The sequence below is a fragment of the Rousettus aegyptiacus genome, unplaced genomic scaffold, assembly GCF_014176215.1.
Source record: "Rousettus aegyptiacus isolate mRouAeg1 unplaced genomic scaffold, mRouAeg1.p scaffold_m13_p_2, whole genome shotgun sequence".
In the NCBI taxonomy this organism is placed as follows: domain Eukaryota; kingdom Metazoa; phylum Chordata; class Mammalia; order Chiroptera; family Pteropodidae; genus Rousettus; species Rousettus aegyptiacus.
In genome coordinates this window covers 24627824-24772002 of record NW_023416295.1, presented here as the reverse complement: position 1 = coordinate 24772002, position 144179 = coordinate 24627824, and positions in this window count along the sequence as shown.

Here is a 144179-nt window from a genome sequence, read left to right as displayed (position 1 = left end):
ACAGAGATTAGAAAACATTTAACATTTTATTAACATTTTAGTTTATCTATATGAATATATATGTATTTTCTCAATTATTTGAAGGTTGGATCTTCACCGCTAAACACTACTGTATGCATTTCCTCAAATAAGAACTCTCTCCTAAATATATTATTAAAACATTATCACACTTTAATTTTAACAAAATTAGCAATAGTCCCCTGATGTCATCTAGTATCCAGGTCATGTCTAAATTTCTCAAATATTTACTCCAATACTCTTTATAGCTATTTTTTAAACCAATACTCATTTGATTCAACAATTATTTGTTAAAGACACATGATGAGCTTAGCACTGTGCTAGCTGTTGTGTGATGTGACAAATCCTTAAAGGTTCCTGTTCCTGAGACAATATTACTACTAAGAGAAGTAACAAAATGATGACAGTGACGGCACAGCCTTGCCATACAATGCTTTGTTTTTTTCCAAAGTGCATTTACAGCTAGCATCTCACTCACTGCCTGATGGGACAGATGCAGTAGGCATCATGAGCCCCATATAACAGGCGAGGATGTAATCCTAAGGAGTCAGGTGAAATGCTCAGTCACATGGCTAGTCATCCATTTGGGATGTTTATTTTCAGGTTTCTCTCAGCTTAGGATCTGTTCTCCCTGACCAGTACCTACATCAAGATTCTGTGTAATTCTCAACTTTCCAACAGGGTAGACATCATTTTTTCATAGACACATCTAAAGCAATGGAAAATATATTGCAATTCTTTATAGAATGATGGGAGTGAAATGGACCCAGCGATTATTTTTTTTTAAGCTAATGGATTTTATGGTTAAATAAACTGAGGTATAAGTAAGCTCAATGATATACCTAAGGTCTCCCAGCCAACTTGGAGCAGAACTATAAGATACACTCTCCACTATGTCCACTATCCACTATCTAAAGCTTTAATTCTACCACTATTTTATGAAAAGTGCATTTATTTTATTCCTGCCTTAATGCTAGGTCTAAAACCATGCAGCAGATACATTTGTTCCTATTATTACTATCCTGGGTGGCTTTTGTTTACTCCTCTATTGTTTGAAGAGATTGGGACAGAACTAGGAAAACTGTTAAGTCTTCACATTGGCAGTGATCTTTAAGACCCAGAAAAGATTACTCTCCAAGGGAGCTATAGCTTTGCGTGATCAAAGTAAAAATTCTATTTTTATGGCTGCCTGTGTTTTATCTTATATAAATTTTATAATAATGATTAGGCTCAAAGTATGAACATAATTTACATACATCAAAATGTCTCACACCATCCTTATAGCCAGTGAAACACCTGCAACAGATACAGAAAGCTCCCAAGCTCTTAAGCATTAATCAATGGAGCCTCTCTAAGGGAAGGGGGTGGAGTGGGGCGGGGGGAGAAAGAGAGGGGGGAAAACGTGACAGTGACGGTGGCCTCCTGTCACCATAGTTGTGAGTCTTGCAGAGTGCACATAGGAATAGTGTATTCTGCATTTGTCAGAAATACACTTACTTCAGCTTTTTTATCCCTTCCCAAGATGATCAGCCTTATTTCCCAGAAATGCATTTTCTCTTACGATGACTAGAAACTCTTAAGAAGCATCAGCCCAGGAGGGACTTTAGAGAACATTGCTATTTAGCACGACTGGTTTCTGCCACCTGTGCCCAGAATACATTTAAGTATACAGATAGATGTGGTGCGTGACCCCCGAGTCTCTACAGCAGCTTCCCTCTTCTCGATCCTCTGACTCAGTTCTACCTTGGATTGATTTTGCCTCCTAGCGAAGAGTTAAAGGTTATCACACAGGGATTTAAGTCCAGGCACACTGGCAGACGTGTACCAAGGCAACGGCAGCTACAAATAGCATATGGTACAAGCTTTCAGGGTAAACATCAATTTCTCCAATTTGCTATAGCCCGAGAACCTTATAAGCCTAGCGAATGAATTGTGAGTGTAGATTTTGTGCTGGATAGATGGAGCAGGGGTTGTTCCTATAAAGCTGTGTTAATGTACACTGAGTCCTCAGTTTCAATATTGTAAAGGAGTAAAAAGTCACAGCTGTTTCTTTCATTGCCCTCCTTACATGTGCCAGTTTCAATCTTTTTGGGCAGAGGCTGACTTGCGCTCTCTCACCTTGATTCAACTTCATACTGACGGGAGAGGTGGCCAGAGCTGGTTTCCATCCTTGAGTGCACTACCGAGCCTTCAAATTAAACTATTTTTGGTGTGCGTTTGTCCATGAATTGTGCCCTATATTTGGAAATATTTTCTGTTTCTGAGATCTTTCACCTACCATAATAGAGACTGAGCTCTTTCCACATGCTAGGTACTGTGTCAAGTACAACAGCTCTGATTATCTTGTTTAATAACATACATTTATGAGTTAGGTACTATGCTTAGCCCCCTCTTTTCGATAGATAGATGAGGAAACTGAAGACGAAGTGAAATAACTTGCCCAAAATCATAGAGCTACTAAGTGTTAGAGCTAAGATCCAGACTCAGACTAAATGAATTCAGAACTTTTATGTTTCTGTCTGGGCTTTTAGATTGGCCGTAGCTCCCGTGAGGTGGGTGTTAGTTATGTGTCTTTGTTTCCCCCTCATGCCCCTAGAACACTCAAATATTTGTCAATTTTGAAAGGCCAAAGCAATCCTAGGAAAAGCCAGGACAAACAATCAGAACCTATAAAAGCAGTAGGCCTTAGAAATACGATTCTCCCCAAAGAGACCCAACCTTTCTTCCTGATGATGGTAAAAGACTAAAATATGATAATTTAGTTTAAGGACAACCTTAGATAAAAGTTTTATTATCGGAAGGAGTATTCCTACAATAATGAGCCCAGGGTTGAATTTTAGAACCCTCTTTATGCTTTGTTAGTAACAAAGCTGTTATAAAAATAATTTGATAAGACGGTCCGTTACAACGGTGTGACTTAACAGTGTAAAAAGGGGGCTTCGCCTGGTTTCTGAGCATGCCCAACTTATGCAATGCTAACATAATGGATTATGCATATTATATCGAGTTAGAAAGGAAACCCAGTGAAGTATTACAGCAATTTAAAATATATATATCGGGGCTTGTTCAGCACAGATATTTAAAATTTAAACCTGTTTAAATATTCAACTGAAACTAAAATAAAATTCTGAAAAATGGAATTCAATAGAAAAGCTCCATTAAGAGTAAAAATGCTTCTCAAAACCCATTTGGTTCTAATAGAAACCCATCGAGTGAGGTGTTCATTGTTGCAACACCAGCCAAGGGAAAAATTATACATCCATTTGGGTCAAAAAAATCAGTTGGACTCCTTGTGGCATGAGCTGCTCTTACAAAAGTAAGAAAAGAGAAGTCTCCGACCAATACTCTCAGATCAGGCCACAATTTGTTTAAATGGTCTGGAGCTCCTTAAATAGCATCTTCTCATTCATTCGCTTGCTTCAGTAAAACCTCATTTCACCTTCCACATCAGATGTAATTCTTTAAAAGAAAAAAAAAAAAAAGGCACCTTTTGCTGCAATATCAGGATACTAACCAATTTGCCTCCAGAGAGCTAAGCTTTATTTCTCTGATAAACATCCTGCAGGAAGTTTTTATTCAATTAACTGGAATGACTATTTGCACAGAAATGTCCCGCTTTATCAAGGTCTGCTTGAATATCAGGTTTGGGCTGAGGTACATTTTTGTTCCTGAGTTCTCCTGACAGCAAATGCAGGAGGGTTCTGAAACACAATTAAAACCATCAGCAAGAATTAGCCAGCATGGTGACTGCACTCAAATAGCAAAGGCAGAGAAGTAAATGGGGAGATGTATGGTAAGTAAAAGCAAGCATCCCAGAGATGGAGAGAAGGCTGTTAGGAGACATAAAATGGATGGTATTATGAGAAGAAATATAGGATAATATAAACAGAGTCTCTAATCCGGAGGACTGTAAATCCCTTTTCCTTAATTGGTTTAGAAACTATGGTCTGTAATGTGAGAAGGAAGGCTCTGGCTGCCTTTCTTGTTTGCTGCCCAGAATCACATTAAGTGGAAAACAATAGCAGGGCTGACAGCTCCCTTTCTCTGGGGCACTTAGAGCTAATCTGCTATTGAGACTAATACAATTACATGGGATTAGAGAGCTGCCAACGATACACAGATTGGGAAATTCCCGGTGGAGGTGGAGCTGGGCTCTCTCAGAGTAAAATATGGGGGTTTAAGAGGGAGAGTGAACCAAGTCTACAGTGCCCCAGTTATTCTAAAACTACATGATTTTGTAATTTACTCAGGATCTTGATGATAAATTCTAATCCAAACGAAATTCCAATTTGCGATTTCTTCACTGGTGCTTGATGCTATTTTGCTTATTTTTAATGATTTATGATTGAATTTAGAGGTTTCCTTAAAAATTTATAATTGAGTTTGGTACACCTTTCTACTTGCTCTCTCTGTGTATATTTCACTTGTTTCTCAAGACAGAGAACCTATATTTAGGAACTGAGAAATCAGAACTGGCCGTACAGTCATTCCTCGGTGTCCACTTGCATTCCCTTTGTAAACTGATGGATAACATTGAGATTTTTACAAAATGAATATAGAAATCTACCAGCGCTAGTAAACTAATTCAGGGCTTCCTTAAGTATCCCGGGGAATCTGACATTAGTCTCATGCTCATTACACAAGGGAGAGATGTGATACTTATCAAGGAAATACATGAGAAGGATACAATATATATTTTTAAAATACCAATTTTTGAAAAAGCATTGCCAATTTCCTCCTTGTGAGCCTTAAAAATTATCTCCAACAAAACAAGTACTACGTAATAGCTAACCATTACTGTTTCTCATCATTCGCTAAAAAGTTCCAACTATATTTGTTTTTATAATTTTTAAATGGAAATAGCTAATGTGGCATGCTTATTACATCCCCAGCATGATGTCACAATACTTTTCTAACTTAATTCCAAAGCTGTTGGTCCTAAAGAAGTGCCCCTGGTGAGTGCTTTGGTGATTCTACTCCTGTGTGTCCTATTCAAATGATCAGTACATTTTGATTTGGCTTTTTCAAGATCAGAGTATCTGTTCGATGGTATAGTAATGATAAAGAACCTTGGGTCTAAAAGTCCATCTACTCTTTTTTGGTTACGGTACTTTCTTCTAAAGACCCATGTTTTAATACAAATGTAACAATTTGAGATGTTAACTGAATGTTACAATTTGTCTCATTGTGAGGCCCAAAGCAAGGAGAGTCTAGTGATTCTTGGTCAGAGAAGTAAGGGAGGAAAGAAGAGAAATGTAAGAAGATTGATGAAGACAGATATTAAAGATTTCATGTATTAGTTAATATAAATTTTAGCCATTTCTGAGAATGATATCAGAAAGATGAATTTCGGTGTGCTTTTTTTCAGCGTTTTTACTCATTCCTAGCTTGTGCATTATTCAAAGTTGTCTGGAACCACACCTTCAGGCCTGGATACAAGTATTCATCCAGTTGTGAGAGAGGATCCCACCCTGCCCCTCCCCCCTACCCCCCCCCCTCTCTCTCTCTCTCTCTCTCTCTCTCTCTCTCTCTCTCTCTCTCTCTCTCTCTCCTTTTTCAAAGGCCTTCCCTGGTTAGCAGAGGGCAGCAACACACTGATGCTTTTTACATCCAAACATACCCTCCTCAGGCCAACTCTAAGAGGTGGGGAAGAATGAAATCCTCATTTGACTAGTGAGGAACCTAAGTCTTAGAAAGTTAAAGTAGCTTGCACACAGGTTGAAGCCTAAATTCCAGTGAGCCTGTCCTGCTCCATTCCACACACTGTTCTGTGTTGTTTCCCACCAACATCACCATCATTATCAACATCACCACCACCATGACCCCCATTTGTGGGGCCCTATGCTCTACCAGCCATTGGTCTAGTTACTGGCATATATGGCCTCGTATATAGGTATTTTTAGGCCCACTTTACAGGTAGTTATTTTTAGCCCCTCTTTACAGAGAAGTTAAGTAACTTGCCTAAAGCCACACCTTCAAAAATGTCAAACCCGAGATTCTAACCGAATACTTTATGAAACTGGAACTACTTCTTTCCATCACACTGTGGTACCTTTTTAGCTACTGTGTGACTAGTATGAATGTGTGATACTGCTGTGTGTGTGTGGGTTTGCCATATCCAGCATCGTTTCTCTGATTTCTTGCTGGGAAACTCTACCCCTAGCCTTAGGAATGGGCGCATGACTAAGTCTTACCAGGTAGAGCATTTTTTATTTCCCCTGGCCACAGTGATTGGCAGGGCTGGTTTCATGGGATTGTGACCTGTGCCATATCACGGGGCTTTACCCTCAGAAAGGCCCCACCCTTGATTTAATGCTTGGTGATCACTGTCTTAAAATTTGTGATAATTTGTTAACAAGATCCCCTGAATTTTCAGTTTTCACTGGGCTCCCAAAACTAAGTGTCTGGTCTTGGAGATTAGTCCAGCACTGGACACCTCAAACAACAATCCACACCTATGAGACTCAATTTCGGGACTTTGCTGGACTTTTTCAGATAGTGGAGCTCTTCCCACTGGAGTGCTAAGCCTGGAGCTTCTAGGGGCAAATCTGTGAGCAAAGTCTGTCTGAGAAGGAAGCCAGAAGAAAGCAGGGATGAGAGAAAGATTAAATCATTGAAGTTCCTGGGTCTAATCATCCTCCGCCTCCTTTTTTTTTTTTTTTTGCCTGAGTCATTTTTTGGACTGAATGTTCACACAACCCAGAGTTCCAACCAGTACTGTTGCAGACTGGTTTCTCCAGAGCAGACTCTGAGACAGGGTGATAGGTATAGGATGTTTATTAAGGATCAACATCTGTAAAGGGAATGGGGGAGAAGCAGGACTGGGCAGAGGAACAGGTCAAACTTCTGCCTCTTACAGTCCCAGCAAAACCTCAGCCAACCTGGCAGTGAGCTCTAGATGGAGTATTGCTTGTCTGATGTATTCTGCGTTGGGCCAAAGCGGCTAAGCCTTCTTTATACTCCAACAGGAAAGCGTGGTTTTGAGTGAGGCAGATCTGAAGTAACTGACAACTGAAAGTTGTCTGCTGACCTCACTCCTTATTGCTGGATAGCAAGTCCTTCTTTGGAGAAGTCACTGTGCTCACATCTTAGCTGAGTTCTTCTGGAAGCAGAAACCAAGACAAAAGTTTATATGAACTATTTTATTACGGAATACAATCCTAGGGAAGAAGATATTGAGGGGGAAGGATGAGGCAAGAAAGAAAAGATAACCAATAACAGGGTGTGTAACAGAGCTGGCCTCTACTTGGTACTAAACACAACTGATGCTCCATCTTAGATTGTGCTCTGGGACATTCTGTCCTGGGGGAGGTAGAAAGAAGAGCATCTATAGATGGCCTACTGCTTTGGACAGGAAGGAGGGGTGTTCAGTGTTTCTGAAGTGGCTTCATAAGAGATGAATTCCACTTGCTAGAAATACTGAAAGGTAACCTTTAAACTGTCCTGCCCTCAAATTTGCCATCTAGTTAGGATGAGAGAACACATACAAAACTAAAGGGACAATATAGGTTGAGCAGGAAATCACTGCAAAATAATGTCACTGGCAATATGTGGTATGGCTTCTCTGAAAAAACAATAGGTGTGGATACTGTAGTAGCTGGACAAGTGTTACTGAGAGGTGGGACTAGGGCAGGACCTTAAAGTTAGAAATTTTCCAATTGGAGAGAAAAGGAGCAGAGCGAGGGAAGTCAAAATGCAAATGCCCCCAAAACAAACAGGCCCACAATAAAGTCAGAAAGAACTAAGAGTACTGAGAAAAAGAAAATGGACAAAGAAAAGAAAAAAAGGGGCAGGGTGCTGGTGGAAATTGGTATTATCATACGTACAAGGCCAATATTATTTTAGGACTTTGGGGTTAAATTCTTTTCAAAAGGTGTCTTCTTACCCATTCTTAAGTACCCAGGGGTGTTGAATTGCCAAGTACACATTCTATGCCTATACATTGTTTATGGAACTATTTGTCATGTAGATTTTGGAAGTGTTTAACTTCAGCCTATTTAGCAATGACCACATAGAAATGCAAAACCCCCTTTTAAACAGTTAAACTTCTAAATTTGCTGAAAATCTATTATTTGGCTTGCAAGCATTTAATCAAAGAAGGCAAGTATTAGAAACTCTTACGGTCTTGCCAGCTGAGAGACAATGGAAAATATTCCAACCATTCCTTAATTTGTTTCTTTATGTGTGTTCATATTTCTCGCATGCTCAAATGTAGCAATTGTGTTGAATGCAATATATAAAATTGGGATCCTTAAAGATTTAGGATCTTACTCAGGAAATGAGGAGTTGTGGATTCCAGATCTGGCCAGAAATTGTAACACCTATAGGTTGGGAAGTTCTGTCTTTTCCAGAAGATGAAGTGCACGGAAAAAGGAAAGGGAAAAGAAAGTCAGTTTTCACAATGATTTATTTTCCTTTCACGCACTCACTGTGGGTATTTACATATCTTTATTCAAGATGATACTGCCAGTTTGTGCAGAAACCTTGTTGCGTTCACAGAGGGTTTTGAGAAACTATGATTAGGGGAGTGATTGGAGGAACTCTCAAATAGACAAGTGGTTGGGTGAGCATAAGGTTAAATTCAGGAATCTTAGGTTTACTCCTCAAAAACATTCAGAACTAGACATTTTTGTTGTTGCTGTAGAAGAAATATATTGTTAGGGCATCTCTGCTATGCAGTATTCAGTTGTGGAAGACAGAGCCCCCCACAGTTCACGACACTCCATTCTCAGATACTGCCCCAGCACCTGGTCGTTATTTATTATTTGTTTAAGGGAACAAAGAAACAGGCTCTCTACTCCCAGGCAGTGGGGAAAAGCACTCCCTTCCTATTTTTATAAAGCTCCAGAGGGCAGCCTTCTCCCCGCATAAAGCTATCAAATCCCAAGTTTGCAGAGCCTCCCAGTATGTCATCAGAGGTTGTGTCCTTGTTTTGTAAGTCACCGTCCTGAAGTAGGGTCAATATTATTTTTCCCAGTTTGCACATTTTGCACAGTGGATCGATTTCAATTCCCAAAAACTGAACTTTCCAAAATTTTATATGATGAAACTTAACTCCAATCATATGGGCATAAAAAATATGCATACCCACAAGAGCATTGTTAGATTTCAGGAAGAAATTTTATTTCACTTTAAAATATGGTCTATAGTAGCCTAATTGTGAAAAAATGCATTGTGTGTGGGCCTCTTTTACATATTTAAATGTGGAAAAATGTGAGCAGTCACCAGCTAATATAATTTTCATTTAGCCAAATATCAAGTACAATAAAGCAAATGTAACTTTTGCAGTGTGATTTATACATGCCTATGGACCCTTCATTTGAGCCTATCTGAAATGCAGACATTTATAGTTATATAACCAGAAGACTAAAATTTGAATGTGTCATAAAAGAAGAAATGCGTTTTAAGTGGTCTTTAGAAACAAAACTGGGGAAGTCTTCGGGAGGCCACAGTCACTAATGCCATTGGTTATTTTGCTAAATGTCCACTCAGATGGAGACCTGGCAAGCACAGGATTGAATTCCAGCTGCTGATAGGCATGGGAGATGGAGTGATGGCTTCCTGGAAGAGATTGAGATACAACAACACAGTAATCCAGGCTGGCCATACAGCATGCCATAAAGCCAGTATGAGAAATTTCTCCTGCCCATGTGAGGAATCCTTATATATATATTTTTACTTTTGCAAGAAGAACTATTTTATGATTTGGCATAGATCATTGGTCATAGTTCTTTTCTATTTTAAATATCTCCCAGCTGTGTTCTTTGTCAGATTTACAGAAGACATAACCATTATTTCCACAAAATATTAGAAGATTGAGCAGCCATTTGCCCATGGGCACTTCTCACTTCCAATATAACTCCCTTGGGCATGCATTAGAGAAGCTGCTTTTAGGCTCCAAGTGATGTCTGAGGAAAGGGGAGTGTTAAAGAGTGTTCCTTGCAGTGTGATGAGCAGCTGGTGGTGTTGACTGTCCAAGAGCTCTTCTCTCTTGTCCTAAAAGAGCTTGTCATTCCAGCTGGAAACCTGTGTCATGTGGTTCAAGTGGAGGTGAATCTGTTCTTCCTTCAGCTCCTACCACAGGGATGCCATGTGAACCAAGCTGGGCCTATCAGAGTCCTCCACAGGACTTTCCATGAACACCTTAAAGGGAGATTGGTTCGTTCCAATAGTATTACTAAGCTGAGGGACATGAGCTTAGGGCTGCTGGCAGTCATTTTTATTAAGCACATGGAGAAAAGCATCCTAGAGACTGAGGCCAAGCAGAGCTGAGCTCAGAGATGGAGAATAACCAAACTCATTACCCAATTTGAATCTCTGGATTCAGTTATACTCGATTCCAGTAATGAACCCCTTTACAGTTATGTGAGCTAATAAACTTCCTTTTCTGCTTAATGTAGTTTTATTTGGGTTTCTTTTATTACTTGTCACACTAAAAAAAGTTCCAATACATTCGCAGTTTATAAGGAGACAATATATTGTCTGTATTTATGAGACTTCCTTGTATTTGAGGTTGGGAGACATGTGACTAGTTCATACCAATAGACTGTGAGCAGAAGTGATCAAAAGCTGAAGCAGTTAAGAGATGATGCGAGTCTTCTAGTTCTGTCTTCCACTTTTGTGGAGACTGAAAGGCCATATTTAGAAGATTGTGTGTCTAGAATATGACAGAGCCTGCTTTAGCTGGGGTCATTTAGACCACGTAGAACAGAGCCTCCTGCCAACTTTCACTGTGTTAAGCCACTATTTCAGGAATAATTTGTTACATAGGAACTTGTGATAGAAATTAAGTTCAGCCGTGGAAAAATTAATAGGTATATTTTTCTTTGTTCCCCTGAGTTTGTGGCTAAGATCCATGTCCATCAATTAGCATTTTGTAATGCTTCTTTATAGCATAAGAAGTAGAGAGAAGAGATGGCAAAGAAGACATAAACAAACAGGAATAGGGAAACAACGACCACAAGAGGCCTCTTCAGTGTCATGCCTAGAGAGAATGGTAGAGACCTGAGCCTCAAAGAAAACAAACATTCAATGAGCCAACCATGGCTCAAACACTTTACCTACTTTATTTCATTCCATCCTCACCAACAAACCATGAGATAATATTTTCATTTTATTGACAATGAAACTGAATTCCAGAGAGATTGAGCCACAGATTCCTGGCGAGAAAAGGGCAGCTTTGAACCCTATCTGTGCAGCTGCGCATGCTAGTCCAAATTATTCTGTTATTACTATTAATAGTAGCATAAATATTACTTACAGATGATTCTTTCCAGATGCACTCAAAATACCAGTCTCCCTCACCTACTCTTCAATATAGGGAAGCTAGATCCAGCCATGTCTGGTCTAAGTCCTTGGGTTCAACCATATCAGGGCTTTAGGAGCAAAATACATGTTTCCCGGTCCCCTGACACCCCAATTCCCCTTTCCCTGGATTCTTATGTCCTTTTCCTGATCATCGTTGGAACACGCCAGTCTTTTTCTTCAACGCCTTTCTTAGTTTAAACAATTTTGCTCTTGAGCACATGGCCTATTCAGGTCCCAAGTTTCCTCATTCCCAGTTTTTCATATTCTCTAGGCTATTTCTCTGTGCCTTGATAAATTTCTTGAGCTGTTGGTCCCCATTTCTAATTTGTCACCCAAGGCACTCCCTTCAGACTAATCGACAAGTTCCCTAATCTAGATACATCATTTTTTTCTTGCACTTATTAAAAACTGCCTCATTATTCTTATCTCTTTGCAACATTAGCATTCTCAAAAATATCTATAAGTAGTTGTCTTTTGGGTTTCTAGTAAATGGATTTTAAATTTCAACTCACAGTAATTTAGTGAAGGAGATTATTTCTTCTCAAACTTGTAACTTATCTTTGGCTCAGAAAGTGTCTGTTATTTTAAATCCCACACATTCGTACCAAACACACATTGCTATTCAAAATGTGAAATATGGAATTAAAGAGAAACTGGTCACTGTGAGATTCCTCCAAACTAGATATCAAATATAAGAGTAAACCTGGCAGTTTGAAGGGAAGTCAATGGGTCTCCAATAATACACAATCAGGTAAAAATATCCATTGCTTCATTGCCATAAGTTAAAAACAAAACAAAATCTTGCAGACAAATATATAACTTTCCCACAAGAAAATCAAGGGAAGAGACTGGGATTAATTTTCTGAACTTCCATGAAAGGACACTAGTGATTATGAGCTGTCAGGGCATTCATGCAGTCACACTTAAGTAATGTCATTGTGCTGCAGTACAATTAGGGCTTCTTATGGCCTATCACTTAGATCAGTATTTATGAAGGCTCAGGCTGCAGATTATGAGCCAAATCTGGCCTTTGTCCCACCAGTGACTAAAATAATGCATAAAAGCCCATTTAGAACATCTCTGCGAACATTGCATTGTCATGAACTTATCCTGAGACAGTGAATTCTATAAGCATTAATGGGTTTTATTTAACAAACATCCATTTTGTAGTCAGACAACTTTTGCCACTGACACCTGCCGGTTTATAGTCTAAGAAATCACAGAGTTTATAGAGTTGTTGTTTAAAAAATGAATATGGCTCATTATCTTTATTTATATCTTTCTGATTGCTCCAAACTATCAATCTAGAAAATCTCTGAGGCTGTGGGTGGAAAAATTGTTTTTTCAAAATCAAACACTTTACTTTGCCAGTCAACAATACATTCATTTCTGCATTAATTTCTTGTTAATTTTATTGAATTTGGAAAACAGGCAGGGGTCCCTGCTGTCTGGACCTAAGCAGATATCTTAACATTGGAAAGTTTTATAACAAAAAATGAATGAGGGAAGGGGACCGTTGTTCTAATTCCTTTGCAGCCTGCCACTTTCTAGCCATTGGCCTTTGGTCAAGTCATTGTACCTCTTTAGGCTTCCAGTTTTCTCGACTGTTAAATGTTGTGGTTAGAACCAGAGTTCCTCTAAGGTACTTTCTCATTTTGTAACTTTCTGGTTTTCTAGAATGATTCCCTTTTTTTCAATCAGAGGGGATATCATTGACCTTACACAGTTCTTTTTTTTTTTTTTTTTTTTTCCTGATGTCTCTAGCAGGCAAACTTCCATTCAGCTTTCAAATCCCAGCTCTAAAAATTGACTCTTATTTGGCCCTCATTAGACTTAAAATGCCTTCTCCTAAGTTTACATTTACTTTATAAAGAGGTCACTCTTTATACTATAATAAATATTATATTAGGTAGAATAAAGGTTCTCCAAAGATGTGCATGTTCTAATACCCAGAACCTTTGAATACATTACCTTACATGGCAAAAGAGAATTTGCAAATCTGATTAAGTTACTGATCTTGGGACAAGGAGATTATTCTAGATTATTTGGGTGGAGCTAATGTAATCACAAGAGTTTTAACGAGAGGGAGGCAAGAGGGCAAAAGTTAGAAAAATCAGGTGTAATGTTGGAATGATGTAATTTGAAGATGGGTGAAGAGGGCCACGATCCAAGGAATGTAGGCTTCCAGAAGCTGGGAAAGATATTAAAAAGACAGAAAGAAAGATGAAAGAAAGAAAGAAAGATGAAAGAAAAGAAAGAAAGAAAGAAAGAAAGAAAGAAAGAAAGAAAGAAAGAAAGAAAGAGGAGGAGAAAAGAAAGGAAAGGAAAGAAGAAAGAAAAAAGGAAAAAGAAAAAAAAAGATTCTCACCTGAAGACTCTAGAAATAAAACAGCTCTGTCAACACCTTAATGTTAGACTTCTGACCTCTAGAATTGTAAGAGAATAAATCTGTATTGTTTTAATCCATTAAGTTTGCAGTAATTTGTTACAGCAGGAATTGGAAACCAATACAGAGACCATGACATATGATATAATCATACCATAGTATAACTATTTGTTTGACTGACTTCTTGCTAGCCAATGAACTTTTTGAGAGTAAGACTATGTATTTTTACCTTTATGCAATCAGTTCTTAGAATAGTCCTCAGCACAGAGCAGATATTCGAAAGATATTTGTATATGAATGAATAAAGGAATAGATGAATAAGTCTTGTACAAAGATAATGTGTGAATTTAGGGGATTAATGATATATGCAAGGCTCCACAGTAATTGGAATGCAGTACAAATGCTGTGCTTTGTTCGGGATTCAATATTTTTGTGTGACTAATATTTTTACTGAGAGTGCAACACCAAAAAGGGTTAAGTATTGTTGGCCCTATCACTTTATATGAAACCACACTGCACAAATATAGACTCCTGGGTAGAGACTGGCTTTTATTTATTTATTTTATGGATAATTCTTGTGATTTCTTAGGGGGAAAAAAGCATTCAAGCATTGGCAGAGTGTATTATATTATACAGCTTTACTTGGAACTCTTTCAATGATTCAATTTAATGCTAAGTAGTCCAGATTTTGAGTAGTAAAAATATTATGTGCACTTCATCTGTTTGTTTAAAATGGGCACTCTAAACAAAATCTACACTTTGCTAAAAGTTACCAGTGCCAGTGGGTGTGACTGTGTATTTACTCAACAAAGAATAGAAAGAGGATAGGATACAGGAGGAGGAGGGGGAAAAGACCACCCATTCCTACTCACCCGTATCCCTCCCAGGGTAAAGGTGCGGCCTAACTCTCACTGGTTTCTCACTGGTTCCAGTTAGGCCATGGCAGGAACCAGAGCACATTTCTGAGCATTAGGTGTTGGAGGAAAGGGTAAACGTGACTGCCATTTAAACTGCGGATGGTCAGGGCCGCCTCAGTCTTTGCGTGAGCAGCCGCTTGTTGTCTTCTTATTCTTCCAGAAAACTTTGTTCTGTTGTTTGGCAAGTTCCTCGGTCCAAAATGTATTCCTATTTGAAAAGGAGAAGAGTTGGTTTAATGTCATTTTATAGGAAGAATTTGTCTATTTTAAAGGAAGTTTCATCCTTTACGAACATCCTTTACGAGGATGCACTTTAATTCAAATGTTTACAAAGAAATCATTTTAGAGTTCAAATTCTGCTTTTCATCAGGAAATCCATATTTAAAATTTCATTCATATTTGCAGCTAGAAAATCTTTAGGAATCATCATTCCATAAGTATTTTTTGAATGCCTAGTCCTCAATGGTGAGAGAAAAGAAAAAAAAATTCAGTATGTTTCCACGATTGAACTTTTGGTCTCACTGAGGAGAGATTAACCATGCCAGTGAAAAATTGGTGTACAAGACACATGTATTAGCTATTTTTGTTCAAAAAATATACCAAAAATATGAAATAATTTGGTGAACCAAAACATATGTATTCTTTTACCACCCTGGCACAATCATTTTTATTTGCCTGTTTGTTTCTTGTCATATGTGGTCATAAACAGGAAAGCAATATTCAAAACCAGTCTGTTTCAACTCTATTATAATCCCATAGTTTGCTTTTTACCCCTCACATAGTGTGAGAAAGCGGTACTTGATATGTTCGGAAGTTTATGAACACATTTTATCATTTTAACAGTATAGTAGTTAAGAAACTAATTCCTATATCTTTCTATGCTTGTCAGCTTGTCATTCAGGTCTCAGCTCAAATGTTGCCTCTTCAGAGAGACCTTTCTTAACAACCTAATCTAATGTAGCACTCTAAACTGTCATAGTCACATTATACCATTTAATTTTCTTCTCAGTTCTTATTTTAACATGAAAAATTTTTTCCCATTCATTTGTTTGCTTGTATGTTCTATTCTAGCCCACATTAGAAAATAAACTATGTAACAGTAGAAAGCATATCTGTATTCACCACTATGCGCAAGTACCTAGAATAGGACCTAACATATAGTGGAACCTCTTTTTATACTTGGGACTGAATTGATGAAATACAAACTTATCAGTCTTTTGTCTAGTTCATAATGACTATGACTCAAGAAAAAAACACAAAATAAAATTGGCAATGGCTAAAACTTGTACACAGTAAAATGTATTGTGAGAAATTGATTACAGAATCAATCCTAGTGGAAACAATAAAAATTCAAAAATGAATCTGGGAAAAAATACGCTGGGTTAAAATAATTGACACAAATAAAATAAACAATGACTAAAACTGCATATAGAAAAATTTGCCTTTGATTAAAGTGACAGAAGAAACAAATCTTCTAAACAAAATTTATATCTGTAAAATTTGACCTTGGAAAATAATACTTGGTGGAAATAAGGGTTATAAAAGAAAACTTATAATAGAATAAGCTATAATAGATAACATTTGATATGTATGGAGGGAAAATATCTGATGGAAAAATCAAATCATCATAAAATTTACAAAAAAATTGATTTTGAGAAAAGTAACCTTAGTCAAATAAAAATGCTATTGGGTGATAACATCAAGAATGAAAAGATGGCTCTAGAGGCCAACTTTGAAATGGCAGCAATGGTGTTGGAAGATATCATAGGAGGAGGTGGTCATTGTTACAAGCAAATACTAGGAGTGTGAAGGAGAGGCCTCTTGGTCAGAGCTTTTTAGTTTCCAGTGACAGGAACTGAACTTGAGCAAGCATAGGAAATAGGTTGAATTTATTATCTCATCTGTTCAAACTTCAGGTGGGGCCATAAGTGTGGGAACCCCAGGGATGACTGTAGCCAGGGACTGGAATACTGCCAGGACTATTTCCTTATTCTGCCTCTGCTTCTCTTTGAGTTTTGGCTTCATTTTCTCCCACTGTATACTAGCTTCTTACATTTGGCAGAAGAAATTGTTACTGATAGCTTTTACACTCCAGCTTTGCCACCAAATTTTCCTTAATTCCAGTGTTAAAAATCCAAGGGCAGGATGGCTAGTCTTGTCAAACATACAAAGGCGCAAGAGGAGAAGACATTCTCCAAAAGAAAGGAGATTACTGATCCCCAAAACATGAGAGAGGTGTGGCACAGACAAAACAATACGCCCCCCCGCATGCAGTTAGGAAATGTACATGCTTTTAAGATTAAAAAGAATGAAAAGAAAAACATCACTATAGGAAGAGAGGAAAAAGTGAAGTTGAGGAGATAAAAATGAAGAAAAGAAACGGAGGAAAATGAAAACACTAAAGCTGATGCCTACTAAGTGAGAAATTAACCAGAATGGGGTCTTGCACTCACGAGTGGCTTGGAGCGGTCCTCTTTTTCTACTTGGCTTCAATTCTTTCTTGATTTTTCCAAACTTCTATTCTTCTAGTTTGGTGACCCCATTGGCTAGCTCTCCTCATTCACTCCCTAGTCCAGAGTTTATCTTCTCTCCTGATCTGGCCTCTAATTCAGACTTCTTCTATAATGGTTCCCATTGAGTCTGCACAGTTAGGAAATGCCCACAGCCTTGGATCTGCCTTTTTCTCAGCTCAGGACTGAGAAGGCTGGGCAACAGACAGCCAGTCTCTCAGGACCAAACAAAGGATGGGGTCGGAAACATAGATGGAGAATTCAGCTTTGGCAAAGAAGGGATCATGGGCATTTTTCTATTTCCTTCTAGAAGGAAGAAATAAATGGATACATTTCTGCAAAGAAAGATTTGGGCAGGGAAAGAGACAGGTTACAATAAAGGATAGAGTGAATGAGGGACTTTGGGGGAGGGGATGGCCTCAATCTCTTCAGAAAAGTAGAAGTCAAGGCCATCCATTGCTAGGAAGGATGGAAAGTGTAGGCTAGTAACGAGTATATTAGTTTCCTAGAGCTGCCACAACAAATTACATACTACAAACCAGGTAGCTTAAAACGACATAAATTTATTCTCTCACAGTTTTTGAGGCCATAAGTCTGAAATCAAAATGTTGTGAGGGCTGTGTTTCCTCTGAAGCCTCTGGGGGAGAATCCATCTTTACTCTTCCAGCTTTTGGTGGCTGTTGGCATCCATTACTTGTTGCTGCCTTATTCCAATCTCTGCCTCTGTCTTCACATGGCTTTCTTCTCTGTGTGCATTAAATCTCCCTCTGTCTCACTTGTCACTGGATTAGAGCCCACCTGGATAATCCAGGATGATCTCATCTCAAGACCCTTAATTTAATTACACTTTCCCTCCAAATGAGGTAATATTCATAGACTCAGGGATTAGAGGTGTGCGTATGTTTTTGAGGACCACCATTAAACCCACTATGTGGGCAGAGGAAAATGTCTGGGTTAACTGATATAGAAAGACAGCCTTGGAGCATGGAATAGAAGAATAAGTATGATCGCTGAGAAAAGATGATGGCCAAGTTGGAGTCAGACACATGAATTTTTCATAGGCCAAGACTGCATGGTTTTCCAGCAGCTTTTGGCAAACTAGAAGCAGGAGCAGAGTGAGCAGACAGTAGAGGGAACTCGGAATAGGGCATTTATAGGTGGACCTAGCAGAGTTAAGGGGATGAAAGGTCTATCCTTTCCCACTTCCAGCTGCAGAATTTGAGATGTCTATTTATTTGAGTGAAATAATGCATATTCGATCATCTCGTAAACTGTAAATCATTTGACAAAATAAAGAGGCATAAATTCTATTTGTTCTCCTCATTCCTCTCTATATCTTATTCTTATATCCCAGGTATATCCTCACTATCCCACTCTACCTTCCTTCCTATTCTTCCCCAAATCCCCCATAAATAAAACTTTAAATAAAACCTCTATTACAGTAAACCCAAACATTTATTTATTTTTTTTCATGAGCGATGCCTGCAATGACCATATGACTGAGTGCACTAGTCACTGATAAATACTCCCAGCCTCTCCTGGCTCTCCAATACACTGGTGGCAGAGTATCTGTCTATATCACAAGGTTACAAAAAAAAAAAAGTGTTAGAGAATTTTCATTTATTGGTAGGACCAGAAATAGCTTAAAAACCAAGCCTCTGGGTCATATTTCCAGGGCAACGCTCAATAGTTCCACCTCATCCTGGAAGGCTTGCTGGGGAAGTGAAAAAGCACAGGTTACTTCACAAGCTGTGAGATCTGTGATTTTTAAAGTTCATTTTTCCTCTTTATCTTTTTCTGTCTTTTTTTTTTTTTTAAAGCAGCAGAGCTCTCTTCTCAAACAAAAATTTATATCAAACAGATAAAAGTGGAGCTGCCACGGGCTGAGGTGGGGGAGGGGAACTCAGAACTGCCTCAGCCTGCTTCCCCAACCCCCGGTGTCTTTCCCCACAGGCCCCTCCTCTGATATCCCCACAAGTACTTCTAAGGATCAATTTCTGAGCAGCTGCACTGGATAAGTGTGGAGTAGGCTCAAGAGTACAGAAAACAGTAGCTGCCTTCTTGTCCAGAGAAGTTTAATGTCTTGTCCATGGAACGTCTGACTCAGGCTGAGCCTCCGTAAATTAACTTTATTACTTAAATAATGAAATTGCCAAATGTTTACATTGTAAGAAACTTTTGATAACACCTAGGCCAATTCCATCCTTTTTGGTCAGTTCCAGGAATATTCAGCAATAACTAACACAAGTTCAACTATTCTTCCTACAGGAACGTGTAACTTCTTTCTTCTCTCTGTGAACCTTTACAAGAACACCATTGAAAAATATCTGAAATAGAATTTTCCAGGATAAATGGTTCTATTTTCATTAGTATTGACACCTTAACATTTTTGAGAATGTTTACAGACCAAATTAAGGTCTCTGAAGAAAGAGTAAGTGTCAGGCCAGACTCCATTCTGTACTAATGACCTCATCTCCAGCAGGCTGCTTTCTGAAGAGCACCCTTGTCTCCTTCCCCTCTCCCTTTTACAAACTTTTTTCCTTTACAAACTTTACTTTTTAACCTGAGGATCTGTTTATTCATTTATTTATTTATTTTTACTTTAAACCTATTTATTTCTTAGCCATCTAACATGCCCAAGATAGTACAACCCTCACAAGATCTGTTTTTACTGCTCTGCAATTGGTGATTCTCCCTGCTTGAATAAACTTGCACACATTAAAAATTTTAATAGAGGAGTGAGGATTGCAAGTAGGTGTTAATAGGGGAGGCCTCCAAAATGAGCCAAGTACAAAGGTATTTGGCAGAGGAAAAATAGTTCACTAACTTGAAAATTGGAGTTAAATAGCCAATGGAGTTAGATTCCAACGCCATTATTTGAGAAAGGCATTCGGTAAATTACCTTAATACAAAATATTCATCTAAACCTCCTATGTGAAAGAAGTTGTTCCAGGTTCAATTATGGGGGGTGGGGGAGAGGGGAGATGGGGATGAGAATACAATGATAAGTAAGACAATTTCTTTTTTCAAGGAAATGGTCATGTAACTGGAAGGATTAGTCAATGAACTATAATGCAACACAAGGAAGTTATTTAAGATCGATTTGAATCATGAGAAATGGTTCATATATACGTGAAGAAGTGAGTGGAAAGAGGAGAATATACTCAAGACTTGTTAAAGAGGCAAACTATATACACATAAATACATATATGCACATGTGTATATGTGCATGTGTGTGTGTGTGTGTGTGTGTGTGTGTGTAACTGGCTACAGGGCGTGAGAGAGAAAAAAAATCAAAATAATGTTATGGTTTAAAGCCTGTGTTAATGAAAAGTAGAGTGTCATCAGAAAAGGGGGGCAAGGATAGCTATGAAATAATAAGTTAAAAGGATCCAGGGCCCTTCCTCTGGATGTGGTGCCTAGAGGTAATGTTGGATGTAAGAAGAAATTCCAGACCCATGCAGAACAAATTAATCTGCTTCAAAGCATAGTTGGTCTTCTGAGGCCCACAGTAGCAATGAGAAAACTGGGGCACCATGAATTAGTTGAGGTCACACCACTGCTTATGGTCAGCAGCTGGACAAAAATTCTATTTCCTGAGCCTTAGCCTGGTAAGTACTTTTGCCAATACTCCATCATTGAATAAGAATGTGATATTAGAAGGTAGAGCAAGGAGAATGGACGAGAAGAAATATTTTAACCTCCAATTCACCATGTATTCTTAATTTTATAAAATGTTACCATTTCCGCCCAATTATTTAAGCTGGAAACATTTTCCTTTTCTTCACCCATCCACCAACAATATGCAATAAATCACTAAGTTCTGTTAACTTACCTCCAAAATATATCTGGAAAACTTTTCCTCTTCCCTGTCTTCACTCTCACCCCTTAGTCCAAGCCACCATTATCTACCACTTAGACTACTGCAAAAGCTCCCCAGTCGATCCACCTGATTCGATGCTAGCCTACTCAACAGACTAGCCAGAGTAATACTTTTAAACAAAAATCATATTCTTCACTGGCCTCTAGTTTCATTTAGAGTAAAATCTAAACACTGTACTAGGCTCTGCATGACCTTGTTGACTCTGCCAAGATCACTCACTCTCCCCTTCATTGACAACTCCAGGCACAGCAGTCTTCTGACAATTCCTAGGATGTGCCAAGCTCATCCTGCCTCATAACCATCACGCAGTTTCTTCCATTTCCCTGGATAGTGCTTCCCCAGCTCCTTGCCTGTCTGGCGCCCACTCAACTTTCAAATCTTGCCCTGATGGAAGGCCACTTCATTATAACTCAATTTAAGCAGCCACCTACTTATCCCCACTTTTCTTTACTACATCATTCTGTTTATGTCTTTCTTAGCGATCATCACAATCTATATACATTTTAAATGCATGTAGTTTTTTTTCCCCCTCTTTAATTCCCACCCTCACCCCACTTCTACCCCTGACCTATGGATGTTGCTGTTTTCCCTTAAGATCTGGATCTCTGAAGACGAGGCATCTTCTCCCCCTTACTTGTGGCATGAACCAGGGGCCTGGTCCATGGCTCCACCTGGGGCACAAACCCAGGACCTTCTGCATGTAAAGCAGATGTGCTAACCACTACACTAGGGAGCCACCAAAATGCATGTAGTTTTTGATGGTTGTTCTTCCTCATTGGAATATGAACTCCAAGAAAGCAGAAATCTTACTTGTATTATTCATCATAGTGCTCTCAGGGCCAAGCCCAGTGCCTGGCATGCATCTCATCCTGTCAGTTCTACCTCTATATTACATCTTAAACACATACTCTCTCTTCCTATCTCTACTGTCACCATCCTAGTCCAAGCTACCATCATTATTATTTTTTGGACTAATGCTATAAACTTCTATTGACCTTCCCACTGTAACTCTAGCTCAGCACTTAATAAATATTGGTGATGGAAGAAATAAGCGTATTGTTGTGGGAATAATAAAATCTAAAAGAGATAAAAATCTGGACTCTGTAGGAAAATTACTTAGTTTTTTCCAAGTCCTGAAAGAACATCAAACAATTCTCACCGGCTTTTGCTACTTGAATGATAGAACATGACACATTTTATTCAGGCTCAGGCACTGCTCAGTTGAAGAGCAGCATGGAGAACAGAGAGCATTCGATTTTTCTATCTGTGAGCTACTCTTCTAGTCATACACATGGAGCTTCTAGGCTCCACAGTAGGGCACATAAGAAAAAAACCAAATGCCCAGTATCTCAAGCACAAATACCTATAAGAGCAATAACAACTTAAAAAGACCTCCATAGCCCCAACTCTGACCCTGACCACATCAGAAAAATCCAACTTGGGGACTTTTCTCTAATACCTATACCTAAGAGATTGGTGGAGTTTGGGGGCTGTGGAGCCCAGGCAGAAAATGGGAGCACTATTAACTAAAAGGACAGCTCACAAGCTTTTATTACACCTTTGAACTAGTAATAAGAGGATTGTAGTTCCTAATACCGTTTCTCCATTGTCTGACCCAGAAACAGCTTTTTTGCTAAGATGTGAGAGAGTGGAAGAAAGGAGGCATGCAATCCCTTATGCCAGGATGTCATTTTAATCATGCCAGCCCTATTCTACAGTCTTGACTTGAATACCACCAATTTCAAGACACCTCAGGCACTATCCATAATATACGCTCACACAGAAAGTGCAAATGTGTATACATATGGACTGTAGCAGCTGGTTGTGTTAGAGGCTGGGGGTGCTTGAAACTAGTGTAGCTAGGGCAAGAAGCACCTGCTACTTGCCTCATTTGAAGTGACTTGAAGGGAGAAATCATCCTGAGGTGACAGAAACAATTATGTAAGTTCTTCTAGAACTGACAAAAAATGCATTTGACAGGCATAAAGCAATTAAGACTGCCCTCCCCCGTGTTGGCACTGGGCAGTTGCCCTAGGTTAAAAATTCAACAGATATCATAGCAAATGGTAGCATCGTCTGGATAACACTTTCCCGTCTCAATTCCTCACCACCTCCCAAGTTAATTCAACACAGTTTTGTGATGCAGCCTCTGGATATCCTGAGGGAGTATTCTAGATATAACCAGTTAGTTTCATTTGGGTTCTCTCCCCATCCCCCACATAGATTTGTAGGCTGACGTTGACCTGAAATCCATCCTCGTAGTGAAACCTCAGAGCTTAATCCACTAAGTCGGTCTGGCTTTGAGCCCCAGAGAAAATGGGATTTCTATAAAATGTTCACTTTAAAGAGAGATTTGCTCCCTTCACAGCTCCTTTTCTGCGTCACACACCATTAACTCACAAAACGCTGGCTATCATCTGAGGCAGAGGCTCAGGCTGGTTATGTGTAAAAGGGCAAACTCCTGCATCTGCTATGTCTCTTAATGAGATTCACTCGTGTTGGGTGGGAGTTCTCTGCCTCAGAATCTGTATCACAAAACATACCGGTTCCCTCGCTTTCTTGCCTCTCCTGAGTATCACAATTTGACACAGAGACAAAAACATGGACATGCTATTGTGATTCTGCCTCCCCACTCTTTCTCCACGTTACAGAAGCTTCAGGAAGACGCCTCTCACTTCCCGGCACAAATGAACATGCTTAACCAGTAGCTCACGCATGCGTCATTGGGAGTCTATTCCATGCACCTGAATCCCCAAAAGCATTTCAGAAACACCACTGACTTGACAGTGCCAGACCCCTATCTGTCACTCGGGGAGTATGGTGGTTATTTTCTGTTCATTTCCTGCCTCCCCACCCCCACCCTGCATTCAGTCTCCACTTTTCTCTGTCCGCCTTTGTGCCCCAGAAGACTGGCTCCTGGTGGATGTCATCACCCAGGCTTTTAGCCAATTGGCTTCTGCTTCCGGAGAGCCCTGGCAGGAGGTCAGAGGTGGGGGAAAAGCGAGGTTAAAGCATTTCCTCCTTCACGCCCTCTCAGCTATATTGTTCAGTCTCTTGGGGTAGCTGTGTCTCTCCAGAACAAAAAATACACACCAGGTAATCCTTCCTCCTAGGCTCCAGATCTTACTTAGTTTTTAAATCACTCTTTCCTCTCCTTGACACTTCAGGCCTAGGTGTGCCTCAATCCTAGTCCGTGTGTGCCTCACCATTCTTTAATTGTCCTTCGGTTCTTCCCACAATTATGCAAATAATGTGTCCATTAAGAGTTCTTCATTTGAACTTCATTTGAACAACTCACCACAATCTAATTGATCAATAGCCACTCACTTCACTGAACCTACATCTGAATGCCAACCAACCAGTGACGGTTCCATTTTTTTAAGCGTCAATCAACTTGTCATGGAGTCAGTCCATTAACAGTTCTGAAACCTAGCCAATCAACAAGTCTTACTTTGTCAAACAAACTTTTTAAGTGCGATGTCAACCAACTACTGCCTCTTTCACCAACATAATCCCCAAAATGATTCCTGACCATAAACCCCATTCAAGATCAGCAGACTGCTTTATAGAGAGTATATTTGGTTAGCTATAATCTCTCTAAATAAAGCAGTCTGCTGATGTTACTTAAGTAATGAATTCAGCTGCTGATACCGTTCCTCTACAGTATAAAATAACACCTTTTAGTAACTTAAAAGAGTAGACGTAAACTTCTTTAGCTTGATAAAAGAAAGTATCCTACTTAATGGTGAAACAGTAGTGGCATCTGTATTAAAGACAGAACGAGTTTGCCTGCCCTCGCTGCTGCTGTGAAAGGCAAAACCAGGGCAATAAAATAAGACAAAGAAATAAGGAATAAATATTGGAATTGTCATGATTTTCCAGGAAATGAGTTTTAACCAAGCATATCTAAAAAGAATCAACTTACGAACTGTTAGAATGACAAAGTTCAGTAAAGTGGTTGGATAGAAACTCAATGCAATACTAACATCATTAATGGTGACCATTAACCTATACTGAGAGCTTGCAATGGGCTGGGAACTATTCTACTATATTTATAGGTTTCATTTAATCTAATACTCACAATAAACTTCCTAAGTAAATACTGTTATCCTCCCTATTTAAGAGGTGACATATAGCAAAATTGAGCAAATTGCTCAGAGCACCCAGTTTGTTACGTGATAAATCCAAGATTTGAATCCAAGTAAACCAATAGCAGAAATCACGCTCTTAAATTAACTACTGTTCCAATGATCTCCAAGTTTTTAATTCATAGATCTCACGAGTAAAATAGATGGATCAAGCACCCCCAATATATGTATATTTCTTATTTTTAAATTACATGCACATTATAACACAAATAAAAGATGGAAAATTTAAAGAAAAAGATAAAGATGAACTAAGCAATGTTTATAAATAAATTTTATTAGTGGCCAAAAATATCTGAATTAGCCCTCTCTGAATTAGTATAAATAATGTGACTGAATATATGTCTTTTTATTTTTTTAAATGCATAGCCTTGACACTTAGTGTCGGACCACCTGTTTACCAACAAGTTCAGTTTCTTTTGACACAGCGGATAACGTCTGTGAAAATAATTGGATAGGGAAGCTGATAAGAGTAAACTTTTGATATATACATTATACAGATGTTTTAGAAATAAGAGTATATTCATTTATTACTGGTATAATTAAAGACAAAAAAATTAAACCCAACCCTCAGTCAATTCCTGTTGCTCTTTGGATAAAGACAAACATTCCTGCATGATGTGGACCCTGACTACCTTTGTGGTCTTGACCAACACTTTCAAACCTTCTTCCTTTGCTTTTTATCCACAGTGGCTTTCTGATCCTTTAACAAGCGATTCCTCCACTCCTTACCAGTTTCGAGGACTTCACATACGCTTCCCACAGAAGCTCTTTCTCCCCCAAACCCACTCTTCACACTAATTCTTCCTTATCTCCCAGATACATCGCTCTCTGGGAAGGCCCATCAGTGGAGGTTAGACCCCTGTTACGACTCTTCTTTCGTCACAGATTACAGATAGACATCTAAGGGTATGATTTTTTGATAAATATGTGTCTTTCCCATAAGATACTAAGTTCCACTAGGGAAGAACCAACTGTTGTATTCATCATTATATCTTCAGACTCTAGTGTAGTATGTGATCAGATGGTAGATTTTCAGTAAATACTCGATGAATTCATGGTTGAATGAATTAATTCCCATTTTGTGACCTCAGACCAGATATGGGAGGGTTAACAAAATATTCCTAAATTAGCACCCCTCTCATGATAATTGAGGAGGCATTTTCAGGCTCTCATATGTCTCTGGGTATTAGTGGGCTACTGACCCACCTCCAATGTTGGCATTTTCCTACTTCCCATGCCATAGATTGAGGTGGTAAGACAATAACCATCTTTGGCAGGGTGTGTCTTAGATTTGAAAAAGAAGCATTGGTGAAGGATTCACAAATGTATAAGTGCTCAGAAGAAATATACTAAGTGCTATCAATAGGTGGTGTCTAAATTTGTTTTTCCCCAAAAGCAGAGCCCAAGATAAGGACTTGGGTGAAGATAGCTTATTTGGGAGATAATCGCAGATGTGGGAACAAGTAAGCAGGGAGAGTGAGACAGGGAAGAAGGAAAAGCTAATATAAAGATGTATTATCAAGGTTTGCCACAATAGGCAATGCAGAGGGTCCATTCATCTGGGACTTCTGGGAAGTATAAATAATGTCTCCTAGAAATATCTATCAAAGTATGGAGACTAGAGCATTTATCTGCAGGCTCCTATCCCCCTTGATTAAGAGATACCCCATGGGCACTAACTCCTGTGCAATTCCAGGCTGCACAACTTCTCAGACTTCAACCTGAGTACCACCCACAGACGTTCAACATGATGGTAATGGAAGTAGCAGTGAACAAGTGGCTCTGATTTGTAATTGCAACTTAACCACCAGGAAGAAAACTTCTAGGGCAGCACATTTCATACAATAATCAGAAACTCGGAATAGGAAATGCAGACACTAGATGAAGACGCTCTTTGTGTGTGATGATGATCATGGCTTTGCTCAAGATGACAATTTAGGTTGGCAATGCTGATAACTACAGAGCAGGCTGCCTTATATTTCTTACGAAGATGCATTGATTTTAGTTGTCCCATGAACCTTTTGACTTCTTTTTTTCTCCCATATCAAGGAGAGTGACAATTCACAAGCGTCTCAGTGAATAAGGTCAAGATGAACAAAGAGAGACTATTTCCTGCCAAACTTCATATCCTTCATGTGCAATCGCATGCTGTTGGATGACAGCTACTGCCAAAATGAGTGCAAGCACACTGCCGAGCTTTAAGAATTACACAACTTGTAATGTGGTCGAACATCCTATAGCTCACATCTGTAGCTCTGTTCTTCACTGCCTCCCTTAACCTCCCCCATACCCCACTGCTCCCTTCACTGACTGATTGCAACTGCAGTCGAACTATCAAACTCTCAGATTTAAAGATCTAATGATGACACTTCCAAGTTTTTCCTTTTCAATCTGTGACTGAGCCGGACATCACCAGTCAGTGTGATTACCACCCTCACGCTTCATCTCACATCCCTACCTTCCCTCAAAACCTCTTAAGCCCCGATGGAACCGTGAATCCCTTAGAAGACAGGGTTGTAACCTCTTTGTGCTTGCAAACACTTTCAGAGATCTCTCTCTCTCTCTCCTTCTCTTGTGTTACTCATTTGACAAGTATTAAAAATCACAAACCTATCCCTTCCCCTCAGGTGATTAATGCACTTTGGATTTTCTGCAAGCACAAAGTACTCTTCCTTCAGGGCACAGCATTTGATAAAGAAATAAATCCTTGACGTTATTAATTCCCTGGGCCAAGATTTTGTTTAATAACTGTTCTGTCAGTGATAGATCCGAAGACGTAGGGTGTCTGCGTGACTGCATGTGTGAGAGAAAGGATGCGGGAGGAAGTGGGGAGGGAAGAGAGAGAGAGATGATGGGAGGAGAGTGGGGGGTAAAGGGGAGGATAATTTGATTGTGGCCTAGAGATTAGGCTGGCTGACATTACAAAGCACCTCTTTATCCAGAACTGGAGCCCCAGTGTGACAAATCACACTTTCTCCCCCTCCCCACCTCACTATCTGATCAGGCCCAAGCCAGCCAATCACAGCACATGATTTGGGAAATATTTCCTCCTTGACATTCAGGAGAACAATTCCTGGCTGTGGGGAGGGGCGGGGGATGGAACACATTATAAAATAAATGGAAAAGCATCAATCTTTTGTGTATTCTACTGGTTGGAGGCAAGTGATGTTTTTATTTAAATTGGACAGAGGACAGGGAGGTTTGATTTTTTTACTGAGATACCAAAACAGAGCAGGGGAGTATTTGTATTTAAGTTCTAGCCTTTCCCCTCTAGGTTTATATAGCAAGATGGGCCAGTAGAAAGTTATCAGTGAGGCAGGCATCACATGGTGACTGATAAATTACTTGTCTAATTTAGTATGATTTGGATAAAAACTACAAAAGTAATTTCATTACACACACACACACACACACACACACACACACACACACACACACATCCCTTCCGTAGATAAAAGAATGGTCAAATTGCAAAAGAGTAAATCTTTCCTTTTTGAAATGAGCCTCATTCAGGGTTTTAATGATTGGCTGGCCAGCTTTCATATAAGAGAGGAAGCAGGCCTGGTTTCTAACCCTCACGTGAGACGGAATCTACCAAGACAAGACCTGTTCAATGAGGCCTTGAAACATTTATCAGCCCATCCTTCCCTTTTCCCTCCCTCCTTTTTCATGGCATAACCTTCTACCCTCTTGCTGTCCCCAAAGATAAAGAAATAGTTGTGTTTGTATGACTCATAGGTCCATGAACTCAATCCAGAGGTAAATAACTCACTGAATGAATGAGATATGTCATTTCCAGGCTATAAAAATAATTCACTGCCTCACCTTTTCCTAATGGGGCCTCATGACCTGGTGCGTTCACGTCGGCCTGCTGCAGCTGCAGCCCCACCGCCTCTGTGGAGCCCCTTCAGCCCAACTTGTGCCTGTGCTGAAGACGTGCGGCTTAAACAACTCTAAATGACATGTACCTCCTCTTAGATTCTTGGAGAAAATAATTTAAATATGTATATATAAATATATATAACTATAGATGTATAAATGTGTGACTATATCATTCATACACACACACACACACACACACACACACATATTTCCTATTTGTGATACCCCAAAATACTTACAGGGACATTTTTTTCTCATGAATCAATAATAAAGTGCAATTATGCTACAGGTTTTTTTTTTTTTCCTTAGTTAAAGGACAGAAACTTCCATAATAGCATATGTGGATTACGCAGTAATCTGAACTGGTTCTGGGAAAAGTAGTGCGGAAAACTAAACTGATTATCAGTTGCTTTTTCCTCTTTCTCATCTCTCATTCTGCCACTGCTTTACCCCCAATCCAGGGTCACCACTGCGTACACACACACACACACACACACACACACACACACACACGACCTCACTCTGGCAAGCTCCTTATTTAGCACCCCTCAAGTCCAAATCACCCATTCACCCATTATGGCTTTTATAAAAGGATCCCTTTAACTACACCGCTGAGGTCTGTCTGTTTTCCTAGGACAGCACAGCCAGCCAGCCATTACTTGATTCCTTTCACGCACCAAAAGTCAACTTGATCGTCTATTTGGTTATACGTGCATTCCGACCCACAGACCAGAGAAGATCCCATCTCCAACTACCTGAAATCCATCCAGACTCCTCCAAGGTTAGAAGGTTATGTGCTCATTGGGGTAAATTCTCCCCTCAGTACCTACTCTCAATATTTATGCATTCCCAATTTTTCAGACAAAAATTTTTAAAGCATTTTTTCATCTGGTTGTTTTTCCCTGCCAGGTTCTAAGCTCCACTCAAGGCAAGACTGGCATCTGCAATTACTCTGAACACACATACACACACAAACACACACACACACACCCCATCCAAAAATGTTTCATTGCAAAGAGCCAGTGTTTTGTAAATTTTTGCTATTAAATCTTAGTAATTTCAAGTCCTCTGAGAGAACCCTGGAAGAAGATATTTGGAGTCAGACAAGGGATTGAAATCAGACCAAAAAAGAAAAAAGAAAAAGAGGGCATTAGCATTTGGCAAGTCCCCTAACTATTCTGATGCTCAGTATTTTTGCATGTTAAATGGTGATAATAAGGATTTGCATTGGGCGAGCGTGGGAAATGATAGGATGGAGTATATAAAAAAGTAGGCAGCATGGCTGGCACATGGTCAGCTCTCAAAAAAGATGTGGTTAGTGGAAGTCACATCTTGTTGGCTTCTTTGTCCTTATGGGTCTCCCTTGCTCCTTCCTGACTCAGAACTCACATCAATGATTATTAGGGTGCGTTGTCTTGGGGCTCATTTCATGTTCCCATTTTCGGCACGGCTATCTGATCATGTTCTCCCATCTCCCCACTCTTCCTTTCCTCCATTCCTAATTTTCCATTTGAAAAGCAGTCACACCCTCACAGTCCCTTCTTCCCAAGACAGACTAACGCAAATTAAATATTTGAATGCCCTTCATTCATGACACCACTCCAAAGGGTATCAAACTAGCTATCTAGGGCTGCCACACAGGCATCTGTGCCTCGTGACCATCTCCCTAGCAACAGAGTTCCCCATGGCCAGTGGACGTTCCTTTTGAAGCTCTAACAGAGCTTTCATTTCCAAAGCATGTCTGCTTCTTTTACCTGGATTAATCAGCATCACCTTTTTTAGTGTGTGTTTAAGTAAACTAATAGATTACTGCTCAACTACAGTTGAATGACAGAAAAAAATCTTTAATGGATTTTGTTGAGAAGAAAAAGCTTAAAACCTCTCTTTGCTGCCTGTATTCTTGTAAACAACTATATTTAGAAAAATAATCGTTTAAATCATGAACAATCCTCTCCTATCTCACCAAGACTTTGGGATAGTTTACTTCTTTCAGCTTTTTATTATTTATTTATTTATTTATTTATTTATTTATTTATTTATTTATTTATTTTGGCTGAGAATACTTGAAATCCTACGGATATATCCATGCTTGACTCACAAGAGTAACACTTATCATAGTGTCTGATGTCATAACAATTCTTAGAACTCTGTGTTTTGAGATTCTGACAACTATTTTAGGCTGTGTCTTTTGTTTTTTGGCAGGAAAGGTTAAAATGTGTCTTTGAAGATACACTTCTCAGGGAAAGTTTTTTTTTTCTCTCGCTCTCTCTCTCTCTTGGAATCCTTTCCTCAGTCTTAGAAAGTTCTTTCTGTGATACCAGGAATTTGTCTGTGTCTCCTCTTTACCCTTTTGGGTTGGGACCAGAATTCTTAATTTGTTCCACTATGCCTAAGGTTCTCATCCCCCATTTGATAAGATATTTAAAACAGTGGTACTCTACTAAAATGGGTCACCCATTAGTTTCTGGCTGACTTTCTCCCCTAAATTCTTAACTACTTTTCAAAAGGACAACTAAGAAAGTGGAACCAGTTTTGTCATGTATTCAGGTCTGAATACTTAAATGATAATTCTTGCCTTTTAAGTCAAAATGGGTTATTCACTGCCTGGCAAGGAAGAATACAAAAGATGCCACGTGCTTCATTTCATATGTTATTATCATGTGCTGAAAATACATTTGCTTTTATCTTGCACAAACTCATTTTAAAGATGATTCATGGAATGGATTGACACTGAATGTTTTTTTCCCCCTGTGCTTTATGAAGGTTACTGAGTTGGGGCGGCTTTATAAACAAGTAGGTCTTTCACGGAGTCCTAAGAGTCACCACAAGGTGGCACACAAGCACAATGTGAAAAAGGAATTACGTCCCAGGGGGCCAGCTTCTAGCCCCATGTTAATGGCTTGATTTTCCACTTACAAGCAAGAAAATGCCATGGAAACTTTTGTTTTCCTCTTGGAGTGGAGGGGAGGGAAAGGGGTTGGGAAGGCACAGGGCCCTCTTCCACTGTGTGTTGTGCGCTGCCCTATAGCCACATCTGGACATTATAAATCATACATTGTTGGAAGCCAGCATTTTCTGATCTTAGCGACAGCCCAATCTATGCAAAAAGGAACCAGCATGTTCTGTTTAGCTTAAGAACAATGAAAATCACAAGTAAAGGGAAGAAAGAAAATCATTTAAACAGAGGGGAAAACAGTGGAGTTTTTTTTGGATAGTTACTACTGGGCAAGTAACTTTAGAACATACCAGATTGCTGGTTCCAGGTACCAATTAGTGCTTACCTGTAAGTTGGTCTACTTCTAATAGACATGAAACTGCATCAGAGTTTCGCCTTACAACCTCTTCTCTGCTCACAGGCCTTTCTGTTGACACCCTGCCCCAAAGTAATTATCTTTTATTATTATTACTTTTAAGCTGGGCAATTGCTTGACATTCCACAGAACTTGCTTAGAAAGGGTGCAACATTGCCGCTTTTCTGCGTGAAATCGCTTCTGGGTGGCTATGTTCTAGCCCAGCTGAATCTGATGCCTTAATCTGTCCGCCTCCTGCATTCCCGAGCTCATGGATAGCCACACAAGGTACTTTTAGACCGTGTGCACGAAGGTCTGTCTAATCTCATTAGATTTCTCATTTTCAGCACAAGACTGTCATGGTGCTGTGCACCAGTGCCCCAGATTAGTGGCTTGTCAGAACGGTGCCCCACTAATGAGCTAATCCAAATAATGCTCAAATCCCAAATCAGATTTAAGACGATCCAGGCTGGGTAGAATTAGGGAAAGAGAAATGCTGGCTGAAAGCACAAGTTTTCATTCTCTTTGTTTGCCTTAAAATAAATAGAGGAGTGCTGTCAAACTCCAGAATTTTTCCCTTTGCACAACATTAACCTCTGTTACACAACTGGGAATAATAAACAGAAAAGAGTACATCTGTATGGATTGGTATAAATTTACCTTAGAGGATTAGAAAACACACATACATACACATATGCAAGCTTAATATATTCAGCAGATCTATGTCCTTCACAGCTTCTAGTTTTTCTGACTTTCCTGTGAGCTTGGCCTTAAGACTGTGCAGATTTTGAACCTGATGTATTTCAATGGTGACCTTAGGATGTAGGGTTAGGTCAAAAAAATTTTTTTAAAGCTTATTTGTTTCCTTATTTTCCCTCAGGGTAAAGCTGGGCTCCAGAATTCCCAAAATGCATAATAGCAAAGTTCAGGTCAGACCCTTAACAAAGAGCAAGGGAAACAGAATGCAATCACAACCATTGTGGTTTCAGGTGTTTTTGAAAATGAAGCTTTGGCTTAAAAAATGATGTTTAAAATGGTTCTCATTTCTGTAATTTTCTAGTATTTTTGAGAATGAAAGAAATTACTTCTGTTGGCACAAAGGCAGTTTTTACGATGGCCACCTAGTGGGCCAACGCGGAACAATAGGGGACAGCTGTCTTCCCTTCTCCGCCATGGCACAGCAATTCATGTGCTGTCACAGCAAGTTTCATTCTTTCACCTTATTGCTGTACAAAGCCCAAAGAACATTAGTCTGACTCTTTGCAAGTCAAGTTCAGCAAAGCAGAGCAGTGCGCCATTGTGTTCTGATACACAAACCGGACCAATCTGATATGAGAATGGCAGCCTCGGAGTATAAACATGGACCATTCTGTAGTCTCACTTTTATACGGGTCCTCGTCTCAGTGCTTTCTAGCCAGCGTTCAGTAGTCCATTCCCCAGAGTCTTCAGTAAAGCTTTTTTTTTTTTTTATGTTCAGATTTAACCATTTCTCCTCACTTTTTGCATTTTCATTTGAAATTATGTGTGTTTTATATTCACTAACCTTTTTAGTTTATAAGCTACCAAAAGAAAGTTTTGTTTCTGAGTGGTGTGCTTAATGGAGTACTATTTGTTTTGTAACTTACATGAGCTTTCCTTCACTGATTTCAAACTTAAACACATCATGCACAGTCACAAATACTGAAAGACTACCTGGAACTCAGGGTGCTAGAGATGGCGCCTGCAACTCTCGGTCCTTCCTTGCCCTTTCCTTTCTCCATTGTCACATTCTGAAACGTAGAATTGGGCTTGTTTCTGTACCTTAGGCCAACACTAACTTCTTCCTTCATTGTCTGGATGATCAGTCAAGGAGACCAATTTTGTTTATTTCCCAATTTGATAACGGAGGGGATGATTGTCAAGAAAAATGAAAACATTTCTCCACAAAGACTTGTAGCTGAATGTTCACACCAGCTTTATTCATAATAACCCCTTACTGGAAGTAGCCAAAATGTCTGTCAAATGGTGTGCAGGTAAACAGATCGTAGTGTCGTCCTATGATGAAATAGAACTCAGCAATCAAAAGGAACAGTTCGCCGAAAATGCAGCAACATAAAAGAATCTGACAGAAGCCAGACTCAAAAAGCTAAATTTTGGATGATTCCATTTATGAAAAAATTCTAGAAAAGGCAAAATTATAATAACAGAAATCAAATCAGTGGTTGTCTGGGCTGGAGGTAGGCGGTGGGGAAGCGGACTGACAGCAGCGAGGCAAGAGGGAACTTCTTCAGGCAGACGGAAATGTTCTGAGCGTTATTGTAGTGATAATTACACAAAGGTATACATTTGTCAAAACTCAGAGAATTGTACACTTAGAACAAGCAGGTTGTATTACATATAGATCCCACCTCAATTATAAAAAAAAAAAAATTTAAATCCTTTGCCGATGGATAGGTTTTCATATTTTACAAAACTGCTATAAAAGCCGAACACAACACCCAGAGTAAGCTGTTTGGTATGTTTTACCTTTATCACATTAGCTTAGTGGCTACAGCTGAATTTGAAGAAAATCAAAATGATGTACTGTAATGACAAAGCAAATTGGTATAGATAATATAGTACTGCTGCGCCCTGTGCTGTCTGTGAGGCCACCACAGCCTTCTCCTCCCAGTGCATAGGGAATGGGAACCTGTTAACTAACTAGAAGTCAGCCAATCATTTACTTAAGTTGCTTCTGTTAACTGCACCCAAGGCAACCACCTCGTGCCATCCTTCTCTCTTTGCCCTACCCGGACACTGATAACAGTAACAGTAACCACAGTCTGCCTCCTGGCTCGCCCCAGGCACAGGGTGCAAATTGATGATCATTTCTCTTTATAAATTATGACACAAGCACATCGCCTCACCCCTGGAAGAAAGCAGCTCCTGCCAATACTCTAAAACAGTCAGGAGAGAAATGAGAGGACTTCTAGGGCCTATCTGCTTCCCTGCTGACTCTAATTACCCAGTCAGGAATTTTACAGTCCCTCCTTCCCGCCTGCTCCCAAACTGGAATGGAAGACTCTGCACTCTGCAGACTTTGGCTGGTTCTTTTGTGTGCCCACTGCTGCGGAGTGGATTGGGCTCCTAATGAGCTTTGACACTAATGGAACTGTGAGACAGTGTGATTATGGATTCTCCCCCCATGCAGCACAGACCTGGCAGGAAATGACCCGAGACCCTGCACCCTTCCACCCTCCAAAGAATTCTGTTGAAACCCTCTTCAGCAGCCAGCTGGAGCTCTTCCCCTCACCCCGCTCTCTGTTCAGTTTCCTCTTCCCTCCATCATCCTGCAGGTGGCTGAAAATAAGGTTTTATGGCCTGATACGTGGTGGGTTGGTTGACAGCACTGGGGACCTTCTTTAATTCAGAAGGGCTGTGGAGCATTGAGGTGAGATTGGAAATGGGAACCGGGGCCCATAAAAACAAAGACTTTCCCAACTTGCTTTTAAAAAGCATTCCAAGGAGGAAGGGGACTAGGGACAGTATGGTTGTTTTCTATTAGATGCTTAACAATGTGTGTAAGTGGAGGTGATTTAAGAAAAAAACAACATGTGCTTCTGTAATTTCCACGTTGTGTGTGGTACAGGTGTAAGAGACTGGCGCTAACTATTGAACTGTGAGCTAATTATAGTAAGAAACAGATGTTGTCCTCTAATGAGGAGACAGAGCCGCGAGATACTTCTCGGCGAGGAAGCCAGAGGAAGCCTGTTGCAGGGCTTCTTGGAGATTGCTTATTCCTTACAAAATACTCCCTGCCACACACTTGGTCACTGGCCCGTTCTCACATCCGCTCTAGCAGGTGATAAGTAATTTTCACCTCACTGTGTCTGGAGAGACGAATATGTCCCTATTTTATTAACCTCTACGCTCCTTTTATTTTTATTCCCCAGAAGTGTATTATTCTTGACCCCCAGCTGTGTATTATCAAGAGGGGAGCCCCTTTTCGAACCCCCTTTGATTTTCCTCCATCTATTTCCATTTTTCTCTGTTTCCAGAACAATCAGATATTCCCAGAGCTGTCAACTATTTATCATGTGATGTAGATGCTTACCTAGACCACATTTTCTGTTTCTTGGTGTCACAATTTTTCTCCCCAAAGTCCCTTAAATGTGACCAAACATCTCTTCGATGTCATGGAATGCAGACCTCAGAGGGTCTGTTGCTGAGTAGAAATCCAACTTCCCATTTAGATCTCATTCCAAACAAATAATGAAGTGTTCGCTTGAAACGATATTATAAAATATGTTAATTAGATCTGATTTTCACATTGATACAAGTATTCTGAAAGTGTTAAACCTCAATATCTTGCAAGGAGGGAAAGAGTCAAAACCCTAATGAGCTGAAGAAGCAGGTGCTCTGCTCCGTTTCTCAAAGGCTTTTTGACCAAATGGAGAGTAGACAATTTAAAGTGACCCTTTCCCCGCTCCACCGTGTATAAAGTATTATTTACTGTGCAATTGAATTAAAAACAAGGGCTCACTATAGCAACCACCCTAACAAGAGGCACTATTCACAGGCCGCCTTGGAAGCCCAGGGGCCAGGGGCCCATGAAGCACCTTTCTAAAAGCACTTGTGGTTCAACGGGTGGCATATGTGTCTTTTATAGTGTGTACGAGGCGGGGCTTGTGCCATAAAACATTTCTCTGCAGACTGTATTGCTTTTGGAAGGGAAAGGGGAGTGCCGGCAGCTATGTTTTTCTGTAGCTTAGGATTAGTGGAAATTTAATTGAAAATAAAACACAGAGCAACTGTAGTGGCTACTGAAAGGAAGAACAAAGAGTTCTTCATTGAGCCAGCCCACCACATGGCAGCAGAGGGAGGCTGCTGTTGGCCTCATCTGCTCGCTTCCAGGCGACATCCAGGGCCTGGGAATAAGCCATTTTGTAATCACCCATCCTGTAGCACCGTCTGCAACCCAAGCATTCCTGGAAGAACCATGGAGATTTCTGCAACATGGCCAGAGGAGCATGTGCTTCATTTATATTTTTGTGCATCTGTCCACTTAAGGTCAATGTCTTTTTTATTTTCGTCCCAGTAACCTTTTCTTGTGTCTTCTCTGTGTAATTTCTAGAGTCTTCTTTGTCCCACATAATATCTCTAAAATCTTTATTTCACTGTTTTTTTTTTTTTTTAACCTCAGGGAAAATAATCTCCCCCTCACCCCACCCTCCCCCACACAAATTTTCAAGAAGATAGATATAAATTATATAATAAGTACAACATATTGTAGGCAAAGATTAGGTAAGAATGAAGGCTGAGAAAATGTTATCCTCCTAAAGACAGTGACCTGAGGTCTCTGGCTAATCTGAGCAGTCCTCTTAAAGCTTCCCAGGTATTAGAGATGAGCAATTTTGTTCTGCTGTTTTTCATCCCTTTCTATCCCCAAATAACAGCTTTGAGTGTATTCTGGCATGAACTCCTCCAGCGCAGAGCCTCCATGTGAAGGTGACATCTGTCTAAGTGTCCCTTTCCCTCCTGCTTTCTTTTTTAAAATGGCAAATGTTATCCCTCAGTAATATCACTGCCTCCTGGCCCTGGCTAGAAGTCAAAGCATCTTCCAGCTTGTGACGTCTGGGGAGCTCAAAAGGCCAGGTTCCCTAGTTTGTGTGTCAATTATGTTAGCTGCCTTGATTCAAAGTGGCTACCTTGTAAGTATTGCTTCTTTATGAATATTATGTTTGATAATTTAAATCCATGTATTCCAGTGTTTTTACTCCCGACAACTTCCACATCATTCAGAGTTTATGTCAGAGCCTAGCATAGTGTTTTGCATATATTGAGGGTTAAAAATGTTTGCTTGAATGAATAAGTGAATGAATGAATAGAAATAGAAGAGTTGTTCTGCGTTGGAAAATAGCAGTTTGGTTTAACTTATCGCAGATTTAAAAAAGCAATTTACAACATAAAGTGCCAACTAACTCCTTTGAAGAACTTATATATAAAAGAGACTGATTTACCTTGTACTTTAAAATATTAAAAAAATGGAAAATAAGCAAAACTAGCACAGTGAAGCATTTCTAATTTTAACAGTCTTGGTTTTGGAGGAGAAAACAAATTCTGTATAGAATTCAGGTCCACAATTCCTTATTCACAGTTCTAGAATCCAAAGAGATGTGATCAACAAAAGTTTCTCAAGACTCATTTATCAGGAAACCTGACTCGAACTGGCATGAGGCTACTTAGAGCTGTTGTTTATATTTATCCTCCCAAGTGTGGTTATTCACACACACTTCTGCAGCAATATTAATGTTTGATTGTAGGGAGCTCCAGACGTCCCCAGGGTGTTAGGTAATAGACAGCATATTCACCATATTTACTCACTTTCTAAAATCTAAAACATCCTGAATTTCAACACATATGGCCTCAAAGAGATCGGAAAAGGGATCAAGAATCTGTGTTAACAAAATGCTCTAGTAAGTCCAGGTTTATTTAGTAACTTGAACAGATTGCCAATAAGATAAGGCCTTCAGAGATTTTAAATATTACATATAAAAGATTTCAGTGCTTGAGACTTTCCAGTATTATATTTTTAAAGCACGAATTCCTCAAACAGCAAACAAATGTGACACAGACCAGAAAGCCAGCATTATCATGTGGCAAAGACCTCAGAGGGAATGGCACCGTCCCTCCTGTTCTCAAGGTACTCAGTCTCCTGAATAATTTTGTAAGTGGCACAAAAATTACGGAGAGGAGGCTTTTAAACATGCTTTCATTGTAGATCCACCTGAAGCTTTCTTTGCTTTTAATTCTTCATCGAGACTTGCAAAAATCATGAAGTGATTTCTTAACTGCAACCACATTAATTGATGCAGGATTTTAAAGCATGGGACATTTTTCCATCACAATGGAGACTGTCTCGGTGCTTCTATCATGCAGTGTCTTCTGTGGACAAACAGCACCACTGATCACTCTCCAACTGGGGACAGCAGATATTGGCGAGGAGTTGGATCAAAGAAACTTTGAAGTCATAGCTTAGACCCAAATACCAGCTCTTGCAGGCTGTATTTCTGCATCTAAAGAGCCACAGTTACTCCTGAATGTTAAATGTGTTTGAAAATCTCAACCAAATCCCAAGTCACTCTTTCCAACGTGAGCGGGAAAACAAATGGGCAAGGGCCTGGCAGATGGGAGCTTTGGGAGCCCGGCTCACTCAGCATGTCTCAGACAGAAGACTTGGCTTCATTTGCTCAGGCCTTCAGAACCCAACTTATTAATGTTCTTGTTAATGCAAAAGCTATATATTTCACTGTATCAATAAAAACTAATGTCGAACAAATTATGTGTCTGACAGGTGAATGCCAAACACTGCGGCCTGAGCTATGTCAGTTAGGAAGTACTGTGGCGCCATGGTGCTAAAATATGCAAAGCTTTTGGAGAAGGTGACTCCTGTGTCAGTGTTAAGCCTAAATTATGGGAGAGCTTTGCCTGGTATTTAGATATTTGCTGCACTGTGATTCCATGATCTTTTAAGGAAGTGTTTCTGCCAGTGTGTTTTCTATGTACGTTCCTTGTAACAGTAAAAAGGCCCACGGAACTTGCTAAGCAGGGTAAAAAGAACCAAGGACTCATCTAAACCTTGGCTTAGGGGACACATTTGGATCTCTCCATTGTGTCCTACAGAGTCTTTCTAAATGAAAATTTTGTTCCAGTCATGGGACCATGCAGGCCGCTGGTACTCGTATCTCCAGGGGGACAAATTCTATTTCAAGAAAAATAACACCTCTTTTCTTCCAACAGATCTGTCACCACTGCAGAATTTGAGAGGTGCTGCTCACAGCCCTGGGTGGGAAGGCGGCTCGCTGAGTCAGCCCTACGAATGTGAATGGCGCACAGTCGTTAGGGTGATGATGACTTCCAGGGGAAATGACCTGGAGAATTCCAGTAATGAAATTCCACGCAGGAGTCTTGAAAGGCCTGCGAGCACCAATCCATTCTAGAGTCTGAGCTCAGAGCAAACTCCATCAAGCATGAAGTCGAGTGTTTCAAAGCATGCTTTGACACGGCTATAAACAAAGAAGAGCAAGCCCCTGCCTCTGACTTTTATTCATTCACACCAGATCTCCAGATCTCTTTTGTTGTTGCTACTGTCACAGTATTGGATTTCTGACCAGCCAGAGGTCACTCCGGTGACTTTGCAGGTGGTGGTCAGTGAAGATTCCTAACTCATGAAGCTTTAGAGGGAAAAAGGGATGAAGATTTATGCTAAGGTGGTTTTTGTTTTTGTTTTGTTTACCAGGAAGGCAGCAATCCAGAAGTCTTCTATAAACTAAGCTTTGTGCCCAAAACCAACAGCAATAGAATAATAATTCCTCCTCCAGTTTTCTGTATCCTATTTTCTTAATTGGGTGGGCGGGAGAGCAAATTTTCACATGGCCTAAGTAGGTGGACACAGGCCGTACAAATCCCACACTTGCAATCCTTGGCAGGGATACGCACTGCCGTTGTGCCCCTAAATGTCAGCTGAGGTAGAAACTGGTCCCAGATCCGAGAGGCTCCAGACACCTGCTCCCTCTGCTCTAAGACTTGCTTCTGTGGAGCAGTTGCTCATACACAATGCTGTTTCAACACACACTGATCCTCTGAACATAGGAGCAGCTTAAACTTCTGTGTTCGTTCAGATTCCCCTCCGTTCTCAACATTCATATTCTTCTCTCCCCATTTGGTCTTCAGATAGAAGTCTGAGTTGAGCATCTGTACTTTCTTTTGGTACCTAAGTTCTCAGAATCCCTGTCCCTTCTGTGGAAGGCTGGGACCCTTTAAAGAGCCAAATGCCTCAATTAGGCAAAGTCACCTTTGAGAACTGCCTTCCTTAAAAGAAAAAAATTTTAACCTAGAAGATAAGCTATGCTGGTTGAGCTGCTTCGTGAAGGCGAAGCAATAGAACTGACTTAATTGATAGTGATTGTCTTATTTTCATTTCTTTCCTTTAATTTTGATAAATGGTATTGTCAACTTTCTATAAAATCGAGTTTGAGATGATGTCTAAAATCAAATGAACCCAGCAACTTAGATATAGTTACCAGTAGTTTGGCACCCAGAGCTTTGCTTGTGGAGTATGGTTTCTTTATGACCATCAAGTTAGGACCTAAAACAACAATAGCTAACATTTATTATTTACAATGCGCCAGACATCAATAGTTTGAGTATATTCCTCATATTTGTAATAGTCCTATTAGGTAGGCAATATTATTATCTCTGTTTTATAAATAAAGGCAGTAAAAAAATGAAGGCACGGAGAGGCTAACTTGCCAAGTGTTACACGGCTGTATAGTAATTACAGCAACATTCATACAACATTACTCTGGGGCAGGCACTGTTCTAAGTGCTATACAGTTTATGTTAACTCATGGATTTTCACACCAGTCCTAAAGGTAGGTAGAATTATCTCACTTTTCAGATGAGGAAATTGAATCACAGAGAAATTGTCACATGCCTAAGATAACACAGCTAATAAGTGGGAAAACTGGGATTTGAACCTAGACCGCCTAGTTCCAAAGTCTATGCTCTAATCAGATGCTAAATTACCACTTGCCTAGTCTTTATTATTATTACTTTGGTCTTTATTTTCCTTAGTGAATGCTTCGTAGGGTTATTATTAAGATTACATGATATACTCTATGTGAAGAACTTAGCACAATGCCTGGCACACAGGAAAATGCCACGATAAATGTTAGTTACTATTATTATTAATTAAAATAATATTTAGGCTGAATGATTTTTTCCCAGAGAGAAATAGAATGTGAAGGACACATTTTTATCTTCCTTAAAGCAATAGCAGCTATTGATAGTTAAACATTTTTGGTTAAGAGGAATATGGATAAACTATCTCTATTATTTACCACCCTACCTCTGACTGTGAAGCATTGCAACTATTTCTCTCCTTTGGAATGCTCATTCATGTTAAGCCTCAGCCAGAAAGTCAAGTGAAAAAGAATAGGGAAGTTCTCTGCAATTTTAAGTAAGGAAAAAAGAGTAATAAAATATATCTCTAAAATAAAGATGACAACCTCACCTTATCTAGTTCTCAGAGAGGGTCTGAGGCTCTGAGATAACAAATATGAAGACCCTTTAAAAAATGTGCACCCTAATCACAGCAATATCGTTAATACGAGACGACAGCTGGAGGAATCCCAGATTTATACAAGTCATAGTCATTGTAGCATGGCAAGCCATGCTGGGAGCGTCTGACAGAAAAGGAGAGGCTGTTAGGAAGAGGGAGCCAGTTTGGGAGAAGGAAGAAGAGAAGTTGTGGCTTTTGGAGACCAAAAGGGAAAATCCAAAAGGGAAAATCCGTGACATAACAATAGTAGGAAGAGAGGCTACTGCAAAGTAGCAGGTGCCAAGAGCACCTCAAGCATTAATGTCATGTACTTCCTTCTGCACAGCTGTAGGTGGGCCTGCCCTGAGATGGCCCCGCCAGGCAGGTCAGCCTTCCCCCTTGGGGAAGAGCAGTACACCAGGGGCAGTAGCTGTAGCAAGTCAGTGACAAATCCCGTTAGGGAGAGGGGGTCAGCGGGTGGCACATTCCAACCAACGTTATCCTGCCACTAGAGCCGCCTCTAAGCAAACTGGAATGTGTGACTTCAAGGAAGGATTAATGGGTTTAAAGGCCCAGTCTGACCAACACCAGAGGATTTATGAGAGTCAGGAAACCACCTAACAATGGCTCAAAGAGAATTCGCTTGGTGCAACCTCAGCAATGGGCCATTTTCTTTCAGTTTTTCACTAGGTGTTTCAACAGTTACAGTCAAGAAGACGCTGACATTTGATGCTCAATGGTTCCAAAAGATGAGACATGTAAATGCCCACATAACCCCAGTGCTGGTCAGTCGATTCAGCGGCAAAAGGGATCTGCAGAATGGGGCAATTCAGACTTTTTTTTTTTTTCCAGTAGAATCACCTACTAAAACATTCAGGGACAAATTCCGTCTAGCCTGTGTTTAGGGCCACGTCTGCTAGATGCATTTGGTCAACCAAACCTTTGGATGTTTGAAAACTTGCAAATAGGCTCATTCGTTAAAATGGAAAATTGTGATTTAGTATCCTTGGAACCAGCCAGATTAGCAAATGAGAATGCCTTCTAATGATACATTGTGCTAATTTGGATTTCACTGTTCAGTGAGATGTTAGTCTGAATTTTACAACCAAGTCTGACAACAGACTTTACTGCCCAATCATAATTTGGGGGAGGGTTTCTGCCAGGACTTCAAACAGTTCAGCAAAAACAGTTGTCTCAAATTTTCTTCTAATAACCAAAGTTATATTGGCATATTTACGTGTTCCTTGTGGATTTTTGGAAATCAGTTCTAGCTTATTTGGTTACAATGCGCCAGACATCAATACTTTGAGTATATTCCTCATATTTGTAATAGTCCTATTAGGTAGGCAATATTATTATCATTGGGCTCATGAATACCAACAAATTGATGATATACAAAATAGAACACCGCTTATCACATGCTTGTTTTGAAAGTTTTTTTCCCCTCACCTTTAAGAAAAATACATGCACATTGTAGAAGAGATAGATACTCAGAAAAGCAACATAATTAGTCATTATTGCTTTAGTAGTAACAAAAACTCAACCCAAATCAACATAATTAGCTCACATAAGGAGCAAATCCAGCTGGAGTAGATAGCTTCAGGCACAGTAGGTTCCAGGAATTTAAGCAATATCTCCCATGTCTTACATTTTGGGAGGGGCAGACCAAAAACTCTGATTGTACATTCACTGAAAAATAGCCAGGAACAAAACGATGGACCATATTCCCATCACTCAAAACAATCATGTTTGATATTTTGGTATATTTTCTTCCCATTTCTTTTTCAGACACATTTTACCTGGTTCATAAGTAACTTTTAAAATGAACCATTGTTTAATTTAAACATTAAAATGAGCTATTGTACCCCAGAGAGTGCAATGAAGACCAGAATGCATTTTAATGCATGTCATCGAAATGAGTGAACTAACATATCACTCACAGTCCAGCAAGTAGATGTCCAGAAGGCCAAGGGTGCAGTGCCTGCTCAGATTCACTATAGCTGCCATTTTTCGGTGACAATACCACCCAAGAGAACTTTCTGCAGTAATGTTCTATATCTGCACTGTCCAATACACTAGCCATGCATGAATCATATACAGCCTTGGAACATTTAAAATTTTGGCTATTGCCACTGAGGTAACAAACTTTTAATTTTATTTAATATTGATTAATTTAAATTTAAACAGTTACATGAAGCTAGCTAGTGGGTACTGTATTGGACCACAATGTCTAAACAACAAATTGCACAAGTAGAAGCCACAGCTTAAACACAAATATACATCAGCCATACCCCTCCTGAGTCATTGAAGGCTCTGGTCAGAAAAGTCTAATTAAGTTCACTTTAATAAGCTTCAATGATGGCTCCTCTTTGTCCTCAAGCAAAGCCTTTAGCTCTGGTGCAGGCTGAAGTATTGTTCTCCCTTCTCGCTCAATGCTAATCTTGAGTGCTTGCCTCTCCCCTTCACAGAGTAGAGTTCCCAGGAAAATTTGCAAGCTTTCCAATACTGTCCAATGCACTAGCCAACACACTGCATTAATGTTCTATATCTTGATTGGCAACTTACTTCCTGTTTTGTTCTGAAGAGGCAAACATAGTTCAGGGGCTAAAGAAGGTAAGACGGAGCCCGTCTAGATTCCAGGCTATGTCTGTGAAATCCCACAAAGTGTAAAAAATAGCTAAAAAGGGTGACATCATTGTGATTTTAGGCTTTCCTCTGAAACAGTATCGTGCCATGCCTCTGTTTTCTTCCACATTTTCTTTTTCTGTTAGTAAGTTTGCAGTCTTTTGTCAATTAAAATATAGACCCTATGACTGTCACCATGATATTTGTTTTGTCAGCATCAGAGTTGTAGTAAATACCCTAAGTGATGCAGCAAAAGACTGCAACCTTCAGGAGCGTCAAATACAAGAGTTCAACTGCGAACATATGAGCCAATATGTTAATCTGGAAAATACAAAAGCAAAACCACTTCAGGAAGATCCACGATGATGTGAAATCTGTCGTGCGCCTTCTGTTCTAGATTTCCCACTCTTAAAAGGCAGGGATCCATCTGTCCGCTGCCCAAGAAGATACACTTGTTAGCAGGCCAGCCGAAGCCTGAAAGCAGGATTCTCTGGCTCTAAAGACAGCGTGCTTTCCCTACACCTGCTGGTCATGTCCACCCCTGGATGACTTTGTATTCTTAGCACTGGGAAGGACAAGGAATCAGGAGAATGTTCCCCACAAAGCAACCGAGGGATTCAACAGGTTTTGCTCCTTTTTTCCCCCAATATCTTTAGCCCCAACCAGTTCTTGAAATACAGCACTCATGAAGTCTGTTTAATGACAGTTTTGGGTTTTGGTTTGGGTTTTTTTTTTTTTAGTCATAATGTAAGAGATATCTGGAGGTTGGCAGATGCATGCTGGTCATGTGTACACTGTGACCTGTTGCCCGGTTTGCCTGGGATGTCACAAGTCTCTACTGAGTGAACTCATGCTTACTCTCTACGAGTGTTCCTGTCAAGGGGGCACTAGACCACTCATTCTCTCTCAAGCTTTCTAGGCCTTAGTCTTCATGTCTGCAATGGAGGTAATCAGACCACCCATCTCTTTGCAGGAGTTGGAAAACTACATCTGTGGGTCAACCTGGCCCACCATGGGCCAAATCCAGAAATATCAATTTGTTTACTTATTGTCTATGGCTGCTTCGGCGACACAAAGGCAGAGCTGTGTAGCTGTATCACAAACCATGTGGTCAGCAAGCTCTGTGGCCCTTTACGGGAAAAGCTTGCTGGCCCTTGTGAAGACTGAACAATGCCTGGCACATAGTAAGTGCTTAATAAATATCAGCAGGTAATATTATCATCATCAGGTTCCTCTTCCATCCTGAGCCTTTGGCTTTTCCTGTTTGTTTTCTTAATTTCATGCCTTACTTCAAGTTTATCTTTTTTTTCTCTCTTCCTCTCCCCACAACTATCACAAGAACATGATATAAGTTTTAGTTCTATTCTTTCTCTATGGGTCCAAGTTACTCTCTCAATATGAACTATCCGATAAAACTCGCTTCTAACAAGCGGGGCTTAGAGTCCTCTCACCTCTGCTGGAGCGATTCCCCTAGTCAGTCCCCGCTGCTTTGGCTTCAGCTTCTTGAGGATGCAAGCAGGGGCACTCTTTGTGTGTGGTTGTGAAGGCTGGACATTGCCCAGCCATGTACAGGGACTCTACGGAGCCTCAGAATCTTTGTTTGGTCCCACTTTGATTTTTGCCTGACTTCTTGTCTGCTTTCCTGCTTAGAGTAGAAAACTCCCCGGCTCCAACTGACTTTTTTCTCCCTTAAGGTTACAGCTCCACTGAGTAACCGCCACATTTTCTTTTCCTGGTCACCACTTCAGTTTTCTTAGACCTTCCAACCTAAGAGCCTTTTTAGAAAAAGCACACCTAACCTATGTATTACCTAGAAGTCATGGAAGAGAAAAATCTGCCAGACAAGAAGGAAGGTGGTTTGAGCCCTTTCATTCATTCCCCAAGAGCTGCATTCTTCAGGAATGAATAGGGATTTGAGGGCTTTAACTGTTCTTGATGACAGATAGTGTCCCTTCCTGGGAGTTGAATGGTGAGGGGAGGAAGCAGGTAGCCAAGAGCAGTATCTGAATCATTTAAAATTCAGTGCTTGGCTTTCCCCATGTTCTATACACATGCATATTTCTCTATCCCGTAGTCTCAAACCATTTCTGGAGCGTGTCTCATTTTAACAATTTTACCAGACAAAGTGACATATTAATTCTAATCTACATATCACTATTCCATTCTCTATTTTCCTTTCCTTTATCCTATCCTCACAATCCAATTTACATTGTTTTTGTTTTTGTTTCTGTTTTTCACCAAGTATTTTGGACACAGTAGAGATTTGGGATAGTGATGTTTCCTCAATAAAACAAGAGATAATCTCATTGTTCCCAGCCACACAGGGGCAGGGTTTTTGACAAAGAAGTCAACTTTTAGACTTAAGGTAAAGATTTTCCTTAAGATAAGTTGTTTCCAACTGATGTGTGTTTGGGAGGTTATGGGTGGAAGAGATGGTGGGGAGTAACTTAGGGGAACTTTTGCAAAACTTTATGGCTCCCCAAAATTCTGATATACCTCAATTCTGATACACCAAGAGTTCTAAGTTAAGAACTCTTTGTAGATTAATTCTGCAGGAAACTAAGGTTTGCTCGGGTAGCTCTGGGTTATCAGAGAGTGTTTGAAAATCTTATTAGTCACTTTCTTTGCTCAGGAGACCATGTCCCCAGCATGAAGATGACAAGAAGAAGCAGAAGAATCAGAATCCCATCAAAAGCCTATATTGCCCCCATCAGAGATACCTCAAAACAATATAACAACAAAAAAACTTCTTAAAATTATGAAATCTATTTGATTCAATTACATTAAAATTTGTTAAATTCCAACTTTTACTGTCCTTGGTACAATTGGACATACAGAGAAAGTAAGACAGTACCTCAGCCCTCAAAGAGTTTGTAAGTGGATTGAAAACCTTTTCCAGCGGGAGAGTTTTCCTCCTCTACTAAAAGGCCTAACTTTAATTGTGAAAGACATTTTTAAAAAATATTCTAACACAGTATATGTAAAAGTTATTTTTCTTGTGGAAAGCACAAAAATCAAAACAATTTTAAATGAATTTTCTCTAAAGGGATTTTCTTCTTTTAAGAACTTCTAAAAGCTGACCCCACACAGTAGGAAATTTGACCTAACCATTTGACCTACCATTAGTGTTGACTAATCAACTCCAATTTATGTCTATCTAAAATGTGGCCAACATTCTCATTGTTTAAGTCCCTGAACAAGACAACTCCAGGAGCTTAATCAAACACGAAGAACTCCTCTTCTGCCCACACAAATCATATAGTGATTTCTGTTTATTAGATACCTATGCTTTTTCTCTACTTAGACTGCAGGTCCCTGAGATGGAGACTTACATCTTTGTATTCCTTTGTATGCTCTCTTCTTCCTAATCCCCACAAATTCTTATCATATATTACTTAGTAATAATGTATATTACTTAGTAATAGCATATATTGCCAGGTTAAATTAATTGCACCAAGGCATAATGCAAAAAAAAAAAAATGGTAGATTGAGGAACTGAATCCAAGCAGTCAGAACCCAGAACCTACATGTCAAAACCCTGGGCTTCAGTCTCTTGCAATGCTCTCTGGCTAGGCTGACCAAAATGCCACAGGCACATGATGATTGCTTGTAGAAAGAGAACACTTCTCCCCAAGAACATTTGAGAGGCATCTACAGTGAACTTCTATGATGTATCAAGGAACATTTGCAGCCTCCCTTTGCAACCAGCGGAAAGTCTAGCTATATCAGTTTCACATACTCTACTGGAAACGTGCTCAGTAGTATCTTTATGATATATATTTTCTTCTTTCACAATCATCAGAGGAAGTAAATCACTCATAATATTCCTTTTATGGATAGACGAAAAGCAGAGAAAGAAGAGTAAGTCACCTAAGTTTAGGAAGAAGATCAGTCAGTGGAAAAGCCAAGGCTGGCCTCTGCAGCCCCAAAATTCTTAGCAGTCTCTTAATCCAGGCTTTTTTTTCCCTCCTTCTGAAAAGACCACCGGGTATAGGGTATATAATGGTGAAAACATATGGGTGTGAGACCCAAAGAAGGAAACAAAATAAAAACCATGAGGGAGAGAGAGAGAGAAAGAGAGAGAGAGAGAAGAACAAGATAAACTATGCTGGAGACAAAATTACAAGTTATTTACTAGTATATTAATAAGAATGTTTTAATGTGTTTTCTATGTGTAACAATCATGTTTAATATTCTTAGGGTTCTGACTTCACAACAGCTCTTTGGATTCAATACAGTTTCTAGTTTATAATTAAAATAGAGTCATAAAAATCACTTTTTTTTTTCCTTTCAAATTGACGCTGTGTAAATCTGTTTTCCAATTCCTTCTTGGAAATATTGGGAGATTCTTGAAAGATGTCCATTACACTCAATTAAAAAAAGCGATAATTACATCGCATTCTTTACAAAATATCACTTGCATCTCGCTTGATTTAGAAGATCTGTGTTGAAATGTAGAATATGGAAATGGTCCTAGAAAAGAAATGATATATTTAGGATACAGTGTACTGTGTTAGGTATATTTACTATATCCACTTGATGCTGTTTTGGGTGATTTATAGTCTGGGTTCTGCTAGGCGTCTTAGAAATTATTCTAGTTATATTTCAAATTTTAATTTTAAAAATCTTTTAAGAAGTGCAAAACAAACACAGGCAGGTCCAGGTTATCTTAGATTGCCGGAGCAGATATAACAAAGAGCTGATACAAATTTTAGACACAAGTGGGCTCTAGCACCATCTCTACTCTTCATAATTTTTTACTATCTGACTGTAAAGTGTAAGAAGACAACTTGCTGAATTTCAAATGTCCTTCAGTAACTGGAACGTTGCAGTCTAATGCATTTTGATGGGTCCGATTAGTTATTTGTCACATATGTTGGTAATGCAAGGAAATGTATTCAGTCCAGAAAATTAATCCAGGCAGCCAGCCACGAGCAGATGAATGAAAGTGACCAAAAGTAGATCCTAACAGAAAGCTGAGGAAAGTATTTTTAAGGAGGCTATTCAGTAGCCCACTCCTTTTAACATTGAGTAATAGGTTTAAGAGGTTGAAATCTCTGCCTTTTTGTGAAGAAGGCAGAAATCCTTTCCCTGTTTGGTGGGAGAGGGAAGCAAAGATATTGAAACAAGAAGACTATATAATTTTCTCCTTCCCTGAATGCGTATGTCTCATTTCCAGGACACATGTGGATTCCACTAACCTGTAGAAAGAAGGAGCTGGGGGAAGGCTCCATTGCCAGCAAGCTGTTTATTAGAGATTAGGAAAGCGTTTGGATTCCCTGACACAGCTGGCTGGGGACCCCTTGCCTTGAAGAGCAACAGGAAAGTGAAAAATCTAAGCTAAATTTTGCTGTGTTGCTGGTCAAGTTTCTCCCAGAGCTGAAAATGACATTGCCCTTCCCAGGCTGCTGAAATGAGATAATGTCACATCCCGAATGAGATCACTAGGTCATAATCTCAACCAAAATGTGATTTCCTTGACGTGCATGAGCATTATTAGGAGAAGGGGGAAAGGATGAGCACGAATTGAACAAAGCCATTCCTTTAATTAAGCTCATAGCCATGTCACCTTCTGCTCTGATCCCATCAGATATCAGCAGCTAAGTGGGGTCAGGCTGGGGGTTGGCAATTACTCTGTATCTGTGGTATGTATTATTATAAGGTATAAGTTGAAGGCTTATACTACTGGCCAGGTGTGTGCTTTGTGGATTTCGAAGAAAAGAACAGAAATGAGGCAACAATCTTAATGTGCCTTGGGATTTCTGAAAGATTGGTATGACATACATGAAAGTGATGTGTTTCAGTATCAATATGTTGATACCTCGATAAAGGGATCCCTGGAGACAAAGCTTCTTTCACCAATTCAGACAGGAATTTTAGTCAACTGAGAGAAATTCCAGCCTTTTCACAAGTTAGGAGGGAAGCAACCATCAAGATTTAGTATTCAAGGTGTTGTCTGGCAAAGAAATTCTTAATCCTGACTGAGGAAATGGTTGAGCTCTCGGGGCTTCTATGGAATATTTCAGTCACATAGAGGTGACAGAACCCTGCTGAGATTTACCGTGGTTATTGCATATCCCATTAAATGATTATGCAACTATGATAATATTTTTCTGTGTCCGCTTGCTAGAGCCACCTCTTCTGTAGACAAGGAGCCTGCAATCAACCATGTACCACAATCAGCCATGGCTTTGGCAGGCCCTGAAGCTCAGCAGGGAAACTCAGTGACTGGAGGACCCCTTCTGCTTGGCTAGAGACAGGTCTAGAATAAAACCATGCTTACATTTTAACCTCTGTGTCTTCACACTGGAATGATAGTGCAAGGCAATCAGAAAAAACAATGCTTTGATTGAGAACAAAGAGTGAGAAAGCATCTGATAATGGCCACTTCATCTAACAAATACCTTCTATATGTCTAGTTTCAATCCTTTATGGCTCCAGATTTCTGGAACTAAGTTCCAGAATAATAGTCTATCCTCCTGGACTAACTTTCAATCCCTTTATTCCTTTTAGGGAAAACTAAAAACACTGATATTTAGGTTTAATAAATATCCTTGCTCTTGACCCTCACTCTTCTTTGGAAGTGTAGTAAGAAGGAAGGAGAACCCCAATGGAAGAGGAAGAAAGATACCATAGCCCCAATTTGCATTCACAGTAGTCCAGTCCACCAATGCACATGCACAGTCAACAATAAGGCAAGTAGAAGATACTCATCATGTCACTCTCTCACTTTATTGCTCTTGATTCATTTTGATCCTGTCATTCTTTGGGCTTTAGGCTTCTTTCTTGATTTAGCCTTGGCCTTATGGGTGCCATAACCAGAACAAGGAGAGGGTGTCTTTTGAGGGAGGAGTGTCTCTGACAGCAGTCTGGCAGGTAACATCGGCATGTAGCCATCCCCCAACTCTGGCCTGATAAGGAGATGGATTCTTATTCTGGAATTCACTTCCAGAAATCTGGAGAGGATTAAAGATTGATAATGATGATGATGATGATGATGATGATGTAACTAGACATATGAAATAAGTATTTGATCTCCCTCTCTTCTCACCCTCTGATCTCCTACCAATGCCTTCCAGGAGCCAAAGCCAACCAGGAACCAAAGGGTAGGGGAGCCCCCTAATGCAGGCCCCACAGGTCAGTCTTCTGGGACATGGAGCAGTGTGTGGGGGGGGGAGTGGGACAAAAGGAGCAGATGGAGACTATCAGTGGAGGCCACACACTGTCAGCTGTTTTGTTAGTTTGTTTGATTTTCAGACCTGATCAAAGATCCAAAAGGCTACTTTGAAAGCAATCACAATTCCGAACAGGAGGACAATTCATTACTTCAAACAAGTACATAGGTTTAACACACACTAACGGAAAGCCCAATGGAATTGAGGCAGGGAGAGAGAGATGTACTCTAGAAAGTTAGCCTTTGTTCTTCGGAAGTATTTCTTTCTAACTCAAGTTTTCCTACAAAGCTACTTTTACATTCTAAAAAGTCCCAAATGTCTGACCACCAGCTCCAGATGTGTTAATAGTGCTAAAGCAGCTCACAACAGGCTACTTGAGTTATTGAATAAAAGAACTCAACAGGCAGCTAAGCCTTCCGACCACACACGTTCACCTTTACATGGTCTGAGTCAGCTTTCAATAGGCATTAAATTCTCCCCTTGTTTTCATTCTTTGCTGCAGTAGCTTTAATGGGGGCACATGAATAGCTGGGCTACAAACTAAGTACACTTAAATACAGGTATTTGAGAAACCCCTGTGTGTATGCAAGTTCCATACATAAGTAATGTCCAAGGGTGAGGTTGAAACACTAAAATATTAAAATAAAAGACAGGAAGCTTGAATCCTACTCTTGGTCTATTATTTTTGACTAGTGCTGGAGGGTAACCTTGGACAAACATCTTTACTTTTCTGGGATTCATGTTTTGCTACTCTAAAGTGGAAAACAGAGTCCCATTATCAGAAGGGAGATGTGAGCTAGAACAGGCCAATATTCATAACCCTGGGCTTTGCTGAAAGCAGACAGCCCTTTGGGGCCAAGGAAAGAATTTTGTTATAGTATTTGCTTATAGTCAGTTGCTTCCAGAGGATTCATGAGTTTGCAATTTAAGAGACAACCAAACATGAGGATAAAACTTCCATTAAATGGTGCCTGTGCTTCTGGTACTATGACAACCCACTAAGCCATGCTCCCTGGCTTGGTTTATTAATTTTCACATCTAAAAATTTTTACATTGCTCCATTTCCTACTGCAGTTTAGAGTCTTCCCCTGAAAGTATTTCACGGTGAGTTATTTATTTAGTGTGACAGGAAAGGGATTAAAAATGCACCGCGTTACAAAAAATTATATCCTCCTCTTCAGCATGTCCACATAAGGCACCAGAAGCAGCAATAACATGATAGCTCTGGGATGGTATCCAAAACAAGGGAAAATGAACCCGCCTTTACCCTTCATCCAAGCCTTATGCTGCTGAAATCCATTTTCTATCCTTCTCAATATCTGTGGGGCTGGTACATTAATAGACATGTTTTTCATAATATGTTCATACCACCAGAGCATTCGGGAAGTTCCAAGATCATTCGAAATTTTTCCTAATTCAATATCTCCTGTAAGAAAAGTCTGTCTTTGTTTTAGAACCATTCTTGTGACTTATTTCACACTTATAATTTTTATTTTAACTGCGATTAAAGGTTGTAATGACAGATCTGGGATGCCACTTCACTAACTGCAAAAGAAAAGAGAGAGAGTAAATAAAATGTACTTATACAGTTTTAAATGAATACCAACATACCTGCCTCAAAAGAGAAATCACAAAATAAACAGGTATACAATAAAGCTGTTATTATACCCCTACAGGCAAACAGAGGCTTCGGAATGCTTATCTCCTTTAGGAAGCTCTTATTTTTCAGATAACAGTATTTATTTTTTATTCATTCATGCTTACCTCCAGAGAGCTGCTCTGCTGAATGGAAGACAAAATCTGCAAGCCAAAGAATAGGAACACTTAAGGCCTTGAAGAGGAAACCTTAGAAGGTGAGAAGGAAAAGAGAGTAATAAAAGGGAAAAGAAACACCCTCTCACTGAGTGTAGAGGAGCTTTGTGACAAAATCTGCCCAACCTGACCCGGTTTGTTCCTGTCTGAGGATCAAGAGGGTTACCCTTGTTCACAGTTAGGATGATGTAAACAGTAAATTTGGTTCTTAACAATTATGACGGGCTTCCAAAACTGCAGTCATGTATTTATTCCCTTCATAACGGTTATTATATGTATACAGTGGTGGCCGCAAGAATGGGCCTCTCAGGTCTCCGATTTCAGGGAGGGCCCCTATGGATGGTTCCAGCTGCTGTCTTCTGAAACCCTCGGCCACATTTGCAATGAGCCACGCTTTCCACAGGCTGCTGCCAGTCAATGATGAGTGCACCAGGGTATATGAAGGCAGACCCATTCCTGGGAGATGTTCTCCAAAAGGGCACACATCTCAGATGATGGGCGAGCCAATTTCAGGTACTGTGCTGAATATGTTTAGCTTCGATACTTGCATATTTCTTTTTATGTGTGATTTCACAGATGATATAATTTAGCAAGAGGCTAAGCATGGGTCTACATGAGGGGTGAGGCAGAGGCTTGGCAGGGAGTTCACTGCCAACTATCCCAAAAAGCAGAAATGGGGTCTGGGAAGGTGAAACAGGAAGGGAGAGAAACCAATACATGGATACACGACTGAGTTGATCACTGAGGCGACTGGGTTTCAGGACTCCACAGACAGCTTTGCCAAACTCTCCCTAGAACGGCACTAAGGTCTGAGACCTGGACACCCAGCCTTCCTTCCTTCCCTCTTTTTTACTCAGGGTTGGATCTGATGCAACCCTGGTGGTTCTCTGTTTCTCTTGACACCCTCTTCATTTTCTCTTATAAGCATTTCTGTTAATAAACGTATTGCAAACTTAAATCCATCTTTGCATCAGCTTCCTGGAGGACCTGGATTAACACATATAGGTAATATCACCTGCATTGTGTAGATAGACACAATTATAAACAATTACATATTTATCTCTAATTATGTACCATTATGTATGTAATATGTATATATTTTATAATAAACTTACCATGGTATATCAGACGCCTCCAGTTCATCATTCAGTTACTCTTGGGTCTACCTGTTACTCTAGCCACTGTTGTAGCAACTCATTCCAGGTTGGTCTCAAGCAGATTTGCAGAGTTATGGCTTGTTTAGGACCTGAAACCACCTGCCAGAACTGCTGGCCACTCATGCTTGTGCAGCCCAGAAATGTGGGGTGTTAACACCTATGGAGCCATCTTTGATCAGTGAAGAATAGACACTCTCTCCTTCCACCCCCTGAGATTCATTCCATAGGTGCCTCAGAAGATGCTGTGGGTCAAAAGTTAACAGTCAACTCAGCCATGTATGCATCTCAACCCTTGTTCTGCTCTCCCAAACCCTCATTTCTGTTTTTTGGATGTGATACTTTTCCAAGAGAACTCTCTTCATTGTCTTCAGGGAAACCCAAAGTTAGCATCTCCTTTAACCATATCATTTATAAAATCACACATAAAAATAAATATGTAACTATCAAAATTAAAAACAGTGTAGCATCTAAAATTAATTAACACACTACCTGGAATTTGTACCCCATTTTAGGAAACGCTATAACCAAAGACGTTGAGGCATTTTTGTTCAGATACTACTCTGTCTTTCCATGGCTGTAGTTAAAATAAAATTGGTGTTATATTACTGCATGAAAATGTCCAGTTAGATCAGAAATAACTAATGAAATCCAGGGCTCCTTGGTATATTTTGCTTTTGTAGGTTTTGTACACGTTCAGTGACAAGAGTCTTCTCTGTAAGCATTTCGTTCTATTTGGCTTTGTGTAATCTCAATACATTGTGATTTAGCCTTTTACAATCATTTGGTTACAGCTTTGTTTCTTGGAAGGATTTTCATAGGTATCTGAAATTAGGAGCCCTAAACTTGGCATGTTAGGTGGAATTCTAAAGAGGTCTCCCCAAATTTCCATCCCCCGGTTATTCAGTCAAACTTTAATTTAGGAACTGTTAAGGAATCCCATAGATAGAATTAAGATTATTAATCAACTGACCTTAAGACAGGGCAACTATCCTGGAATTATCAGAAGGAACCCAATGTAATCACGTGAACCTTTAAAAAGAGCAGAGGAAGGCAGAGGGAAGTGGAAGAGAGAGTGGAGGAGAGATGAAGCACAAAGGGAGGTTGAAGACGTGGTCAATGTCGTGTGATCATGAAGCAATGAGCAGGAGGACCAAATGAAGTGTGCTGAGGATGAGAGGAAGCAGCAGACTCTGTGTCCGTGATGTCCAGGAGTCTCTGCTCCATTCCTCTGCCACCACCAGACTACTCATTACTCAAGGAAAACCAACACCTACTTGGGTAAGCAGATGTTAGTTAGGTTTTCTATTACTTGTACCAAACACATTTTTAAACATTACGGCCCCTTCCAAAAAGGCTTAACTGATACCCAGGAAGAGTCTCTAATAGTCTTGACAGAAAGATGCTTTAACATTTGCTTTATTGTACAAATAAATAACATAGACACTGGACTGCATGTGCCAGTTTTCACTTGGTCTGATTACCAAGGAAATAAATGACAGGTTGAGCATTTCTTGCTGTGAGATTGCAATGTCCAGATCCAAATGCTTGATGATGAAAAGAGGAACACTGCAAATCCGCATTATATCTTTCTTTTCACAGCTATGCATATTTACAAATACATTGAGTTCATTTACAAAGGCCGAAAATGGCTGCCTCAAAGTAGAGCAGTGAATTACCTGTCAAAGCCCAGAGATTATTTGCTTATCCATATTCGTATTATTTGGTTTATCTTCCCAGCCTAAAGTTTCTAATGAGTGACCCTAAGTTTTTATCTCTTGTCCCAATATTCTGACACCTTTAGGATTTTGCCCATGTGTTGGTTACCTCCTAGGTAAAGTATATACTGATGGCATAGAGTTAAATCAGTACTACCCAGCTGTCTCCCTGGGAGCCCCTCCTCCTTTCACTGTTTTTGTTAGAAATCAGCCCATGTGGTTATTTGTCAGCTAGTTGCAATGAAGCTAATAAATCCTGAAATCCTGTTGTGAAAGACAACCCTCTACTGACTTGTCCAGCACTTCCACTTTGCAGCCAAACTGTACATGCCACCCCAAAGGTGTTAGGTGGCTCTTTTTCTATGTTTATGACAAGAAAAGAGAAAATGAAAAGTTGCACGAAGCTGGGAAAATTGCAGAAAACTGGCAGTGGATGACTTTCACCTGAACAATTTGTCAGGTCTAAAGGGACAGCTGAAGCAAGTTTTAAGATCAAGAAGTATCCGGTTCACATTCCAACTGGTTTGCCTGGTCATAATTACTGCAATATGGACTAACATCCCCAGCCCCACAGTGCACCTGTGTAGACTCAATAAATATAACCAACCTGCAGTATTAACGTTGATGACAAAAGTAAAAAAGATCTTTATTTAGTACAATGTGTTCTCTTTTTAGCTGGGGACATATTATATTTTCCTAGCTCCAGCCTGTCAAAATATACTCATGTATACATTGCTCTCACTTCAAGGGGAGGAAACTCAGTGTCCTCCATAGCCCCATTGATGGAACTTACTTCCCCAGGGCCATGGGGGAACTAGGCCAGCAAGAGTGTGAAGTAGTGCAAGCCCCTCCAACAATATAAATGTTCTGGGAGTCAAGTCACTTGATAAATATATGCCTTAGATTGAGAAATCTAATCTAAGTCTCCCTCATCTTCCCAGTCCCCTGGTCCCGCTAGATTTGTCAGGACGTAATAGATTAAGATAATACCCAAAGTGAAAAGTAAATTTTTTTTAAAAAAAAAAAAGGTAGGGGGGAGAGGGTAGCGGATTTGAAAAGAATTTAGGGTCAAGGACAATAGATTTTAATTTTTGCTCAGTCACTAGTTTACAGACCTCTGTAAGCCTCTTAATTGTGCCTTTTTGTGTGGAAGAACTGAGAAGATGGCCCTTTCTTACACTAATGTTCTGAGGATTATTAGTAAGTGCTGGCAAATCCCTCTGCAAATTTGAAATGCTATGTACATAATAACAAGCTACTTGAGCAAATATTACTGAAGTGATCTTGAGCCAAGTGGCCCTTCCTGACTCTGCTCACCACACACACACATGTGCATACACACATACACACACACAGTGTGTACTAAAGGATTTATTGATGATGATTCCCATGAGGATGGATGACTTGAGTACAGGCTTACCTGATGGCTGCAGCAAACACTGGTTGACCTCTTGAAGTCCTTTCTAGACCTATTAGCCTATAATTTCATGCTGATGATGCTAAACCTAATGAATATAGAGTGAGGGCCATATCTAAATGCACCCTTGGCAGTAACGACAATGTTTATCAGTATTACCGAGCTTTAGTCTTCGTTTTTAAAGTGTATTAGCATCAACCATTTTACAAATATATATTTCCCAGAATTGCTGCACTATGCAAAACAAACAACAGAACTCTGGAAGAATCAGTAGATATGAAAATATATGGCACAATGCTTAGGGTAACAAAACAGTAGTTGTATAATTATTCCCAGCATGACATGTTGATGCACAGAAACTTTGGCTTTCTTTAAACAGTGTCTGTCAATTTCCCTGCATCAGCATGGGAATTCCTGACATGCACAATTTTACCCATCAGTGTGATGCCCAATTATTTGAAAAGGGTGAAAACTTTATGCCACTTTCCAACATGATGGACATAACCTTTAACACTGGCGATTGCTGAGATGTTTCATGTTGTAAAATTTCTGAATGTTTTCATTTTCTTTTGCCATCAGCTCCTCCTTCTATTCAAATTATGAAGTATTAACAAAGTTTTGCTTTTCTTTCTTAAGATTCAAATTTATAGACAGAATGAATTGCTAAGAGAGATTGTAGAGCCCACTTTGAATAATATTTTAAAACATGAGTTTTCTTCCTGGATACTTATGTGTAGCATAGACTGAAACAGTGTAGGGTGTTGAATATACTCTTAAAGTTCTGTCTGGATGTATTACTCAACTTATTACTCTCATTCAAAACTCGGACACAGTCACATACAAAAGTAGTAAATGTTCGGTGTCATGCTGGCCTGAAAGAGTTAATAGTCTTCCTCAAGAGATGTACCAAATTCTCAAAATGTAAATTTGTATAGCAAATAATTAAAGCTGCAAATATCATGTAATTTGAATATGCATTTATATGCTCTGAATGTATATGCAAATTTTAAAAAATTCCAGAGCATGGATGCCCTCCCAACTATAATGCCCAATGACTTTTTTTTCCCCCCACTTCCTTTATGTCACAGAAACATTTGTCACTCTTCTTTTGGGATTCTGTCTACCTTTAGTGACCTTGCACAAAAATGGATTTGTCTATGATTCTATGATGAGCATTTGTTATATTTTTTGACCATCTAATTATCTGAATGCCCTGACTTGGTTAGAGATGCCCACTGCAGACATACAAAAAGCCAGATATTTGTTCCCTGGGACTCCGGCAGCTAGAGCGAGGGCACATGACCTAAGCTTAGCCAATTGGACTGCGCATCTACAACTCTGAGCCTGGAACGATGGGTGCAAAGCAGCAAGAGCAATTGACCATCCACTGTGATGGCAGTAGTGGGTCCACAACCAGTGACCGGAGCAGAGGTGGCAGTGGAGTCAGGAGTCTGGCAGTTCTCAATGGTGAGATACTGGGGGCCTTTCTAGCCAGACTATTCCTGAGGCTGTGTCTCAGCTTCTTCAACTGCCCATTTTTCAAAACTTCTTCTAAGCCTTCTTGTTGATCCTCTGATCTACCAAGTATACTTTCAATAAAGCTCTTTTGAACTTAAGTTACCTAATACTTTTGTTTGTTTGCAAACAGTTAAGTTGCAGTGCTAATTATGTCACTCTTCTGCACAAAATCGTGCTCCAAATCATGTGCTAAAATTAATACGTAATCATTCTAGCAATTCAGGAGGCTTGGAGGTCTTTCTCAATTTAACTTCCATCACCATCTTTATATTTTCTGCTCTCCAGCTAGACTGGAGAGTTTTTAGATTTTCTATTCTTCAGTCCACATTCTCTAACCATAGTTTTTCTCAACTTGTATTAATTTCCTTGCTTATGAAAAGCCCACCTATGATTTGGATCCATGTGAATCTGGCTAAGAGTTGGGCCATATTTCCCATCTGCTGTTGATAGTACCAGAGGTTTCGGATTCCTCCAGATTCCAATTCCCCCATCAAGACTTCCCTAATTGCCCCCCAACCCATGGAAAACAGATGTAACCTTGATCTTACCTGACCTCTTACAGCGTTTTACATCTTTCTAATGTCAAATATCACATTCCAGATTAGAAAAAAAATGGTCATTTGTTTTTGTGTTCAGTGTCTCCTGGATTGTGAGCTCTAACTAATATACTAGAAGATATATGTTATTTGTTTTTGTACCTGTAATATTTTTCTAACACAGATCTTGTGATTCATAAATGTCAGCTGAAAAATGATATGGGTATATACACATCTTTTTTACTCAAATGAAGATTAATATAAATATACAACTTTCTGTGCCTCTAAAATTTCACTCACTCATTGACTTAAGAAAAATAAAATATTATATTTTAAATTATATTTTATGATGTCTACCTAAACAAGAAAATAATATATTAAAAGTAAAAAATTTAACAATTGAATGTTTAGGTTTTGAATAGGTAAATGAACTATTTTTACTTTGACTTATTTTCGTGGATGTTTTAGGTATTTTGTCAATAGTCGATGTCCAGAGGTGCAGTTTTGGGGGCAGACAGTCTACATAAATGAATTTCATTGTTCAAATTCATTATTCTCATGGCAAATATTTGCCACTATAAGGTTGTTCCCAGCCAGTAATGTTCACATATTTTTTGCTGTAAACAGAGTTTCAGAGAAAGGAATTAGGTAAATTTAGGGGAGAAAGCCAATTATCCATGTGTATGTTTTATTTCTCAGAGGAAACAGGTTTGAAGAAAGCATAGTTTTATGCCATTAATAACTGATATGGACAAAGTGAAGTTGTTAGATAGCAAAAAAAAAAAAAAAAAAAAAAAAAGAACTAGAAAAAGAAACCATGTGATTACCATGCATATAATGTATTTCCAGAAGGTATTGTGCAAAACTTACTTCTTATGGATATTTTCTTGTCTTTTTTTTTTTTAATTCATAGATGTATTTAGGAAATGATAAGTGTTTTGGGGCACTCTAGACATAATTCTGGAGGATCTCTTCAATTTTTTTTTCCACAATGCATCAATCATAGTTCTAGATTAAATAATATGATCACAGATTTGGGAGGGTTTCTATATAATGAGACCAGTTCCTGCAATTCACAAATCTCTCTCTCTCTCTCTCTCTCTCTCTCTCTCTCTCTCTCTCTCTCTCTCACACACACACACACACACACACACACACACACGTACATGGACACATTCTTTCTCTCTGTCTCTCCGTCTCTCTCCGTCTCTCTGTCTCTCTCTCTTTCTTTCTCTCTGCACTCTAACTACAAACTGTCTTTGCTCTTTCCTTTCAGCACGGCTTCCGTCCAGAGCCAATTACAGAAAACAACAGCTCCCTAGCACTATTGCTGACAATAATCTTAAGGAAAGAATTGCACCTACTCAAGCCTGAGAACATATTCAAGAAGTTAATTATTTTTCTAGCATGGTCCTTGGAGCAGGCTTTTTTTTTTTTTTTTTTTTTTTACCTCGTTTCTCTATAAAATGCCATGGGGGTATTATGCCTGTGAAACATATGGGGTACTATATAAAACTAAGTTGTTGCAGATTTTACTTAAAATCAGTTTTTATTTCCTGTTTTATGTCTACTTGTTTATAGCATCTTGAAACATTTCCTGTTTGTTTGTCCAGTTCCGAGGTCGTCTATTCAGAGCTGCTTCTGCCTGGTTCCTACATATCTCACTGCAGGGTAAGCGACACTGCAGGCTGAGAGAAGAAAAGAGATAATGCCAAAAACTAATTTTCAAATAAAATGGCAACATGATTGAAATGCATTCCCCTAAATTCAGTATCAATTAAGTTTAATGGTCACAAGTCTTTCATCGATTTACAGAGCTGTGTATATCATGATTTTTAGAGAGAACATTACTCCCGAGACAGCTCTTTAATTGAGAGAAGGATTCTATAGCGCAGAGACCTTCGATTAATGTTCTATAGAGATAATTTGTAGCTTTTTGTTCTGTTGGTCACTGGGCCAGTCATACATAGACTTCGGTTAGCAGGTTTGGGAACTTTAGCTGCAGCCACAGCAAACAAAGGCTGATAACTATATCCTCCATGACAACAGAAACCTGAAGGAAGTGTTAATAACCGACAGGGCTTTTGTTCTTGTTTCATGTTCTATTATGGGCAAATCATCAAGGTAGTATGGAAATGATGAATAGAAGACACAGCGACTTACTTGTCCTCAAGAGACAAGTAGCAAAACAGACTGTGACATTCTCTTTATTCAGTAGCATGGTAACAGAAAACAGATTAGGACTTAGGCCTGGGTTCAAATACTAGCTCAATAATACACTCAGTGTGGACAGTGTGACAGCATATTGACTATTCCTTTTTAGCTTTGGACAATTTACTTAATATCCCAGAGGCTCACCTTTCTCACCTGTAAAATGAAGCCATAATAATTAACTTATTTAAAACGAAACATATCAGTTTCCTTACATGATAAACACTTACCAAAGGAGACTGTCAGAGTTTGCTACACTGGTGGGATGCAGTGACTCCTCTGTGACAAGGTAACCAGTTAGCAATCTCGAGAATGGGCGAGGGTGGGAGGGATGCCCTCACACCACCCATGATTACATTCAAGTGCCTCCGGGCTTTCCTGATTTTACTGATCTTTGGTAGCATGGTATTCCTGGACTCGATGATTGCTTACAAAATCAGCTTCCCCCAAGAACCAACAAACTAATTTGAGCTTCCCAAGAATGCGGGGTGGTGATTAAAACGCCAAAGGCATGAGACTTGAGTCAAGATCAGAATAAGTCTAAAAACAGAAAAGCAAGGAACTAAGAAAGATGGGAAATCTAGTGATACCTCAGGTCTCACTATTCTGCTCCCCATGTCCCCATGCTGCTATTTTCATACTCCTCCGATTTCTGTAAAATAAGCAGCGAATGGCTCTCTCTGGCAGGGGGAAGTTAGAAGAGTGACCACCACACACAACTCCCTCGAAGTTCAGTGCTAAGGAAGCTGTTTGGTGCATTGGATGGAAGTGGGTTTGAATGTCATCTCTGCCATTGGCTAGCTGTGCAAACTTGAAGTTATCTAGCCTCTCCAGAACTAGGTTTTCATCTGTACAAGAAGGAGTGCCTTTTTAACTGGATTGTTGTGGGGATTAAGTGAGAAAATGCATTTAAAACAAAGGGCCTAATGATGTGAAAGACATTAAAATTAAGATCATGGACTTAGAGAGATTCAGAAAACCTCTCCAAGATTCTTTCTCCTCCTCTGTAAAATGATTATAATAATAGTTCCTGCTTTTTAAGGCTGTTGGGAGGATTAAATCAACCAGTCTAACAATAGCACCTACCCCTTGGCGCATACTATATTCCACATAAATATTAGATATTTATGTCCTCCTTATTACCCTATTCCTTGGACTGTTCACCTTTTCCAGTGTTTACCCATCCCCCAGCACCATGCTCAGCCCCCTGTAGCTGTCTCCTGCCAGTGTCCAGATAAAATTCCCCAAAGAGTCTTAGGCAGCAAACTTCAAATGGATGCCAAGGCTTCCTAGGGAGGTGAGTCTCCTGTCCCTTTGTCCTGGTAGTCATGATTAGCCACTTTGAAGTTAACTTCAGCCTTTCCTAAGAGTAATAGCCATTAGCCAAGTAAATGTGACATCTCAATCTCTTTTATAAAAGTGAGGAGAGTGTTAAAAATATTGCTGGTTATTTCACAGTTAATTGGCTTCCCCTTGAAGAAGTAGTGTGCTTCTGTCCTTGTGGGGAGTCTCACGTTCGCTTCTAGTCACATTGTTTCAGGAGTGGAACTGAGATTGAAAAATGCTGGAGAAGGGCATGATCTCGCTCAGAGGTTGAGGAAGATTTATGGACCATCAGAAGCAGCGAAGAATAGGATTAGCTAAAGATTAGAATGAATTCGATAGCAGAACTCAGTACTACGAGGGTTTAATAAAAACTCATTGGTCTCTTTGTCAACATAACAGCAAAACATGAGTGCAAGTGATGCTAAACAATATCAAAGGGCACCAAATGAAAATCAATACTAGAAAACAGGTATTTGCACAAAACGTTTACTTGTAGAAATCTCTAATGTCAAAGACATCTCTGTAACTGGGATTCTGTCCCTATATTTTAAAAGACTGAACAGTTTTGTGCAATAAAAAATGTGTGATTATGCAAGTATGTTTAATATGGGTAACTAAATTTCATGCTTCAGGAGACAAATTAGTTGTTGAGGAATATCTGGAAAACAATTCTTCTGCATGCATATCATTTCACAACGAGCCAGCCTCCCCAGTGGGGCTTTGCCTTCCTGCTGGGAAATGAATAGGGGATCTACAGGGGGTTTGTCTCAAGGCACATCCTTTTCATTTGCTTTGAACATCTCTTACCCACAATTTGAGTGTTTATTAGCCCTTGGGATCTGAGCCTATTCTAGATGGATCCCAAACTAAAGAACCTTGAAAAAACCATGTCAGTAGATGTATTTAGTTTTCCAGCATTGCTAGGAATATCTATCTGGAAGTCCCAAGCCAAAATCTTAAGATGATCCTGGGAAAATCTTATTTTCTCTTAAAGACCTTTAGATTTGAATGCATCAGGCAGGGACAGTCACTGGGGAGCTTTGGTTTGCAAGAACGGAGGTCCAAGAAAAGAGTTGATGATATCTGGATTGTGAACTTTCCAAAGCCTTAGTAACTGCATCAACGAGGAATGCACATTTTTATTTAGTTATCCTTTGCTGGAAAAATACAATTGTTTATTAAAACTGGAAAGAGGATTGGGAAGGAATTGGCAATAAAATGTTATCTCCCACGAGAGAAAATTGTATCTTTTGAGAATTTTTTTTTTTAGAAATCTTCAAAAATTAGCTCTTTGTAGATAGAGGAGGTATGACAGAGCCCAAAATGGTTTTTGATCCAATGAATGGCATTTTAAAACTAATTTATATATATCAAACAAAAGTATTAGAAAGTCAGAAAACTTTTGAGAATATGGTATTTTTTAGATAAATTATTTCTTTCTGTTATTGATGTATTTGTATTATTTTACAGGGCTGTAAAGGACTGAACCATTGCCAATTTTGAATCAACTTTTGTACTGAACTTTGTACTAAACTTAACTTAGCTCCTAGCACATCATATGTTCCTTTAGCACTTATTAGGTTATAATTCACTGTTTTCTGTGAAAAGATCTGTAGATTTAAGTGTTAGGAATCCGATGTGTTAATGGTCAAGTTCAAGTTCTTGACTCATTTATGTTAGATGTTATGCTCTATATGTCCGATATTCTGGGAGATATGGTGACCATGATTCCAACAGCCATACATGACTGAAGAAGATCCTTGTGGGCAAGTCAAGGAGCCTAGGAAAGAGTACTATACTCTATTGGATTAGGATCTTTACTGAAATCATTTATTATTCGCTACAACCCAACATAACATGTATTTATAGTCCTATTTTGTGAATAAAGGAACTAAAGCTCAGAAAGGCTAAAAAACTTGACTAAAATTACCTAACCCGTTAATGGTAGAGCAAGAATTTTAACACATATGAATGGCCTTAAAGTTCGTGCTCTATTCATACTCATTTCAGAGCAAGAAGTGGAAAGCAGTGATGGTAGATTATATTTTCCCAAAATGGCCACAGCAACATTTTTCCATCCTACACACTCTTTCACAAACTTGCCCCTTTCCATCAAGAGGTAGAGTCTGTCTCCCCTCCTCTTGAAGGTGCGTGGGACTTCTGGACCATCTTGATAAGTAGCTGCAACAGAAGTGACACCCAAGAAGTCACGGCTAGTTCATAAATGCAATCTGCTTTCTGTTGTATCCCTCTGAGTGAGGCTTCGGAGGATTCCACTCACAGCCTTTGAGCTGCTTCAGCTGACACCACATAGAGTAGAGATGCACTATACCTGCCAGGCTCAAATATCAGATTTGTGAGCAAAATAAACACCGCCCTTGTTTTAAGCCACTATGTGTTGGGATGATTTGTTAGCATTCAGAGTAATAGTGAAATCACAGAAAGTGTATTAACCTTATACTTAGAATCTTGATTTTAGCATGAAAGGCAAGCCATACCCATGTGTATATGTTCATATGCATGTGTGCATAAATGTGAATATGTAAATGTGGAGACTCTGAATACAGCACTGGTAAAATGCATGATAAGGAAGCATAAGCCTATGCCTCCACTGCCTGCTTTATCCCTCCACCCATCTCAGAGACATTTCCAGGGGGCATCGAGGAGCGAAGATTCTCTTCCATGTGATTATTCAGGCCCTTTTTTTCTTATAGTGAACAGTGGCAGCTAGGGGTCTTACCTGCTAAGCATGCCTTCTCATGTCCTTTTTATTCCTCAGGAGAATTCTCTCTGTACTCCATGTGATCCTCAAGAGCTATCAATTATGATGTCCTGTTGTCCAACATTAACGTCATCTCCAGAGGATGCCCTGGATCACTAGGTCACTCAGTGTGGTCAGAGTCCCTCATTTCCGTCTCAGAAATTGGTCTGTGGATGGGCACGTCACTCAAACGAGGTCCATTTGTGTGAACCCTGAGACTGATAGCTGGACTCTGGATAAAAGATGTCTTCTGTGGCTAATTGAATTATTAGCCCCAATTCTTCCCCTTTTCTTAGGTCCACACCCTCTGCCATGTAACTTTGCAGTTCCTTCAATAGAGATGTAGAATATATTTTCTTGCACCTTGACTTTGGAATTGGCCGTGTGTCTTTCTGGTCAATGAAATATCAGTAAACGTGATGCAAGCAGGGGTTTGGAATACACTGTACTTTAGATTGTGCATTTGTACCTCTACTATGTCTTAAAAAGAGTCTTCTTGGGTAACTTATGCCCATTCATCCTTAGCCTGAGAAGGGACACAAGAAATAGAGCAACTCTTATTGCCTCAGACTGAAGCAATGAAATAAATGCTTCTTACTGTAGGCTATTGAGATTTGTGGTTGTCATTCAGCATTAAAAACATATATATTTCCAATGGAGTCAGTAAACCAGGAAAGCATAAATTCAGATTACTAGTTGCTATCTTGAGGAGACAGCTCAGTTGAGAATGAAGCCAGGCTGAGGCTAGCGGGGCCAAGAGATAGAGAGAAAACAAGTTTATATGAGTCCCTGGACTCAGCTGCCGCCTAGAGCATTTGGATCTTCCTTTGAAGTTTCCAGTGACATGGCAACAAATTCTTTTTTTGGCTTAAGATAGTTTGAATACAATTTCTGTCACTGGAACAAGAATAGCCTAGACTAGTACACGTGTCACGTAAACTATGTCTGATATGTTCCTTGCCTCTCAAGTTCACTGCTCACTGTTGCCCACATTGCCTTTCTGGCACCTGAATAACTGGCTTTTATCTAGATGCTCTCTCAAAAGGTCTAAAAGATTTTACAGATAAGTTTCCTCAAAAAATATAAATTGTCATATCGGTCTTCCCTTGCTCCTGCACAAGATACAGCAGGGCTTGACCTGCAAAAGACATACATAGCTTGGAGTCCATCAGCTGGATTGGGTTTTATTGTCATATGAGAAAAGTGACTGGATTCTGACTCTCTTGCTGTAGTTGAATGCAGGAGACATCAGTTGTTTTTTTGTTTTTTGTTTTTTGTTTTTGTTTTTTCTTCCCAGGTGCAGGCAGCAGGCAGCGGGCAGCATCCAACCAAGTTTAGTGGATGGGACTGGCAGCTTCATGCTTGACATACACATTCTAACCCTAGAAGGTTCATTCATGTCCTAATGCTATACGATTTATACCAGAAATGAAGAGCTCCCCCAAATCTACATACCTGTTTATTTTTCTGCTCTTTCTCAGCTCTCTGGGTACTTTAGAAATGCAAGCTCCAAGATAGTCCCAATAACTCCACCCCTGAGTGAATGTTTGAAGAGCTACATTTCTCTTACCAGTGTAGGAGATTCCAGTTTGGGCTCTCCTGGGGTCAGTCCTTTCTCACAAATCTCTTTAATCTCCTCACTTTAATCCTATCCTAAGGACTTTCTATCTTACACCTCAACCGTGAGAGCAGAAAAACAGTAAGTACCTCACATAAATACATTTGCTCCATAAGAAATTGGAGGAGGTTGAACCAACGTATCGAGTAAAGGCCCCAGACCCCTGCCAGCAAAGGAGGCCAGGCCCAGAAAACAAACGTGACCCTCCCTCTGTGGCAACCACACCACATGCTAATGATAGGTCCAGTGGGCTCGTGTTCTTTCAACCTTAATTATGAAGCAGGGATGTAATGAGACTGTGTGGCAGAGAACCGCTGTGGAGCTTGACAAGGTATTTTATCAACATATTATTATATTCCGACATAGGCGAGCCCAAAGGATAAAGCAGGGCTCCAAACCCAGCAGAAGTCTTGGCAGACCCACTGTTATTGGACCCATGCGAGTGTCCTTGGGGAGAGGGGCCTAACTGTCCTGAGCAAGAGATTCCTAGTGCATAGGAGGAGGGGTCAGCAGTGTCGTTGGAAAGCATCAGAGTTCCTGTGGAATCCATCAGTAGGTCCTTGATTTTCTTCCTGAACCCACACACTCAGGTCCTCAAGAGAAATGCAGCCTCATCAAAGTCATGCTGCGAAACGACCTGTTCCCAAGCACCTTCGATGTGCTGTGCACATTCTAGGTAAATGTCTCTAATCTTCACAACGATGCTGTGAAGTAGATCGATGTGAACAATGCTAGAGCCTCCAGTATCCATTCTCTACTTTTTTCTTCCCAAACTAACAGCAGCCTGCTTTTGTGCATGTTGACAATGTGCTAACTAAACGAACTTGTTTTCCAGACTTCCTCGTAGTCAGGGGAGAACACGAGACATGGCTCTGGCGGAAGAGCCGTAAGCGCACGTCTGCGGGCAAAGCCCTCGGAGGGCTGTCGTTTTCCTGGCAAAAAAGGAACAGATTTGGCTGGCATATGGCTTTTGCCTGTTACCTACCTTTGTCCCTTTTCTCTCCATAGAAGGTCAAAATGCCTGGAGAGGCGAGAACTATCTCATAACCAACAGTGGGACAATGACAGAGCAGGAAGCGAGAGGGAGCCCAGAATCTTAACTGATGCGACAGTGTTATTATCTCCGTTTTACAGATGGGAAAACTGAGGTTTAGAAAGATGAAGCTGTTTATACGAGGTCACAACATAGGTCAAATCTCTATTTCTCTAAGTCCAAATTTCATACTTTTTCCATAAGTGAAGAGTTCACTTAACATGTGAATTTTTTTTCAATAGAGTAAATGTATTTTTTCTTCCTTAAGATTTTCCTAAAATGCTTTTTCTCAAACTTATTATCCATACTACAGTATATAATACATGCAACGTACAAAATATGCGTTAATTGACTGTTTATGTTCTCAGTAAGGCTGTTAGTAGTTAAGTTTTGGGGAAGTTAGATTTATTCACGGGGTTTCACCTGTGCAGGGGTCAACACCTCTAACCCCCATATTGTTGAAGGGTCAATTGTATAGTTTTAAAATGATAGACTTTAAAGAATATATATGTGCATTCGCTTTTAACTGTGGTAAAATGTATGGAAAATATAACTTTGTTTTTAGGTGGGGCTGAATCCTTGAAATAGGAATGCTAATTAACAAATATGAAGGGAGGACAGTGAGTGTGAAGGGCTCAGACAACTCTTTCATGATAAGATTGGAAACTTCTGGGTACTCAGCCTTATACACACAGAGAGAGAGCAATGTAATGAGATCAAATAAAAGCTACCATAAAGAAAGAAAGCTGGGTGTCGCTAAGTGGAAGTTATATAGTTATATGCAAATTTGAGGGTAGCAAGTGAACTCGTAATGGTGTTCCATCAATAACAGACAGAATTATTCTTTTCTTCCCTATCCCTTTCCTCACCCCATTAAAAATAAGTTTCAGAAGCACTGTACGCTAAAAAGGAAAAGAAAAAAAATTCCGTTTGTGTCCAGGATACTAGATTTAAAATTATTTTGCTATTCAAAAGGCTTAATCTTCTAAGCACTTTACACCCAAGTGGGGGTGAAGCTATCCTGAAAAGTCACTTTCTTATTACCTTTAAAATGGGGTTTTAAAAAAAAGAGTGGTGGGAGGGACTCTTGTCAGGGACTTTTTTTTTCTTTAATGAGCTGTGGTTTCCTGATGTAGCCTGGATCTGCTTTATAAGCTTCTTTATTCACATGCACTCCAACTCAAGGAGTTAAGCCGGTCAAACCCAAACAAGTTTTTCACTTATACCAAGAACAAATGATCTTCTCCAGCAAGTGCCTAGTGAAGAAAATTCTAAGAGAGATTTGATCCTGAACTCCAGCACCCATGAACCCTGAAATGCATGAATATTGTTCTTGCTTTGATCACAGATATTTGAAAAGAAAATAAGAAATAAAGACCCCGTACGTTCTTAGCTTTGTTTTGCCTTTAGATAGGAAAGACCATGTTGATTTTCTCCCAAGAAGTCAGGAAAGAAATGCATCATTTAAAAGTACTTTCTAGAGGGATATATGGTTTAGTAACTACTTTCCCCAAACAACTGACTTAGTATCACCTTGTCCCCAGTAAATGGCTTAGTATTACCCTTTCTGAATCATTCAAACTGCCTACCAGTAGTGGAGGAATATCCAGCAGGTATTTATCTAAATTATTACAGTGCAATGGGAATAAATTCAGTGCTACAGGAGGTGAGGAATAACTGAAGATGTGAGTCATATGCTAGGATTTCAAAGCCAGTCTGACCACCAGTATTATGCAAATTTGTGTGAGATCCAGAAGAAGCCAATCTACGTGCCCCTTCTTCACCCCCTTCTTCACACCGTAGCATTTTTATGATAAAATCAAGAGCCATGGCTGTAAACAAAAGAGGTTCAGGGCTAATGAAGCCTTTTGAGGTAAGGATACCTTCCCGAAAGCAAAGAACAACCTGAGGATAGGAAAGGTTGTTGAGTTCAGAAGACAAGACCATTCCCATCACCACTGCCCAAGAAAGGTGGGGGTGGGGGCCACAGAGGAATGAACGTATGGCCGGGCTGATATATGTTCATTTGTTCAGACATTTTAATAGTATCACATAGTTTTTGAGCCCTTATCTTGTTCCAGACAGTGTGTTAAGAACTTTACCTGGAGTGCCTTGTTTTGTTTTTACAACTCTATGGGGAGTAAATTATATGAAATTCTTATAATATTTTTTTAAAAGAAGAGGAGACTGAGGCTTGGAAAGTTTGAGTAATTTGACCAAGTGACTATGATAGTTGTCAAACTGTGATTCAAACATGGGTGGCCAGACCCCAGACTTACCATCTAATGCTCACTTGAAGCCATAATGTCTACCGTATGCCTTGGGCACTGGGAATTTCAACATGATCAAGACATTTTCCTCTGTCTTATGATTATTTTTTTTCTACTTAAGGATTCATAAAATCTAGTTATTTCTTGAGATTTCCCAATACTTGAAGGCTTTCCCTACTTCTAACCCCCAAATTCTGGAGCTGCCTGTGTAATTCTCTTGACAGTGACTGTCCCCTTAGTGGTTCTGAAGCTCGGCTGCAGAAAACTCTCAATCACTGTTTCTGAGGGGTATTGTCAGGCATGGATAATTTTTGTAAATTCCGGGGTTATCCAATGTTTAGCCAGAGTTGGGGACATTTGCAGTGGTCCCTGGGGCAGTAGACGATCCCTTTTTTTGATTATGTTTCTATATCTCTGCAAGTTTTCTGTGCTCAATTTTATCCTCTTTCCCAGGTATATGTGTGTGTGTGTGTGTGTGTGTGTGTGTGTGTGTGTGTGTGTGTAACATATAATATATATATATATTTTATATATTATATATAAAAACATCCTTACCTCTGAGTTGGAAACTGCCTTGCTCTCTTTTCAGTATATGGTATAGGGAGGCTTCTGGCATTAAGTGCAAAAAGAAATTGAAGTCCATAAGAATTGGCAAGTCCCAGTTCTCACAGTCTGGTTCAACATGGTTAGTCTTGGAAAGGTGTGGAGAATAAGATTTCAGGAAGTTAATAAAAACCCCAGGGTTTTACTTGTATTGAACCCCTTGGGAGGAAGCAAAGAGCTAGTGGAAATGAGATGACACTATTTGAAGAGGGTCATTTGGTCCTAATGATGAAAATAAACAAAGTAGATAATTGTTTCCTGCCTAGAGAAAGGTCATGTGGGTGACCTTATGACTAGGTCTTGCAAATAGATATTTTTTTAGCCTCCATTTTATCTTCCTTATCAATCATCTTTCACTACAAAACAAAAATTCTATATGACATGTTATTTCTCCTTTTTGAAAAGCTTTCAGTAACTGTTTTTGGCTAACTTAATAAATCCAAAATGTGTGTGCTTGGGGTGGAGGAATATTTTGGTGAAAATTACCATCAACTGATAAGGCCAGCTGTAATCACTATGAGCTGGAATCATAGACCTCTGCAGCCCATTTCTTTTTTCAATTGTCTTATCCTAAATACTATGCCAATGGTCTTCAGTCTTTGGGTTATTGGCAGATGCCAACTCTACCCCTATCTACAGTTATTAAGTGGCTGTTCACCATCATCTAGTTAAAGATCTCTAGACCTGCTACCTACCTGGCCAAACTTAGATATATAACAGATGCTTAGAGTGCTTAGGAACAACCTCTAGATAATTTATTCCCATCACCACATCCTTCATATGACACTTTGACCTCGTTCAAGGAATACCTATAGCTATTTCTCAAGGAATTCAGCAAGAACATGAAACGGTTTCAAGTTCATAGTCGTCCCTTAGTTTTTGTTCTTTTGTATAAAGCTGCTTGACGTCTTGGTCCTATTCACCATGTGAATTTTATAATAATTACTATGTCAATGGCTAAATGTAAAACGCAGGAGGAAAATCAAGAAGCCATATAAAGCCTGTGCCTTAGTAGGTTCATTTTGTATTCTAGTAAGATTGTAAAAAGCATGTGAAATGTTAAATAATGAATGATGTTCTGGCCCTTCTACCCCCAAACCATTCTTCGATGAGTTATTTTCAGACAGCTTTTGAGATAGTTTTAGAGACTTTCTCAACCTAAAGAAATGAGTACACAGAGAAATGGATATAAACAGAGATATTTGATAAGACTTTCGCTAAATATTATTCCAAAGGTATTTGGCATTTAATTCACTAATTATTCATTCAATTCACTAATTATTCATTCAATTCCTTGGGAATGCTAGATTTCTGAGTGCCAGGCACAGGGACATCACCAGTATTCAGTGTGGGGAGTGGGTGCTGGCCAATCTTAATGAGGTTTAGTGGTTTTTTCCCCTCTTCTTAACTCCTACCCTAAGGACAAAGGCTAGCCTCTCTTCCTGCCTAGCATCACAACAGAAACTTTGTTATGTGGGAGAAGGCAGAGAGACAATTAAAGGGCCGGGAAATGAGACCTATGAGAAATAGTGAACAGACTAGGGATTATCGAACCTGTAGAAGAAAAGGTGGAGGAGTTATTTCACAGCTTTCACTTTTTCTTCAGAACAGTCTCTCAAGCTGAGGAACACAGCCAGCTGCTCGGCGTCTCCACCTAAGACTGACCCGGAGGAAGTCGGTTCAAGCTATAGCATTAGGGATTTAGGACACAAGAAAGAACTTCCTGACTTTGAGAAATGTTAAACATCAGGAAAAGTTACCCACAAGGGTTGAGGAAACTCTTTCTCCTGGGGTATTTAAAAATAGGAGATTTTCTTAGCTGTCTTGAATGATTAAAAGGCTCTGCCTAACACTTGGGGGATGAAGGGATATGACCAGATAATCACTTTCAGAGTACCTTTTGATTTGTAAAACTAAGAAGATATTTTCAAAATTGTTTTAAAAAATAAGACCCTTAAACATAGGTTTCTACTCTCCATTGACCGTCCATTGCCAATTTAGTATAAAATTTATGTTGAAGCAGCATTAAAAAAGAGAAACACTAGGACTTAAGGCAAAAAAAAAAAAAAAACCCTAAAATCTAATTTATAGTTCCTCCATCATTTTAAATCTATTTGTGCTTGAGAAGATAGAGTGATGACCTCAGCCTGAGTTTTCTTACCTATAAATCGGAGGCCAAAATATCTGTAATGGATACATCACAAGGTTACTATGAGTATCAAATAAGAAATGAAAATGCTTTTAACTGTGAAAATAATTATTATGCATATGTGAAACATCATTATGGAAAGGCATTTTTATATAAGCATCTAAATATTTCTCTCTCATAAGAGTCAGTCTGACAGAGGTAATCCTAAACTCTCCAGGTACAGCTGGCTGTTTTTGCCACATCTCTGGCCCACTCTCAAGAAAACGGTTCAGAGAATTTCACTTTGAAGTCTGACCTTGTAATATTTTGTGATAGTCTGACAAACCCAAAGGCTTCCAATTAGAATTTCAAACCTGGGTAAACATCTGAGCACCTGATCAACCACCTTACGGGGTATATCCAGGTGAACAGGCTATCATCCTGTTCCAATCATTTCCAAATGATTTTCACAAGAGTTGGAGTGTATCATATGGCTTAAAAAGCAGCTAGGGAAAATTGCCAAAGAGACTCCAACACAGGTTCTAGAAAATGGCTTAAGTTACAACATGCTGGTGCCGTTTGCTTGGCTAAGAAACTGTCAGAAGACACTGCTGGTGATCCCTTAGAGACCCCGCCTTCTCCTGTCTCCTTTGATACTGTTTCCTTAATTTGGTGAGTGTCGACTAATTGGGAGAGTGTTGATTAAGAAACCATATCATTACTTCAGGGCCTGTCCCAGTGGGCCTGGGTTTGACACGGAAGGAAAGCCTCCCTCCCTCCACTGTGTGTGCTCCACCACCTTCTCAGTTCCCCTGTCATTTTCTTTTTTCAAAACTACCTCCCCTGGTGGGCCGACTTCCTGGAGTCCTGGTGTTGCCCGTTTCTAAGGTAACAACGTCGTTGTTTTACCAAAAGAACTTCGTTGGGATTCTACTCAGGAAAAATCTCTTCTTGGTGATTTTCAGGTTTCCCCCTTACCAATGGAAAAATCATTTTATTCCCCAAATACCAGGCAAAGTATAGAGAAAAATAATTTTTTTTTGATGGAAGGAGTTGACCAATAGCTAGAGAATTGTAATGAGAATTGACATTAAATCTTCAAACTCAGGAACTAACTGTACTCTCTGAAAATTGGAATAAAAGAATAACAAGAGCAGTATTTATTTGGTAACCATTGTGCTCCATAACCCACCAAATTCAATATGCAGGCAGTCATGGGGGAAGAGAATGCTAACCGTACCCTGATATGGGCAGTGGTAACCCCAAAGTCCCCCACCTGCCCTCACAGTCAGAGCGTACATTTGCAGCAAACAACTGAATCTCAAAAGAAAACACTGAGTATTTTCATTTTTATCCTCAGAATAGTTTAACTTTTTCTAGGGCTTTATTCTTGAAAAAAAAAAAAATTATTTTTCTCTTCCTGCTGGTCCCTTGGCAATTTCTTAGGTGAGAGAAAAACAAGAGCTAAAACAAATGGTACTTAGGGGAAAAGCCACATTCCGGATGAGTTTCTGTTGTTTAGTTCATTCCCACTTTTCCTTCTCCCTTCGAGGTAAAGAGATTTTTTACCCTACTCTACATGCTGAGCGTGGTTATAACATGACATAGTGAAGCTCACACCAAATCAAGTGTGAGGGGAGTGAAACTATGATTTCTTGAGTCACACGGTTTTAACTTTCAAATTAAAACTTTGTAGGGAAAAAATGGAATGCTTCCCTCTCCCCATATAGTTAGATACCAGAGCAGGTTGTTGGAAGGAAATTATATTGATGAAACAGTTAGACAGTGATTAATATGTGCCATAACTCATTGCGATATCCCTGTTTCAGCATTCTCCTCTTCCCAGAGTGATGTCCAATTACTCACTATTGATCAGTGATTGCATTGCACAGAGTAGAATGGCAACATCAATTCATTTCATCCTATTGAGTTTCAGCCAATAACAATTGATATTTGGCACATGTTTCCCAGAGACATTTGTCTGCCATCAGGGAGTTGATTAACAGGTTGGCAGTTTGTTTGCGAAAAAGGGAAGAAAAGTGTAAAATCTGCTTATGAATTTGTTCTCATCCCTGATGTGGAGAAAAAGGCAATGCTCTTCCCTCCTCTAAATTTAGCTCTACATTCGGCTGTTTGCCCCTGCCAACCTGTTCATATTCAACACTGTTCTGGCCTTATTTTTTATTGATAATCATGTGAATAATTAAAGTCCAAGTACATGAATCCCACATAAATCATCTTCAATGGGCACGTAATGGACTTGGGCTCAGCCATTGCTCACAGCATAAATTAAGGCCAAACTATTCACAGTGTACACTAGGCATATCATTGCTTCCTGCAGGATTCATAGTAACGTGCTTGTCACTCAAAACCTGCCACCTTCAAGGGAGTCAGCAAGCAGAAGGCCCTTTTCTCCCTAACCATCATGGGGACCACTGACCACTTTTTGCCTTCCATGTGCCTCAGCCATTGATGTTGTGTAAGTAGAAGACATGCTATTTATCTCGAAAATCCTACTTGCTTCATTTAGCCATTCCTGCTCTGGCTTTAGCATTTGTTCCATGCTTACCTTTAAAAAGCGCCGTCCGGAACCATTAACCTCTCTCTAATGTCATCAATCACGTGCTTGGCACATGGGCTTTGCTAGACAAACCTAACAACATCTGTTACACATTCTGCAACTTCCTTTTGATTCCTCACACTTTATTTTCACTTTTATCTCTGCTTGCTGGTGATATTTATGCCTGATCCCACTCAGATGCCAGGGATCCAGGAACATGCCATTCTTCCACAGGGCAGCACGGCTGGAGAGACATTGGGGTGGCCACTAGTTCTCGACTGGCAGGTGTTCCTGGTGCTGGTATCCAATGGTCACTGAAGTGCTTTACCAGAGAACCTCCTTGATTCAGAGGACGCTGTGCCTGAGAGACTACTCATGTGGCATCTTTAGAAAAAATTCATTTTATTGAGAAAATAAGGTACTCATTTTCTGCCTAGACCTAGGAAACATCCAAGAGCAGCGTTAGCCAAAGCTCTGCTCTTTGTTCATCTGAGCCTCCTCTTTTGCCACCCTCATAAAGATGCCCCAACCTTTTTGTGTGCCATAATTCCCAGGAACAGCAGTTGCCTGTCATCACAGGGTCACACCTGTTGCCTTGGCTGTAGCTTCTAAACACCTGAGATGACACCAAGCCATTTGCTCTGATTGAAATGTCCAGTAACCCAAAGATCAATCATTGTGGCTCCTCCTGGAAGTGATAACGACCCCCACCCCACCCCGCATCCATCTATTTCCTTACCAGCAGGCATGTCCTCTGGCCAGTGTTCTTAGGACTTCTCAATCAACAATTTAAGAGAAAGATTCAAGGTCCCAAAATAGCCATCAGGCCCTATTATTTTATTAGTCACCTTCTGAAAACCTGTCTTCAGCCTTTTGTGATGGAAGATGAAAAGCGTGCAGGAGAGGTAGACAGAGTGTTAAATAAAAAACATCCACTCTCATGAAAATGTCGTTAGTAATGAAGAATGCATTTCAGAGTTCTCTACAAGGCATCCAGGGCCATTTCAATGATCTAGGAAAGTGAACACTCATGTCACGAAGGTCTTTTTTTCCTTTTTTAAACATTCAGGAGCTTCACTCTTGGCTTACTAAGTAAGACTAATATTTATCTTCTTCAATAAGCATCATAAACTGTGAAATTTTTAAAGAAAAGTGCATGCTTATATAGTTTACAAGCCCATTTATCTTCACCGTATAAAATTTATTTTTTAGGATAAGGCCATAACATAAGGGATCATATTTTAAGGTCCTCCTCATCTTAAAGAATTCTTGAATTGCCAATGTTTAGGTGAAAGAGAAAAATGAGAGAGCTGATTCAGTCAATGCTGATGCAAGTGTATCCTAATTCTAAAGAGCTCTCAAATATTTAATTTAAAAAAATTCCACAATAGACTTAAGTGAAGTGGGCAGCAAGACACACATCATATGATACTTGTGATCAAGAGACCTGTAATGGAGGTGGTGTGAAGGGGTAGACACTCCCCTCAAATACATTGATAGTATATTTTTTCCACTTGGATGCCCTCCCCCCCCACACACTAATCCATAGATCTGACAGGGAATAATCCACTGACATCCAATTTTCTGGTAGAATTTTTTTTCTTTTCTGAATGAGGCAATTTGTTAGTAAAGTAGTGTGAGTATTAACTATTTCTCAGCTAAATGGTCCTCACAAAAGAGAGATTAATTCTGGCATTGGAGATTAAGGTCACTAAATCAAAAAACTTAGTCAGATGCCCTCAATTTCTAGCCACATCCCTTCTTGTCTAAAAAAGTAACAAGAGAAACTGATTTTCCTATAAGGCAGAAACAAGAAAAGTTCAATACTGGACCTGCAAAAATCTTACAAATGAAATGGGGTAGCAGTTCAATCAATTCGGATTCTAAATATTTTCTACCTCAAAGGCAGATTTAGAAATCACACACACACACACACACACACACACACACACACACTCACACATATATATACACATATATATACACATATATGTATATTAATATGTATATGACTCCAGTTAGTAATTTGAAAAACTTCATATGGTGCTCAGTTCAGGAAAAACAAAATATGAGCACAAATTATTCAGAGTATTGTGGAGGAGACACATGTAAGCAAATTACAGAAAGCATTAAGAATAGGAGTATTCAAAAGATATTATGGGAATATCAAGGGCAAAATTGGCTGTGCCTAGCAGACATTAGAAGAGACTTTCTTGCAAGGAGAGGAGGGTTTTAGAAGGGAAATGTGGCTAGGGAAGGCAGGGCAGAAGAGAAACGGGCATGGTACCACCAGCATGCCCAGGAGAGCAAAATCACAACGTGATCTGACCTGCTATTATAGGTCATTTATGAAAGTAACTTATTTCACAAGATCTTGTTCCCATCTCCCAATGCAGGACCTTGGGTCCCTCTACCTCCACCACTCCACCCCCATTCACTTTTTCACGGAATCTCCAAGAGGTATCTCTGATGTGCTCAGGCCAGGTAGTCTGCTGTTTTCTCCTCTCTGCTATGACTCCCGCTACTACCTGGCCTGGGTACTGCTATGTCTGTCGGCACCACTGCCAGTTTTGGTGAGTTCTGTGGCACTGGCCGGGTGAAATCTGCCACTGAACACCTCCTGATTCACGAAAGACAGTGTTGCTCCTCCAAGATCCCATCTCCACTGCTATTACGTTCCCATCCCCCTTCAACTACGCCAGTATTCTCAAACTTTGAAAGTGTCAGGACTGGTCACTTATAATGGTGTCACAGGCTCTAGAGGGTACCAAGGAAACCGTGGTGTTTTACAAAATTTATAGTGTAGAATTCTTTCCACTTTCCACACACAACTCCCTTTCTCTGAAGACTCCAACACAGGGAACTAGGGCCAACCCATGCTACTCCCAGAATCACCTCCCACCCCGAACCAGGCCAAGCTTGTATGTCCGGCTTCCTCACTCCTCAAGCGGACTTCTCTCCCAAGATGAAGCTTGGCCCTCTGCAAACACAAACATGGCAGTTCACTGACATGCTTGGACTGTGTCAGTCCCCGTGATGGATGTAGCCTATGCTCAGGCTGAGATGCCCTTCCCCCAAGTACGATAATTGGGGACATGATATGGAGAATTCCTTAAAAAGCCCTATTAAGTCACTATAGCTGATAGGAAAGGTCTTATATATTAGAACTCTTAGTTATGAGAGGTGGAAAAAGTAATCTAAAATGGCTTTTTTTTTTTTAAGAGAAATTTGCTGGTTCATGTAATTAAACAGTTGAAAGGATCCACTTCTGCACAGCTTGATCCGGCATGTAAACGATGGAATCAAGACCTAGATTCCCACCTTCCATTTCTTGACCTGACTTCCTTGGCTCTGTGATCAGGTTGGTTGATACCAAGGTAGCTGACAGCACATCCCAGTACTATATCATTACCTGTGTACTATCAACAGGAAAAAAAAAAAAAAAAAAAAAAAAAGAAGGTAAAAACTTCTCTTTCCCCAGAGTCCTGGCAAAATATCCTTATATCCTTACATATTCTCATATATCCTTATGTGACCGTGATTGGGATATTTTCTTGAACCACCATGATGGTTAGAGTAAGATAATGTATTGAATGGTTTAGGAAGGTGACCCTCTTCCACCCCTTTATCTGGAGATGGAGTCAATTCTACTTCCATAACTGAGAATGGGCAAAAGAACTTTTTTCCAGAGGCAAATCAGAATACTGTATAATAATAATAATAATAATAATAATAATAATAATAATAGTAATAATAATAAAGCATGTAGAGAGAAACTAAACAGCTAAAAATCAAAAATCAATATTATACCATAATTTGTGTTCCTAAAAAATTGTGGTTGTGTTGGCGCAAAGTGATCTAACAACCTGGAATTGTTATTTGCACTGTTGAGAGAGCTTGATGGATGTTAGCCTTTGGGTTTTATATTCAATAAAAAATGTGTGGCAGTGGTCAAGAGGAGGGAGGTGGCTTGAGCAGAGAGACTCACCTGGGGCTCTGCATATCTGGGAAGACATCTAACTGTCTCCCAATGAATGAGGTAGGGCTAACGCTATTTAGATCAATCAGATTTGAGACCAGAGAAAAATTGGCCATGGACCATTCATTCAAACTACACAGAAAAAAAGTGGAGAACTTTAATGTAAAAAATAAAACAAAAAATATTTTAAGAAAATATATAGGATACTACATATACAATCTATAGGTTGAAGAGAAGTTTATAACCAAGACTAGGAGTTCAGAAACTGGATAAGAAAGGACAGGCATTTAAAATATATAAAAATCAAGAGTATTTGTATGGCAGAAATCCAATAAATAAAATCATAGGCAAATATCAGAGCTAGAAAAAATGTATCAGATTTAAAATAATTGCTATCTTAACATACAAAATTCTCTTAAAATGATCAAGAATAAGTGAAACAGTCCAATAGAGAAGTAGGTAAAAGATACAAATACACAAATCACTGACGAACACATCTAAATGGTGAAATACATTTTTTTTTCATTGTTCAAATTCACTAGTAGTCAGGAAAATGCAAATTAAAGTAACAATGAGATGTCATTTTGTAACCATCAGAGGGACAAATTAGTAAGAATTATCACACCAAGTGATGGTGGGCTGGCGGGGATGCAATAAAAAGGGCGCTCGTATATATGATGGCAGAAATGTGTTTTATAGCTGTTTAGGAAAGCAATTTAGCAATAATTACATAAATCGAAATTACATTTACAGCAACTCAGCAATTCTACTTTCGAAAATTTATCTCAAAGAAATTAAAGCACCAATATATGAAGAGTGTGTGTGTGTGTGTGCGTGATCATTGTTCAAAGTGGCAAAAAAAAATACTGGAAACAAAATAAATATCCATCAATAAGTGAACAGCCCCAATATTCCAAAATATGGAATATTCACAACAGAGAATTAAGGAGAATGAACCAGAGCTACTCTGCTTGGCTTGATTTTTTCCCACAGTTTTTGTTAGTGGGCAAGTCAGGATTAAAAGTGTAAAATATGATATAGCGTAATAATATATAATGTAATAAAATATAGAATATAATTTCCTTTTATAAAACAATAATGACTATTATAAAACCTGTATTATATTAGTACAGAGAAAAATATATTATAATAAGTGTTTTAATAGTGGTAAAAGCAGAAGCCTATAAGAACACAGAAGAGAAGGCACTAGCCTTGACAAGTAGAATCATGAAAACATAACAAAAGAGAAATATTGAGGGTTTGCAGAATGGAGAAAGGAAAAAGGGAAATCTGGAAAGCAAGAACACTCTGTGGAAGGCCAAGAGTCATGCAAAAGCAAAGTGTATTTGGGAAAGAGTTGGACGTTTCCCGCGGCCTGTGTCTAAGGGCCAGGGGAAGTTGATGAAAGAGGGATGAGAAGGTCAAGCCACACAGTTAGGGAGAGGCGAGACTGAAGGCCCTGCGGACCCTGCCAAGGCGTTTTCAATTCATTTTGGAGGCACTAAGGAGACAGAAAAAGCCTCATGTCAGGGAAGAGACACAACTGGATTTAGTTTTTAGGAATGTAACATGGGCACTAAGATGACCAATTGACTTTATGTCAAATGCCAGTTCCAATTGATTGGTAATGAAAGCTTGAAGGACAATGTTAAGAAAGACTGTGTGGTCACCTATGTCTGGGCTTAGCAGTTAAAGTGCCATGGCCAATTAGAAATGTCTGCCACAGACAAGAGAGAAAGGGGATAATGACAAAGCTACTATGTGTTTTCCAACGCTGTACTTACCAGAATGTGGAGGAGGAACCACATGGAAGAAATCATGGTCAGAGAGAGCAGGTGATTTTACTAATCCATACAAGAGCTGATGAATGTCATTGACATCCTGGAGGTAGAGTGCAGGGACTAGATTCAGAAAGGATTTCAAAGGTGAAGTCCATAGGACCTGCCTAAGGAATTTAGGAATGGATGAGATCCAGGCACTAAGGGCATCTCTGGCTAGCAAGCAAGTTTCAGACAAAGATTGCTTTATGATATTGGAACCAAACCCACTTGGCTTCCAGATACACCTCAGAGAGGGCATGGTGACTCAGCAGTTTTGGGAGCTGCCAGGGCACATCCAACAATTCTTGCCACCAAATCACTTTCCGGTGTCTGTGGCCCTGGCTGCTTACCCCAACGGTCCTTGTGATTTATTCTCCAGAGCAGCTCTCGGAAGTTGAAAGTTCCTCCTAGAGCGGAAAACAGGAAGCCTCCCCCACTCACCTGGCCAAGGGGCCAGGAAGGAATATGTGTTCTCTGACACACCAGCAGTGTAAGTTCCCATTATGTCAGCAGTGTTTACCATCACCAGGCACTTCCTGTGACATAGGAGCATGGCTAAATCTCTTCACCAGCAGAGAGGAAATGACTAACTTGAGGAAATCGTCCCTTCTCCCTCTTCCCCCACCAGAAAAATGGAGACGCTGTTAGACTTTCACTAAAAATATCAGTACTGTCTAAAAATAAGGTTTATCAACTGTGCTGTTGCCCCAAGAAATCCGGATCAAAGCTCGTCTTACATCACCACTAGCCCTTGTCAAAGCAGTTCCTCAGAGCCATACCCTATCTGTCCTCAGCTTAAGTTCATTTCAAAATCGATCCCCACCTGCCTTGCACACCAATGAAAGAGTGAAGACTCGCTAGCCATAATTATATCAAACACATGAACCTCTTCCCAGGGGACAAATGGTCTTCCAAAACATCCACAAGCACGCGCACCCAAATGAGTTTATTTCCTGTCTAGTTGACTTCCTCCAGGCTCATTACAATTTCAGTGTCATTTTCCAGAACAGGAAAGAGTGCAGGAGCATGGCCTTTAGTATCCCTGAGTGGACATATAGTGGCTGACCTGGAGGAGAGAGAGTCAATGAAACCATTTGTTAGACAACCACCAACAGGCACTTGAAGTATTTGATACTGGCACTGTTCCTGCTACTGATTCCTAGGGCACTCAGTTTGCTGCAGTTTATATTCTGTCTTGCACTAAGAGGCCACTACCAAGTTGGCATTTACCTTTCTGGGCTGGGAGAGGAGGCTCCCAATGGGGTTGTACAGATCTAAAGGCAGAGTTGGGAAGAAATGCCTGAAACTCAGCCCTTCTCCAGAGGGAAGGAAGGGAGAAATGAGAGCTAATTCTTGATTCAATCCTTAACTCCAACATTTCTAAAAGATCCCCTAATAACTGAACTGACTTATTAGTTTATTTCACAGACAAGGAGGCAGGAGGGTCTCAAATAGGGACCCTCCCTCCAAGGGGAGGTAGCACAGCATGGTGGATAAAGACCTTGAAGTTAGACTCCTGAGTTTAAATTCTGTTGTCACCAAATACAGCTGTGTGACATTGAACAAGTTAATTAGGTTCCATAAGCCTCATGTTTCTCAGCTGTAAAACAAGGGTAGTTATGAATATGAGGTAAAATAAGAAACGAACAGCGCTCCACACAGTCAGTGTGCCATCAATATACCTATCGGTTTTCTTTATTCCATGCCTTACCACATGATGGATACTTGTCTAACGCTGGAGATTCCATAGAGAACAGGACAAGCAAAGCCCAACACACAGCAAGGCACAGTGTGCAATTAATGGATCAGGAGTTTTTGGGTGATGGGAAGGGTACGTAAACTCGGTACTTAAAACCAAACTGAGACTTGTGCAGTGGAAGACATCCTTTCATTGCAAGTTCTTAGTCCCAGTCCCAGAGAGCCCTGGAAGAGGGAGCAGGAAACTGACATGCAGAAGCATCCGGGGAGGTGTATCTGTGAGGCCATGTGGGCTACATGATACCCTCTCAGACTACACTGTCTGCCTGAGCTCTATCTCAGGAAGGGACCCAGGGAAGGGTTAGTGGTCACAGCAAGCCTGGCCCACAGCAGCCTTTCAAACAGTGGGAATCCGGCCATGTCTACGACACACCAACAGCAGAGGGGTCTTGGCCAGTGTGTCTCCAAAGTGGCGATGCGGAGGGAATTATGAACTATCAGAGGACAGTTTTGGAGACCAGGAGGTGAGGACAAAATGAGAACATCATATTAATTTAAGAGGAAAAAACTCACTAAGTTTATGGGTTCAAATGGAGCCTTCGAATTGATGTTACTCTTCTTGACTTTGGGGGCAGGGCCTCATGTAGCCAGAAGTCAGTTTGATTCTCCTGCGCGTCCCATGGAATCATGGTGGTAAAAGCTTCCTTGCTCTGTGGAACCTTCTCTCTCCCCGACTCCAGGCCCAAGACAAGGATCAGACAACATGATGTGTTGTAGCGCCTCCCTCAAAATCTTTATGTCTCTGTCTCGAAATAAACAACAAAACCCTGAAATGAATAAGAAAGAAACAAGAAAGAAAGAAAGAAAGAAAGAAAGAAAGGAAGGAAGGAAGGAAGGAAGGAAGGAAGGAAGGAAGGAAGGAAGGAAGGAAGGAAGGAAGGAAGGAAGGAAAACCCTATTAGCTCATAAAACCTATAAGCAGCCTTTGGAGTGACGAGGGCACACTGACCTTGCCTTCCAATCCATGGCAAGTCACTGCCTCTCCAGAATCAAGGAAAGCTCACCAAAGCTGAAGGAGACAGCAGGAAGAGGAGAGTGGATGTTCCCCAAATATTAATTAGAATTTCAGCTCCATGAGAGCAGAGAGCTTTGTCTTTTTTGATTAGTGAGGAACACAAGCGCCTGGTACATGATAGCCTTTTGATATTTATTTGTTGAATGTGTTTCCTAACATACTAACTTCACCCTATCATTCTCCCAAGATCTTATGCATGGGGTATAAATGTATCATTTTCATACCAGTAAGTATAGCGTTGTTAAGGTTTCATTTCAAATGTTGGTTGTCATTCCAGACTTATTGTAGTCAACAACTTTATTCCTAACATTTGAGGGAATTAAATCCATATGCATCAAATTCTGCTTTATAAATTCTAGTGAGGCCCCATACTGGTGCAGATTATTATTACTTGACATTCGGAGTGGCCCAGTAGTAATTTCAAAGCTGTACAAACTGTCACAATCAGAGCTAACTACCCAGACACCGAGTGATTTGTTTTTTTCTGGGTTTTGAGGGTCATGACAGAGTAGATCCCCTAGGGGGCAGTGTGTGCACATGTTTCGGCCAAGCAAGGAGCACATTTTATGGCCGCTGAGGTAGTCCCAACAGCAACAGATTTGGGGGTCTGAGACAGAAAATACGCTCTATGAAGTTGTTCTTTAGATGGAGCAGGATAAAGGCGGCCTGAAACGACTGCGCAGTAAAGGAAAACCTGGTGACGCAGCAGAAAATTGGGGGATGGTAACATTTTAAAGGCTCTAAACACCGAATTACTTGAGGTTCAACAGGAATGATTTGACATGCTCCTTAACTTTTGCTAAAGGGTTTTTAATATTTTTATTTATTACCTTTTACATTTCATGTATCCGAAATGCATGCCGAATTGTGTTTCATTTTCTTATCTATTCTGGGTGGTAGTTCAAATTCAACTACAGTTAACCAGTTTTACTTGAGTAATAATAGTTAATACTGTATTATTGAAGGCTTGTAATGTTCTGAGTGTTTCCTTTACATGACTTTACTTAATTATTTACATTACATTGTTTAATGTTCCCACATCTCTATGAGATGAAGACTATTCTCATTTTAGAGATAGGGATAAGCATGGTGTAGAGAGTTTACATAACTCTCTCACAATCCCAAGCCTACTAGTTGAGTCCAGAACCCATTCTCTTAATTATTTTACTTTTTTACCTTCTAAAGAAGTGCCTCTCAAACTTTTTACTGTATATATGAATTACCTGGGGATCTTGTTAAAATACAGATCCTAACTCAGTAGCTCTTGGTGGGGCCATTTTTAAGAACCAGCAGGTGAAGCCAGTGCTACTGGTTCATGGACCCACATTTTGAGTAGCAAGAGCTTAGCAGGGTTTGTGTGTGTGCGTGCAAATGGGGTGGGGGATATAATGATGTGCATGGTACACACTCAGCTCTGAAGAAGGTTATACCTAGTAGGAAAGGGTAGTAAGATAAGTATACATATAAAAATATTATGAGAGAACATCTATGTCAAAGGCCACAGAGATCCAAATGCAAAACAACTCAGTAGATACTAAATGAGGGTCTTCTATGGCAGGATAGTGCACCCCAAAGATTTGGGAGGGATTAGGTGGATGAACAAGATACAGCTGCTACCTCCAAGGCACTTATGAGCTGGTGGGGGAAGGACGACGGGCTCTTAGATAAGGCACAGGTTTTACAAGAGCCTCAAAGGAGGGCTGTGGGAACAGGAGGGAGGGACAAGGTGACATCGGTGAGGATCTCAACCACAACTAGAATTAGAAAGCAGTATATTTAAGAAGCTCAAGAAATGCTCACTTTCAGGGGGCCATGAGCTCAGAGGAAGGCTTCACAAAAGAGATGGCATTCCAGATATACCATGAAAGAGAGATGGAATTTTGATGGTTGATATAGAAGGTTATTTCAGAGAGAAAAACAAATTCAAGCCAAAGTTATGAAGTATGAAGAGCTAATTTGGAGCTGAGAACATAGCCTTAATTTATAATCTGGACATTGTCTGGAAAGTTATGCTGGAAGCCATGTTTTAGACCAGTGATTCTCAATTCATAGTAAAAATCACTTAAGAAGTTGAAAAGCACTCTGATAATGGGGGCCCATTCCCAGAGATTCTGATTTCATTTGGGGCTACAGCAGAATATCGGTATGTTTTAAAATCTTCCTATTTTAATTAGATGATATGTATATGCAGTCAGGTTTGAGAACCATTAGACTAGAGCAGTGGTCCCCTACCTTTTTGGCACCAGGAACCGGTGCACCTGTGAGAATTTAATGCCTGATGACCTGAGGTGGGCTGAAGAGGTGATGCTAGTGCTGGGGAGCGGCTGCCAATATAGATGCAGCTTAGCTTGCTCCCCAGCCGCTCACCTCCTGTTGTGCGGGCAGGTTCCTTACTGGCCAAGGACTTGTATCAGTCCACGGCCTGGGGTGTTGGGAACCCCTACCCAAGAGCAATGGTTCTCAAAGTGTGGCCCCTGGACCGGCAGCATCAACATCACTTGGGAACTTGTGAGAAATATGAATTCTTAGCCCCTTCCTCCCCAGATCTACTGAATCAGAAACTCTGAGGGTGGGTGGGGTCCAGAATCTTTGTTTCAAAAAACCCTTCTGGTGATTCTAATGTAAGTCAATATTTGAGAACCAATATTCTAGAGATTTGCTACTCCAAATGTGGTCCACAGACTATCTGCATGGATATCACCTGGGAGCTTATTATAAATGCCGAATCTCAGGTCTCGCCCCATGGCTAATGAATTAATCAGAGATTCAGATTAATAAGCTCCTCGGGTGATAAGTGTGTAAAGTTTGGGAGGCACTGTGAATTTCAGGGTAAGAAAACTAAAGTTCTTTAGGTAGTAATGGGGAGCAGCTGAAGGTTGCAGGATGATGATGTAACTCATTAGAGTACTAGGAAGAGCAATTTGATAATTGTACGTAAGATGGATTAAGTGAAACATATCCTCTACGATGTAGCTTATTTGTTCCTGCAAGATAATAATGGAAAATTCACTTGCCCTTATACCTCCCCATTCTCCTCTTCATTCCTTCTTCTAGGCTCCAGCAGAGAACATTGCACTGGGGCCTGGAGTACAAGCCACTTCGCTACTCCGAGCTCCTTTAAGGGTGGAATCCTGCCAGCCATTGATCCAACAGTGAGAGTTATCTCAGCAGTCCAACTGCACTCAGGCCCCAATTCCAGCTTGTATAATATTTCTGATAATAAGAGAGCCTAAATGAAGCATCCTTTAAAAGGCCTTCACTGTTAATTTGGCACAGGGAAAAAAGCCAGCACATTATACGAGGTTTTTCCAGTCATTCTGCTTGTGCAATATAGACTCTTTGAATAGATGTCCATAATGAGATTACTCAAAATGGAATTCATTACCTGACTTAAGATTTATTGCTTTTTAACTAGAAATATAAGGCTACACACACTCTGCTCCCAGAGTTGGCTGTGTGACCACTCGGCTTCTCCGTTCCAGGCTGGGTACGGGAAACCAGAGCAGAGGTCTTGAACTGAGAATGGAGGGAACACTGTGGCTCCGTTAGGACAGGCACACGGGGACCTGGGGGCTCTGTTGCTAAGTTCCGCTTCCACAGTCTCACTGTGGGTACCGTGGATGGGCCAGTCACCTCCCCACTAGTGTAATTGGAATGACTCTAAGGGGCCCTGAAATGCCGAGGTGCTGTAAATTAGCAGTGTTCAATTCTGATGAACATTAAAGGGAGTGTGCAGTTAATTCCTCCACACACGCTGATCGCTAAGTCTTCCCACTGGGGGCTTTTGGCTTGGAGCCTTACAGGCCCATTCGTTCTGCCTGGCTTCTCCATCAGGGTAAGGACCTCAAGGTGAGTTAATAGGCTTGACTTCTCAGCACTTTATTTTAATCTGTATTTACCATCATCCTATATATTTTAACAAAACTCTGGTGCATGGCACATGATTGAACACTGCACAAAACAGATAAGAGAGACAGGGGCCGTGGCCTCATTGGCAGAAGGCAGCAACAACATTCGAGGGGTTATTGAGGGTGTCCTGCCTTGCACGCTGGTTTATGATGCTGCTTAGTCCCCATGTGGTCTACTATCTGCCACATGCCTTTCTGAGTCTTCACTTCTTTATTTCGGGCCACCTTCACTGGACTGGCAGGAATAAAGGGAGGTCACATCTATGCAGTCTCCTCTTGCAACCATTGTAACCAATACCATTCTATTTCCTCCGTCCTCTCTCCCTTCCTTCCTCAAGCACCCTCCCTCTGGCATGCAATGTAAAAATATTGCTGATGGTGGCTCTACATGAGATAATAATCTTAAATAGATGATAGTTACATGGATAATAGGATAAAGTAAAACAGGATGGGAAAATTGATAATTGCAGATTAGGAGGAAATATAATTAGCAAACCAAACAAAAGCCAAATTTTGGAGGTAATAAGCATGATGTGTTAGAATTGTAAAGAGTGAGATATTTTTGTATACAAGTCTTTATCCCTGAGGTAAAGGCCTAAGCAGCTTCTTTATATGTTCTGGAAGTGTATCTTAAATCTCATGTCCTATTTGTTTGTTTAAAGATTTTACATTTTAAAAGCAAAAGAAACTATTTTTACAGATTTTTCCCCCATAGCTTTCGGAACTGACAAGAGGAAAATTGTCATCATAGGTTATTATATTGCCCTGGACAACTGCAGGACAAGCCACTAGCCTGAATTCTGGTTATTATTTTAATTTATAAATCTTGTCAGATAGCCAGACATATTTTTAAAAATGCAAACTAATAACCATTATCATCTGATGCTCCTGAGACAAATACGACAATGGCAATGTGCTATTAAAGGCCATGTTTGCACTATCAAAATAATGAGTCCGTGGCCCAGGCTGCCTGATAATTTCAACTATCTCTTAGTCAATTTTGGATTGTCACTTGGCAACACTACAGACAGATCTAGGAACAGCTGTTTAGATAGCTAGAAAATACCATATTTACTTCTTTTCGGTAAATGCAAAATGGTACGTGCTGCTTTGTGTCTCACAATCTTCCAATCTATTATAGAGTATACCCCAAACGGCAGCCCTTGGTGCTCATGGAGGTGCTGGGACTAGACCACATGGTAAATGTACCATGGCTTGAAGGCAAAATCATCAGGTGAATCTTTCCCAGCGTACCGAATGCCTGTAAATATGGATCTTATGAATCTCTAGGGCAGTGTCTTCTATCTAGGCCATGGCATTCCTTCTGGAAAAGGTGTTCTGTCTTCTACCTCCTCTTTCAGTTTGAGGCTCTTCATAAAAGGTTGGATGGATTCTTTTGGATTTATAGTGAATTTCCAGTACTCTTACATTGAGGTCTCAAAGCATAAATTAGTGAGTCCCCACTTGCTCTTGCCTGGGCTGGGGACCGCTAGGGCCATCGATACGACGTTCTCAATAGCACATTTTGGAAATGTCTAATAGGGGACCTAAACTTGCTTATTTTTATTTGTTTATTGGTGTTATTATTCTTTATTGTAACATGTCATACAGCAAAACCAAAACTCCTATCTGAAATAAATATTAATTATCTATTGCTGGAATATGCTTAATTTGCAGAAATTGGGGGAGGGTTGTTGAAAGGATTTAACAAACAAAATCCTAAAAGAGAAAATATTTTGTATACTAACACATCCTAAAAATGTATGAAAACACAAACACATTTCTGCCAGATGACTATATTACTAAAATGTCCACTCCTTTTACTTATAACGTAAGTAAATAATGATCCTTTCTCACTATAAAATATTCAAATATTTATATAACTTTATAGAACAAAAAGTGAAAGTTGCTCATCCCTTCCAGGAAAGCTGATGCTTATTTCTAGTTCTTTTGCTTTGATTTTATAATACAAATGTTCACATATACATGTCTTTAAAAAATATTTGGGATTACACCATAGAAACTGTTCTGAAACATGCTTTAACCATTAAATATGACTTGAAGATCTTTTTTCTATATCAATACATAGAACACTGCCTAATGTTCCATATTAAAAATGAACTGTAGTTTATTTACAAATCATTCCACTAAATATTATTTTTATTTTATTTTATTTCTAATTTCAAACTTCATTTGGATATTCTAGAGCCCATGTGTAAATAGATCTTTATATTGCATGTGTAGAGTAGAATTGCCTTTACAATTTCAATAACTCCTTGGTCCCCATGTGGTCTACTTGCCTCCCAAAAGGGTTCCCCAATTATATGGGGATTTTTGCAGATTTATAGGGTACTCTCTAAATACATTCTCTTAGAGACAGTAGGCTCCATACTTTGGAAATAAGCGGACCTGAGTTTACATTTCAGTCTGTTCTGACACTTAGCTCCCTGGGCAATTTACTTAAACTCACTAAGCTTCAGTTTCCTTGCACATAAAATGAGGATAACATTACTGATCCTTGGAGGCTATTGGAAGGGTAAATCTGATAACATCTAAAAAGCACTTGGCACATAGTAGGGGCCTGATAAGCCATAGTTATTATTAATGAGTCCAGACATGACCTGAATTCCACTTGAGAGAAGTATAGTAACAAGTAGTTTCCAGAAACAGAAGTGACATTCTGAGAACAAAAAATGCCAATGAAAATACACATAAAAGCCTCATTTTGTTGATTTTGAATCTTATCAGTGTTTCTATCTCCTTGTTATTAAAACCATGAAAATCTACTAATTGTATTTGCTTCTTCCACCTGCAATTCACTTTCAAGGAACACGCTCAGCACACACAGAATTCTGTTTCCTTCTGGATATTTTATATGACATGGAGGTTTTTGCAAGGAGTTATGCTTTGTTACATGTTCCCAGGATTAATCTTAAGATTAACTGGCATTTCCTAAGCACATAGTGATGTACATGTCCAACCTAATTTATCACTCTCGCTTAACTGAGAAAGTTGTCTTTCCCTGTCCCACCTCCCACTGCCTTCGTGGCCAAGTTCATGTATACAGTTGTCTTCTCAGCCTCTTGGCTTTGGATTATGGTGTGGTTGCTGGCACCAGTTGCCCTTCATGTCTTGGGGGGAGACCTTCTAGAAGAACATTTATTTTTAAATTAACGTGTCTCATTTGATTCCTAGCTTTCAGCCATTGTAGCAAACCTGTTCATGCACCTGATTACCCAGAGTTGGATGAAAACATCTTCTGTAACAACCTAAGTAATAGCTAAGGCAGAACCACTCATTTATGTCAAGAAATTATTCGGGGCTTATGAATGAAGAATGGTTTCCAAATCTCCATGTTCAGTAATATTCCCGTCACCCTAAACATTATCCCACCCATTTAATTCTTCCTCTTAGCTGCCACCTGCCACCAACAAAAGAAAAGCAAAGATAAATATGAAGGGATATTTATGGGAAGACACTTTATTATTTTTTTAAATGGCTTTTCATGATTTTAAGAAATAAAAATATAATTTAAAACCAACTAAATGCAGCTCTAGCAGATTCTTGGCAGAGGTGTTTTGAAGCCTTGCTAGATGCTTAAAATGACGTGGTAGAGAGAAGAGAGCATCACAGTGAAAACACAGTCTCTGGCATCACTCCACCTTGCCATTTACCAGGCAGGGGACCTTGGGCATGTTACATGGCCTCTGTGTACTTCATTCATCTCAAGAACAAAAATAAGGTTCATTTGATAAAGTCAAAGTGGAGATTAAATAACAAAACCGTGAAGCATTTAGTGACCCACAAAAAGTTTTACATGAGCGTTGGTTGTCGATATTTGTATTTAAAAGCCCAAGATCTGGAATAGGCTGCCTGAATTCAAATCTTGAATCTGCCATTTATTACCCAGGTAACCTTGAGCAGGTAACTAACTCACCCTTCCTTATTTGTTAAATGGGAACGATAACATTATGTCAGGGGATTCTTTTGAGAAACAGTAGATAATATAGTGTTTGGCATTTAGAAAGTGCTCATAATATGAGTTCACATTATTTTTGGTAAACTATATCACAAGATATTTGTACCATGTTCATAACAAATTTGTTCTGATATGAGTGACCATGGATTCATGCACTTGCTCTTTTCGTTTTTTACAAGAATCTGATTTCAAAATATATATAGATCCACAGAAAACTATATGGAGACATAGAATTCCACTCCTTATTAATATGTTGGCATTTTATTGACGAAGCAATATGCAACTGGTAGAGCTTGGACCTCAGCCAGAGCAGTTATTTCTGAAGTAACAAATGGACCTAATGATTAGGTGGTTTTTACCTGAAAGTTCAGTCTATGCTATGTAACTAGAGGCTGGCATTATAGGAAGCTCCTAGTGTATTATATTGCATGTTGATATTAACACATGTTCTATTACTGCTACATGAGGCCTTAGCTTTCTATTCCATGTAGAAAATCATGCATGCTTGCGCATGCACACACACACACGCACACACACACACACACACACAGACACGCCTCTACATATGCTATTTGGCTGGGACTACTAGTCACCCCAAGTCTCGTGATTCTGAAAGCTAACTTTGTTGCTTAGGAACTCATTCTTTTTCAAGCTAGTTGCACTGCTGAAATGAGTCCTTGCTGCTTGTAAGTCTTGTTCCATAATTTCATTTGGCTGAGGCAGGAGACAAGTACCTAATTTTAATTAGAATTTCAAGCAAAGTGCATTACGTTGTTGTGTGTTATTCCAAAAGGATATACCACATCAAGGACAGCTGTTGATAGAGTAAAGCATCCTGTTTACTCTGCCTAAGAAATAAAAATCCTTTCATTCACTTCACAAGTTCTCTCACGAAGCTGCTCCTAATACATCCCATGAAACAAAAAGACTTGTGGCTTTCCAAGACGGTAAACAAGATGCCAGGTAGTAACCACGGGACCTGTAAAAATGTGGCATTACCATCTCATCAGCGGGCACATCGCTGGTCCTAATCTGCCCTCTGTGTCCCTGCTGGCTTGCCGCAAATCACATTCCCCTCGGCCCTAAGAAAGGTTCTCGCTCGTGTTAAAGAAAACCAGGGGCTGCGCCACATTAGACCTGCAATGAAACCCCGACTGCTCCCCAAACCAATGAGTCCTTCCAAGTAGAATCTAACCTATTTTTCCTGTTTTCTAAGTAATGCCAGGATAAGCACATTCATCATTTTAGACTCACTGATTCTAATTCCTAATTCAGACTTGTTTGTTCAGTAGAAGGTAAACAACCCCCTAGCCATCACACACCCCCACTCATTTGGAAAGAGAGAGTTTCAGTGGGAAAAGATAAATAGCACGTCAAACATGGTTTGGAGGGGCTGCAAAGGAATAATTTCTAGTTTCCTACGCCTGTCTCCAGCTGTTGTGGCCCAGCGTGACTCTGGCAGCTGTGTGCTGGCTTGGCTGAGCTGCTATTTAGTCAAATTAGATCAATACTTCTAAACATGTGTTTGATATAATAATCTCAGGCTAGTCCAGGAATTCACACAACGAAGCGCATGGATGGGGATAACTTGTTTCTAGTTATCTGTTTGTGAACACAAGATCAACTGGTTGATACTTGTAATCCTAATATCCCTCAGAAAATAAAGGTTGGCCACATTTAAAGGATTGGTGGGCTCAAAAGGGCCTGGGGATGCATTGATTCAATTCCACAAACATTTATTGGGTGTTACTATATACACGAAACATAGGAGATATTAAGATCAGCAAGATATAGTCCCAATTCTCAAGTATAATTTGATACCAGGCTATAAAAAAATTCAGTAGTTAATTAATTGTTATTTAGATTTGGCCTTGTTCTCAAAGGATCTAAGATGAGAGAATACTTGCACAAATACATACAACAGGTCAAAATGAAATAAAATGAGATTACACAAGGAGCTGGGAAAAATTAAGGTTTGGGTATGTTTAAGCGAAGCTAGAAGTGAAATAAATTCTGAGGATATATATCGTGAGAAATAATGCCTACCAATGGTGAGTCATACATTCGTCTTGGAGCTTCCTCAAAGCCAGCACAAAAGCAGAAACAAAACTGGTTTGTTGTATAATTAGCAATGTGTATATTGATCTTACTCAGGAAAAGAAGAGCTATATCAGATATGAAAGCTACACAGATTTTTCTCATATAAAGAAAACTTTGATTTGTGCTAGTCAGTATCCATGACTGACTTATAGAGAATACAATCATGATTTTTACTGGCTGGGAGCAAGGACTGTTTGTTGCTATGTTCCAGCCATTCCTTGTCACCTTCTTTCTTGCTGCAAACATTCCCCCACCCTCTACAATCACACCAGGGGTGGAAAATGCTGGATGTTGGCTCTCACAGAGTCCCTTGAACATGTGACCCAATTGGGGCCAATGGAACCTAAGCAATAGGATGCTGGGATGCTCCCCATTTATTAATAAACATCAAGTCTGGATATATTTATCCTTGTCCTAGAATGAATAAAGATATTATAAACATAAATGAGATTCATGAAAAAAAAACACTTCAGTGTAAAGAAATGTCAGTCAGAAAGTATATTTCACAATGACTATAATTGTCATGAAATTTTAATTTCTAAATACATCAGATAACATTATAAGAAAATACAAAAAGTGAAATCAGTTATGAAGTAGGAGAAATGGATACAAGTGCAATACTAACAGAAAGCTTTAATAATAACTTTCTCTTTTTGATGGCTGATAAAAAATATAAATCTAACTATACCACATGAGCATAGAATATACCTTTTTTTCCAATACTAATTAAACATCTATTACAATAAATAAAAAGATCATGCATCAATAAAATTACAAATGGCAAAAATATATAGTTTACACGTGATTATAAGGGAAGAAGCCATTATTGAGTCAATAAGAAAATGCTGCAGAAAATTTGAAATTAATAACAGTAAGAATAGCATATAACAAAATTTATGAGATGTGCCAAAGTAGTATTCAGAAGAAAATTCATAGACTTAAGAAATTTTCTTTACAAAGAAGGAAAAAGGGAAATAAATGCCCTACAATTGATGTGACAACAAGAGGAATGTCCTCATTAGAGGGAAGTTTAGGTTAATGTCCTGTGATGATTTAATTACATGAAATCTGCCCCTGCCTCTTGTTATCCTTCCTTCAGAGAAAAGGTCTTCAGTTCAAATTCCAACCATAATGCTGGAGTGATATTTCTCTCCATTCTTCTGTAAATCCTGGAATAGGTGAAAAGTTTATGATTTATATATGAGCTTTTATTTTTTGTTTTACATCAAGCTTAATTAGTACATGAAAATTGCAAGAATTCTTAAGACGTTATTGTAGTACCATTTCTAAATCCATAATATAAAGAACTTCTAAACTCATGTCTTCATGATGCACTAATCATTTCTTCTCTGTTCTACTTTATTTTTGAGGGAGAAAAATGGACACAGAGAGGGAAATATGCTTTATCAAATAAATTACCATTTTCCAGAAGCCCAACTGCCTGAAAAGGTCATATTGTAAGCAAGTTAGAATTTTAATATAACTAAATGCAAAATATAAAACTATACAACTTATAGAAAAAACATAGGAGAAAATGTACATGACCTTGGATTTAGTTATAAGTTTTAAAACATAATACCCAAGCTATAATCCATGAAAAAAATCTACTTTGTACTTTATTAAAGTTGAACTTTTAAAAAAATTGGATTTTATTAGAATTTTAAAATTCTAGTTTGTGAAAAACACTGTTAACAGAATTTTTTAAAAGCCACAGATTTGGAGAATATTTTTGTAAACATGTCTGATAAAGGACAAGTATGTGAAATATACCAAAAAAGGAAAAAAATAACCTCTTAAAACTTAACAATAAGAAAACAACCTAATTTAAAAATGGATAAAATATCCGAACAGACACCTCGCCATAGAAAATATACTGATTACCAATAAGCATGTAAAAAGATGCTCAGCATCATTTTCATTAGGAAAATTTAAATTGAAACAACAAAGTAATACTAGAACATTTCTATGACAAAATGGCAAAAATAAAAAAAACTAGTAATACTAATTACTGACAAAAATGCATAGCAACAAGAACTCTCATTGCTGGTGGAAATGAAAAATATACAACTACTTCGGCAGACAGTTGGCTGTTACTTCCAAAGCTAAACATAGTATTACTATACAATAAAACACCCATGCTCCTAGATATTTACCCAACTGATTTGAAAACATATGCCCACACAAAAATCTGCATGAAAATGTTTATAGCAGCTTTATGCACAATCACTAAAAACTAGAAGCACCCAAGATGCCTTTCAAGAGGTCAATTGGTAAACTGTGGTACATTCATACAATGAAATACTATTCAGTTGTACAAGGAAGAAGCTACCAAATCATGAAAAGACATGGATAAACCTTAAATGCCTGTTCTTTGGTTTGTTTTTTATTTTTGTTATACAGTACAATGATTAGACATTTATATAGTTTATAAAATGATTCCCTCATTTACTCCAGCATCCATCTGGCTTTACACATAGCCATTACAATAATATCGACTATATTCCCTATGCTGTGCTCTACATCCTCGTGACTGTTTTGTAACTACTAATTTGTCCTGCTTCATCCCTTCACCTTTTTAACCCATACCCCCCAAACATCTCCCCTCTGGCCATTAGCACTTTGTTCTCTGTATCTGTGAGTCTTTTTTCATTTAGTTTGTTCATTTTGTTCCTTAGATTCTGCATATAAGTGAAATTATATGGTATTTATCTTCCTCTGTCTGACTTATTTCACTCAGCATGATACCCTCTAGGTTCATTCATGTTGTTGCAAATAGTAAAATTTCATTTTTTATGACTGAGTAATATTCCATTGTATATATACCAACTTTCTTTATCCAAACATCTATTGATGGGTACTTAGGTGGCTTCCATATCTTGGCTATCGTGAATAACATTGCCATGAACATAGGGGTGCATAGTATTTATAAATTAGTGTTTTGATTTTCTTTGGATAAATACCCAGAAGTAAAATTCTATTTTTAATTTTTTGAGGAACTTCCAAACTGTTTTCAGAGTGGCTGTACCAATTTGCAATCCCACCAGTAGGGTACGAGGATACTTTTCGCCACATCCTCACCAAACCTGTTTTTGTTTTTTTCTTTTGATTTATTAATGATAGCGGATTTGACAGATGTGAGGTCATATCTCATTTTGGCTTTAATTTATATTTCTCTAATGATTAATGACCTTGAGCATTTTTAATAGGTCTATTGGCCATCTGTATTTCCTCTTTAGAGAAATACCTATTCGGATCTTCTGCTCACTTTATATTGGATTGTTTGTTGTTGAGTTATATGTGTTCTTTATCAACTTTGGATATTAACCAGTTGTCAGATGTATCATAGGCAAATATCGTCTCCCATTCAGTAGGTTGTCTTTTCGTTTTGTTGATGATTTCCTTTGCAGTGCAAAAACTTTTTAGTTAGATGTAGTTCCATTTGTTTTTCTTTTGTTTCCCTTGCCTGAGGAGATATATTGGGGGAAAAAATTACATAGAGCAATGTCAGAGAGTCTACTGCCTATGTTTTCTTCTAGAAGTTTTATGGTTTTACATTTTACATTTAAGTCTTTAATCCATTTTGCGTTTATTCTTATATGTGATGTAAGAAGGTGGTCCAGTTTTATCTATCTATCTATCTATCTATCTATCTATCTATCTATCTATCTATCATCTATCTTTCATTTATTGCATGTATCTTTATAGTTTTCCCAATACCATTTGTTGATTATCTTTTCTGTATTATATATTCTTGACTTTTTTTTCATAGATTAAATGATCATATAGGCATAGATTTATTTCTGGGCTCCCTATTCTGTTCCATTGATCTATGTGTCTGTTTTCATGCTACTACGAAGTTGTTTTGGATTATTATAGCCTTGTAGTATAGTTTGATATCAGGTGTTGTGATACTCTCAACTTTGTTCTTCTTTCTCAAGATTGCCATGGCTATTCTGGATCTTCTATGGTTTCATATAAATTTTTGGATTATTTATTCTAGTTCTTTGAAAAATTCCATTAGTATTTGGATAAGGGTCACATTGAATCCATAGATTGCTTCAGGTAATATGGCCATTTTAATGGCGTCGATTCTTCCTACCCGTGAGCACCGTATATGTATATGCTTCCATTTGTTTGTATCCTCTTCAATTTCTTTTTCAATGAATTATAATTTTCTGAGAACAAGTCTTTTACCTCCTTGATTAATTTGATTCTTAGATATTTTATTGTTTTTGATGCAACTTTAAATGGGATTATTTTCTTAATTTCTCTTTCTGATAGTTCATCATTGGTGAATAAGATGCTTGATATGATTTCACTCTTTTTAAATTTATTGAGATTTTGTTTTGTGGCCTAACATGTGGTCTATTCTGGAAAATGTTCCAATGTGCACTTGAGAGAAATACATATTCTACTGCTTTGGAGTGAAATGCTCTAAAAATATCAATTAAATCCATCTGGTCTAGTGTGTCATTTAAGACTGTTTCCTTTTGGTTTTTCTCTCTGGAAGATCTGTCCATTGGCCCTAAAGAGGCATTAAAGTCTCCTACTGTGAGTGTATTACTGTCGATCTCTCCTTTTATGTTTCTCAATGTATGCTTTATATATATATATATATAGATGCTCCTATGTTGCGTGAATGTGTTTACTAGGGTTATTTCCTCTTATTGGATTGATTCCTTTGTCATTATGTAATGCCTTTCTTTGTCTTTGTTTTAAAGTCTATTTTGTCTGATATAAGTGTTGCTACCCCAGCTTTTTTAAAATTTCCATTTCCATGAAATATCTTTTTCATCCCTTTACTTTCAGCCTGAGTGTATCATTTGCTCTGAAGTGGGTCTCTTATAGACAACACATGTATGGGGCTTGTTTTCTTAACCATTCAGTGTCCCTACAACTTTTTTTTTTTAACCCTACAACTTTTGATTGGGTCTTTTAATCCATTTACATTTAAAGTGATTATTGGTAGATACAGAGTTACTGCCATTTTATTATCCATATTTATGTGTTTTTTTCCTTCTTCTTCTTTTTATAGAAGTTCCCTTAACATTTCTTTTAATTCTGGCTTGTTAGTGATGAATTCCTTTAGCTTTTCCTGTCTGAGAAGCTCTTTATCTCACCTTCCATTTTAATCAATAGCCTTGCTGGGTAGAGTAGTCTTGGTTGTAGGTTCTTGTTTTTCGTCACTTTGAATATCTCATGCCCATCCCTTCTGGCCTGCAAAGTTTCTGTTGAGAAATCAGCTGACATTTTTATGAGATTACCCTTGTAAGTAACTAGCTGTCTTTCTCTTGCTGCTTTTATGACTCTCTCTTTATATTTAACCTTTGGCATTTTAGTAATGATGAATCGTGGTATTTGGGTTCTTCTTGTTTAGGACTCTTTATGCTTTCTGGACTTGTTATTCCCTTTGCCAAGTTAGGGAAATTTTCTGTAATTATTTCTTCAAATATATTCTCAATCAATTATTTTCTCTTTTCGCCTTCTGGTACTCTTATGACGCAGATCGTTGGGCCACTTGATGTTGTCCAAGCGTGTGCTCTGCTATGCCACCTGCAAGTGATGCTCCAGCAACCAGCCTCTGGATCTGGGTACCTGCCTTCTTTGGGGGACAGACTGGGCTGGAATGCTTCCCAGCTCCTTTCACATAGCCAAAAGCACCGCCTGAAACAACCCTGGTATGCAGCTGTTAAGATTACTCTGGGATACAGCTGAGCCTGAGTTGATGTGACAGAGATGGTGGAGGTTGGCCACGTCATTGTGCCCAGGAGCTTTCAAGTGGAGGGAGCTTGGCTTGTCAGTGTCCTCGCCCTTTGTTCTCCATTGAGGCTGATTCCTGGACCAACACAAAAATTTACCCCATGTGGTTGATGTGGTTATGGATCTGCTCCATGTGCTTCCCCAGCCCCATCAGGTCTGCTGAGGGAAGCATGATGGCCTGGCTCCCCTGAATCAGCTCTGACTCCATCTCAGAGCTGTCCATCATCTCCATGGTCTCCCCAAACAGTTCCTCTGCCTCCGTCTTGACACTCAGGATGCAGCCACCCTGCTCCTTCAGCATGGGGCTTTGACTCAACCAGTCCTTCAACTCAGCAGTTGCTTTATTCTCTCAAGACACTCCTGGGCGCTGAGCGCCCACCCACCGGCATCCTCTGTGAGCTCCTGGGCCAGGGCCGCCTGTGCCCGCTGCTGCTTAGCCTGGTGGTGCAGCTCCTCCATCCGTGCTCGAAAGCCACCCAGCTGCTATGTCATGCCCGTCACCAGTGTCTCCACTGGCCCCAGGACCTGCTGAACCTTACGGTTTCCTCTTTTTTTGATTCTTTTTAATTTTTACTGTTTCAAATGGCTACTTTCTGCTACCATGTCTTCCCACTTGGTGACTCTATCCTCTGCTTTATCTAGTCCACCGTTGATTCCCTCTAGTGTATTCTTCATTTCAGTTATGATATTCTTCATTTCTGACTGATTCCTTCTTATGGTTTCTATGTCCTCATTAAGATCATATATTCTTCCCCTAAGTTCATTGAATATCCTTATAACCAATGTTTTGAGCTCTGTCTCTGGTAGATTGCTTGCCTCCATTTCGTTTATTTTTTTTCTGGACTTTTTTTCCTGTTGTTTCATTTGTGGCATGTTTCTTTGTTTTCTCATTTTAGTTGCCTCCCAGCCTTGGCCAGGTGACTGTATGCTGTAGATGCCCTGCGTGGCCTAGTGGCTTAGCAGAAGAACCAACGCACCTCCAGGACTGAGGCTGTCTGCCAGCTGCCAATATGACTCCACAGCTTGAAAAGCCTTTGGGTGGTACACGAATTGGGTGGGGTGGGGACCCAGGGAGTCATGGGTAAAGTGAGTGGATTTTGTCTGTCTAGTGCAGATTCAGGTTTCATGCCTGTGCTGAATCTGTGGTTCACTGTAAAAGTTTCAGATTGCAGCTGGGCCAGCTGCTGCCCATCTAGGGCCTACAGATCCCTGAGATCTGTTCAAGAATGATTGTAGCTCAGGGCAGGGCTGGTGGCCCACCATTGAAAGTCTCTTCCAGGTTACATTGACCATGAGCGGGCTATGCGACTGTTGCGGCTGTTGTTCGCCCTCAAATTTGCAGCCCAGAGAATGCACGGGGTGGAGCTGGCTGCCTAGGAACAGGCTTGCCATGAGTAATTTATGGGTTGGGCGGTACGGGGTCTCAAGGAGTGAGCCAACACCATCAGACCAATGCAGATTCAAAATTGTTGTCAGTGCTGAGCTCATAGCTTCTCGCAGATGTCTCAGATCACAGAGAGGCCAGCCAACATCCACTCCAGGCCTACAAACTCCCACAAGTTGCCCAAAGGACACTGCAGCTCGGGCTGGCATCAGTGGCCTGCCACCAAAAGTCTCCCATGAGACTTTTGGACCACGCAAGCTGAGAAATGCCAAAAGAATGTGTGCCCCAGGGAGGATACAGGTTGGAGCTGACTTTCTGGCAATAGTCTCGGCCTGGGCAATTGGCGGGCTGGGTGGGGCAGGGTTACAGGGAGATGCAAGGTGATAAGGCCTATCTCCCCAGGCCAATATAGCTACAGAATTGGCTGTGCAAGGGAGGGGTCAACACAGACAAGATGGTGCAGGTCTGCAGATTATTCCAGAGGAAGGCCTGACAAAGAAGCAATGGCAGCTGTCCTTCCAGCCCTAACTCCAGTGCCACATAACTCGGTCTTTCTCAGTTTCTTGCACCTTCCAAGCTTCTGACCCTCCGCAGGAGCACAGAGAGAATGGCTGTGAGCGAGTGAGTCTGTGTGTGGACCCTTTAAGGAAATGTCTGGATTTTCAGATTCCTTCCCATTTTACTCAGACAGCCCAGAATCCCCATTAATTTTCACAGTCAGATTTTGTGGGAATTCCTCTTCCCGGGACTGAAACCCTGACCTAGGGAGTCCCCGTGTGGGAGTAAGGCCTCTTGTTTCTTCAGAGGGGCCTCTGCAGTCGAGCTCTCCTTCCTGGTGCTCAACCACCATAGCGGGTGCAGGACCAGCCCACTTCATGTCTCTGTGCCTCCTACTGGTTCGGATGTGGCTTTTTCTTTATATCCTCAGATGTATGTGTTATGATCAACTAGACTTCAGGTGATTCTCCAAGTTGATTGCTTTATAATTTGGTTGTAATTTTATGCGATCATGGGAGGAGGCAAACCCTGCTTTTACATAGTGCGCCATCTTGACCTCAATTCATACATGCATGTTCTAAGTGAAAGAAACCAGTCTGAAAAAATTATATACCATATGTTTTAAATTATATGAAATTCTGGAAAAGGCGAACTATAGAAAAGATAACAGAGTTGTGGTTGCCAGAGTTGGTGGGAGGAGGATGATAGGGGAAGATTGAATAGGTAAACTACAAGGGATTTTTTTTAACTTGGTGAGACTATTCTGTATGATACTGTAATGGTGGATATATGACATGATGCACTTATCAAAACCAATAGACCTTTACAGCAGAAAGAGTGAACCTTAATGTAGGAGAATTTTTTTAAAAATCATTTAGGCAGTTGTGACATCTAGGATGTAACAGTAAATGAATTTAACAGTATGATAAAAGAATCTAACTATGTTCAAATGTATTAAACACTCTTACTGAGGAAGTTAGGGGAAGAAGTTGCTGACCTAAGTAAGTGGAAATTTGTGGAATCTGTAACACAAATGGAACTGCTCAAAAGCACTGTATTCTAGTTGATAAAGTTGTTTCTCAAAGAAATATGCAATAATATACATACATACTGGAACTGAACAATTAAGTAAATGATGGCAGATGATAAGAGCAAATTTCCCACTGTTGGAATGGGAGGTTACAGATGAGCAAGGGAGAAGTTTAAAATGATCCATGTGGAAGTGTATTAAAGTTAGAAACATCATTTGAATTCATGCTTAGCTTGAGAGAGAGAGAGAAATACTTACAGATATGTGTATATACATGAGTTAGTATACAAACGTATATTTCTTTGTTCTGTCAACTGAGAGAGCTTAGAAGCAATGACACTCCAGTAGCAAGAAGCATACCTGGATTTGGTTTCTGATACCATTCTATAATGAAAAGAACCAGGAATTCTTTGTGAGATCTCTTAGTCTAGGCCTGAGGGAGGAAGTATACAAGATGGGCCTGGAGCATCTTATAATATCAGAAGGAAAGAAAGTGCTCAAAAAGCACAATGATGGTGGAATGTCAAAGAGATATAGGAGTCAATTTAAAAAGTCCTCAATGACCAAAGATGTAACAATTTTAGGGTAATAAAATAAATAAAGTAGTATTGGATTATAACTAATTGAAGAAGGGACAATGCTCCCAAGAGAATTCCAAATAATTTACATACATATCTGCCCCCAAAGAGGTAAGCAAAACTTACCCTCCTTAATTGTGGGCTATACAAAGTGACTTCCCTACAAAGAGTAAGTTATGGAAAGCCCGGGGGGCGGGGCGGTGGGGGGGATGTTGGGAGGGGTGGGAGTGACCTTATAGTGGAGAAACCTGACAAATACTATTTCAGCCAGATCATCAGGGTTAACATCAAAAGTTAACATGTAAACATGTTAACAGGATATACTCTTGATATGATATAATGAGAATGGCACTTTATCTTCCTCTCCCTCACCCATAACCCCACTGTTATCAGGAAGAAAATATCAGACGATCTCACCTGAGGGACATTGTATGAAACACCTGACCAGTCATTCCTCAAAACTGTGAAAGTCATCAAAAACAAAGTCTGAGAAACTATCTCAACCAAGAGGAGCCTAAGGAGATATAATGAACTAACTTTAATGTGATATACTAGATCCTGAAACAAACAAACAAAATAGATAAAAACTACGGAAATATGAATAAAGAATGAGCTTTACTTAATGATAAATAGCAACATTTGTTTATTAATCATGACAAATGTACCATACTAATGTAAGATGTTAATAATAGGGGGAACTAGGTGTGGGGACTTATCTTCAAAACTTATCTGTAAATCTCTTTATCTATAAATCTATTTTAAAACAAAATCTTATTTAAAAATTCTTTATTAAGAACTAAAGTTTAAACCTCTGTAGTGCAAAATTCTCTAGATTCCTTTACACTGACATTACTTTGCTAGTAACTGCCTTCTCTAGCGTCACCTAGCCACTGGCCAGAAAGAACCAACCCAAAGCCCACACCAACAAGTGTGAGTCTCTGAGCCTGAGCCAAATGAACTGAGAGCTTTACTCCACATCTGTGTAATAATTTCAATGTCCCTTGCATCATGCTTGTTGAATCTCTGATAAACTAAAACTAAAACTAGGCATGGCTGCTGTTCCTAAATGCCTACAACAGTTCCCTCCGTACCTCCTCCAAAAAGACTCTTTAGACATAGACAATAGCATGAATCTGACTCAGTGGGTCATGATAATCAGTTAATTTCTCTCACCTCTAACTCTCTCCTTCTTCCCTGCTGGGAGCTTCTAACATACTGTGTAACCTGGACCAGGCTACTTAGGATAGAGCTGATTAACCAAATTAACCAAGTGCTTTGCTTGTGCACATTTACCTCCCACTGTTTACTCTTTGGCCATTTTCGTGCTTGTAAACATATATTAAAGGCAGAAACAGCAACAGGCCTGAACCTTTGATATGATACCATACATCAAGGGGCACAAATATATACTTGTATATATGTCACAGAAAGGCCTGTAAGAAATCTCGTGAAGCTATTGATAGTGGATACTTTTTACCTCTGGAAGGAAGATGAGGGAGAAGAGCGAGGAGTTTTGTTTCATACTTATTATTTGGTATTTATTTCTATCTGTAAGCATTGTTTTGACACAATTCTACAGTGTTCAAATTTTTTTTTTAACAGTAAATGTAGCAGTTTTGTAAGTAAAAATAATATTTTAATGGGGGATACATACTGTTAGCTGAAATTATCGATTATGGCTCTTAAGAAAAATGTTTTTATTAAACAATGTAGATGGAATTTGAGGGTTTTATTGGGCTATATTGTGTCATCATGCCCAAGGGTAAAAGTTGGTGGAAAACTGCAAATAGGGCCTCTCGGAGCTCAGAACTATACCAAGAAAAGAAAATAGGCAAGATAAAGTTTTGACTAAAGGTGAGAAGATGATGGAGCAGGTAAAAGGGAAGAGAGACCATAAATTGTACCAGTAGCATTAAGAATTATAGTTTCCACTTCTATGTCCTTATCGTTAATGTCCAATTTAATTATTTCGCCCACTTTCCCTTTTCTCTTTATTCTTTTGATTAGGAGTGATAATTACTCTTTGTATGCTCTTTCTTCCTTCCCTCCACACTATTGTATATCAAGTATGTTGATATAATTATTTAATTCATTCCTTTGTTGAAGAGAAGAATGAAAAAATGACAAAATTATAAGAGAAATGCACATCTCAAGGAGAGCATGGTTTTTGAAGGCAGTGGCAGGTCGACATGTCCTGTATCTACATTTCTCTTGGTATGACCTTGGGTGGCTTCCTGTTACTGAGTGTTTATGATGATCTGGAGGGGCATCTTAGAACTGTGTATAGTGACAACAGTATGTGGGCAATCATATGAAAGAGCAGTAAATTAGGGTGTTTCTTTCCAGATAGGTATAAATTTCTAAAAAAATCACATATCGAAGTCAAAAGGAATTGTAGATCTTTTTTAAGGGAACTCCTTCAACCTATAGTGGTGGGACTCATCAGCCGCCATGGTTCTACTTTGTGAAACAGTCCTTTGGCGATAACTGATTGTAAAAATCCTAGGTCAAGCTGATCAGATATAGTCAAGAGGGTAAAGTCATGCGACAAAAGTATGGCTGCTGAGGGCTCACACTTTTAAGGAGGGGACAAGCAATTGCTCACAGATGAATTAGGCACCTCTTTCATGGTCTTAATACAGCTTTCTCTCGATATCCATGGGAATTTGTTCCATGTCCCCATTGATACCAAAATCTGAGGATGCACAAGTCCCTTAAATAAAATGGGGTAATATTTGCATATAACCTACATTTGCATAGGCTATACTAGGGTATGCTACACATTGTTTCGTTGGTGTGTGGATTCAGTGTAGGGTTCCGCATACGGGAAATTCAAGTTTTGTTTTGTGGAAATTTCTGTGATTTTTAAAATACTATTTTCAATCCATGGTTAGTTGAATCTTCAGATGCAGAACCCATGCATACAGAGGGCTGACTGTAATTTTAGTAAAAGTTATTCAATTGTATGTGGCAGGACCAATATACTGTTTTCCTTCTTGAAAAATGTGAGAAAAAGCAACAGTGTAGGAGATGATGATTTAAAGTTCTCTTATGTGTACCCATGTAAAATGTTTATGTGATATATGACGTATATTGTGTATATGTGATGTGTATAAGACTTTTCATAGCTCAAATAAGTATATTAGCTATATATGAAATAATTGATTTCATACAAAAATTGAAGCAGAAAAAGAATGAGTTTGGGAGGGTAACAGATTAAGAATATTTTCTTTTTTTGTTAAATCAACTTTATTGAGATAATTTACATACAATCAAATGTACCTATTTCTAGTGTATTATTAAATGCATATTAACACATGAGCACATTCATTTAATCCATTCATTTAACAGCCAATGCAATCAAGTCAAAACATTTCCATCACCCCTCATATTTATTTGTGCCCCACACCCACCCTGGCCCTAGGCAACCACTGATTTGTTTTCTGTCTCTATAGGTTAGTTTTGATTTTTCCCAAATTGTCTTCAAATGTAATCATATATTATGTACTGAATTGTGTCTGGATTTCTTCTCTTAGCATAAAACTTTTGAAATTTCACCAGATTATTGTACGTACCAGTAATTAGTTTCTTTTTATTGTTGAATAGTATGCTATTGTATGGCCATACCTCTGTTTGTTTATGCTATCATCTTTGGATGAGCCTTTGGGCTATTCCAGTAGTTGGTATATATATGTACATATGTATGTATGCATGTATGTGTGTGTGTGTGTGTGGGTGGGTGGGTGGGTGTGGGTGTGTGTGTGTTTACAAGTATATGGACATATGTATTTTTCTCAAGTAAATTTCTAGAAGTAGAATTTCTGGGCCATGTAGTAAATACATAGACACTGCCAAGCTGTTTTCCAAAGTGCACCATTTTACATTCACACCAGATTTGTATGAGAGTTTCAATTGCTCCACTTCTTTGCCAACAATGTGTAAATCTTTTTAATTTTAGCCATTTTAGTGAGTTACAGTAGCATCACAATGTGCTTTTAATTTACATTTCCCTGATGACTAATGAAAGAGATTTTTTTCCATGTGCTTATTGTTCATTAATTCATATGTATTTTTTTTTTTGTAAAATGTTGGTTCAAATCTTTGCCTCATTATTACATTATTTTCAAATATGGAACTGTAAGTGTTCTTTACATATTGTGATTACAAGTCCTTTGTCAGATATATGTTTTATGAATATTAGCCACAAGTCTGTGGCTTGCCCTTGCATTTTGACAATGCTAGCTTACAAAAAGCGAAATATTTTGATATTGATAAATACTAGTTTATCAAAATTTTCTTTTATGCTTAGTGCTTTTGGTATCATATTTAAGGAATCTTTACCGGCTCTGAGGAAACAAAAAATTTTGTCTATATTTTCTTATAAAGTTTATGAGTTTTAACTTTTACATTTAAAAATATGAGCCATTTAGAATTAAAATGTTAAGTTGTGAGAGAGGGATTAAAGGTTGTTTTCTTTATGAATATCCAGTTTCCAGTGTTCAATTAATGGTTGAAAGACTTTCTTTTTCCCATTGAATTACCTAAATATCTTACTTAAGGATCGTGTGTGGATCTTTACCTGTATTCTCTATTTTGTTTTATTGATCTATAGGTATATTCAGACTTACAACAATGCCACTGTCTTGATTATTGTAGCTTTATAATAAGTCTTGAAATCAAGTAATATATGCCCTCCACATTTGTTCTTTTGAATTGTTTTGGCTATTCTACATCTAACTTGTCAATTCTATACAAAATCCTGCTAGGATTTTGACTAGAATTGCATAAGACATAAAGATCAATTTAAGGATGAATTTGATTTGATCCATGATAGAATTTCCTACCTTTTTTTGTGTCTTATTTAATTTTTCTAAGAAATGTTTTGTAGTTTTCAGTATATAGATCTTGTACATAACTTGTTAAATTTATATATGTATATATATTTCATGTTCTTCGATAATATTAATAGTACATTAAAAATTTTTTAGTTGTTTGTTGCTAGTATACAGAAATATGATTGCTTTTTAATATTGATCTTTATACTGTGACCTTGATAAAATTGACCTACTAACTCTAGTTGCTTTTTCCCCAGCTACTTTAGGATTTGCTATTATATGATTTGAAAATAGAGGTTTCTTTTTTTCTTTTTCCAATCTGTATGCCTTTTTATTTCTTTTTTATTGTATCATTATATTGGCTAGGTCTTCTAGCACAATCTTAATCAGAAGTGGTGATAGCAGGTAACCTTGCCATATTACTGACAAATGAGAATGTTTTGTTTTTCATCACTAAGAGTGATATTTGCTCCTTTTTTTTTTTTGTAGATGCCCTTTATCAGATTGAACAAGTTCTCCTCTATTACTAGGTTTCTGAGAGATTTTGTCATAAAGTGGTATTGAATTTGTCAAAATATTTTTTTTCTGCTTCTGTGAAAGGCTCATAAGAGTTTATCCTTCCTCCCTTTTATTCTATGAATGGCAAATTACATGAACAGATTTTCAAATGTTAAACCAAACTTGCATCCTAAGATAATCCCTATTTGGTCATATTATAAATTTCCTATATTACTTTTACACTCTATCAAGAATAAGTCAAGGATGTATAGTATAAACTTTAGAGCAATAGATAGATGGTCGATGATAGATAGATAGATAGATAGATAGATAGATAGATAGATAGATAAAAGGCTTAGAGAATAAGACAGTAATGGAGATGCAACTGATTTGGGGGGCTATTTTTCTTCATATCTTTCTCTTCTCCAGTACTCTGTCTTGTAAACCCCAGCTGCCTTAGCCTGTTCAAATTCTGATCTCTTTCTTTTTAACTAAGCAAGACCTCTGTGCTTGGGTTTCCCTTTCTTGAGCCATGGTCCAGAAAGTGCCTCATATAAAAGGCCAGTGTGATTCTAGGGTTTACTTTGTTTATTTGCCTTCCATAACGGATTAGAGTCTTGTGCTACCTACTATCCAGTGTCTTAAAGTAGCTGAAAAATATGTCTTTCTTTCTAGTTGTTTACAGTGGGAAGACGGATCTGATACTAGTATCTACAGTATTGCCAAAAATGAGCAACACAAAGGGATCTAGGTGTTAATAAACAAGTAGGTTATCTTAACACTTAAGGAGGCAAGGTTATTGGTTCCGGAAGAATGATACAACATCAATAATTCAGACTCTTTCATAACAAAGGTAATAAAAACAGCATAAAAACTAATGACCTTTGCCCAGATATTTGAGGCCTAGCTATTAAAATAGTGTAGGTGAAATGATGGCTTGATGAGAAGCATTCAACTCAAGATTGGGTAGCCAGCCTTTAAAAATCAGTGAAAAGAAAAATCCAATTGAGAAAGGAAACATGAGTAAACCAATTAAAAACATATATGCTAATTATAGAGAAACACTGATAAAGTAGGTAGTTTTTTAAGGATGAAAGTAAAACAAAAATTGACTACTTTGAAGCAAGTCACTGAGGAGAAGAAATGATGATCATTAGTCTGAGAATGTGTCAGTGAAGACAGAGGGTAGATCCTCAGACCTCTTGGGAACTTTTCTGGTTTAAGGATTCTATGATTAAAAACAAAAACTTTAAAAGCCATTACATTAATAGGCCTCATTTATAAACCACCAACTGAAGTATCACCTATAGACATCTTGTTTCCAATTTTTAGGAAAAGGCAGTCTTTCTTTCATACTGAGGTATATTTGTATATTGGGACATGTACAAATCAAGGGATATGAGTACAGATTGGACTGGAGATACTGTTTATGTTTATAAGATTATACAAATCACATTATTATAAATTCCACTTTACATATTTCCTATCTCATTAATTCTTTTCTATTTTCCTGCATTTGAAGAAAAACAAGAACATAACTTTCTCCAGAGTTCTCCATATCTTTAATTCTTTCTTCTAAAAAGCAACCACAGTTATGAACAGAAGACTAAAGAATATGTGCTTACTTTTAAAAGAGCAAAGAGTTTAACTAAAAGTTGTTTTACATTTGTGCATTCTTCCAACACACATTTTTTTTCAGCTAGATTAGGAACGACACAAATTTCGTATTTAATGCTATCTTTTATCGACTAGTAGTAGCTGTTCGAAGCTCTATATTGAGAAGGAAGGTGCTTTTCTGGCTTAGCTAGATTGATTTTCAATTGAATTCTGTCCTAGACAAAGGAGGAGGAAGCAGCACAAGGTGCATTGCCATCTCTACACATACTTGGCTTAGGGGATGTTGTAGTGTATAAGACAAGATACTGTTCTTAAGACTAGTGGGCGATAATTCCAGCAATATCTGTGATAGTACTAGTGTATCAATCAGGGCTCAGTCAGAAAAACAGAATCAATACCAGGTATTTCAAGTAAGGAGGGATTTAATGCGGGAGACTGGGTAATTATACTGTTGCAAAGGATGAAAGAAAGATGACCAGGGAAAGCATCACCTCATCACAATTTTGCTGCTCTCTTTCAAAGTGAAGAAGTTGCAAGAACTTTCGAAAATTGCTGGCACTGATCCTAGCTGCCAACAGCAGTCAAGCATGTGAAATTGAGCTCCAGGTAATGAAGCCAGGAATAGAACTCAGGTCTTACTATGGGTTCATCATTCTTTCTACAACACGGCCTTGTTTCTCCTTATTAAACTTGTGCTGTCATTGTTCTGATATATGTACCTATGTCTTTATGTATGTCTTCTAATATATATACTCATTGTTTTCCTCTTATTTTAACTCTTAGTCCTGCTTTTCACAAAAAAAAAAGAAAAAAAAATATCTACTTATTCTACTAAAAACATTATTTGCCCTCGGAACTCTTATTTCTAGAGCTTCTATTCCATATCATATCAAATACATTAACACATACCTACTTTTCAGATAAAAATGTAATTTTCCTTATGAAATAATTTGGCTACAGGTAGCTAATTTAATTTGAGATTGGCTATAATTTCTTGGCAATCGCTTTGCATAGCTGGAAGTTCTCTCGCAAAGTGAGAAAAATTTAACCTTAAAGTTTTAAATGCAGTGAAATATTTAGGAATAGTAAACATGACAATTAATTAAGTCTGCCCAATGTTACATTTTGTAGATGTTTGAACATTTATTAAATTCAATTTTGCAATTTTCTTTTTGAGCTAATACTTTCTTTTCAAATCTCAAACATTAAGTTCTATACCCTTTTAATGCTTGATGGCAAAAATGGTTGAATTTCAGTCAGTTCCTGCTGCCTCTCTGGCAACATCACCAAGCATAGCTTTTGGAGCAGGTGTGAGCTTTCATACATACTACTCTCAACGAATGCAATGACATTCTCTATCCCAAAACCCTCCCAGACCCAGTACACAGTCTTCAAAATTTACCTTCTCATCAGATCTTTGTTAAATTCACTCACACCATCCACCTTCCTATAGAGTTGACCTATCCTTCTTTCCTCAGAAACTAAAGCTTGATTGAGAGCATTTGTTTCCATGTCTCCTTCACAATTTGAACGTTGTAAGAGTTTATTTCAGCACAGGTCCTCACATGTGCAAAATCCACTACTAAAACATTCTGAAGTAACATAATTTCATTATTAGCTTTCAAGCACATCCTGTATGCAAGACACTATAGGGGATATCGGTGAAGCATTTAATACCTTCCTTATCTTCCAGACGACTCCAATTTTTCTTTGAGAGCTTTGACCCAGGAAATAAGAATGATATATGGCATTTCTTAATTTGCCACTGGACTCAAAATTCTGTACTGAGCATTAAAAGCGTAAGCATTTCTGGTTTATTTTCATATGATTTCATTTTTTTTAAATCCAATATCCCAAAAAATGAATGGAAAAAATGCAGTATAATAACGTTTTATTATAGTAGGTCCTCACATATCAAAACACATTCACATACATAATTTTATTTGATCCATACAAGTAATGTGGCAAAAGTGGAGCTGGTAATATCATTCCCACTTTACAGATAACAAAACAAGGACTTAAGGAGGCTAGTAAGAGCCAAAGTTAGGTCTTAGGTAGCCATCCAATCCTAGCTTCACACTCACTGCATACTTTTTGCCCTGGGTTCCAGAATGTTAAGTTGAAGGCAGAATGGTTATAAATTAGCAAGTTGGATAATTCGGCAGTGAATATAAATGAGAATTATAAGATAAATGACATTTAGTGACATTAATTAACTGATTAAATTAAACCTGATATTTTAATCAGAATTTGTTTGTGTAAAGTGCTAGATAAAATGAAATGTAGTTTAACCTAGTTACTTTTAAAATTCCTGTTACCATAACAACTTCTTGTGATTTCAATTAAAGGTGGTCTTTCCTTTATGGTATTTTTAGAACTTCGGTTACCATAACAACCAGATGCTGTGTATTTGATCAGTTAAATTATTCCCAAAGAGTTAAAATACGGTGTTCTCTTGGAAACAATCAAAATATGATAAGTGGCATGTCAGGATTTAATGCCCAAATGGTGACGCAGACTCAATCTTTCAAGTAGCTCACATGTGAAATAAATGACCAATGAATCTTCCTTCATATGTTAGGCTTATGATGTTTCTCAGTTACAGAAATCAAAAAGAGATTATTTATCAATTGGAGGAAAGTGGAGATGTCAGGTTCTGGGGTAATATAAATTGTCAGAGCTACAAAGAGAAATGATGTAAATGATACATTCGTGTTCATGGGGTTTGGGGGCATTGCAGAAAACGGCATTATCGGAACTCTGCCTAAGCTGGGAATGGGGAGCCGAATTTGGCTTTACACAATAGATTGTATCTGAAAGGAGCCCTGCCATACTGTGTTCATTTCCTCTCCCACCCCTCTCCGCATGTAGAATGTGTAAAGTATGCTCCTGTCTTAAAAAACTGGTTTTTAAATATTAATGAGAAGAGCCACCACATGCTAATAGGATCTGAAATTAAAAATTGAGAGCCAGAGTGTTAAGAAACAGGAGATGGCAGACCAAGAAGACAGAGGAGAGAGCTGGAGAAGGGCTAAGGTGCAGGATGAGCAGACCCAGGGAGGACTGCAGAAAAGAATGAGGGGCAGGCTAGGAAAAGCAACCTCATCTGTAGCCATGTGTCCCAGGTAAGACATAAAAACACATAGGTTAAAAGTGCTGATGGCTCTCCACTTCCAATTCCTGACTTATTGGGCCCAAATGCACAGCAAAGTAATATCAGGAAAATTCTCTTGCTCTTAGGATCAAAGTCCTCACCTGTTTGAGATAAATCGATCCTTCCAGGCAGATGTCTTGCTTTACTTGATGGGCACCCATACACAGTAGAGGGGGTCAAGGATAAAAGGCACATCTGGTTGTCCTCAAGGAAGGGCCAAGTTGCCCATTAAGTGACAGATAAAGATGGCCTCTCCCGCTATTTTCCCTCTGCCAATAAAATGCATAAGAGAGAGCTGCCTTTTTGCCCACAGCCAGCACAGAAGCCATGCACTGATGGGAGGGGTGTCAAAAGTGGATTCTGGGTTTAATTATAGTCCTCTTGCTTAATGAGGTTTCAGAGGAGGAAGAGAAGGAGGATCGGTGTGTGCTCGTATGGCTGGGGGTTATTTAATTAAAAAACAATAAAGCTGCCAACTGCCACTGGTTAACAACCTGGAACCATCCTCTTTCCCCACCCAGACAAGTGCACAACACAGAGAGACTGAGGCCTCTCTAACCTGCCTCCTGCTGAAGTTCTATTAACACCCCACATTAAACCACCCCCGTTTTCTTCCCTAGATCTCACTGGTTGCTATCAGGGATACACATCTACAGAGGCCAAACTACAGGGGAAAAATATCCTATCCACCTGTTCTTGGCTGTTGAGGGGAAGAAGAGTTTGCCACCTCAAAATACACCTTTTTGGGGATGTTGAGTATTTGAAACTAGTTATTTTTAAGAAAGAGAAGGCTCAGGAAAAATCTCTGATCTTCCCCGCTAACTGCCTATAAGGAATTTAAATAGAGGAACTGCTCCAGGAAAGGAGCTATTATCATAGATAACTATAGTTTAATATAAACTGAGTATGATAGGGAGGAACCTAGCAAGGCCCATTTGTTCAAAGTCCTCTCTGTGTCCCATTGTTAAAGATGGCCCTTCAAACATGCGTTTATCAAACATTTGCTTTTCTCCTCCCTGTGACTTGTCTTCCTCCCTTTTCTCCTTAGCACCTTGAGCGCCATATTCTTAGGGAAACTTTGTATGTATGTACATAATAAATTTGGTTATTTTCTCCTGTTAATCTCTCTCATGTTAATTTCATTATTAGTCCAGCCAGAAGAACTTAGAAAGGTGGGAGGAAAATTATTTATTTTTCTTCCCAAGTGTGCTTGTTGGAAAACAAAAATAAAGCCTCCGGAAATGGATGCAGCGGAGTTGGGTAGAAGCTGGTATTCTTCAGCTTCTGTCCCCTCTGTGTATCCTGACGATGGAAATGCGAGCTGGGGGGACTATCCCAGTGTCTTCTGAGAATAAGATGCTATATGGTCTCATACTGGTATGGCACCCAGTCCTGAGTTCCAAAGGCTTATCTGTTTTTAATAGTCACCTGGGGAAAGCGTGTGTGTGTGTGTGTGCGCGCGCGCGCGCGTGTGTGTGTCTGTCTGTGTGTGTGTGTGTGTGTGTGTGTGTGTGTGTGTGCGCCCTCCTGGAGATTCTGGATAAATTTATCTGTAAATCTGTACTTTTGATAAGGATAAGGAGCTTAGTTGATTTTCATGGTCAGGAAAATTTGAGAAATTCTCTCCTTTCATGGCCTATTCACCTGAGGAACCAGAGCACAGGAAAGAGAGGACATGAAACAGAAGGGTTCTTCAGTGGGATGGGTTTGGGCTTTCATATATTTCAGTTCGGAACAAAGAACCGAAGTCTGTTACGTTTAGTGCAATTCTCCATCTCTTAAAATCTCTAACTCAGCTAGTGAGAAGAGACGCTGTCCATAACTACACTGTGTGTTTCCAGGCGGTAAAAGCGATGTACTGATCAGGTGTGGTATCTGACAACACCCTTATTTCCAGAAGCTGAAGGATTCCTGTTGACTCATTAACATGGCACTTAAGACAGGAGGCCCACTAATCAGGTTCACAGTAGACTTCTGGGTTTCATTCCCTAGTAGGTGGAACCAACCCTTTTTACTCAGCACTGTCTAGGTTTTAGCACTAAAAATCCCTTTCTGGGAAACCCCTCAGTCCCAGGTAACCAGGGGATTGGTCACTCTACCTCTAGTAATCTAATAATGGCTCACACTTTTAGTGATTCTCTTGGGATTACTCGGCCTTGTTTTCTTACTAGCCCAAGTGCGCCATGAAAGTCAGGGAGTCATCATTTTGGAACACTCAGCCTCCTATTTGCATTCTGTGGACCACACTTAGGACTCCGTCCTCAATTTTCTCTTATTCAGCACCTATCAGTTGGCCAAAGAGCCTATTGATTCTCTTCCCAGTTTCTAGTCCTCTAATTCTTCTGCCCAGGAGTCTTACATGTCTGAAAGCCCTATATTCTCCAAATCAGGATTCTCCTGTGGCTCTTGCATGTCCTTTTAAATCCACCAAGTAGGCTGTCCTGGGATTAAATCATCTCTCTAATTACACTCCATTTGCATTTCTAATGTAAAATTTGCATGACAATTGCTTATGCCTCAGTCACGTTGGCTCCGATCTAATCCATATTTATTTGGGGGCCATGATACTATAATAGCAAAATACTGTGGGCTTCTGATCAGTGATGCTGACTCTAAACCCTTGCCTTGACATTTACATGCTCAGCAACCTCAAATCAATCAGTTTCTTCATGTGGAAAATGGAGATGGTGTTATGGGTTGAATTGTGTGCTCCCCCCCGCCCACCCACACACACACAAATTCATATGTTGAAGACCTAACCTCCAGGACCTCAGAATATGACCTTCCCTGGAAATTGGTTCATTGCACAGGTAGTCAGTTAAGGTGAGGTCATACAGGAGTAGAGTGAACCCTTAATTTTACATGACTGGTGTCATTATAAAAAGGGGAAATAAGGAGAATGCCTGTAAAGATTTGGGATTATACTGCCATAGAATCAAGAAACTACTAGAACGTCGTGCCAAGTAGATAATAAGTGAGAGGCCTGGAACGGATCCTTCTTTAGAACCTTCATGTACCTGCTGACACCTTGATCTAGGATTTCTAGCTTCCAGAAGTCTAAGACAATATAAATTTCTGTTGTTTAAGTCACTCAGTTTCTAATATTTTGTTTTATGGCAGCTTCAGCAAACTATTATAGATGGTAAAATCTATTTCAGAGGATTTTTCTGAGGATCAACTATATGTGATTATTTATGTGAAAGTACTTGGTACATGGGAGTCATTAACGAATAATAGGAAAAATAATGCAAAATGGTGAGATACCAGAAAATTACATGTTTTGAGCTGTAGCATCACAGTTCAAACTTCATGTCCTGCTCTGTTACAACTTATATGACAACTGCAAATCACCTCAGCCTCTAATCTCTTTGATCCTAATTCCCTCATCTTAAAATGGATATAATGGTACAAACTTCATAGGGTAGTGATGATTAAATAAGAGAATATTTGAAAGCACATTAACCAGCGTTATAACCAAGAGTCACATGGCTTTTGACCTTGCAATGTAGAAAGCACCACATTTTAAGCCTCTACTTCTGTCAGCAATTGCCCCCCACCTGTGCCCCTTTAGCCTCTAGTCTGAGGCCAAGAGCTATGGCAGCTGACAGATGAATGGAGTTTGAAATCTTGCCAACTCTTTGTGTGTTGGGAGAAGAGGGAACCATAAGGATTACCCTTTTCCTTTCTTTCTCCCTGCCCACCCTCCCACTTGAGAACAAGTTTCTTGTTTCTTTTCCTAAGGATCAAAAGAGCGATGACTCTAGTAGTTAATGGTTTAAACCTCCTTTCCTTTCTTTTTTTTGGAAGAAACAATTTGATAGCTATAATTATTCCTGCAGACCCAATTATTTTCACAGAAATTAAATATGTCTGTGATAGTACTTCAGTGGATCAATGTGTTTGTTACACTATCAAACCCACTTTTTTCCCCCTGCTATGTTGAAGAAATGAACAATTGAGTGCCAGATTGTAGAACTGAGGTTTTGTTTAATATTTACTGCTACGAGGCACATTTGCTCTTTGAAAAGCACAGAGCTGGGCTACTTATAGCCAATAAAACCCATGATTACAATTCACATACAACTCCTTCCCCAAGATTAAGCATATAATATCACTAATAAAATATTAGCTCCAAAATGAATTTTAAGGCCATAAAATATGAATGCTCTTTGACCTAGAAAGTCAACTTATAGAAATTTATCTTAAGGAAAGAAATACTCAAGTGCTTGATGATGCAAAGATTAGTATATCAAGAATATTTAGTGGAAATTATCTATAGTATGTATTTTAGAGAAATCCTAAATTTTAATTATAAGAAATTGGCCCAATAAATATGATTCATCTTAATTGCATATTATTTAATCATTATTAATGGAAAAATAGATTTTGATCTATTGACGGGAAAACTTTTACTACATAGGGTTAAATAAAGCAAGTTACAAAACAGCATGTAAAATAATATTCCAGTTTTGGGGTAAATGTTTAGATGTATAGGGAGAGAGAGTGAGAAAGAAGAGGTAAGAACAGACGAGAAAGGACATACAACAAAATATTAACAGTGGTTATTTCTGGATAGAAATATTATTACTGATTTCATATTGGTCTTTATGCTTTTCTTTTTAAAAAAATTTTAAGTGAGTATGCTTTATATTCATAATCAGAAGAGATTATTGAAACATTATTAGCCTAGAAACCTTAAAGGGAATTACTTTAAAACGAAGCAACAGGATACAGCATTTCCCAAACCATGTTTTGAAATATGTAGTAGGAATTATTTGAAGCAAGGGTTCCACTGAAAAATCTGTTTAGAAAACATCTTCTTTGTTCTCTCTCTTTCTCTCTCTCAGATTCACCACAAAAGAAAAGTAGTACAGCAGCAAATTATTACCTAAACTCAGTTTGATCATAAAACATTGTTTTTCCCCAGCTCACCTCTTAATACTGTTCTCCAACAATTTAGTGCCCTGAGAAACGCAGATCGGCCAGAGGATACTGTTCAAAACAAGAGCCCTTTCCTGCCTCTGCCTACCAACTTGGAGGGACAAAGGAGACATTCGTTGTTTCCCTACCCACACGTACTCTCCGTTTTCCCCATTCCTAACAATAACCAGATTTTCCTTTGCAAAACCAATCCTCCTCACTGTCTAATTCCTCAGTAAATTAGGCTTGGGAAACAAGAGGCAGTCAACATGGCATTATCCCTCTGACCACAGTGTATTAGGGATGAGTAGTAGCCCTAGCCTAATCCAACCGGAACATAGCATTTTCCTAACCACAGTGAGTGGAACAGATTAGTCCAACTAGATCGGAAATCAAGACATGTGTTGAATAACTATGGCAAGAGGTGCTGTGCTCACAGTCCCTGGATATGAAGAAGAAAATATGTAGCACCAGTTGTAGAGAGCAGCCGTCCTGTAGCCATGGGGAAGGAAGCCGGCTTTAGGGAAATATCACTGAGAAGTAGCGCTGGAGACTTTATCAAATTGTATCTGAAGTCTGATTTACCTATAGTCAATAAATCTCCTTTCAGTTTAGATTTATTTTTCTATTACTTCTTACTGATAGTGTTCTGACACAGAAGACTCAAGAAGAACCTCAGAGAGATAACTAAGGGAATAAAAAGGAGGCTAATCCAATGCCTTAAAAAGTACAGCTCAATGATGCAATGACTCCATTTCTGGGTATTTAGCCAAAGAAAACAAAAACATTAACTTGAAAAGATATGTACACCCTCATGTTCATTGCAACATTATTTATAATAGCCAAGATATGGAACAACCTAAATATCTATCGATGGATGAATGGATAAAGAAGATATAGTATATATGTACAATGAAATAATATTCAGCCATAAAAAAGAATTAAATCTTGCCATTTGAAACAACATGGATGGACTTTGAAAGCATTATGCTAAGTGAAATGAGTCAGATAAAGAAAGAAATAACATACATTCTCACTCGTATGTGGAATTAAAAACAAATGAATAAACAAAAACAAGTTCAGAGATACAGAGAACAGATTGGTGGTTGCCAGAGGCAGGGAGATGGTGGGCAAAATGGGTGAAGAGGGCCAAAAAATGCAAACTTCTAGTCATAAAATAAATGAATCATGGGGCCGTAATGGTGACTATAGTTAATAATACTGTATTGTATATTTCAAAGCTACTAAGAGGCTAGTTTTTAAAAGTAGTTATCTCAAGAAAAAAAATTTATAGGTATGTATGGTGTCAGATGTTAATTAGACCTATCATTATGATCATTTTGTAACATATAAAAATACAAATCTTTGTGTTATATACCCAAAACTAATATGTTATGATAATTATACCACAATAAAAACAATATGGCTCATATAGACACTGTAATCAATACCTCACTCACCTGTGCATCTTCACATTCATTTTTATATTATGCATATATATTTACTTTTTCTTAGTTTTAGAATGCTCTAGAATAGATATTCACATTTTACCTGGAGGTTGATAAGGCAGGGGATATATCAAAGTTTTCTCACTGGTTCTCTTCTTTACAGCCTCTATGGCTGGCCAGAACCGCACATCCTTAGGATGAATCTAGCCACAGTGGCAGTCTAGGGGCGATTGGCGACCATTTAGCTGATATTTTCCTGCTCCATTGCAAAAATGCCAATGACTTTCAGCATCAAATCCAAAACAACTTACCATCCATCAGTGTTTCGTCCCATGTTTTTTCTGTTTCCTACTGCTTCCTGGGCTCATAGACTTTATACTATGGAATTTCCTGGAACTGCCGATGGTCCAATAGAAAATGAAAGCTTTGAAGGGATATACTACCCTCCCTGGCTTAGGTTTCTCTGCAACGTTTATCTCTTCGATCAAATGACTTCTGCTACAAATGGTGCCATTAAATCATCAGGAAGAGCTTTCCTGAGCATTTAATTGGAAATATCAGTGTTGGCATGCCAACCCCCTTTTCAACATGATAAAAGTCCTCCTTAAAAAAGCATCCTTGTTGTACCTGGACACTGTCCCAGGAGGCAAGAGAGCCCACTGCTGAAGTAGTGTATAATTTCTATCTACTAACAGATTCTATATAGACATAAATATGGTTGGACGTAAGAAGGCTAGTTGAGCAAAATCAGTCAAGAACAACAGGTGTCAATCTGAATACATGTCACTATAGAGGTTAGAGAGGGGTCAGATAGATATAAGAGGCGACCCATATTCTTTATGGATTTGCAACAAAGAGATACAAATTTTGTTAATGTTTTGTTTTTGTTTTTTAAGTAAGGGTCTTTTAATAATAGCTATTTGTGACAAGTGCCAAATGTCCTGGGCCTGTGCTATATTCTTATATGCAGGAATATGCCATCATTCCCATCACTAAATAAACTTAAGCATTGGCTTCTCCCTGCTCTGAGCTTGAGATGGACACAGAGTTTGAACAAGACTTGTTTAAAATTGGTGATCACCCCAGAACAGAGTTTTTCAACCTTGGCACTGCACACATTTTGGACTGGATAATTCTGTTGTGATGGGGCTGCTCTGTGTGTTGTAGGATATTTAGCAGTGTCTATGGCTTCTACCCACTAGATGCCAGTAGCATTCTCCCAGTTGTGGCAACCAAAACACATGTCCACATAGTGCCAAATGGGAGGCAAAATTACCCCAGGGAGACAAAATTACCCCTGATTGAGAATCATTGCAGGCGATCATTCTTACGGTGTTTGCTTTGTGTCATTAACCTGGCAATTTCCCCCTCCAGATCTCCCTCTCTTGTATAGTTCCAGGTTAGCATTGACTGCATGAGACATTTTGCATGAGAATTGGAAGATAAAGCATCAGCTGTTTGGTAATGCTCTGAAGTTTGCTGCAAAACCCCAGTCATCGTGGCAGCCCTAGCACATTGTCATTGTTCTGCTCACCTTGTTGGCACAGATGACACCCAGACCTGCAGCTCCTCCAGCACTTGCCAGATCTCCTTTAGCTTCCCTGAGTCTTATAACAAAGGGCACCAGCTTTTCTTCACGATTGCTAGTTTAGCTAACCTATAATGGCTTCGGCTCGACACTAGACACAGTGGCAGCAGCCTATACAGACTGCTTCGCCAGCTTCCGCAACTGAATAAGCAATAACCTCTGTAATCATTCCTTTATTCTGTGCTGCTCATAGCAGTTTACTTCTGTGATTGAGCTCTGACTGATAGGCTTATAAGTGGAGATTTCAGGTTGTAGTGACATTTTGGAGGAGGACTGGAAGATTGCCGACATTCATTCTACCTCAGATAATTAGTCTGTGCCAAACCAGGTGGTCTCATTCCTGTAGCCAAGGACTGGTTTGAGTTGGGCAGAACTAAGTCAGTTTAAGCCAACAAGTCACAATGAGAAGCTTGCTTGAGTTTTCTGGAAATGAAAAGTTAGTCTATCTCATTCAGCTAGAAATAAAAAACTTAAGTATGCTGAACCAGTTGCTGCTGGCAGCCATCATTTGATCATGTGGGGACCAGCTTTAGGATAAAACTGATACTATTGATGGCAAAGAAGAAAAAAAAAAAGGAACTTCGGTCTGAAAGGATCATTGAACTGTGGAATCAATAAACCCTGAAGACTTCCCTACTTCTGAACTTTGCTTTGCATAAGATAATAAATTTCCCTATTGTTTAAGCCAGTCTGACTGGAATTGTCATATTCTTAAAGCAGCTTTAGAGTTCGGTTTAGACCTTAGATACAAATTATTCTTGATTCTTAAAGATGATCTAACCTGGTCACCCTGGGGTGAAGAATCCATTTCTTTTTCAAATGTGCTAAACTACTGCTATTCAACTCAGAACTGGAAGTCTGGATGGACTTTCCTGCTTCTACAAATTTCAGCTGAGTCCTCACTGCCTCCTTCTCTCAGCCCCAAACTTCAGCTACTCTTTTAAGTTAAAAGGAAAGGACAAACAAATTTGGCAAAAATTCAGGCATATATGATCTTGCTTCCATTGGGACCAGGATTTGCCTGAAAGATCTGGGTCTTTTCTGACTATAATCAAGCCTTAGCAGTCCTGGGCCACCCACGACCAGCAGAAAACAAGCAATAATAGAGGCAGCAAGTTAAAACCCTCCTCAGTGTATGACACATTTTCTTATTGGGGGCTATCCTTGTCAGCTAGAAATTTTTGGATTGTTATTATCCACTCTTTGGATACTCAATCCATAAGGACAGTGAGCGGGATGAAACGGAAAAGTCATAGAGGGGCTACTGCTGGCAAAAGGTGTCCCTGTCTTTAAGTGGATACTGTGGAGAAAAGGGTCCTTGCTGGATTTCATTGCCTGTTCACTTCCTCTGCCTGGCACCTCCGCACCAAGACACAGTAGGTACAACCCTAAGCGACGCCCTGGTCAGGAACATCAGAATTAGACAAACTGAGATTCAAAGCCTTGTTGCTTTTACCAAAAGTGGGCATGTCATGCAACCTCTCACAGCTTTGTTGTTTCATTAGTGAAATGAGAATAGGAGTATCTATAATCATGCACGGCCCATGGTAGAAACTCAGTAAGGCATGTTTTCTCTGTCTCCTCCTCCTCCACTTCCACATTGCTTTAGCTGACCTTTCTGACCTACCACCTCCTCTTCCTCTTTGGTATTCATCAGACCCCTCAGCTTAGTGGGATGGCTTGTCCTCTCTGCAGTTGCTCACACTCTGGCAGCTGGAGGTACTCATATTATGAAAAACCTGCATCAATCAATACTTTCTGGCTCTGTGAACAGAGGGAAGCATACAGCCCACAGGACCAGAGTGTCACAATTCTCCAGGAAGAAATGGAATAGCCAGGAAAACTCACCGCTATACATCAGTGCTGTCTTTGCTGTGTATTCCTGTCATGCCTGACTCAGGGCATCTGAGCCTAATGTTTCAACCCTGTCTACACCCGTGATTGTCAAGTTCACTCATGGACTAATAGCTTGAAAGAAGTATCATATGCACATGGCTGTGATCCAGCAATCCTGGGCTTAATTCTGCTCTACTGTTGATTAACTGTGTGACTCCAGATAAGCCATTTCAGCTCAGTTTCCTCCAGAACCTAATTGGGGGATTATCTCACACCATCTCAGATCCTGTATCATCTGGAGTTAAGAGCAAAATGAATACACTATGAAAAGTGCCCTCCTCTGGACTGTTTTAATGGTTCACTGTTTTTTAGACGGGCTAATCCCATGAAAGTCTTGGTTTCCTCAAGAGTCAAACACTGTGTGTACTAACCCACACTACTGAGGTGTAGCCCATATTTGGCTAATTGAATATCATTATATTCTTTGAAATTGGCCCTGCATTTCAAAATGCCTGTTTCTTGTTAAGAAGTGTGTGTGCGTGTGTGTGTGTGTGTGTGTGTGTGTGTGTGTATAATCATTCAAAAATGTGCTATAAGAAAGCAGCTGTCTTAAGTATATTTCTGGGGAAAAGCCAGTTGTTTGGAAATTGGGATGCATTCTGCCACTTATTAAAAGAAGCAAAAAAAAAGAAAAGAGAAAAAGAGAGATGAGAGGCACAGATATATTGACAGATGAGAAGAATAAATGTTTTTGTTGCGTGCGTCATGCAGAGGTGTCGCACACACCAAATTATGACATAACTGTTGGAGTAATGGCTGCAGCTGTTGCCTTTGTAAAGTGATCCACAATGCCCCACTCTACTAAATGCAGCAATGTGTCCAAGTCACTTCGCACAATGAGGACAGCATAATCCCATGCCACGTGAGCTCTGCACCAAACGTGGCCATGTTACAGCAGCAGGATCAAGCCAGAAATAATCACAATCTTAAGAAAAAAAATCCCCTGTCTTACACATTGAATTCCCTCTTAAACAAAGCAAGCACGTGAATGTGCGAGTGAATAAGAAAATTCCTTGAAGAATTGCCAATAAGAGCACAGGGTAAAAATTCCGTATGTTGCTCCCATTTCCATTGGGGTAATAACTACTAAAAAGAAAAAAAAATGGTGAAGATAGGAAGATGCTGGTGGGTTGTAGTCATTCATTCATTTACTCACTTATTTGCTCAACAAATATTTCTTGAGCATATGTGTCAGGAACCAGGCTATGAACCAGAAGTACAGTGGTGAGCTCAGAGAGGGAGGTAAACATTGAACAAATAAAAATAACAATAAAAAAAAACTAATTCACTGCCATTGTGAAAACTGCTTTAAGGAAGAAGAACTGGCACTGTAAGTATGCATTGCAGACTGTATTTTCTCTTTGAGAGCAGGCTGAAGTGTACAAGCTTGCAATCACTATCAGCCAACTTTGAATGACAAGAGATGGGAATTGGTACCCACGGAATTAGAAGTTCCATTGAAGATTTTTAAAAGTCATCTTTTAACATTTCATTTGATAACATGTTCCTGTTACTGAGTATTCAAATTTTGGCAGTGAATGTGTCAGAACTATCTTCTAAACTTAGCAAGTGATAAGCACTACAGGTAATTGTAGATATGGGGAAAAACCCCTTGATAAAAAAATATACTTCCCTATATTTGAGTTGTTTCATGTGACAGCCAAGATCAGAGGTTCTGGAGTCAGGCTGCCTGGGTTCAAGTCTGTCTTCACTGCTCACTAGTTAGAGAAGTCAATTTACTTAAACTCTTGGCCACAGTTGCTCCATCTGTAAATTGGGAATAACTCTATTACTTTCCTCATAGGATCATTGTGAGGATTAGAGAATTAAAGATCCTTAAAGCACTTTAAATAGCACCAGGCTCATACTAAATGCTGTGCTGGTGTTGCTCTGATTACTGTTATTCGAACCTGAATCTAGAACCCCACACTGCAACTAAATTATTATGGCCTCTCTAATTATTCTATTTATTGTTATCTGGGAATTACTCAGATTTGGGTTGTTCCATGAACTCAATCCTGGATCTCTGCTTCTTCCAGGTGTGAAAATCTCTTGACCCTTATACTTCAATTATTTTCATTCTATCCATCAAAATATGCTGCCAGGGAGATTTTGATACATTTCTACCTGTAAGTAATTATTTTCCCATTTATCAGGAATGATTTTGCTAAACATATTGTCTTCTACATGGGCCAGAAGTCACATGGCAGAGATGTCACAGGTACTCCCATAACTGCCATTTTATTATTCAAGAATTAAAACTAGGTAGAAGACTATAGTGCCTAATTCCCCCGAACCTCAACTCATTCCCTAGCCACATGGCCACCTTCAAGGAATATAAACAATTAGGAAGAGTCATGGAGCGGTCAAGCACCAGAATATATATCCTTTGTCCTTGAAGATCACAGCAAACTATATTAAGTCCTAAATGAAAGGAAACATCTTAATAAGTTAGATAGATAATCAGTTATTTGGCCTTTGACTTTCATTGTTCCTGGAGAGGTAAGGACATCTTTGACATCTTGGAAGCAGACTGGATTACTTGAGAAGATGATAGAGAAATTCTTACTGAGTTATGATCATTTGTGTATTCCCAAGTTCCTCCACATAAGCAGACTGTGAATGAAAACAACTCTGAGGACGTGTAAGCATGATGGTTAATTGTGTATGCAGTAAATACAATTTGCTCCTGAAGAAACAGTTTGCTGTTTATTCACTAGAGGAAAAAACCCAGCTTGATAACACTGACAGAACAGGAATATTGTGAGGTAGGTTGATGGAAAATCCTATTGAAAATCCTTTTGAAAAGACAAATAAAAGCAACCTGATTGTTATTTCCTTTTGTAAATCTTCATCCTTTTCCCTCATCTGTTTTTTCCTTCAGCTTATCCATCTGTAGTGTTGCAAGAGACTTTTCCCAAAGAGAATTTTCTGAGGTATGTTAGCTAATTAATTATTTTCCAACATTTTTTCTATACCTGACCTCTGATCTCCTGGCAGCCCTACAAAATATTTTGTTGCATTCTTCATTCACTCAAGAAAGATTCTGGGAAGAAGTGATTAATTGAAAAATGGGGGAAACTACATTGTCTCGAGACACATGGAGCATATCAAAATCATTCAGATCCAAGTTCTTGAACCCACTGCTGTTTTCCTTCCATGTGCATCAACCCCACGGGAACCTGGTACATCTTCTGGCTCAGCAAGAAGCCTCATTTGGGTAAAGGCAGCAAGCAAAGACAGTTTTTACCCCTACGTGCTGCATGTTAAAATCCACCTCTCTCTCATTACTTTTACTCTTGGTTTCCAAAACAGGAGCTTGGTCCTGCCTGACAGGCATCACTTATCTTTGGGTAGCAGGCTGGTAATGACTTTGCCCGTTTCTAATGCTGTAAACTAGCTACAGCTGTTGTTTTGAAGGTGCTGTTTGTGCACCTGTTGCCTCCATTTGACAATCAGAGACTTGTCTTCCAAAACATACTGCTTTCCTTCTTGTCCTTCATCCATACTAGAAACACACTTTTTTTTTTTTTTTTTTAAATTTCTGAGGGTCTTTCTGATGCAGTATGTTGTTGGATATTTCGCCATCCTGGTTTTCCATTTGATGATAGAATTGAAGTAACATAGATGGCATGGGGCAGGGAAGGTAATTTTCTTTCTGGGGATAAAAAGTGCACTCGCTAAGTCACCATAAGTCATAGGGAGTGATGTCTTTTTCACTGAGGTGCGGTTCTGCCCACAGTGCAGAATCATTTTCAGCAACCGCCAGCACTGCCAAATAAGGAAGCTAGGGCCAACTTTATGTGTGCCTTGCAAGGCTCCATGCTATAATTGTAACAGTGTGCCCTTCTGTGGTGGGCCTGATAGCATGGCCAACACTCAACATAGGGATAAGAAGCTGGATTTTTGCTTGCTACAACAGGGGTTCCCAACTCCCAGGCTGCGGACCAGACTGGTGCTGGGCAGTGGCCTGTTAGGAACCAGGCCACACAGTGGGAAGTGAGTGGCAGGGCAGCAAGAGAAGCTTCATCTGAATTTGTAGCCGCTCCCCAGCACTGCCATCACTGCCTCAGCTCCACCTCAGATCATAAGGCATTAGATTCTCATAGGAGCACCAGTCTCTGGTGCCAAAAACATTGAGGACCACTGCTGTAGATTAAATTCCACCGCGACTATGTCTTTTGCACATTCAATGTATACTTACTCTATACACATGCCCAGTTAGCCCAAATTACATTGCACACACACAGTATTCAATGTTGCAATGACTGAGCACATCAATTGAAGCCATAAGGGGTCCAGCCTTCCAAACTTTTGTTTCTCTTGTCTACCCAGAGCAGGATCTTTCTCATTACAGAGTTATGAAATGGGAATCTTTCCTTTCTTATGAATAATAAATAGAATCAAGAAAATTAAAAAATATTATGATGGGCTCCTGCAATTGGCACTGCCATTTAGTCAGCAGAAATAAAATTATTTTTTAAAAAATCAATATGCTTTGTGAAACTTTCCATATTTTTAATTCACTTACAACAGATAATTAGCTCATATATTTAAATTAGCCTGCTGAATTTTATTCAGCAGTTTTTAAAGGAGATCCCGAGCTATTTTATTCTTACATTAGTTCAGACACCAACACAGTACATAGAGACAGTTCCTCCCCCTTTAAATGCCTCGTTAGGGCTCTGTTCCAGGCAAACAATCTGAATAGTTTCCTTTTGATGCCATGCATCAATTTGCCAGTGAATTTTTAACCTGTGTGAAGGAGGGGACAGAAAATGATGGAGGAGGGGGCAGAAAGACAAGGGATCAAGAGAGCATTCGGAACCAGAAAATTTCATTTGGTTTCACCATGATTGACTGTGGGTGATGTCTGGTGAGTGTGCATGGGTTTGTTTCTTACTTGTCAAATGGGAATGCCATGTATGATGCAAAAGCCTTGCCCTTAAGAACCAAGTTTAAGCCTAATGTATCATATAAATAAAAATATATCATCTTTTGAAGGGAGGAGGAAGAAGGCAGGGTAAATTTTCTTTTTCTTGTTTGATTTTTTTTTTCACAGTATCCCAAGTAGGAAAGGGTCCTTTTTACCGAGGAGTTGGCCTTGCCTTTCAGTCTTGCCTTTGGTTGTAAGGTGCAGAGAAACTGACTATAGGTAGTCATGCAACATCTCATTCTTACCTACGAATCTTCTTTTCTTTTCCATTTTTTTTCCTTTTTCTCTATAACTAACGAATTTCAGATCCTCCTCTCTTCTGATCACCTTTCCTTCCTTCATGTCTAGCATTTCTCTGTTCCCAGCAGAGTTTGCTTTCTTTCCTTTCCTGTGTCTGGTCAGTCGTTCAGGAACCATCCCCCAACCACAGCCCATCTCACATGAGAATGTTCTTGCCATCGCATTTTCAGCAGGCAGGGCACATCATGACCGTGTCTATATTAAGGAGGGGAGGACAAGATTGTTTACTTTCTCAGAAGGCTAAACATCTCGGCTGGGAGTCCTTGACTATGTGCTTAAGGACACAGACAGAGAGGACAAAGGGCAGCAGAAAGTGCTCCTGCCACTGTGATTTGCATCTGAGTTCAATTCAGCCCTGCTTTAAAGAGTCTCATTTGAATACACAGTACATTAGCTCCACTCCTGCTTCAGATCCAATATGGGAAATACATTCATAGCTCAGTAACCTCTCCCGACATAGTCGAGACAGTTGGGGGAGAGGGTGGGGTGGAGGATCCAGCAACTGCAGAGAAATTGTATTTGAAATGAATGTCTTTTCATCAACTGCCTATGTATCCCTCAACTGCACTCCCATAGGAGATTTGCATATTTTTTCTTACTAATGGAAATAAAGATAGGATGAAGATTTTGTTTTGCCCATTTAAAAATACTGCTTTGCCCCTGGTGTTTAGGGGCTTCTAAATATGCAATGGGAAGAAATGGATTGTTAGACTAAAGGAAATCAGAAGAATTTTAGATGCCATATCTACCATTATCATCTGTGTAAAGAATTCTGACTAGAAATTGCCTCCAGAATACTTTCTGACAAAAAAAAATTGATAAGTAGATTTATAATATAAAGATATGTGAATGTGGGTAAGTAAAGGACCACGGATCTAAACTAAATCAGCCTGCAGAGAGCCCTAAATTATGCACGAGGTTGAAATGGTATTAATGCACATTGTCTAGACCCTTTCTTTTCAGTTTTCATGGGGAACTCATATATCTTCTGGTCTTTGTGTATATTTTCCTAACCCTTTTCTTCTTTTAGCCTGGGAAAGCAAGAGGATAACTAAACAATGGGAATGTATAAATATTAGGAGGGTGGAATTGACAAATGTTTGAACTCTGGAACAGCTCTTTGTATATCTAGTCAACGCCTATATATTTGAAGTGTAATAATAATAAGGTAATGATATTGACTTTTTTAACAAACGTGCCAGAAGTAATATATAGCCTAGGCTTTTACATATTGATACCTTAAGAGCAACCATCCTAGGAGGCTTTAGCTTTTAGTTTTTAACAGTGGTTTTTTGTTTTGTTTTAACATCACAGTGGGAATTGCTACTAAAGACTACAGCACTTTCTATTGAATATTGCCAATAGAGAAAACTTTTTGTCATTTGAGGATGGGTTTGATTTTTGCAAATAGCCAAATGTTATCTGGATCAGGGTAACTAGTCAATGAGCAGCTAAGTGTTAGTTTAAGTTGGATCCTCCATAAGTGTAGCTGTGGCGATGCGAAATGTCTTCTGAGCTTAGTTAAGTGCCTGGTAGAAAATGCAAGACATGTGGAAATTCACACGCACTGTGCCTGACAGTCCCCATGCCTTTAATCAAATAATTCAGCATTAGAAGAAACCTTAGAGGTTACAGAATTCAAGTCCTTAGTTTAGGGAGATAAAAAAAAAAAAGCCATAATAGTGACTTTTACTTAAAAAAATATTTTTTCTTGACTATAGAAGTTTAAGTAATTACAATTTTGTTTAACTAGTTCTTAAGTACTACAAACATTTGGATGCTGTTTGTGTGTGTGGAGCGGGGGGTCAGTGTTTGTAACTGTAGGACATAACTTTGGGGTGTCTGCCCAGCTCTCAACTAATTTCTTTACGTTGGAACTGTTCTCTACTCTACATCTAATTTTTGAAACCACAGACATGGAACCCAGTCAGTCATGTCCGGAGGGTGGCCCTACCAGAGATGGCTGATTGGGCCAGCAAAAATACCTGACTAAAGGCAGGCCAATCAAATCCTCTCTTCTGGGAATTTTGAATTGGCACTTAGGCAGTTCTTCAATATGGCTGGATCTAGAAGATATAGTCAGGAACTAAAGTTTCTCATATTGACTAGAGAGCCAAGAAAGCTAATTTAGAGAGAAAGGAAAACTAATATAGAAGACAGGAAAAAAGAGATAAAAAATGAAACTAAGGGAGAGAGCACTGTCCATGTGTCTAAGGGCTCCAGTTCCCAGTTAGAGCCTACCTGAAGCCTGATTGTATTACTGCCCTTATGCTCCATGAGCTACCACTACATCCTTAAATGATATCTTTTTAAACGTTTCTCTTTTTTAAAGTTAGATTGAGTTGATTTGTTACTCACAATCCATCAGGTCATAGCTAGCAGATTATGCATATACACCAGTCCCCAAGAGGGAATTTAAACAGCCAACCTCTTTTAAGAGTGAAAGTTTTTTTCATGAGGACCTGATGGACTCTTTGAGAGAAATAGGAATGAGACAAAAGTCAGCTCTTGAAACATGAGACTTGAGTCATCTGTCAACCGCAGTTTTCCAGAGAATACCAGGGGTGAGCAGGACTCTCTGAGGTATAGGAGAGTTTGAGGCATCTGAACCTTTGTGGGAAAGTGACCATTTTTAGCGTGGCTTGCATGGTCCAGTGAAAAGATCTTATTTGAAACAGTCTCAAGGAAACTGAGAAAAGCAACTATAACATTGTCATTTTGTATTCAACTCATTCAATAGCAGCCCCCTCATTGCCTAGTCTGGAGGATAAAAATCCAAGCTCTTACGTGGACACAGAAGGATCGGCTCCCTACCATCATCCTCACTTTCATCTTCCAGCTCACTCAGCCTCATGCTGTAGGATCCAGAAACACGAGCCTATGAGCATCACCTTTCCCCACTACATACCTCCATGCCTGTGTACATGTGCTTCCCCCTCTGCTTGGAATGATCTTCACACTCTACCTCTCCCTCCTCCATGCTGGCTCCCCACTCCTTTGGCCTAGAAAATTCTTACTCAGCTTTTCAAATCCTCTTCAACATCCTACTCTGGGAGGCCTTCTCTAGCCTTTCTCTGCCCCAGGATGGAGTTAATGCCTTCTTTCTTCAAACTACTTAGTACCATATTAATGCTTCCATTCCATTCTTTATTGCACTGCATTATAGTGATTTGTTTATATGTTTTCTTCCCACCTAAACTGTGAGTAGTGTAAGGGTAGAAACCATGTCTCAGTCACTTTTGAATTCCCAGCAACTAATGGTGGGTGCTCAATTACTAATCTATAGTAGATGATCTGATAGCTAATATCATTTTTATGTGTTCAATAAATGTGGAAAAAAATGAACGCTTCTGAGGAAGCTTTGAAGTATTTGTTCCAGAGTCATCTTTTTCGTTAGTGAAAGTGACTATTGAAACTTCTTGCATTTTTAACCATGTTGCCTGCTGCTTCCCCAGGAGGTTAAATAGTAATTCCATACACAAGAGCTATAAGGGCCAAGTTGCTCAACAGGGCTATTTCTGTATGAGGCGTTTCTACCAGTCATGGGAACCATGATATTAAATACAAGTGTCAATTATTTTCCCCTGGTTTATATAACCTTCCCTAATATGACTGGAAGAGGATTTAAATGGGTACAAATCCTCCCTAACATGTCTGAAAGAGGATTTACGTGTCTTTTGTTTGACATCGTATGCACAGCATCAAAATACAAAGAAGGTAACCAATAAACATGTGTTAAGAAACAAAAGATGGAAGGAAGGGAGGAGAGTAGGAGAAAGGAGGGACTTTATAAGAAAAATTTTAAATTACTTGAGAAAACTATATTCACCATCTAAAATGAACCAGGCACAGCAAAATCACAGTTAAGTGTACATACACATAGTAAAAGATAAACATTGTGTAGTATGATTTCACTGTTTAATAAGCATTATCCTTTATCAAGGTGTTGGCAAAGGTCTTAGTATAAGAGGTGCTGGTAGGCTTTGATCAAGATCATTCTGTGGTTCTTTATCTCCAAACCAACTTTATCCTTGAAGGTACCACCCTGGCACTGGTGTTTTGGTGTTTATTTCAAAAAATCTCAGTTACTCTGAATAACTGAACAGCCTGTCCATGAGCTTCAGCTTTCTTCCTCGAAAGTACAGAGTTCTGTGTTTTACTTCTGTTACTCATGCAATGGTGGGTTTATTCACAGTTGTTCTTAACCAAAACCACATAATTCTGGAGCAGTTGCAGTCCAACAGAGCTATATGTTTGTCAAATGCTCTCCCCTCTGAAAATGCCTATCTCTGTACAATAGGAGTGGTATAGTCATTCTTAGCTTTTGGAGCACACATTTCCACAGAGAATATCTCTGAGGCTGAGTGTGTCTCCTTCACTGAAATTCTCTTTCTTCTGTAGTTATTTCCTAGCTCACTTTCAAATCTTGCCTTGGCTTTTGGAGCAATAGTTTAAACTTTTCAATAAAATGTTGCCACAAGTTTTTTTTTTTTTAATTAAGTGTTTTGTGTCAACTACAGATGCATTAGATCATGAACTGAAATCATGGAAGATTTGAGCTAAACAGGAGATATGAAAGATAATCTAATATATAACCTTTGTTCCATAATTGACTTAACTCAGCCTTAGAGAAATCGAGCTTGCTTAAAACGATAAATGAAGCCAGAGACAGAGCAAAGAATTTAGTTACCTATATTCACCTATAGTCACCTATATTCCAGATCGAGGGGTCTTTTCTATCTTATTATGTAGGGAAAAGGCAAGTAAGGTTAACAGTACATGGCATGACAGTAAATGAGGCCAAGGTCAAGTTCTTCTGATATCTTAGACTGAAGAGACCTGAAGGCAAAGGTTAACAATGTGTTAGAGTGGTGAAAAGGTCTTTGAATTCCTATTTGGATTCTTAGTACTAAGATTCGATAGCTACATACCCTTGAGAAAAGTGTACCTTTCTGATCTCTAGTGTTCTTACCTATAAAAGGAGTATTACAAGGGTGCCTATATCACACAGCTACTGTGAAAATGATATTGGTACAATGTCTGCACATAGTAAGTACTCAAGATAGCAGAATTTTATCTTACATTTAATTTGAGCTGATGCACCTTGGCATATGCCTCAACAGGTCAAGGAAAAGAAAGAAAATATCTATTTACTTTGTGTGGTTACTAAATGAGTATGTGATGTAGAGCAGGCATGAGAAAGGAGTTACATGTTTGTGGTTCCCTCAGTCAGTCTCGGATCCTGCATACCTCTCATACCATAAGCATCCTTCTGCCCCTCACAAGATATTTAAGCATATATTTGTTACACATCATGTTCTTTAAATATAAGCTAGCTACTTCATCTGGTGCGCACATGGAGAAACATCAATCTTCTCTGAGGTTGAAAGAACAACTAGATATGTTAGACTTATTCGGAGATGTTGTGGGGTTGTTTATTTGTTTTTGTATCCAGCATCACTTTCTAAGATGTCAAGGAAAATTTTAATGAAATATCATTTTTGCATTAGCTTTGATGTGATGTTTTAGTTCCTTCATTAAATACACTGACACTTTAAATATCATCATCATGGTAGTCATCGTTGTCATTGTCATCATCATCGTCATCATCACTAATGGCCTGTCACAAATCCCTATTGTCAGTCTCAAAATCTCTTTTGACATTGGTCTCAGAGTTCCCCTGAAAAGATTACACTTAGAGTTTCTTTCTTCTTCACGCCAGCCTTCGAACTTTTGGGGGAGGGATGCAGCAGGTCTTCCAGGCCCTCTCGGTCAGTCAATCACCATATAGTACTTAGCGATTAATTTCAATGTCCTGTGTACCCCACTTGGGGCCAAGAGCAGGGAGAAACCAGTGAGGCGCTTGCCTTAGGAGCAAAAGTTAAGGGGTCAAGAAAAACTATGTGGTCAGATAAATGACATCTAAACACAATTTTTTTTAAAAAAATAAAAATTATGCAAAAAAATCTATAGGGAACAAAATTTCAAAATGTTAAATAAAGACCAGATTGGTATTACTGATTTTTTCGCTTTTGCCTCAGACTCGAAACAGCTTGGCCTGGCACAGGCTTGGACTTCCTGGGCTGGCCCCTCACAGTCCTTAGCACACACACCAAACATGTGTTGACCCTTGGGTGATTGTAGAATAACAAAATCAGCTCAGTTTAGTCAGTTGTTCCACAATTTTTTTATATTATATACCAGGCGCTATTCTAGGTCCCGGAGATATCACAATAACCAGACAAAACCCCGGCCTCCATGGGTCTTGTATCTAAGTGAGGGAAACATGAAATAAAAAATAAAATGAAAAAAAAAATTCATAGTATGTCAGATACATCAGAAGAGAGGATCAGGCATTCTATGGGTGGAGCTGAAATTTTAAATGGTGGTCTGGAAGACCTCACTGAGAAAATGACAACTGAGCAAACCTAAAAAGTAAGGAAGGAAATCATCCCATGCTTGTGCAAGAGGCATGAAGATAGTTGTTCCAGGGTGGCCCAAAAGAAATTCGCAGCTTCACTGCCAGAGTGGAGGGCTTTCTGTAGGTGAGGGATAAAAAACCTATGCCTGGCAGCACTGGCAATAGGGACAGCAAACTCTATAACAAAAGGGAAAATCCTGATTTTAGTGCGTGGGTGGATATTTGGGGAAAAAAGGAGTGTTCTGAAGGAAAAAAAGGGAGGTTTGGTGGGCAGCCAGTAGTGTCTGCATTAGGAACTCATTTCTTAGTAAGAATGTGAGATGTGGTAGGTTCCTAGAAGGGCTTCCAAGGGAAGTGATAGTACTGACAGCAGAAGCAGGAAGGAAACCAAGACAAGCATCCGAGTTTGAGGAAAACAAGTACTTCTTCTCACTGATTTTCCTTTCTGGTGATTAGAAAGAAGGGGTCACTCTAGGAACTAGAATTGGAGCAAATAATCCCTGATCTGCAATTTAATCTCATATTTAAAAAAAAACATTAATTAGTCCAGTGGCTAACAGAGGTCTTCCTTGTCCATGCAATGTTGTCCATAAGATCATAGTATGGAGTAATAGACATGGAATCCAACTTGAATATCTTGAGGCTTATATCAGCAAGCTAGATAACACAGACAAAGTTATAATTTTTCATTCAAGCTTTATTAGCTGGCAAATACAAAATTCCAAATATATAGATGAAATGGATTGTAATGATGGGTACACAACTATTGTTCCAGACGTCTTTGTAAGGTAAGAATAGTAGCATCCTTCTGATGACTAGTCTTTCTCCTAGTTTGTAATCAAGAAATGTCAAAAAGATTGACAAAGAAACTGATATAATATCTGAAATAGTATTGTTATGCCTAGATGTTTGGTGTCGGATTCTGCCATGGTATAGTGGCTTTATATCATTTAATAATGAAATGTCCAGAATTCCAGGTAGGAGTGTCAATCTACAGCATTGTCAAATCTTTTGAAAACGTTTACAGTTTATAGAACGCTACATTGTTCATTTCTGTTCAAAATGATGCTGTACTTCCTCCTGAGCAAGTCTCTTCCCTGACCCAGAAAATGAATGAACACTGCTAAGATTTTTTCTTGGGCAAACTCATGGGTTTGTGCTCAGAAGAAAGAAGACTCTAACTGTGAAGACAAACCTTATATTGAGGAGGCAAGAAAGATCTAATAGAGTCACTGAACCAATACCTTCAGCAATGGCAGAGTGCAACCTTTTTCAAAATTGACTTTCTCCAAAAATTGTTTGGAAATGCTTAGATCTTTGGATTTAATTTTCAGGTTATATAAAATGTCATCTCATGAAATTCTAAAATCTTATTTCATCTTATACATAATTTCTACTATGAAATAAAAAGAGAACTCAGCCTGCCTTCATCCCACATTTGCTTAGAGTAATACTTCAAAGCTATCCTTTTCCATAAACTTAAGAAGTATCTCAAAATTTCTCATATTAGTAATATTCAATGATAAAATAGGAGAGGATATTAGTCAGGATAGACTAAGTTATGATACAGCTATAAATAAAACCTAAAATCTCAGTGGCTTTATTCCATAAATGTTTATTTTTAGCTCACACAAAGTTCAGTGTGTGTGAGGCCGTCCTCCTTCATCTTGTCAGCACAACACCAGGAATGCAAGGCTCCCGTGGTCACCATGGCAGTGGAGGAAAAACTGGAAAGTCATATGAAGCTATTCTACCTACATCCAATGGCCAGAATTTGCTCACATGACCCCAACCTACTAGGCAAGCTGGAAAGGAAATGCAAAGGAGCTTATGCGTGCTGTAATGAGCACCAACAGCTCTGCTCTAGTCTGCTTTGTAATTCCAAATACCCCTTTGTTCCTTCCTTTCCCACATAGAAACCAGTCAGTGACGCCCAGCACCCCCACCTCCGAGATCCACTGCATTCAGCTGGAAGTCCAGGTACTCTGAGGGATACAGAATAGTCTCTAACATGTAGTTGAGGTTGCTCCCGGGCTAGAGACCAGTGAACTTGAAAAAGGTTAATCATCTGTCCCGTCCAATGTACAAAAGTGGGATGAAGACAGAATCACAATGAACGCTCCTATTCAGAAAAGGGAAGAAAGAGAGATGCAAAGCAAGTACGCATCTGTAGTCCTACTTGCCACAGTTTGGAGACCCTACGCAGGGAGAGGGGTTTCTTTGCTGAGCTCTGATTCTGTCCTCTGGGATGGACTTTTTTTGTTTAGCATCTTCTCTGGCCACGCTTGAAATGGGTGTGAGGAATCTTCTCCAGGCTGTTGCCTTCAACCTTCGCTTCTGCTTACAGAAGGTTGAGGACCAAAGGTTGTTGTACAGCTCAAATTGTCAAAGGCCATTTATATTCCAGGCTCATGGTTTTTTGGTGGGAATACCTATCCTTCAAAAATTCAGTAGATGTTTGATTTGATTCTAATCAACTCCATGTGGTAATAAATACATCCAAATTTGTCTTTCAGTCATAGTTCTCAAGTACACTCTGTCTCTTTCTTCTTACCTCTATTCCTATTGCTTTTAACTTTTAATGCAGGCTACTTTTCAAATTTGGAAAGTCACTCCCTCATTCTGATCTGCACCCAGTAACTTTACATTTTTTGGGGGGTTTGCTGTTCAAACTTTTTTAAAACTCCACTTTTTGGAATCTAGAAACAGTAGGCTTTTCCAAACCTACCATGGCTAAAATTTCTGGACTTGATTTCTGTTTGTAAACCAATCAGTTCTCTTCTGAGCTCATCTCTTTTTTATAATATCTTTCCAAACACAGCCAATAGTAACCAACACACAATACCAACATACTGTTTTTCAACATTTCTCCCTCAAGGTGTCAGCTCAGTAAGCACATGGTCTGTCTCTTAAATTATTGTACATGACAAATTTGCCAAATGTTTTGCTTCTGCCTAATATGAATCGAGATTTTTCTAGCCTCTCATGTTAGTTTCTTTACCACTAGTGGCCATCCACTAATCCAATGTTGCATATGGATACCTTGAGTTTCAGGGCTATAATAAAAAAATAAAAACAAAAACAAAACAGAAACTAATTTTTAGTGATTTAACAAAACAAATATTATTCCAGCATATACAATGCGTAATACATGACAGGTGATATCCCTCATCTTATAACTATATCATCTTGAATACCTGGCTTCTAAGGTGACTGGATTTCAGGGATAGCCACATTGAAAACTTTAAGGAATGGTCATTAGCCAGAACACCATTACAGAGCTCCAACCTAACTGCAGAGTAAGTTAAGAAACATCATTTAGGTTATGGACTTGGGGATGAAGCACTTGTCTCTGTCACATACATCCCCAAAATATTGAATCCAAAGATATCAGCCAAAAAAAAAATTAAAGTTTGGGCAAATTACTTAACTTAATTCGAGTATAATACCTGATTTAGAATTGCCTCTCCTAAAAAGGTTTGTAAAAACTCAATACGGTTATTTCTAATTTGTTCTAGGTTTGACACATAGGGATATCATATTCTTATTCAGGGTTTAGTATTTTTTATGAAAGAATCACAGGAAGCAGTTTTGACCATTGGCAGCCATGCAAGTGACTGGTGAGTCACAAAACCAGAGGGGGCAAGCTTCTGCTCTGACGTAGAGCCCAGATTTCTAAACATCAGGAAACCAGAGGTGAGTGAGTGGTGAGGATCAGAGGGAAGAGACAATTGCAAAGAAATGTTTGTTGTCTTCAGTTTCATTTTAGGAGTCCATAGGATCACTGTGTATGGGAGTGAGCCTCTGAGGTTATGGGTGAGGATGAAGCAGACAGTAGGATCCTCTATACTTTTACCCATTTCCTGTAATTTGCCTCCCTACACCCGATCTCAATCACTCCTTTTTATCATTTTTATTATATTTGCAACTCATTTTTGTTGACTTATTTTTTTTATCTTAAAATATATCCTTGGGTTAGAATTCCCTTTTTATTCTAGATTTAAAACTTCATATCTTTAACAACATTTGGCAGGAAGTTAGCAGAAACATATGGGTCTCAGCATTTTGATGCCCAGACTGGCTTCTGCCAACACATTTCTTTGCTGTCATATAGATAACAACAATGTTTGGGACTGTTGGGGAATCATCCCACACAGCTCGAGCTAAGGAATGCCACTGCCTAACAGCCTTTGTGTATAGCTGAGGACTTCTCATCCCTGAATCTGCGAATTGTCAGCAGTAAGAGAGAGGCTGAGTAAGGCAGTGTCCACTTCATAAAGCTTCAGGAGCTCCAGGGAGTATCCCTTAACTTTAGGCAGCCCATACAGTGATAGGACGACTAAGACAGGAATATGGAGGGGATCAGTCAGAATCCAAACCAGAAAACAGAAACTACTCTATTTTTTAAATGAAAAGAAGTGATTGGTTGCACAGGTAATGAAAGAGCTAAAAATCAAACAGGAGACAGTAAGGAAACTCAGAGATTAGGCAGAGTAGAAAGCCATTAGCACCTTCTTAAGTAATCTCATATCCACCAATGGGGAAGACAAAGTTACCAGAACTCGGTGGAAGCTGGAACTGTGATGGGCTTGTCCAGTGAGATTTAGAGCCAAAAAAGAAACTCAGCCACTGCCAGAGACACCTTCTGAGGCTATTAGGGAGCTGGGAAATAGCCTGGCTTTACTTTCTCCCACCTCCAATCTTCTTCCAGTGTTTTCTGCTAAATGAAACAGAAAGCAAGTCCCTGGAGCCTAGAACACCAGCCTCAGGCATTAGGCTCCCTGCAATATAGATGATCTGAGCGCAAATAGGATGGGGCTGTCTTGAATATGGTAGGAGGAATTAACAGCTAGGATGGGATAAACCAACCTACCCTGTGATCTGAAGTAGGTACATCCACATCCCCAACAATTTTTTTTGAGCCAATTCAGTGTTTGGAATGTTGACACAAGAAGAAAACCAATCCTGAACGCTTGGTATAATGATCTTGGTGCCATTGTATTTATAAGCAACTGGGACTCAAAGGGGTTAATTGCTATTAAGATGTCAAGAAACTGTCTAATATTTGCAGCTTTCAGCAAAAGGAACTCTAAGTTGGAAAAAATAGTTTTTTGAAGCTGTGTCCAGAGATTATAGGGGATGGAATGATGCCTATAAAAAGGCACAATCTACAGGCCAATATCTACATCTTCAAAAATAGGAGGTCTGATGCCAGGGAGTGGAGTGAGAATAGAATATTATACAGAAACCATAGCAAGAATGTTTATATGATTAAATCAGTTCACTAAGTTTGGGGAGGGAGATTGAGCATCATGTCGAGGCATAAAAATCTCCAAGCAAAAACAGAATAAGTAGTCACAATCATCAGAGTGCAAAGCTCAGCCATGAAGAGGAGATTTCATTTACTCACCCATTAAGTGCTGACCAAACTATTCAAAGGCTAGAGATGCTAAATCTAACCTGTGCTTGCCCCTCAGATGTCTACAGTATAATAGAAAAGGACAGAGGTAACACGATCAAAATAAAATAGAATAAATAATCCAACAACATAACATAAAAGAGAGGGATCCTAATTCCAAGGAAGGAGCAATAGCATGCTAGAAATTTCTTAGGTAAGGGACAACTTTGACTTGCTAAGGAAAATGCAAATTGGAGTCATGAGAAGTGATTTTAGAGAGAACTAGGGACTACCTAACTGCACACATTTAGAAATCACATTAAATCACATCTCCCCCAAATCAGTGAAATGATATTGAAAGATTTTAAATAGAGAAGGCACATGAACAAATGTGGCTTTAAAAAGATTATGATGACAGTATAACAGATGATGAATTGGAAAGGAATCAGGCTATAGGCAGGATAGAAGTTCAGGAACTGTTTCAATAAATAGGCAAGAAGTGAGAAGAAACTGGAATGAAATATTAACAGTAAGAATGAACAGAAAAGGTGGATATGAGATTACTTAAGAACATGGATATGAGATTAAGATTATTAGTGACTACTTGAAAGCAGAAGTGGTAGAAAGTTAGGATTATATCCAACTGTCAGGCTCGATAACTTTTCAGGTAGTTCATTATCTAAAATAGACAACACAAAAGATGGGGTTAATTTTGAACAGATTGGGTTTGGCTGCTGTGAGATAATTCAAGTGGACATCCTGCTAGGAAATTAGGAGAAATATCTAAATTTGTAGCAAATATTTGGGGGAATCATTGCCATTTTGGGGGCCACCGGAATAGAGAAATGCCATCACCCAGGAGATACATTGTGGAGAAGAATGTTGGATCTCTGGGGAATACCCACAACTAAGGAGATGGAATAAGACAACTGAGAAGAAAGGGCCAGTGTGAAAGAAGGAAAGGTTCCATGTCACAGGAGTCAATGGGAGAGATTTCAAGAAAATTATAGTTGACATTGCCAAAATACTGCCAAGGTGACAAATGCTGAAGTATTTCCATTGGTTTTGGCAAATAAGAGATCGTTGGTAAGTTTTGCATTTTCTCTGGACTAGGAGAAATTGAACTATGTGACCTTGAACAAATAGTTTAATAATAACCCCTACTCACAGAGTTGTAAAAAATAAATGAAATTTCTGCCCACTCAGGAAAGGTAAGTTTCTCTCTCTCTGGAATTTACTTCTTTTAGGCTTATTTGCATTCACAGTACTCCAATATGTTTTAAAAATATATGACCTTGAAGAAAATACAGTCTTTTAAACAAATAATGTTAATGCTAGAAGAACTGAACATTCACATGCAAAAAAAAAAAAAATGAATGTAGATACAGACCTTGCATCCTTCACAAAAATTAACTCAAAATAAATCTAAGACTTAAATGTAACACTTTGGGTATGGTGATGGCTTTTTAGATATAACACCAAAGGCACAATCCATGAAATAAATAATTAATAAGCTAGAATTTAGTAAAATTAAAAACTTCAGCTTTGCAAAAGACAATTTTGAGGATGGAAAGACCACAGACTGGGGAAAAGATATTTATAAAGACAGATCTGAGAATGAACTGTTATCCAAAATATACAAAAAAACTTTTAAAACTCAACAATAAGAAAACAAAAATGGGTCAATGACCTTAATAGACACGTTACCAAAGAAGATATACTAATGGCAAATAAGTATATGAAGAGATGCTTTACATCATAGCATAAGAAAAAATACAAATTAAAATGAAATAACACTATACTCTATTAGCCCAGATCCAAAACATCAACAACAGAAGTCCTTGTCAGGATGTTGAATCATGCCAGCACTCAGAAATACACTCTTCATATCGAACCTCATATTCAACCTCTCTGGACAGCTTCAAGTTACATTCCCAGTCACGTTGTTCTAAAATGTGTTGGTATCTATAAGCCCTTCAGTGAATAATTCTCTTTCTATTCATATCATGGACAGTGCTTCCTTCTTGCACTACATTAAGACCTGGCCCTAGTTTTGTTATAGACCAGTAGTTAGCAAACTAGGGCCCATGGGCTGGACACCTAAAACAGTTGTAAAATTATGGAACACAGCCACCCCCATTAACTTAACTTATGTATTGTCAATGGCTCTTTTCATGTTACAGTGACAGAGTTGAAGTTGAGTAGTAGTAGTAGTTGAGTAGAATCACATGGACTACAAAGCTTAACATATTTACTATCTGACCCTTTAAAAGAAAGTTTGCTAATCCCTAGTCTAAATCAGCTCTTTCCAATAGTTTTTTTCTGCAGTGATGGAAATGTATAACCTGCACTGTCCAACCTGGTAACCACTAGCCACATGTGGCTATTGAGTACTTGATATATTGCTAGTGTGACTGAAAGAATTTTTTATTTCATTTTAACTTGTTTATAGTTATGTGTGGCTAGTGGCTATTGGGTTGAACCCAGGTGTGG